Source organism: Chroicocephalus ridibundus, chromosome 6 (assembly GCF_963924245.1).
Source record: "Chroicocephalus ridibundus chromosome 6, bChrRid1.1, whole genome shotgun sequence".
NCBI classification, from domain to species: domain Eukaryota; kingdom Metazoa; phylum Chordata; class Aves; order Charadriiformes; family Laridae; genus Chroicocephalus; species Chroicocephalus ridibundus.
This window is the reverse complement of record NC_086289.1, coordinates 4492827-4614722: the sequence shown is the minus strand read 5'-3', so window position 1 is coordinate 4614722 and position 121896 is coordinate 4492827. Positions and strand designations below refer to the sequence as shown.

The following is a 121896-nucleotide window of genomic DNA, read 5'->3' as shown; positions in this document are numbered from 1 at the left end:
ATATCATTAGATCATGGTGGTGGCTGACAAGTAAATGGAAATATTTGACCATGGCAGATCAGATCAGCAAACATTCTGCATCCAGTCATTGTAACCACAGAGTGTTGACTCTAATTCAGAGCACAGCTGGCAGAAATCCTTATTGTAAATAAAATGTTGATTGAAAATTTTACGTTTGCAAGCAGTGGTGAATTCATTCTGATTTTCTGATTCATGCTGCCACGGCACTTTATTTGTCCTGGTAAAATAGTCCATTCTCAGTTCTCTGACTATTTTTGGTCTGTAAGCATTTCTGAACTAGAACTAATCTGTTCTGGATGTCTAGAACTGCTTCCCTAAATTACGTGCTTTAAGCTTTCCAAACACCAGACTGAATCCTTTTTAAACAGCGCATTACTAGTTGGCAACGGACTCAGAAGTGGACTTCTGTTACAGAAAATCTCACGTTAGCAATCATTTTCATGTGTGAAAGGTTCAGGATTCATGAAGTTTTCGGCATTAGTTCTCAATTTAGAAACACGGGAGGTGAGTAACATGTCCCCATGGAGGAGGACGGTGAATAGTCACCCTTAGTATTTGTAAACGTTACTGTGAATCCGTCAGGCAGCTGTATTGTGGGGTCCAACACAAAAGTCATAAGGGCACATGAAGCCACCTAGAGACGATTCTTTGGGCTTTTGATACCTGCTATCTGAGCTTCGTTTGACCCACTCAACATGCGTTCAGGGAAGAAATGGTCAGTTTAGCCCGTGAAAGGAAATTATCAACAGGAAGCATTTTCATTTGTCTCTTAAACAAGTCCCTACCTTAGGTGGACTACGCTGGCCAGTCCCACCTGCAGGAAGACTGCAGACTGTAGCTGACAGTGACCCTAACCAGGTGGTTTTGAAAGCAAATATTGAATTACTGCACATTTATATAAAAATTTATCCATTTTAGTCAAAGAAAAGCTTTCAGACAGTCCAAAGTTTCTCCATAGTTTCCCAAATGTTGTTGTTTTTTTCTCAAGTCTATATCTCAACTTTTTAAACTAGATGTAGACATCTTTCCTGAAGAGGGAAACACATAATGTGCAACTGATTCATTAATTAACATATCCTTTCTGGGAGGATGCCAGCTACTGTGCATCCTGTCCATTTACGTATTTAATAACAACATTTCCTAATGATTCTAAAATGCATATTTCTTTGCAATGGAGAAGAGTAATTGTGTAGGACCTAAGAGAAAACTCCATAAAAGCTCTCCGTGGCCAGCAATGGACTTTACATCAAGCCCATTAGTTATTTTCTTCAAAAATGTGTGAGTGATATGAATAAGATGATGCGTATTTGTATTTTCATGAACAAAATATGGAAGACAATGGATTTGTTACGCTAAACACTGAATGTGGCCTGTTGTTTAGATTTCAGTTATCCGCTCTTACCTGGAATATAAAATTTTCTTTTACAAGAACTGTGGCTAGCAAAGTCCATTTATCTTGAAGATATAAATTAGACTTGGAAATTTATGTAAATGCAATTATCCTTTATCTTTGTTTCAGAATTAAGGAAACATAAAAACCTTAGTGCGAGAGAAGACCGTTTGTGAATATGCTGACAAAAAGAAACGAAATATTAGGTTGAATTCAATTAAAAATTTTAATGACTAAATGACATTGATTGATAGTTTGAAAAAATGAATGAGTAACATATACTGAAAATGAGATTATATGTGTAATTGTAGGAAACTGATGCTAATTCGGTGTTGCAGCCTCTGAGAGAAGGTTAAACTTCAACATCCCCGTGGAGAGTGTAAGACATCATCTTTGTACGAATGCCTTTCCACTCTACACTTTTGCCGGGGTAAAAGAAGTTGCAATAAACTGATAAAGAAGATGCTTTACATTCTCACAAGGAAAATGTGGTATAACTGTCGTGAAGCGTGCTGACTGAAGGTGAGAGTCTCAGCTCATCAATCGGCTTCTCTTTGGAATGGGAGAAATGTAAATATCCACGCACAAAAATAGAATTTAAAAAAATAAAAACTCCTTTAAGCACTGTATTTGTGGCACTAAATTTACATATTATGTCCTCTTCCATAAAAAAGCATCATCAAAAAGAACTTGTGCCAGTTTTGTATTAAAAGGCCTATAGAAATCTCTTAAAATTGCCTTCGTTGTTGGTAGCATAGGTCCCAGGCTTCTGTCTTCAGGTCGTCTAGTGTTTGATGCAGGACTCTTTGTAATCAGAGCTTCTTGTTTCTCACTTAGAGGCCCTGTGGAAAAACAGAATGTTATCTTAAAATACTTCACCAAAAGCCCGTGCTAAAGAAGACAAATGACTAAATCAGAAGGTTTGCCAAGGGAAAACAAATGGAATTTGTGTTAGCAGTGATGATGTTTCAGAATATTGAATGCAGGCTCAGATTAGCAAAATAAATAAATCACTGTTAGTAAATATGGAAATAATATGTTTTCCTTTCACATTAATTAATCATCCCTACAACAAGCAGCATAAATTATTTCTGGAGGAAAAAAAATTGTTTTCAGAAAACAACTATGCCATCGAATACAATTTGCTGTCCATTTTGGAGCTGCAATTATTTTATACTGTTATTTCATTTTATGACGTGACTTTAATACCTGGTAGAAACTCTACAAGCTTCGCTCGTGTAAGCTTGTTTTTTGGTTTGTTTTGGAGGCTGCCAGTGGATCAAAGTGGTACACAGGTATAGCAATGCCCCTCTTCCAGGAACAAATGTAAACCCTTGACGATGTACTTCAGCAAGATAAAAACCCACAGACTTTTCCAGCGTAAACCATATTCAGGAAGAAGATGCCAAGCTCTTCATCTGTTCAATCTGCTACACTCAAACTTTCTCATCATCTAGACCAGTGTTTGGACCAGCCAGACTATTTTGCAGCCACATTTTCATCCTCTTGCTACTGTCAAATCAACATTGGGCAACATTTTGTCTGCCAGCTTTTCTCCGAGGATTAGCAACAGATGTCTCAATCAACGCAGCAAAAACACAATTTCCCCCTTCTCCCTGGCTAGAAACGCAACCTTTCATCGTGCTCACATTTAGATTCTAGATTGGTGCACGCTGGCAAGAGCATCCACACCATGGTAGTACTTCAAGTTGTTTAAATTGCATGGGATAGCTCTTGCACCTATGTAAGCCCATGACAAACAAGCCCTAACTGCCTTCAGAAGCAGGGCTGGCTTCCGTATGGTAAGATATATCCCTACATTCCAAATGGTTTTGATTTTTTTTTTTCCTTAATATAGTCTTACTAAGATCTTCTAACGCCAGCCTTTCTATGGGAATTTGGGAATTTTAATTTTGCTTGACTCCAGGCAACAAGATCAATGAATCCTTCCAGGCAGATTCCCCTGCTTCTTTTTTGTCTCTTAATAAAGGAAAAATGACACAGAAGAAAGATAATAATGATTTTTGGCACTTATCTCAAACCAGCCAGCAGACACCTACCCAGATCCAGAAACTGGAACACCATGTGCATGGTGTATTTCACATTTGATGCGTGGTCCTCCAAGCGAAGAACGAGTATCTGATCTTTGTCAAAAACTGTCAGCCAGTCCAAAAGATACACCACATAGAGCCCAACCTGCAACCTTACCTGTAAGCACAAAAAACCCAAAACAAATAAAAATTAATTCATCTTACAACCTTTGTCTTTTCAGCAGAAGTCCCTAATACGCACCTTTGTTTTCAGTACAGCTTTAAGGAAATCTTTGCAAATGGCCTTTCTGCTGATAAGAGTTGTCATTTTATTAAGGGCTCGGCTGTGCACTTGCTGCATCAGCCACAGGTCTGTGTAAAACCACTGCACAGAGACAACCATACGCAGAAGGATGCTCGGCCACCTCACGTCCACGCTCCTCCATGCTTGAGATCACAGATCACACAGAATCACAGAATGACAGGGGTTGGAAGGGCCCTCTGGAGATCATCTAGTCCAACCCCCTGCCAGAGGAGGGTCACCCAGAGCAGGTGGCACAGGAACGCGTCCAGGCGGGTTTGGAATGTCTCCAGAGACGGAGACTCCACCACCTCTCTGGGCAGCCTGTGCCAGGGCTCTGCCACCCTCACAGGAAAGAAGTTCCTCCTCATGTTGAGATGGAACTTCCTATGCTCAAGTTTGTGTCCGTTACCTCTTGTCCTGTCGCTGGGCACCACTGAAAAGAGCCTGGCCCCATCCTCCTGACACCCACCCTTTCAGTATTTATGTGTTGGTAAGATCCCCCCTCAGCCGTCTTTTTTCCAGACTGAAGAGACCCAAGTCCCTCAGCCTTTCTTCATCAGAGAGGTGTTCCAGTCCCCTCATCATCTTGGTAGCCCTTTGGTGTCCCCTCTCCAGCAGTTCCCTGTCCTCCTTGAACCGGGGAGCCCAGAACTGGACACAGTACTCCAGGTGCGGCCTCACCAGGGCAGAGTGGAGGGGGAGGATGACCTCCCTCCACCTGCTGGCCACACTCCTCTTGATGCACCCTGGGATGCCACTGGCCTTTTTGGCCACAAGGGCAGAAACCTGAGATGACCCAACCTTCATGGAGACACTGAGGGCTTTCAACCCCTGGATGAAGAGCAGTGGAAGGGAAGATTCTAAGCCCTGCTGCCTTCTCCAGCCCCTAAAGCTGCTTGTTTCACCTGGAGTATCAGCTGCACCAGGTCACGCTGCCATGAGTAGTACAAATATTCTGATGCGGTGTCAGGAATTAGATTTGGCTGTTTTTGCTTGTATCCTCTGATTGCAGTAATTAGATTTAGATCTAAGCTGTGGTAACGGTGGCTGCTAGACAGTGTTAATGGTGCATTGTCTGAGTACGCAAGGAGAGCGCCAGGCTATGTTGGACCAGAGATGTGAAAAGGCAGTTTTTTCAGCCTGTCCTGACCTAATCTCTGTTTTTCTTCCCTCCTCAATTTTACATAACAAGCTGAAACATAAAAAGGGTAGTCTGGTGTTCTTAAAAGTCCAACCTCCAACTGTGCTTATAAATATTTTTCTAAATCCCTTCAGGCTCAGAAGAGAGAAACATGAATCCCAAGTCATACGCATCTTTCATAAAGGAGACTTAACTTCTTCAAGTCGCATTACCGCAGAACCAAAGAAGGCAGATAACAATAGTCTCTTTTGCTTCTTACACTGACTCGTGTGACCCACATTAATACTTAAACTACAGTAAAATAAGGCCATATTTTGAATTATTGCTATGTCATTATTATCATAATGTATGATTCTGATGTGTGTCTTTGGCTGCTTATAGCAATAAGCCTCCATATTTAGCAGGCTTCTTATATATGTGCTACACAAGAATTTGAAACATCTTTCTTGATTAAAACATCAGCCTAACACGTAACTGGCAGGGCAGCACTCCAGCCCTCAGTTCATACCCCATTTTACTGAACACTGGGGCAAACGTGTGGCCCAGAGATGGGGTTTGCTTTTCTTTCTCTTGGGAGATGGAGGTGAGGGAAAGGCAAGCGTGGGCTGCATGGTATACTATGGGACCGCAGAGCTTTCCCACTTGGGCTTAGAATCTTTTTTAAAGCTTTCCACCAGAAAGAGGAATTTCAACAAATATGCCCCCGTAATTTTCAGTTTTCTTGGGATCAGCATGAACCTTGATTTTCTTCCTTATACAGTGTGTTGTACGGGCTTCTTTTTCATCGCTGTTCTTCTGAACCACATCGTCTCCTTCCATAAAGCTCCAGTGCTTACCCTTATACATCAAAGGCATCAGGAGGGTTTCCCAAGCCATTCCCCCCTCCATAATATCCATTTCTGCACTTTCGGTTTGATAACCCTGGCTCAGCGTGTCTTTCTCTGGATAATACCCTTTCCACCAACTCTAAGCAAGGATAAACTGACAAACATCCCTGTCTCTACAGGTCAGCATCTATCGGCAGCGACAATGTCTATGGCATCTCTCTTGTTTCAGGAATATATTAACAAATAGGAAAACAAAATTCTTCCAGCGTAGTTGCACAATTAGCAACATAATAAGCTCACCAGGGAAAATAATCCCTACTTTTTCAATATATAAGCAAATCAGGCACATAACGGACTTAATCGACTTGGCTGAAGAAGGAGCTAAAAAGACCCATTGAGGAGCACAGCCAGTATTCGTGTTTTATTACAAACACCTGCTTGTGGCTCTCTGGAAAGACGCATCCTCTGCTCATTTCCAAAAGTCTCTTCTTCAGAAGGCTGCCTAAGACAACAAATGAAGATTCGTTCTGCACCCTGAGGATGAAGGTAAGAGGAAAATCTTTCCTTTGCATTCTCTCTCTGCCTTTTTCTCCCCACACTGGAAGAAATCTTGGGCGAGACCTTATCCCTCTCTACGACTACCTGAAAGAAAGTTGTAGCAAGGTGGGGTCGGTCTCTTCTCCCAAGGAACAGGTGATAGGACAAGAGGAAACGGCCTCAAGTTGCGCCAGGGGAGGTTTAGGATGGATACTGGGAAAAACTTTTACACTGACAGGGTTATCAAGCATTGGAACAGGCTGCCCAGGGAAGTGGTGGAGGCACCATCCCTGGAGGTATTTAAAAGACGGGTAGACGGTGCTTAGAGATGCGGTTTAGTGATGGTTTTTATCAGGGTTAGGTTGATGGTTGGACTCGATGATCTGAAAGGTCCCTTCCAACCTGAGAGATTCTATGATTCTGTGAAATGCATTTTTGCAAGCCGATGGCTGGAAGGTGCTGTGATACCACCCAGCAGCCACTTGTGTCTGTGGAGGTCCTGGAGGCTATCAACAAGGACCAGCAGCTCCAGCCTACCTGCCTAGGTAAGTAAGAGGAACATCCTGCTTGCCCTACTGCTGCGGGGCTCAGGTCTGTGCAATACACTCTTTTATGGTTATTTTATTGAGTGGAAGAGGCAATAACTTCGCCTTGGAGACAAAGGAGGGAAGTGTTCCCTCTGAGTCCTTTACAGCCGGAGCAAATAAAATAGGACTGAATGGCAAACTGGCCAAACATGATACTTCAAGTCAATCTCTTCCATATTATTCTCCCCCTTCAGGCAGTTCTATGCTACAAATGTGAATTTTGGAATACTGAGCCTGTAATACTTATCGATTCCCTTGCCAGCAGTTTCAGTATTTCCTTTTATCATTTTCTGATGTGCACCATTGGGGGAAAAAAAAAAAAAAAGAAAGAGAGAGAGAAAGATTTTATCTAGTTATTGGTAGCCTCTTCTTGAGAAAGAATGCGTTATTTATTCTGATTTTGAGGCAATTTTGTACCACAAAGATCCTTGCCAGAGCTACTTTTTGGAGAGGTCTGCAAAAAGCTTACACGTTAAACTAATCTTCACTAAACGCGCTCTCCATGCGCTTGCACAATAGAAAGACTGTATTATTATGGTTGGCATTCATCAAGGAAGAGACTGAGGAGACAGCTGAGCCACTACGTCAGCTTTTACATGCTTACATATATATTTATGTCATCCGCTCGACAAATGAAAAGGGAGAAAGTTTTATTTCTTGATGCTCATTTGCGCAGTATTTCGGTGTTTTAATAACCTCGACCCAACATACCATTAAACAAGCAAGGAATGAAAGGTTCCTGGGAATACGTACGGGCATGGCATTGTTCAGGGTGTTGTTGTAGACACAGGCTCTCAGTGAGTAATCCAGCATGCAGTTTTCAAACAGCTGCAGCGATTCTGCCACTTTCTCGTGAAAATCTTCCGCAGATTTATTAGCGCTTGCAAAGTACAGGTAATCGGAGTACAATCTGCAGATGAGATATGCGTAAGTAAATGGCAGGGGGAATGAAAGAAGATTTATTTAGATGACAGTGGCAAACAATTACATGAATTGAGGGAAAGGGTACGTGTGCGTAACATTGCCCCACCGACAGCCCGTTCAGCCAGCCACACATTTTCTGTTCATTTTCACAGAATCATCGAATCATAGAAGGTTGGAAGGGACCTTTACAGGCCATCTAGTCCAACCCCCCTGCGGTCAGCAGGGACATCTTCAACTAGATCAGGTTGCTCAGGGCCTCATCCAGCCTGGCCTTGAATGTCTCCAGGGATGGGGCCTCCACCCCCTCTCTGGGCAACCTGGGCCAGTGTCTCACCACCCTCGGTGTAAAGAACTTCTTCCTAATGCCTAATCTAAACCTGCCCTGCTCTAGTTTAAACCATTGCCCCTCGTCCTGTCGCTACATGCCCTTGCAAACAGCCCCTCCCCAGCTTTCTTGTAGGCCCCCTTCAGGTACTGGAAGGGGCTGGAAGGTCTCCCCGGAGCCTTCTCTTCTCCAGGCTGAACCCCCCCAGCTCTCTCAGCCTGTCCTCACAGCAGAGGGGCTCCAGCCCTTTGATCATCTTCATGGCCTCCTCTGGACCCGCTCCAACAGGTCCGTGTCGTTCTTGTGTTGAGGGCTCCAGAGCTGGACACAGTGCTCCAGGTGGGGTTTTAATTTTAAGGCTTTTTGACTCCAAGTAGCATCCACTCCAGGGAGATCCATGCTTTCAAGGTCAGCATCCCTCGAGAACCTGTCTCTAGAAATTGCACAAGCCAATATTTCCTCCTGAAGCCAAATCTTTCAAATGTATATATTTTAAATTTGTGTTACTATGAACAGGAGAACTGGTCTCGGCTGACACTGGTACCTCTCTATATTCGATGCTCCGCGCTGCCATGGATAGAAACTTATCTCAGAAGTTTAAGTTGAAATCAAAACCAACAGAGGAATGGGATGGGTTAGAAAGAGTGATTTTTATGTGATTATCGACCTGGCCATCTTCAAAAATAACAAAAAGCCCAGATTTCCTAGTTTTCGTGGAAAGCTCCATCTCCAATCCCATGTGATTTCTGTGTTGACTTTCCATCAAAACTGTCCGATTTACAGCATTCCACCTCTTGGGGTTTTTTTTTTCAGCTGAAATACAACAGCCAGGTGAGTGGTTCACATTTGTGCTACAGTGTGTAGAGCTGCATCCCCCAAGCAGCCCCACCTCTGCTCCGAGGACAGCAGGAGGTGGCCCCATGTGCGTTGGCAGCTTGCAGGAAAGCAGAGCCCCTGCCTCAAATTGATTAATACCACTTAAAAAAAATATTATCTACGTTCAAGTGCCTTTGGGTGGTGGGGAAACAACCCAAAACCAACAGGCAACACAGTATCTACTGTAGTGTTAATCCCTGAAACCTTGATTAAACTCTTCCAAGATAAACATGGTTCAAAGAGACAAAGGAAATGCTCTGAGATGCCATAAATATTACATTGTGAATCATCTGCTGAACATGATATTTTAATTTTCTTTCCTATCTAGGCTTAGAAACTATGACCAGAACACCCCAAAACATACTGCAGGATTTTGAAAACAGCTTTGTAACACTTGACGAATCACTTCCCAGAGCGTGTTTGCAGCACAAATATTATGCCTCCGTAGCACCCACCTCTTGACACAATTCCAGAAATCCTAGATAACTTTTAACCTCTTTCAAAAAGCACAAGTTTCTAAGAAACTACCTAAAAAGATCAATTTATTTAGGTCTCATTTTATTGCTGCAGTAACTTTTTGTATTGCACTTTATTTATTTTTTAACTTCTTTAGATTTCCACAGGTACTTAAAAATTCATCATTTAATTTAGAAAGTTTAGGACCTAATCCAGCAAAGCACTTAAGCACAGGAATAGCGCCTCTGCACTCATTATTTATGTTAGCGTTTTGCAAAAACAGGATTTTAATTCCCATATGAAGCAAATGAAGACTCTCCGTTCGTTTGAAAAGGAAGAAAAGAGATGCATTTGTTGCAGGATGCTTGTAATTCAATTTTTTACACGCCTTTTAGAAGAAAAATCACAGCAAACTACAGAAGATGAGGCAGAGGCACCCAGTATCATCTGTAGGAGTCACCAACTACGAAAAACAAAGACTCTGATTTTTGTCCAGTTCTTCGCAGTCTGGTAAATGCAGTTGAGACAGTTTTCTTTAAACAAATAAACTCCATCTCTGAGCAGAGGGAGGGTACCGGGCTTGGACCAGACTGATCAGGCAGCCTGTTTCAAAGTGATGCCCATCACTGCTTGAGGATCACAGCCATGGCAACACGTGTGTCCTCTCCCTCAGTGATGATAGACGTTGGATCCCTCATGACGCACCCACCGAAGAGCCACCCCACCAGCTCAGGGTACGAGGACAAGCTGGGGAGAAGCTAAGGGACAAAACCAGCCGACTTCAACTAAATTAGGCAGACAGCGGTAGCTCCTGCTCGCAGAAAAGCACATACATCAACAAGACTCGGGCTTGCCCGCCTTGTCCCAGGGAAGGCAGGACGGACCGCTCCCGGCAGAGGAGGTAAAAAGCTTCGTGCTGGGGGAAATCAGCCAGCAGGCATCACATACAGCATAGGCCTGGCTGTAATTTTACTTAAAAAGGTTTAATATGAGTGCTTAGTATTTCTAATCATCCATTAAAATAAATGCATAATTTTTAGGACTTGCTGACATCTTATGGAAAACTATGTTCTTGAAAACAAGCTCTCTCTCCACAGGGCAGCTGAGATTTTTCTATATTTCTTTCCATCTGTTTTTAATTCTGGAAATAAAACCTTTGCTGATTAGGATTTCAGCTGTTCCGGCTACTTGGAATCACCCTCAGTCACCATCCATTACAATGAAATAATGACGCCAGTGACACCCACCACCACAAACCTTGCTGCCCTCCAAATTTCCTCTGTCAGGGGACAGACCAGACCTTGTGTTAGACCAGACCCTGTCCCAGACCCTGTGCAGCACCCAGGTCCTCCTGGCTACTGCAAGGCAACTGCCCGGTTGCCCTGCATCGCCGATGGAGCTGCCCGGGTCTCCCCTTCTGCCATGGCTGCTTTTGCTCCTGCAGTTGAGATGGGCCACCAGCCACAAGGGCACAGGTTATCGTAAACAAAAAGAAACCAATTTATCATAAATACAGCAAGGAGGATGAAGCTGACTTATAATCTCACCCTTATTAAAGCTGGCAAAGAGCTACACCCCCATTACAGAGGGTGGTTAAAGCAATCAGGGAATTTGTCGGTAATTTCCATGAGGAAGCCACTTCAGCCAGCTCTCTCGCATAAAATTACCATCTGTTAAGTCCTGAGGTCAGGAGATATCATTCAAAGTTGAGAACTGTATATCTTGACATGGGAGATGGGAAGCACTCGCACAGCTCTGCCTCTCACCGGTAGCCGTGCCCTGCCAAGCCCTACCATCGGGGAAGCTCGTCGAGGAGCACCCATCCCTTCCCGTGGACAAGTCGCTTTGGGCAGCTGCACCCTGTGTCTGCCCTTCTCCTGGTGCCTGAGCCCTTGCCTGGTCCCCATCATCATCCACATCCCCCTCTCCTCTTTCCTGGGTGTTTCTTGCCTTTGCCCTTGTGTACTGACCTAGCTTAAAGTATCCTGAGTATCGCTAGAGAGCTACAGAGAGAAGGAATTCACACCCCCTTGGTCTGGTCCTTTTGGACTCTGCCTCCATCCCTCCACCCTCCCCATTACCCTCATCATTATCGTCCTCCTTCAGAGGACACAGAGGAAAGAAACGTCCTAGAGATCTGGAGGAAGGTTGGAGATAAACAGTGAAATGCCAGCGGAAGGAAGGACATTCGTGGCTAACACAACGGAGAACCACTCAAGGACAGCCCACACCTCTGCAAAAGTAGAGCCCTTCCACTGCAGACAAAGTCAGGAAGACCAAGGATGAACTCCTAAGCAGCTGTTAGCTGTGCAAGCTAAGATTGCCTAGGGAAGCTTTACGTGAGTGCTTTTAAGATTAAAAAAAGTTTGTATCATTTGCTGACTCTGGAGCTGTTTGCAATCTTTTCATTATTTTGAACAGTATGCCCCTTGAAGACAGAAACCTTATTATTTAACATGAATTGAAGCATTGCACAGGACCACTTGTGTCGAGACATGTCAATGTAGTGCCACGCTCAGTCTAGTGGTCCCTGCTGAGAACCAGGGCATATTAGCTCGGGTAATGGAGTTATATTGAATCGGGCAATGTATAAATTGTTTTTTTCAGAGTAGCTCAGCTGTCCATGCACGGCACTCACTGTGGCATTCACACTCACGCGCCCCTCTTCTTTAAAACCCTACCACAATTCCATCTGCCAAAATACACAGCACAAAACCCCCTTGGCAGCTCTCATCCTAAACAAAGTAACTCTGTCAAACACAACGTGAACATTTATTTGCATCCAAGAGAGCAAGAGTGAATAAAACTATTATAGTGAGAAATTTATTCTTGCGTATTTTAGCAATGTGATCCTTGCTCACCTTTCAACCGGGTCTCTCAGCATGATGATAAGTTTGGCATTGGGTTGGAAGGCATGGATGAAGTCCTGGATTAAGACGGGAGGTTCTCCTTCAGTACTGTTGTCGTAAAAGAAAATCCAAGCGTTGTTGTCCCACATCGTCGAGGCACTGGCCTCCCCTGGAAATTAAAGAGCATCTCTGCTAGTAGCCCATTTCATTCTTTGTATCAGAGGAGAAACTGGCTGAATTTTGAACTGGCGTAGACTGCTTAAAATTCACATTACTAATTTCAACATACCTTGCTGGTCCCTTGCAAGTTGGTCTGGCCAACGCTCCCCAGAGCCAGAGCAGTCACACCGCCTTGCACCTTTGTGAACATACTGATATAGGCAGGTTTTATGTAATTCCACCTGAAATATCACTTTCCACTAACCCCACTGCTTCCTGTTAGTGGTTAACACACGTAAATATATTTGATCCGGGTTTTGGTCCGCCCTGCAGCGAGGAGGCAGGAGCTCGGGGCTGCCGAAGACGCGCCGTGCTCTCTGTAGCACCCCAAGGGTTGGGTTTAATGCTCCTGATCTCAGAGAAGTAGACTGCTAACAAATTATACGATTTGACAACACAAACTAAAGGGAGTAAAAAGCAGAAACCACCACTCCAGCCGATCAATAGTGTTCAGAAAGTAAACAGGAGTCAGTGAGCACATGGGAAATATTGGGGGGAAAAAAATGCACTAAGCAGCTGAACTGTGTCAATGCAGTTTGAAATATCCCTTTTTGAGAATTATCCGTTATCAGAGCTTTTTTTTTTACAGAACTACAATTATTAATGGGGATTAAGTCACATATAACTATTTACTAACGATCAGACAAAAGGTCTATAGAATAAATAATGCTTTTAATTAAACGCCAGATTCTGCTCTCCTTAGTTTCTGAAGAAGCTTACTCTGAAAGTAATGCTACAGGGAGAAACACAGTCAGTAATGTCTCCGCCAGAACAAGGCACACGATGCTTCAGCTGCTAAATAAATGATCTGATACGATGTTTTGAATTGCGTGATCTTCCCTGTCTTTTTAAGTCATACGGGCATTTATCTGTCACGCTACTGTTTAATAAAACATATACAGGAGCTTTTTTGGAAACTTCCACTTCCACTCTTTGACAGCCTAATGAGAGCGAATTCTTGGTAATGAGGTTTTTTGAATCAAAAGGAATGAGATGACAAAATAATAATGTTGTAGGCTTATAGACTTGCACGTGATTTCCCTTTTTTTTTTTTTTTCCCCTCTCTCTGTCCTGGGAAAGTCCAATAAAGATTTTAAAAGATGGCCAGAACACAACACGAAAAAGGTACCGGCTCCAAACTTCAGCTGAACACAATGATGTGATTCATCAATAAAGTCTGGGAGCTGTTAGAAAACACGTTAATCTTCTGCCATGTTCATTTTGCCTCTTTTCAAAAGGAGGAGATCAGGTCCATTGGCTAAAGCCGGGTGTCCACAACAACCCTGCTTTTCCATTCTAAATTAATTATCCAAAGCACTGCCTAATCATCGGCGGGCTTTGGCTTGTCAATTAAAACTCAAGTAGCCCAGCTCCCACGCTGAGTGTAGCAGAAGCACAAAAGACTAAATACAGGCCGAGAGCTAAGATAGCCGTACCACGAAACCATCATGCAGCTATTTCAGAAGACAGTATAATGCAAACGGGTCCGAGCGCTCGCAGACACGGATTTACAGACTAGCGGGACGAGAGCGACCTTGGAAAGTCACTGCTGCGTCTCCGTGACGGGAATGGCTAAACTCAAACCGCTCCCTCAAAAATGTTTGCCTAAATCATGCCAAAGAGTGAAGCCCATGACCTCATCCAGCCATCTATTCCTCTCTAGAACAGCTTTTCTGATCTTCCTTCGTACTTCCTTCGTAGACCTCTCATCATGTTTGACACTCTACTGGATTTATTCCAATGAGCTCATATAGAGCGACCAAACCTGAGCATAAGAACATCTGCTGACACGTGTGCTATCTGACCTAAATAAAATCAATGCGTTTACACGCAAATGGGCAGATTCGCTTCACACCAGAGACCAGACCTCTCCACAGACATTGCGTCGGCTGGATCAACTGCCACCACCAAAAATCTGCAGGCAGCGCATGAGCAAGGGAAGATCACAGGCACACAACCGAACCGTGCTAAAGCGTCAACAGGGACCCAAGGTGATGCTCTAATGCCGTCAGCCCAGGGGAGCCTGGGGTCAAGAAGGAAAAATCTTCCCAAAATAAGATGCCTATCAAGAATGAAGGGGGAGGGGATATTAAAAAAAAAGATAATAGATCATTCTGGTCTCTGCTTATAGTTTTAATTTCCTGAAGGAGCCAAAAATGCTCTTGACAATTTGACAGGGTTCCTTTCTGGTTTATAATGCAGATTTTAATATCTGCAAAGAGAATGATCTACACTAAACATGAGATAAAGTAATCACTGCTATAGTAATTATGTCAAATTACTGCAGTGCAACCAAAAACATATTAATTTTCTTATGAAAGTATGGATTACTAAATTGCCTAAAGAATAGATGTATAACCTCTTTATTCAGTCATTAATGGGTTAAACTCTTACTGTGTTTTCACAAGACATTCCTCTGAATTTATCCTATTAATGATCACAAATAAAAAAAGTCCCACTCAGAGTGCCTCAGGCTAGATCAGTGTTGTCCTCTTCGGTTCATCTCGAAGCAGATGTTGGAATTTTTTTGGGGGAAAATGCAATTATTACCCACGAAGTATAATGTCCAGAGAAGCTTAACTTTTCAAAATAACGTAACATGATGAACTATTGAAATGTTTATGGTTTTAACTCGGTTTTTCTTTCTAGTCAACTGAAAAAAAGAAAATGGAGGATTCCAAGCAAACCTGATATTCGCACAGATTCATTTTAGACTAGCTAGCTTTGTTTTGTTTTTTCACCAAGGTCATAAAAGACTGACTCAATGAGTATAATAATTCAGGACTTTTCCTGTAAATTTAATAAGAAAAGCGAACAGAATCTTAATGAAACAAGAAATGAGACTGCAGGAAAAAGAAACACAAAGTGAACTCTAGAAAAAGCTGCAACAGGAGGTAAGTAATCAAAGATGTACGTTGCCAATTAGATTAGTGAATTTAATTAGTATAAGCACTTCACCCATGAAAGGACAGGAGATATTATTGTAAGTAGGAGGAAAATCTGCAGATGTCCTTGATGGCAACATTTCTTGAGACCCCATCTTGCAAATTTTACTCAATGTTGAATATTTAATAAAGGGAATGGTAGACCTAAATAGAGGCCGAGGAAGTATCGACCAAATGTGACTACAGCCAAGTCTCTGGTTTAAACAAGGTAAGACGTCGTCACCATTTCCTCCAGTGAACAATAGTTTGAACTTTTTTGGTTAGAATGAGACCCAAAAAAATTCTTCTGAGGGTATTCCCTCTGAGGGCAGGCAGCAAAAATCTTGTCTCTATTTTCTGTAGAATAAAATCTTCAGGCCTACTTGAAAAGTCTCTTTCCAACAGGGGGCTGTCTCTTGCACAACTAGTATTTTCATGGAATGTGTCTGGTTTCCCAGGGAAATTTTGAGGTGACGGAGTAAGCCTAGTAAAACTCTCTTCCCCTCAGTTTTGTGGTTTTAGCAGACAGAAAGAGCAGAATTTAGAGATTTCTGATGATGTTCCTTAGGGGCACTGTAAACCGATGGCACCATGGATCCCAGCGGGTGGGCACGGTGTTATTGACCACTGTGTGTCCTGGAAAGCAATCCAGGGATCCCTCCCCTACAGCCCAGTCCTAACCACAGACTTCCATAAGGTACAATACAACAGCATTTCTAAACCATTTCGAATGCTAATCAGGTAATTTAATATCAACTGAAACTGTAGGGCTGTCTTCCAATAGTATCCTGTACTGTGCCTCTAGGGCCCATGCCTGGAAAAAAATACCATGCAAGATTGCTTCAGCTTCACTCTGTGTATTCCTGCTCTTGAAGCTTGCATTATCTTTGCTGTTAATGAACCAGCTCAGGAGTTTAATCATATTTATTTCAGTCCACCGTAGGCTACCTAGGGATGACGACACAAAAAACGGTGGGCCTTCTTCCTACGTATATCTTACATTGGCGCTTGAGAAGAGGCGCTTGGAGCTGGTTGGTATCATGGAAACTGTCTCCAGTCAGCTACAGGATTTCTACAGCACCCACTGAGGGTTGCGATACCACAATCAGTGTGTTACCCCAGACACATCGCTACAGCAGTTGAACCTGAAGCTACGATCCCCTGGCGACTGGCAAACCCCTTGTAATGACAACAAAATGAGAATAATGTTTGGAGCAGTCACCAAGATCATTCTCCCTCTTTTTTTTTTTTTTTTTTAAGAGGATGTAATTAAATGCTGATGTTCATCAGACATTTCTTGCTTGCTCAGGCATTTTCTAAAGGTAATCACAGCTTTTTAACAAAGCAAGTAACCACCCTCCCGGAAAAGGCAAGAACTTCTGCACTGCCCACGCAGAGCGGAGAAAACCGACATCAGGGGCCCTGTGTTGTGGACCACCCACACCTGGGAAAACACCCCTCTCGTGCCTCAGCTACAAGCCCAACCTGGAGCTCCAGAGACATATTCCAGAGGCTGTATTTGCCCTACCAATTATGATGCTGTTCATCTTGCCGCGCTCTTTTGCCGCTTCGCTCTGCAGCACACCCTGGATCTGATGTGCTGCTAAGTCAAACAAATCGAGGTAATCTTCCACCGGGTAGCGATCATGAAATCCATCCCTCAGACGAATGATTCCTAAAAACAGTGAAAAGAGTTTTTTTTTATTAAAAAAAAAAAAAAAAAAAGAAATAGAATACAGGGCAAGATCAACCACTGGTGTAAATAAAGATGGCTTCACTGACATCGCTGGCACTGAACCACCTAACGTCAGCACAAAATTAGACCGATGAAGCGTAACACTCAGATAAAAGTGCCAATAATGAAGTAGCTGAGATTCGAGATACTGTAGGATTAAGCCATAAATTCCCAGTGATAGGGAATATCTAAAGCGTTCTGGTTTACAGTTCCTGCATGAATAGCTTGCATTTATTTCCTTCCAAATTTAGCTTTTGGAATGAATGTAAAAGACCAGATTCTGCTTTCATTGCACCAGTATAAACTGAAGTAATATTGGACTCCCACTAGATTTACTGTATGGAGATTGAGAACAGGCTTTGATGCCAAATATGCAAATCAACACGCACTTATCAAAATCAGAAAACTGGGAAACCATTCATATTTTTGTCATTCACAAGTATGAAAACAAAGCTCTCCGACGGCGTCTTATTTTTCTCTTCTCTTTCCCTCCACCCCAGGGTGTGTTCAGTACAACCTTCTCCCTGCATTTCTCAGCATCTTGAGGCACACCTGTGATTTTTATACTCCTTTTCCCACTCTTCTTTCCAACTCTAGGCTCACTTCTCCACTTTCTGTACATGTTTCCCAAGCCTGCCTTTGCATCCTTGCTTCTTACTGCACCACACGAGAGTTTCTCAAGCAAGCAGAGGTCAAGGACAGTAATGGAAAGTCAACGGAGTAGGAGCAAAGCTAAGAGTATAGAGCAGGACTTCTCAACTCTCCCTTTTCTGTTCTCACAAGGCCAACAATTACCAATTATGTGAGAGGAAAGCTCAGCAAGGGAGTTCTTTTGTCCATTCCCTCTGATTTTCCCCTTTAGGAAAGTGGGATTTAATGAGGGTAGAAGAAAGCTCAGCAGTGTATTTTGACTTGTTTTGAGGGGGGAAAAAAAAAGGTAGATGCATGGTGCTACAGACTGCCTTGGTTTGTTGCCACCCCGCTCATGGGAACAGAAATTGGGGCTAAGAGTCAGGAAAGAGAGACAGTCAAGCTGGGACAAAGTCCTGTAGCGCATCAACCATCCCAGCAGAACAGGAAAGTGGTGATTTGTGAAATGGGGCTTCCCCAGGAGGGCTGTTTAGCTTCAGCTGAAATTAGTCAGTCTCATAAAAATCCACTGAATCAGAGAATGCCATAGAACAAAGAGACTTTCTTCTCCAGATGAATGTTACAAGCTAAACCAAGTCCATAGCCAGGAGCATCGGAGTCATACCCACTAGTTGGCTTATAAAGGGGGCTGTCTCATTTTCACTTGTCATATTCTCTTTTTTCCCCTATGTTTTAAATACTAACCATTAGCTAATATACTGTTTGGGCAGAGAGAAAGGACTGAGCCACCAGGAGCAAAACTTAACCTTCCATTCTCAATGACAGACAGCCCGAGACGAGGACGGGAAAGTCACCTCAACAGATCTCCCTCCCATGACATCCCAGGCTCTGCAATCTTTCCTCATTCTTCAGCTTTACAAAATAACTTCAAAAAAATTGAATTATGCAAAGAAAGTTCTCTTCAAGGATCTGCACTTGGTCCCCAGTGGCTGACCACAAGATCGTGCAAGTGAAGAGTTTGTGAATGCCAGCACAGAGATAGGAACCCGCCCTTGTTCTCAAATTATACGCACTCCAGCCTGATTTCTTACACTCTTCTGCCTGTTTGGTAGGTCCAGTTCTGAGCTTTAGTTAGTCCAGTCTTGCTTTAGTGGGGTTGGATGCACTACTTCCTCCAACATTAATTCCAAACGTTTACGTTGAGCCTAATGTAGATGTAGAGAACCATTTAGTATAAAGGATTTTAACCTAACCTATCAGATTGGTTTAGTCTTTCCTGCTGGCACTCTTACGGAAGACGTGATTTTCCAGAGATGGTTTGCTGACAGCCCCTGCATCTTCACACCCAGGGACATGCCGCACGGCATTCGCATGGAAGGCATCCAAGTCTAAAATTCCCTTTCTTCACTGATCTGACTGTTCACCTTCGGGTCAGGAGATAATTCCTTATCATTTGCCTTCAGTCAGCCGCTGACTGTGATGAACGAGTGCCTTCTCGTGGGACTTCAGGGGGCACCACGATGCTTCTCTTGTTTGACTTTGTAACTAATTTTGTAACCCTGCTCCTCCACTGACACCAGTTCCTCCGAGGAGCGTCTCCTAAACTGGACCAAATTATCTCAAAAGGAAAACTGTATTTTCATCGTATTGCTTTAACTCTTAGCTTATAACAAACGTTTAGAAAATGTCTAAAAAAGGATTTTATCCACTTTCTCACGGCATTTGCAAAGGAAGAAAATACAAACACTAAGAACATGGCAAAATTATTTCTGTATGAGAAATATGAAATCCCAGCTCTGTGGCTGAGCCCTCCCCAGTGAGAAGTGAGGATCAAAGCCCCCTTCTGCAGGAGCTCAGAGGTTCTTCTGGGCTCCAGGGTACGGGGAAGGGAGATGAAAATGGCAACACCACATGCAGGAGAAATAAAGAATTGAAGGTACGACCCTGAAATAAAGAACAGAAGCAGCACTGCAGGTGTCCCGGTCCCTCAAAAAGTGTCCTCCCTTGCTGTTAGCCATGGCAGTTCATTAGAAGAGACAGCTTCCCATTTCAAGAAGGTTAAAAAAGCACCAAAGGTGAGTAGTGATGCAAAGTCCTCATCAAATGATCTATCCCCACAGTGCTGGGTTTTACCTTGTTCCAAAGGCAGTGTCTGCAGTAAAGCAACAGCAAATTGGAAACAGAAGTGAAGATAATGTCACCGTAAAATAACCAGTATCTTCCTCTTGGAAATAGTAATATCACTGAAAAGCCTGTGATCTTTGCTACCAAAGTCATACCAAGTGCGGGCATACAGGCACTTAACAGCTAGATCCAAGAGTGGGAAAATCCAGAGCCTGGGTGGAATACGGCACGCATTATACGCATCAGCATTCAGAGGAAAGCACTAAGCACACAGCAGAGTCAGGAACTGAAACTGGGTTTTCTGCATCTCTTCCAGACTCTAACCACAAGATTGACCTTCCTTGGCACGCAGGGAAGAGAGAAGCAGGAGGACAAAAACACTTCAGATAGATAAAACGATGCGCTCAGTCCCAGCGCCCTCAGACACCCTTTGAAGGTGCAATCACGAGGGATGGATGCGTCTTGCTCCAGCAGGCCATAACCTCAGCTATTCAAGTCTGCCTTCAGCCACAAAGGGTCACTTCATGAAATATTGATGTCACCCAGGAAAAGAGCATCAAAAATATGTGCAGGTTCCTCGGTGCGAGAGAGCTTTCTCATGCAGAGCATCTCTACTGCGCATCTCTACTGCTTGACCAGAGCTGCAACACTAACGAAGCTTCTACCACAAAGCACAGTTGTATTTATCCAATCATAAGGACTGAAGCCACCTACATTTCAAATACTGACCCATCATTTATTCATGTAAGAAAGGCTTTACAGAATTTTGCAGCACAAAACCATCACTGCTATTCTTTGAATCTCCCATCACCTCCTAACGGTTTCTCCTCCTGCTTTTACAAATTCACAAGGTTGGTTTTACCTGGTGTTTTTATTTTTTTCCTAGATTTTCCAAACCATTGCAAATAAACCAAATGAAATATGCGTCATCTCGAAAAGTTTAGCCCAAACCACCATTAAACAAAAGCAGGCCAGAACCTATTGGGCATCCACCATCGGATTTTTAAAAATTATTAGGTAAGCCAATATGGAGCAAATCCATAAATATCAACCCAAATACATATAAAAGAAATGTCAGAGTTTAATAGAGACAAGTCGCCTGAATACCAGAGGACGTGTTTACTCACCAAACCGTTTTCTTGTCCACCAATGTGGCTCTTTGATTGCTGAGAACCGAACGTCGGGGTGCAGCCTGAGCCGGTCATACAGGTCCGTCGTCCCACACTTGGGCTGGCCAATGATGTAGAAATGGGGGAGACAGCGCAGGCGGTAGTGTTTGTCCTTATAATGGTATAAGTGGTTCCAAAATACCTTCCTGAGGTAATCAAATATGGTTCGAAAGCGCTTTGAATACAGTGCATAGGAGTTTGTTGCATAAGGATCTGTGGTTGTGTTTCCTCTGTACTCTTCATACCAACAAGGATTCTTGCTATTTGGAAGGAATTTATTAGGAATTACTGAAAACATCTGCAACATAAAGAACAACAATTTCAGTCAAGGCAGCAAAAAGTGACAGTTATAATTTTCTAACTTCACACATTAAGAGAACACAACAGAAACACTATGTGGACACTTTTAATCCTTGTCTTTTTAACTAAAAAGTTGACCTTATTTCTTCTGATGGACACTGGAACCAAATCCTGTACAGAGTCGGACTGGGAGAGGAGTACATTTGGAAATCCTTTGATTTTAAGGCCAGAAAGGACTTCAATAATCTCCCAACTCCCCTGCAACCCCAAGAATTAATTTTTAAAGCCAAACACGTAATACTCGAATCAAATCACCTTCCAGTTTTGAACTCTGAAATACAAGGTTTGAAATGACTGGATTTTCAGGAAGGCACACTGGCAATCCATTATTAGAAAGCCTCCTTTCTTATTCATCATTTAAGGTGACTGGCAATTCTAAGTCAGAACAATTTTGCATGAGATAAGATAAAAATTCAATGAGATCATACAGCTATCAGAAGACTGCCTGATTTTTTGCTTCAGGTGTCAAGACCATTTTATAACTCATCCCTTTTGCCCATGACTCAGAAGGATGTGATCTATAATATCAGCTTTTCGGCTGGGGTAAATCAGGAGACTCTAGATGGTGTAAATTACTGTATGAACATCTGAGCACATCAGTTGCACTTTTTTTTTTAATCTCTGTAAAAGATTGACCCAAAAGTCTTGAAACAAGCAAGTATACAGCAGTTTCAGACACACTTTAATTCATACTTACATGTGGCTCTTGTTTCCTCAGCTCTTCTAAACCAGGGCGCTGTCTTGTTACAAACTCTATCTTTGAAGTAATAGTGTCAATAATTAATTTAATGCTTGGATAATCCTTTACGTATGAAATATTCATTTTAGAAGGCTGGTAATGGTCTTTCATGTCACTAAGGCTTTCATTGTCCATTAAGCTTGGATTGCTAGTAAAAGCTCCGTAATGGAAGGGAGACGGTATTAACAACAGGCCATGCTTGGCTCCAGTCAGTATGTAGGATGCCATCACTAGAGTCATTATAAGCAACCCAAATATCAAGCTGCATAGCTTCCCCTTCCTCAAGCAGAAAAATCCGTTCCAGCTTTCACTGGGATCAGTCCTTACTTCCAGAACTGCCAGCAACTTCATCTGCTTGCTATCGGCGCACAAAGGGATCTTATTTTCTCCTTTGCAAACAGGACACTTCTGGTTATTATGATTAGGTCCGCGGCATCTGAAACACTGTCTGTGCAAGTCATTTGGTAATAAATGTATGCAACAATTAATACAATACCTCATATTACTACTGTTAAACTCCTGTATTAATGAGCCGAGCACAGCCATAAAAATGTTGCTGAAGCATATGAGTCATCTTCTGTAAGTCTGAAAATGTTTAATTCCTTGAGTGATTCTACGACTACTCAGCAATGCAAAAGGACAGGTTTAAACCAGAATAGTTAAAAGCACTCAAAAAGTGACATATGTCATATAAAGGAAAAAAATAAGACAACCACCAACACACAAAAATAGATGTACTGTGGACGCGGTTTCCAAGAATTTGGCTCAGTAAGAGGAATGTGGGGAAGTAAGAATCAGCTAGACAGCTGGCTCAAGTTTTTCCCATTGAACAAAATGAGAAGGAATAAAAATCGTTACGTAGCGTGAGAATATGCAAAAAATAAAGACAACTCATTGTCCACTGATTTACGCTGGAAAGGCAAATATGGGTAGAAATTCCCAGGTATGCTTAACACAAGTGGGTTCCAAACCAGACTGCTGCTACTGGAAGCTTCATCTTCCCAGGGGTGGTTTCATAGACTTGCATTGCACAACCTAAAGAAACAAAGACATATATATAGATACACACAGAACAGCAGACGTGAAATCCACATTCACCTTCATTCCAAAGCCATAGCCAAGTACAACCTGCCACAAGTAATTTTGCAGCTCTGTTTGAAAGATGTCTTCCGTTTGCCCTCTGTATTAATTACAGCACTCACGATATTAAACCCAGGAAACGTTTGGCTTCAAGTTCACAGCGAGCTGCCCTTTCCTTTCAATCACCCGTCCCCTCACATCGACGAAGAGTTGCTACCACAGCTAACGCCACACAACTTCCCTCAGCTGCTTGCTAACCCGTCTAACAGATCTTAATCTGCTCTTTAAACATGGAAGAATTTTTGGACAGTGTTCAGTAACACAGGTTTAAATATTCTCCCTCTACCTGCGCATGGGGACCTTAAATTAACTGTCCTGAAATGGGGTAGGACCAGGACAAGGCAGGGATAAGATAGTAAGTCTCCTTTCAAGCATATGACATAAAAAGCCAAACAAAAATCCCAAAAGCCACAAGTAAAACATTCAGCAAATGACGGGATTAAATAATAGACATTAGCAAAGGCTCCTGGCAGGATCTCCGGTTTCTGGACCAGCCACCTGCGATGCAACGCAATGCCACCAAGGTACTTCCAGCACTTCTAGTCAGACACGTTTTGAAAACATAGCACTCACTGAAAAAGGCAAGACGTGTTACTTAAATGAAACATACAACCAGTACTGCGACTTCAAGGTAAGATCCTCAATCCAGCAAATCCTCTTAACGGTGTGCACTCTGGTATGGGAGAGGCCGTGCAGAAACCGGAGGAGCAGATGCCCCCTTGCTACAGGGCAGCCACCACAGGTAGGGACTTGAGCGCTCATGTGTCCCATGAAGGTCTCCGCGTCCCCACAGACCAGGAGCTGAAGCACCCTGCTGCACTGGGTATGTGCCGTCATCCTTTAAACACATCAACACCACGGCTGCTTACAGCCAAAGAGCCACCAGAGCTGTTTAGAGTATTTATGTCAAGCTTTGGTCTTGGTTTGAGCGTGTCCATGCTTGGCTTTCCAGGCAGCATCCCGAACACAAGTCACAAACAAGTCATCAGCTTAAGGATGGTCTTAATTAAAGCATATTTATGCATAGTTCCTCTAGAATTTCTGTTTTCATGGCTTATTAAATACCTTACCGGAATCACCCACATTTTAAGTTCAAAATCAACTCTCTATTTTGAGAAGCCAGATTATCAAATACAAAAGTTCTCAGAAAACATACCTTCTTCTATATACTAGAAGATCTTTTTATTTTCCAGAATTACTTTTATGGGGGAACCGAAGGCAGAAAATATTTTAAACCAATCTTGAAAAGTCAGAAGCAAAAAAAATAAACTGGCATAGGATGAAAAGGAAAAGAAAGAGATGGGGAAAACCTAAGGGGCAGTAGCAACGTATGGTTCTGACTGGCAACTTCTATTTTGGCTTTTGGCACTTGATAAAGACTGAAGTTCCCTTTGGTCCCTGGGAATGAAGATACCTTAAGGCTCCAGTGCTGTGACGCTCTTTATCTATCCCAGTGTGGGTACCCACGAAAGCAGCAGCCCAGTTCCCCCCCAACACCTCCCCTTCTCAGCATCCCCCAGGACCTGGTCTGCCACAGCCCACTTTTCAGCCCTTCTGTAGACAACCCACCCCAGTATTAACCTGAGGAATTACCCTGAAGGTTCAACACAAAGAGTTTTAACCCTATTGTGACTAAGAGACTCAATATTGTCTCTGAAGAACAGAAGAAGCACCTGCCCTTCTGCGCGAGGCCAAGGAAGGGTCCACGGACTCCACACATAAAATACAGCACTTTATTGCGGATAAAAGCAGCGGCTGAAGGAGCTGGAAGAATTCAGGAGCACGACAGCTTTACCTGAACAGAACGACATCTTTTGCCCAGAAGACGATGATGAAATGCTAATTAATTAAAATTATTTTTCAGATTCAGTTAATCTGTGTTATAATTAACTTCACTAGACCAGAGAACCAGCTCATTGCTTCATGAGGTATCTAAAGGTCCAACATTCACTTTTACTACTTAAATGAAAATACATTTTCTAAGTCACCTTAATCAAAATATGAAATAGAAGAGATGTTTGACAATTCACACTTAAGAAAAATTAGTGTACTATCAGAGTAACATTAAAAAAAAAATCAGCACCATTATAACTCTCATATAGTTTAAATACACCTCAGTAACCATGTACAAATTTTTTTTCTCATTATTTTTTGCCACTGGCTCCCTCCTCTGGACCCACAGTTGTTGCTCCTTCTCTACAAAAATCCATCTTTCTTTTTAAGGCTCAGAAATGCTTTTTCTCTTCATTGCTTCCAAACATCTTTCTTTCTTCCCTATCCTACAGCGCTCTCCGTTCCACCCAAAAACATTGAACGTAACTCATCCTTTTGCACTTTGCTGCCTTCAGCAGAAGTTTTCGTGTCTGACTTTGTCCCTTAGTTCCTGAGAAATAACACAAGACTTACACACCTCTGAAGCGCCCCTTTGGGTATCGTCCAAGACACCAATATATTTTCTCATGATGCTACAGTGGATACACAAAGGGTCCTCTGATTACTCCTACGAATCATAGAAATACAATCGTTACTGAGTCCCAGAATTTGGCTATTTCGCCTCTAGCTTTTTCAACACCAATTTTTAATTCTTAAGAAACATTGCTATAATTCTAGATAATAACTCCTGGTTCATTCCTACAAAAGTGACCAGATCAAATGGGTCAGATCCTGCATTAATCATCATTCTCCTAGCTGCATTTTTGTATGAGGAAAAAGTGCTTTTGTAGAACTATTTCTACTCTTGATGTTTCTGCCACCGAACTCTGTCACTTATTGGAGGATTTCTGCCATCAGGGCAAGCAGACTGCATCTCAAGGACTCGAGAATAATTATTTAGATAAATACTGAACAACAGTAGCTGCAAAATACCTTCCTACAAAGAAAAGTTCATTTCCTGAATGAGTTTATTCAGTAAATCAGATGAGGCAGACAGAAATTGCAGCATAATCATTACCAACTATATTTCAATCAAAGGGAAAGAAACCAGTGTAAGACTCCTCAAAGAAACTGGTCTTAAAAACTTCGCTAAAGAAATGGAGCTGTGATGATTTTGACAGAAGTTTGAATGACTAAATCAGATTCTTATGTGTAATATTAAACCCAGAAAGTTTATGCTTCTTGTACATAAAATATCCACACACACCCCAAATGAACGTCCAAAAGAGAAAGAGAAGCTATGGACAGGATCCCAGACTTAAAGCAGGGAAGAGCTCAATGGTTGCCCACACACCACCAATGGTCCCAATGGCTGGAGAGAAGGAGGAAGGAGGTCCTGACACGAAGTGAAAAGTTTCCACTTTGCTAATAAACATTTCAGGCAGCAATAAGACACCTGAGCAAAGATTTTCAAAGAGGAAGCAAAGGAGGAGGAGACAGGAGTACTGTCAGGAGAGATTCGGACATCATCCACAGAGGTAACAGGGGAAACCATGAAAACAGAGACAGTTCAAAAAAAAAAAAAAAAAAAAAAAAAAAAAGGACTAGAAAACGACAGGATCGAGATGAGGGCCCTCACAGCAAAAGATTAGAAAAGGGAGGTGAAAAAAACACCTCTAAAAAAAGATGCACAAGGAAAAGACTACAAGTTACAGTGGTAGCTATAAAAGGATCTGGTAACCAGAAGGTAGCCTACAGCATCGCTTCAATTAAATTCATCATGTGCTACACATTTGTTTTCCTGTAATCCTTCCACCCTGAACTCCTCCACTTTGACACCCAGCGAGTATCTCAATATTCTGCCGGACCCTGCTCTCCGCCTCCTTGCTGGTTATTTTCGGAGGGACTAGTAACTACGCAATGTTTATTTAGAGGGAAAAAAAAAAAAACCAACCTAATGTATTTTCCAGTTCTCTTCTAAAAGGGATCTGAAACTTGCCCAGTGATACTGATTGAACAGATTTATCTGAGGTAGTTTTACAGAATCAGTTCAAGGCTTGTGTATTTGACATTAATTCTCAAATTTTTAAGAAGAGCCATCAGAGATACATCACGAATACAGAGCGCAGGATCTTAGAAAAACCACATAAGCTTCTCTGTCCCATCTTAGGTCCATTTGTACGTTAATAAAATGGCCTGGAATTTATTGAACCCTTCCCAGGTGCAGACACTTCTCATGAAACTCCGTTACAAATATTATAAACTCAAGGAAAAACCATGTTAACTACACCTTTGGCAGCTGAGGAAAATGTTGTATCAGGAAGCTCATACAAGTGGGGAAAAAAAAAAAAGAAAAGAAAAGAAAAGAAATATGCTTAGGCTACAGTAAAACTGAGATCTTAATCACACCAGTCATGAGGGAAAATTTAGAGTTCCACCAGCAACCATAACTCTGCCAACTTATGCATACGCACTATAACAGGCTGCTTCATTAGATGATCAGTTTGATGACCTACCACAGGGCAATATGACATATTGCTCAGCTAATAGAATAGAGACTTTGATTTTCTTTTTTTTTTTTTTTAAATAACCGCTAGTTGTGGACATACTGTTTTACATGATTTTCCACTGTCATGTTCATGTAACAAAAAGAACGCAACTGCAGTAAACACATAAAAATCAGGATATAATTCTCTGCTGCCTCTCCCTTCTTTTTACCAAGAAGTTTTTAATAAAAGTTCATTCCCCAGCCTTTTACCAATGCAATGAGGGATGCTCACCAGAAGGCCAGGATCCTTCCCCAGCATAAGCAGCCCTTGTTTTCCTCATTCACCCCACGAAATCAAGACATCTGCACCATCTTTGTTTGTCGTTGTTGCTTCTTCCATTCAAGATTTCCAGTAGTCATAACCACAGATATACTTCACTTTTTTTTTTTTTTTTTATTTCAATATAGGAAGCAGAAGGATGTGAATTGCAGGCAGAATAAAGGCGATGAGATTTGAGTTGGTAATAAACCATTTATGTCTTTTTTATATTTTAGTTGCAAAACTGCTGTCGGTTCACTGGCAGAATATTACTCTCTTTACACAACAAGCCATGTCTTTGTATATTGTTGAATAATGTAGCATGTAATTTCCTCTTGTTGAAAAGAACGGTGAATTATTTATGATCACGTCTATACGGTATTTGTCTGTTGTTCATAAATGTGTGTCAGCTCTAACCACAAAGCAGAAATCAACATAAACCTTTTCAAGCTCCTGGGCCAAAAGCAATCCTCCTCGTAAAAATGAGGATCTTTGGGAATCTCCTCAGTAGGAAACACAGATATAAGAGATGACGCACAGTGGAATGGAGGCGGGGGGGGGAATGCATAGCTATCTTAGATTTCAATATACTCCCACTGAAGCCAAGGGGGCTCGAACCACTGTTTCAAACCGAAGCAGACTCAAGCTAACAAATGTATTTATATGCAACAGAAAAAATTGAAGGGAGACCTTTTCCTTGCTTGTTTTCCTGTGGAATTCCTTCTGTATATAAAAGGAGGAGCCGTTGGATGCCCGGGCTGTGGGACGCGGGAGAGGACAGGTAACACTGGCGGGTACCACAAAAGCGAAGAGCAGTAGGCAGAGCTGCCTGCTACAGCCTTACAATAAACGGGGTAAAAAGATAAATCCCACCAAAATTAAAACAGGCAAGATTTTTCCTCATCCGCTTTTTTTTTTTTCCCCCCACGATGTAGGAAATATCTGAAATTCTGTTTTATTTCTTTTAAATAAACATTTCATAAAATCCCTCCCCTTTCTCTTAAAGGATTGTAAGGGAAGACGGTAATCAAAACGGCTATAAAATTAAATTGCTTTCATATGCTCAGTCATATAACTAAGATTTTCCTCCCCTATGAATAAGATAAAACAGATGGAATAGATTTTACACGCGCACACACATCGTCTGGACATCTAAGTTTACGACTTATTTTTTCAGGTCAGAAGCCTTAATATTTAATGTGCTTTCCCTTTTTTTTTTTTTTTTTCTTCTCATAATTCTTTAAAATAAAGATAAAACGAACTTTTGCCAGTACTCTTCAGGCTAAATTTTATACCAGCCTTGTTACTTTTAATCATATTCAGGTCTTCCCACTCCCACATGAAAGAGCGGCATGCTGTTAACCTATTGCAGACACGCTGCAAGTACACCGGTAACACATTTCCCAGCTTGACGGGTTACGGTTTGCCCTGTTTGATGTCAATGGAGCTACAGCGCTTTGTTTCCTCTCTTCACGCAATGTAATTAAAACGTGCAACTCACTGAGGCCAAAAGTATGAACGCATTTGAAAGACATTAGACAATTAACGGACAATAAATCTATCAATGGTTGCTATCCTCAATTCCCAGAGGCTAGAAAGGGATGGGGAGGGGAAAAAGGGATTAATACCTGTTCTTACACGCTTTCACTGAGCATTTAACACTGGCCACGGCCAGAGGCAAGAGAGAGAGAGACAGAAGTATCTGCGCCGGTTGAAGATTTGAGCTAAGATTGTCCTGTTGGGCAGGTCACAGCCTGAAACGCGGATGTCTCAGACGAGTTAGAAAACAATCCACCTACTCTCAGGTTAGATGGGACGAAGCCCAGCCAAAGCGCGCCCCTCAGCTACAGCTCCCACGGACAGGCTCTGCACTCTCATAAAACGCATCATCTTTTGTCTTTCTGTCCATTTTCCTATTGCCGCTCAGGTCAGGCATCACATCAAAGATTTGTATGCTGATGTGCTTGTTAGAGCACAGAAAAATGGGCTCTTTTTCCCAAGGAATCTTATTGCTTCTCAGCAAAAGTAAAAAAAAAAACAAAAAAACCCACAACTATAAACATGTGGAAACACAACAGCACTCCATGTTCTTGCTCCGTTGCTTCCTTGTTATGGGAAGACCTTCAGCTGCTGCGGTGTCTGTAATTTCTCCGCGTGATGAGAAGCAGTTGCACCACGAGAAGATGCTTCAGCTGAAGCGACACCCAAGGCAGACACGTGGAACACATCCTCTGCAGCAGGTACCTCTTGCCCCCTTCTTCTTGTTTAAATAAAAGCTGCAGATGCTATAAAATTAAGCATAAGCACCCTTAGCAAAAATAAAATAATAATAAAAAAAAAGATTAGGCAAAAGATAGTACTGCTTGATCTCATCTGAAGATCAAATTCTGAAGGAGCACATGGCTCCTGATTTAATAATATCTAATGCCATTCTTTGAGGAACCGCTATGTTGTGTTTATCCACAGTCTCCTAATTGTTTTCACTAATCTGGATAAATATTCTTACTGCCTAAGTGCCTTTCCTGTCAAATCAGGGACGATTGGTTTAGTTCAGGTTCACAGTTTGCGCTGGTAACGCTTTTTGAAATCTCAGAGCAAAGCTGGTCCCACAGCCTCCAGCAACACTCCAGAAATGAACTTCCCTTTGGTAATATTTCACTCCTGAGAGCTCCGGTGAAGACAGGGCTGTCATCAGTCACCAAAAGATGCGGGTCTCTCAGTGAAACGCTGCCCACAGCCGTGCCACGATAAACTTCCCATGACTCACACGAAGAGGAATGGAAACATGAAAGGGTAGAGTGAGGCCGGTAGAGTAAAACCTTCATAAAATTTTCATATGAAAAAAAAAGGAAAAAAAAAGCAGCAATGTTTAGTAGCAGTGCAGCACAACCACGTAATTCCTCTTCCGTGCCTCCGTCACCCATTGCAACGCGGCCCACCGTAGCGGGGACCGGCTTTCTCCCTGGCCAACATTAATCCTTCAGCCTTTGCACGATCTGTTTATCTCCAGGCACATAAAAAACCTGCCAAACTTGACCATTATGGGTATTTTTTTTAAGCTGTCGAGCTTACTGGAAGAGTCAAGGATTGAACCTCGCACAAGGATTTTGCTCTCTGACATGGTCTCTTCAGAACAAGCCAAAATGTTTGTACGAGTGTAGTGAAGGACTCGTACAGCGCGAGGAAGTTCATCCGGTTAGTGGGCAGGTTGTACCGTTTTAATAGATAAACAGTACAAGTACTAAAAACCTGACCTCAAAGAGAAAAAGAAAACGAGCTCAGGAAAGGAGAGGAATCATCGTGGGTTTTCTCTGTCCTGCGTTTTTGTACACATTTGGCTCCTCAAGTTAACATTTTTGGAAATAAACTTTGCCTGAACTCACGTCTATTTACCTCAGAGAAATCAACAAGCTGCCAGAAAGAAGATAGGTCAATAAAACGAGAATCATGAAGCACTGACCTTTGCAACCTTCTCGCAAAAAAAAAAAAAAAAAAAAAAGAAGAGAGAAAAAAAAAGAAAAATAGCCCTATTGCAGTGGTTTAGAAAAGCAGCAGGACTCACTACAAAGCTCAGCAACCTCCTGCAGACTGAGGTTATGTAAAACTCCGCTATTTGCTTGAAAAACCTAATTAAAAAAGAAAAACAAAATAAATCAATAAATGCAACTCCCAAGAAATTATATTAACCCCCTACAAACATTTTTAAGGCAGCCACTTGAAAAAACAGACACATTTTAAAAGCTAGAATATCTGGTCATAACCCATGGTTATACATCGAACCTGCTGCACAACTGCTGAACGCTTGTTTAAGTGTAAAATATTCTTTAAAGGACCCAGATCTGAAGCCTTTTAAAGCCAAAGAAAACCTCCTGAATCACCACTGAATCGGCAATCTCGCCTAAATAACAACTGTGGCTTATTCCATAACCCAGCTGGTTTCCCTCTCGAGATCTAATCCAAACACGCTCCGCTCCTTCCTCATCAATACACTTCCAAAGAAAACGTGAGAATGGAACAAATGACACCCTCCATTTGAAGAAAAAAAATAAAAAAATAAAAAAACCAGCAAACTCCCCTAAAATCAGCGCCACGGAACGGCAGTCGTTTCAATCAAATAAGGACCCACTCCTATTATTTGTGCTGCAATGCTCAGGAAATAATTACTGCGCTTGAATCACCACTCAATTAGGGCACAAACACTGCCAAATTAACAGATTATTGGAAGCCAGGAAAAAAGCCGGGGGGGGGGGAGGGAATCGGGAAGGGGAGCAGGATACTGTCCCGGATCAGCTACAGCATAGCCATGACTTCCCCCAGAAACCTCTTATTCCATCTGAAGTCTCATGCAAATTCCTAAAAATTACCAAAGTCCAGCATCTCGCACTCCTAACAGCCACAGCTGCCTGTTCTGGTGCGTTCTTGTTTGATTTGCCTTGAAAACGTGAAAATAATAATTAAGCTTGGTATCGCCCATTTTTAATTGAAACCACTTTTCCGCAGGGAAAAAAAACATCACTAAATAATTTAATGACTTCTGCGTTGTTTTTCCTTTCTATTTCACCTGGTTTAAATCACTCTAGAATCAGACCCGTCATTTCTTTTTGAGCTTCTTGCAGAATAAAAAGTCCAGACCGGAAAATAAAACAGAACCCCAGGCAGCCAACCTTTGGCTAGTGATAAACTCCAAACTGGACTATGGCCTCCCAATTAGATCTAAACGAGCATTCAGGTTTAGAAGATAACGGGCTGATTCCTCCACATTTAAGGCAGGGATGAGGTCTCGCCGACAATTCCTCGGCAGTAACATCTGCCTCAGATCCACACAAGGTCATTTCCCAAAAGCTATTCCCATGCAGGATTTATACGGAAGGTTTTATGAGAGCTGAAGAGAAGCGTAGGGATTTGGGGCATCAGCGCCGTGAGAACTTCACCAGAAATGCAGGTCCAAAAGCCCAAGAAGAAAAAAAAGCATCCCTGCCAGCCGCCCGACCTGTAGGACCACGTGTCCCCAGCACCACGAATCCATCACCCTGAGTATTTAAGTCCTTCATCTCGTACAAATATGGGACAAAATTCTGTTCTCATGTATTTATAAGGATGCTCAGAGTAGAATTTTGCCTACGGTACACGCTGGCTTCTCAACTCTTGATCAAAACTTGCTGCCTATGATATGCGGCATCTCCAGCAATTCATCTTTTCACTTCATTTCTATTCATCTCACATAGTGTCTTGCTACAGAAACACTGGCAGATTTATATTTAATATGAAAAAGTTGCACACTGTAGAAGAACTTTGTCTTTACACAAATTACTCCAGTGCACGTCTTCTCACAGAAAAGCCATTTTAAGCCAGTTTCAGAAATCGCTATGTATGGTCGAAGTTTAGCATCTTTTCCATTTTTATTTTTTTTATTTTTAATTCTCATAGCAACTGCGAGCAACCTCCCAATATATCCTACACAGTCCTTCAGGTCACGCCATGAAGAGAGAGATAAACCAACGCATCCATCCTGTGGGGCTCATAGATTCCTCTCCCAAAAATCTGGACCCAGATTAAAAAGTTCTGCTGTTCAGAATACAATCAGAATTCACCTCTAGTTAACAAAAAAAAAAAACAAAAACAAAAACAAAACAAAAAACCAAACCCAAAACAGTCAGTCAGCCCCTCATTAAATTGATTGAATCACTGAGAGCCAGAATAGATATAAAATACTGATGCTAATGGGAGTTAACTTTTACACCTTGCTAAGAAAAAGTGTATTTTCTTCAATCTCCAGAAAGATACCCAATGTCAAAACTAAGAGGAAGACAGATATAGAAGGTAAAATCACTTATTCAGTGATTTAATATCAGCGAGAGATCTTCAGGCTGAATTTGCTGTATTTATGTCCTTTTGTTATGCTGAAAAAGGCAAATAACCCAAGAGCTCACAGGAAAGGTAAAGGGATCGCCTGAAATACAACTCCAGGTGCAGAGGGTGGGCGTGATAAGGCTGGTCTTGCCACCAATGCTTTTATTACATTTTTCATAAGATCAAACAGCCGCTGAAGTTCCGTTCCCAACACAGGGTATCACATTACTTTACAATAACAGAAATTCTTACCTACGCGCTCTTTCGAGGAATAAATCACACTATCATCCCACAAATCAGCCAAATTCCTCTTATAAATACTAACAGAGAAACACGAAGCGTGAAGGCTGAGTCTGTTATGAAGCTCTTCCACTCCAGGTATTTTTAACAAATAAATCCAGGGGGTTTGGGGGCCGGCAGGTGGGAAAAAATATCATATCTAAATACGGCGCCCGCACGCCCTGCAGTCAGGCTGTAATCAAAAATAAATAAGTACTTACTTCCAGAAAACTCCAGAGGCAAAGAATCAGTCTAGTATTGACAGAGTTCACTTATCAAATGCAGGCTATTTTTGTGTTATGCATCTCGTCCTGGCAGCTGCCCGTCCTGCTTCACTTTCAGGCTTCCAAGTCTGCTTCATCGTTCGAGTCTCTGGACAGATATCGCTGTACTGTACTCAAACAGCTCTTCTGGAGCGACTTGCTCAATAGAGATACCGGGTTTTCCCTTCATGCAAAGCTTGGTTTGATGAGGACAGCACGCTCGTTTTCATCACCGTGTCTGAACGTGGGGAAACTGCTCTGGACAGCCAATTTCTCCGTGTCAGCTACAACGTGAGGTTCGAGTGATTGCCTCGGATTTAGGCATAGAATCATAGAATGGTTCAGGTTGGAAGGGACCTTAAAGATCATCTCGTTCCACCCCCCTGCCCTGGGCAGGGACACCTCCCACCAGCCCAGGTTGCTCCAAGCCCCGTCCAACCTGGCCTTGAACCCCTCCAGGGATGGGGCAGCCACAGCTGCTCTGGGCAACCTGGGCCAGGGGCTCACCGCCCTCACAGGAAAGGATTCCTTCCTCAGATCTCATCTCAATCTCCCCTCTTTCAGTTCAAAACTGTTACCCCTCATCCTATCATTCCACTCCCTGCTCCAGAGTCCCTCCCCAGCTTTCCTGGAGCCCCTTTAGGGACTGGAAGGGGCTCTAAGGTCTCCCCGGAGCCTTCTCTTCTCCAGGCTGAACCCCCCCAGCTCTCTCAGCCTGTCCTCACAGCAGAGGGGCTCCAGCCATCCACGCCTTTAAGGCTAGGTGAGATGAACACCAAAGCCTCCTTGTGCTAAAGAAAAACAAATTTTCACATTCGGCGTGCCAGCTGACGCTCATTTGAGGCAGAGATGGAGAGCTGGTGTAGCAGAGTTGAGTTTGCAGGAAGCGATCTTTCAGTGCTGAAGATTTATTTTAAGCCCGGGTCTTTGTCTCTTGCATCGATTACTGGTCGAGAACCAGCACGTGGGAGAAAAATGTTCTGAGAATATTTCCAACGGTCCTGCCAAGCATTTTCAGCCTCGGCAGGCTGCAAAACAGTGGGCATTCACAGTTATGTTACTCTGATTACCATCTTGTCCTTTTTACACATTTGATTTTACTTGATTTTAGCAGCTGCTACCTCAAGTTGATTTAAAGTGAGAAACATATTCTTTCTACCGTCTGAAATCTAATACTCACTGCCGCTTTGCAAGTGGCATACAGTACGGATTGCTAAATCTTGTGGGTTGTGAGAGATCAGCTGCTAATTTAAGGCTGGTTTTGAGGGATGCATAACATTCTATGGAATAAATAGAACGTGCATAACGTAATGCCTTCAGTGCCTGCCTATCTCATGGTGTGGTAAAATGTTTTTGCATGCAATAACGCAACCAAACGGTATCTACTAGAATTCAGTTGATATACCTTCACGCTTCATAAATAAGCCGTCTTTCTGAAGGGAATCAATCTACGTGATACTTAACGTTGCTTTAAAGACAATGTTGTTGTGACAGTTCTAGAGCAACGTATATGCTAACAGCTGCTCGTTTGATTTTTAGTGACCGAGAAGGGATTTTGCTCCACCTCCAAAGTGCGTTTTCTCCGTAAACTTTACTATCTTAGCACAGTCATCTGCAGGTTTTTTTGTTGTGACTCATATACGGTACCTTCTCCATGAGACATACATTAAAATGGATGGAAAAACATTTCTCATCTGTACATAAGTGTTGTGTAAGTACTTTTTCATGAATAGGGCATTTCATCTTTCATCGAGTGCTGAGTGGGTGAAAGGAAACATACACAGCTGCATCCTGAAAAGACAAACTCAGTATTAGAGTCTGTCATTAAAGTTTCTTGCAAATTCAAACAAAAAATTAGTCAACAAAAACTATTCATTGAGGCCAAATCACAACTGTGGCTTTGTTGCAATACTTAAAAAAAAACAAAAAAACAAAAAAACAAAAAAACCCAAACCTGTGTTCCAAGCTTAGCAGCAACTTTTCTAAATGTTCAACAACTTTCATTCTTTAAGCAGCAACACAGCAGATAAATCTCAGCCCATTAAAGCACCAAGAAACTACGCACTTGTTCCGAAGTAAAGTAGATTCAAAGCCCAAGTGGAGATACCCAAAAAGGTCTAAGTATTCTCAAGAAATTGCTAATTAGTTACCTCTGTAAGAGTAACACAGTATCACTGGACAAGATTCCTGCCGGTGACTTCTGACTACAGCTCATTACGCAAAAACCCTTCTGTTATAATATATTATATTGCTTTCAGCGTCATAGAAAAGTGTTGATTCTGCATAAGTCAAGCAACATTTACTTCCAAAGCCTCCTACTGACACTCAGAGCGTTTCATCGAAGGGTTAGACTCCATCACTCATCCGTATCACGTGCTCTTTAACTACATAGAACTGCAACAAATTCTTATGAACCAGCTTAGAAGACACCATCATTCTGAAGAGGTTTCTGCATGACTATACCCTGTTTTCTGTTGCTACTGACATATATCTTTAGAGGCAGAGCACATACTTGATGTGGAACCTAAAGGATTAAACGCTCAATATCGTCCTCTCTTCTGTCTTTAGATCATCACAGCTAAAGAACACCACTTCTACCACGCACTTCAAAGGAATTCAACTACCTTCATTTACTGATTTCCGCTATTACAAGAAAGAGAAGGTGTTTCCTTCTTTCACCAGCCTCTCAAAAATAATCACAGCTCTCGATACAATTTTCGTAACGTGGTAAACTCTATCCCAGTCATCTTGCGGCTGCATGAAGACCCCCGTTTACAACACTAATATCAAAAAGGAAGAAAGCCACACTATGTATGGGAGCCAGTAAGTAAATAGTGTAAAATCCATAATAATAAGATAAATCTGTTCCTCAGCCACTGGACTCGCTGACTCCCTTGACTTTGACTGTGTGTTCCTGCAGGTTTCTCCCGTGTTTGGCTTCAGTATATTTGTTTTCCACTTGGAAAGAACACAACCACAAATACCTTTTCATGCTTCACGTTGCACTTTGCTGGACTGCAGATTGTAAACAAACAAGATAAAAATCTCAGAACTTTCTTTACTGAAATTCCATGGAAAGAACAACCACCAAAAAAAAAAAAAACAAAACCAAAACCACACCAACCCCAAACCAACCAACTCGGCGTACTGATGAACGCACCAAGAATTTGGCACGCACTCCCTCACACGCTGCCCCTTCTGCAACATTTTCTGCAAGATAAAGGCAACATTTAGTCTAGCAAACTAGACGGTCTTTATTTGCGGTGCAGAGGCAACCCGAGGCAAGCTCTCTAAAAGACTTTTTTTTTTTCCCCCCACGATGGAGATGTTAATTATTTAATTTCTGTTGTAGGGAGACTGCGTCAAACTAACCTTCCACTATCTCTCTGCTTAAACTGTAAGAGAAGGTCAAAATTCACTTTATAAGGCCTTGCATTGAGAAATTAAAAAAAAAAAAAAAAAAAGAAAAGAAAATCCCACCTACTGTTAGAGCTTCCAGACGGCACAAGTACCTAATTCATATGGTGGTCCTTACTGATCCCTACCTGAACACCTCTTGGGTGCTAACGCAGGGATGCCTGGATGCTCCTCTCACTTGCTTTCTGGGACAGACCATCTCCTGGCCGAGGACGCAGCTTTAAGGAGAAAGGGAGAACAATTGCTCTTAAATGCTCTGCTCCAGCCAGAAAGCTCTCACTCCCAATGAAAAATCCCCGTGTCCCTGAGGGTTCCAGGGCAGAAAAGCTCAAAAGCGGACAGACGGAGGTAAAATGAGGTTTTATTTTTAAACAGCACTGCGTGTTGATCTATTTGGTTCTAGACAAATAGAAGAGGATGCACAGTCGCTATAGGACGTCCAGCTGAAATCAGATCAACAGTAGTTCTGGAGCTCAGGTTCCACTTCTTGAAATAAACCATTTACTGAAGCAATTCGCAGAAGGAATCCGAAGTGACGCAAAGTCCATCAACTGCAGCTGGCAGCCAACTTTTCAAGAACGGATGCATGACTGCTGATGATAACGCAAAAAGCTTAGATTCTAATGCAGAAAAACATTATAGAACTCTGCAGGGAAGTAGAAACATCTCCAAAATATACCCCATAACATACTTTGCAAGGACCTATAAACTCTGACTTCATCAGAATTAACATATCCAACCAAAAACCATCTCCAGCAAAAATACCTCCCAAGTTTTGAAATGCATTTCTATCTGTTAAATTTCTCTGTTGCCAATAGTGTTTACTCTACCTTGAGTCAAAGACATGAATCTTTGATTTCCTGAGATTAATGCAGTAACTTGGTTTAGGCTGTTAATGCATTCAAAGCTTTCAGACACGCAGGAGACTAAGATGGCATCAAGAGCATACAGATGCATTTGGAGGGGATATTTTTTATGGGAAATAAACTAGAAATTCCTTAATATATGTCTGCAGCAGGGACTACACGGAAATAAAAGCTTACTAGGGTGCCTCAGGGCTGGAAGAGATGGCTTCCAAGCCCGTTTATGGTTTCTAAGCACTACTATATGATATAAATAATAACACCAAGGTAAACCCCAAAAACCCTATCAAATAAGTGATGACACAAGTGCTCCAGGAAAGCGGTGTTCATTTCTCAAAAGTGAGACCCGGCCACTACAAAGCAATGATCAATAAAAATACATACATTATATGCAGGTAACGGTGTAGAAACACACTGTATTTGTCAGCAGAAGAGCTCAGTCCAACTGATGCATCAAAGTGCAGCTCCAGAGACAATGGTTCTTTTAGTGCCTTGAATCCAGAGAAACATGAAAAACGGGTCTATATTGACCTGCTCTATCAATAAGGCTATTGAGTTACACCTGTTTTTTTAGTGGTCACCAAAAGGAGCTGTACGGTTTCAGAAATAAGGCACTGTACAAGTTGGCTCATGCTCAGTTTCCTTTAACATTTTCCACCCTCAAGAATGCTGTCAACAAAACACAGCAGTTGCCACAAAAAGCCGTATCGGTCATTGTCTTCTACAAAAATCACTCCACGCCCACATCTAAGGAGAGCAACATGCAATAGAAATGCCACATCTTCCATCAAAGCTTCAGGAATGTGACTCAGCAGCCGGCAGGAGCAGTTTTGGACACTGCGATCCCTCCACCCTACGTTATGTCCTACGCAGAGGAGGTCCCAGAAGAGCAAAGCTGCCCTCCTCCCACCAGTTCTGGCTTGCCCTGGCTTCAACAGAAACAGTTCCAACACCAATTCAGCAGCCTTGTCACCCTGATGTGAGAGCCTCCATGAGTCTGGGCAATCATAGAATCATACAATGGTATAGGTTGGAAGGGACCTTAAAGATCAACTAGTTCCAATGCCCTGCAATGGGGAGGGACACCTCCCACTAGACCAGGTTGCTCATTGCAATGAGGTTGTCAGCCAAATTGGTTGTTTCGGTTGGGTTTTTTAACCATGGGTGTTCTCCCCATGACAACCCTCCACCCTTTGTCAACATAATTGTTCTACAAGTCCATCTCTTTGTTTATGCTTTCAGGGGTTGGCATCTCGACTATGACAATCCCCTTCTGCATCTCCAACGTGCTTCAGTAGAGCAGGTCCCGCTTTCCACAGCTGGAGTAGAACTTCTAACCAGGGAAGGTGGCCAGGGATCGGCTCTTTGGCCCCAACGGATAAACTCTTTCTAGTGGACAAAAACGAAACCTACCATGTGAATAACTGAGTCAGTCCCACTGCTTTTATAGCAGTTACTTCACCACTATGTGGAGAAATTAAAGTAGAAAACCATTCATCCTCGGTGTGTAAAATTATAGTCTCACCACTGATCATTTCCTTTAATTTACAACTTTCCTCCATGTTTAAATCCTCAAAAATGTCTTCAGTATCCAAAACATTTATAATCAAAGCAAATGACTTCAGAAGTTCAGAATAATCTATAAACTTAGAAAATTTCAGTTGTTCTCATTAAGCGAAAAAATAAATTCTATGCTGATAATATACGCCCGTTTCTTTATTGCACGGCCCAGTGTTATAAATTAGACTTTGATAATAAAAGCAAAACCTTACATTTATATGCTTTTTTCTTCCTTTACACGCGAAAACTTGGCTTTGAAGTTATTCTAACTCTTCCTCCTAAAGGTTACTCGTACAGGGCTACGCTACGCCAGCAAAACTGATCTGGAACAGACAAAATGTATTCTGCAAATATGAACATTTAAATGCAACATATATATTACTTCATTAATCTTTTCATATAGAAGCTTGTGTCCAGTCTGAAAAACTAATTAAATGGGTAAAGGCAGCAGTTTCCTTGCAAACATTCATGCCATACGCAGCAGATTCGGGGGGGTGGTAGAGTCCACTCAAACGTATCTCAGAGTTTGCTTAACGCGAATGTCTACCAGACCCCTGGGGCACGGACAGTACTCACTTTCTTGGAGTAACTCCCAGTGGCAGATGTCAGAGTGCTTTTCAGTTTGTGGATGACAAAATGACAGGGTACTGACGTGCGTTGCCTACCACACCGACTATGCCATACCTGACCTACTGGCACGTGACATAAAAAGGCAGAAGTCCAAGAAAAACCTACATCTCCCAACTCACCACCCAGAATCCCATCACATGGGGACTTTGAACAAAATTCAGATAACTATTGTACAAAATAGAAAGTCACTGGCAACCCAGTTCGAAATAAACCATCTAAGGCCGACGGCATTGAATCTGAATTTCCCTCAGTAACCACATTAAATGGAGGGAATTTCAGTCTTTCCATCAGTTCAAAAGACAGGGAAAGTAATTTTTCCAACATTCCCAAGCTGCCATCGCACTCCCCATCCTAGAGCCGCGCCAGGACCCCGTCGCACGACAGTGGCAGGGTGGACTATGTGGGTCCAATGCTGGCAGGTGGCATTTTCGGGAGCAATGGTGCAAGACGGGCAGCTAGGAAGTGAAACCCTCCGTCTCATAGACAACTCTCAGTAAAGAACACTGGAGCCCCCATTAATATAATTGGTTTCATACTAGCTGCTAAAACACTAATTCACTCCATTTCTATTAGTTAAGGAGTGCTTTGCTCGCCTCTATTTTTGCTCAAGCATAGAAGAAAAGGGGGAAAAAAATGCCTGTGTCATATACTCTGCCTGCAGTTAGTGAATGCCACACCAGAGCACATTTGTCACCACGGATGAAAAATGACGGTAGGTAGCCTTTCACGCAAGCTGCTCCTGAGGACCTAAAGGGAAAAGAATTTCGAGAGCAACTCCCACATCATTCACTCAGAGCGATGGATTTACGTCCTCCACCCTGCATGAGATCCACAGAGCGACTACGACTCCATCACAAACTGAAATTCAAGGTAGAAGACACATTTAAAACATAAAAACATACTACAGTACTACCACCGGGAAAAAAAAAACCCAAACCAAAAAACCCCCCCAAAACCCTACCACTAATCATCACCCCTCAGGAAACCACTCAGTGTTCAGTCTTTCTGCTTCAAGTCCAGAAAATTAAATTTCCCCTTTCTAACAGTGCTGCCTTTGGGTACGGACCGAAGAATAAATGAGCACAAGGCTTACGCCACGATGCAGCAGGAAGAGGGTCTGCGCCTATCAGTGGAGCATCTCTGGTCACAGGAGGAAAAAAACACACCATTGAATGCCACGACCCACATCACAAGCCTTTTGCCCGCTCTCGCTGATGAGCAATTAGTCGTCTCATCCTGCTCACTGATACTCTTCATCTTCATTGGGGTCGGGAAAAAGAGCTTTGCGTTGGGTACCAAGTGCTCCTTTTCCACTTTAAAGACATATCCCTCTCTCTCTCTCTCTCTCTCTATTTACACTTTTCTTTGAAGCCTTAAAGACCTGAGGACGAATTGCATCATTCTAGACGTGGATGCTATTTTCTAATTTTAGAAGTGATCCTTCCCCTCTCTACGTGTACTTCCGTCTCGCTCTCAGGCCTGCATGACTTCAAGACCCATCTCACTGCTTTTAACTTGGCTGAAGACGAACGTACATTTAAGCCGCGGGTTAAAGTGTCTCTAATGATAGTGCAGTTCATAATAATAAAACTGTCCTTCCCCTAAAACGTGCTTTCATCCTGTTGAAAACTTAGTAAGCCTATTAATTATTTTCTTAAAGTCTGAATTTCAAAACGTCACTGCTGACATTTAAGGCTCATAAAAAATGCGACTCTATCTTATCTGCGAGAAACAAGTCCATACAATCTATTTTAGGATGAAAATATTTATCAAGGGAGATGGTTGCCAATTATGAACGCAAACAGAAACAAAGCCACTCACAGCAAGTTGCTATTTCTTTTACATCTCAAGGGTGTATTTCTCCCCGGCAGCAGAGTGGTGCACAAAATAAGTGACATCTGGTGGCTATATGCTGTAATATAATAAGGTAACTCATATCAATGCCGCTAACCAGTTCGATTTTTAAGTTTGCTGCTTCTTAGCGCAGCTTCTTAGATGTTTTATTTATTTATTTTGACACAGATACTTGTGAGACTCCTTGGCATCCCGGTCCCCACGCATGGTGACAACTGCTGTTGCCTAATTGAAGTGGGATTGCCATAGTCACATCAGGAAAACCATGACTCCAAAAAAGGAATTAACTAGCAAGGCATAGCAAAACGGCGCTAAGATTTAGCTGGGCAACACCAGTGAGAATCGTACAGAGCCAGGCTGTCAAAACAAAAAAAAAAAAAAAAAAAAGCTGCACAGAATTTTGCAAAGGAAATAAGGAAATCCGCCGTCACATGCCCAAAGCAATTAATATCAACTCCGCCTTCTCTGAACTGTTTGTCATTAGACTTTACCTAAACGAAAAAGAAATAGCTGTGATTCCCATTCTGAGCTTAGCAGCAGCCTTCTCCAAACGTGAAACGGCCTTTCCGCTCTTCGTACCTTATTGATCCGCAGCGACGGTCACGTGTAACCCATCCAAGCCCTTCCGCACCTAAACCTGCATAAACCCAGGCATAAAGCAATTACAGCTCCCCTTCCCACTCCCACAGCCCAGAAATCAAGGTCTCTCCTAGAAAGCTATAAGTCTCCCTGGGATAATTAATAAATATACTGTCAGTCAGCTACAGTTGAAATTACAAAATTGCTAAGCGCTGCAATTTCAAGGCTTGTAACGCCAATTTCTTCAGTAATAAGTATTTATGGAAGAAAAATCTCTAAGCACTGTCTAACAGAAATCAGATGAAATATAAACAGAGTCTAAATATTTATCAGCAGAGGAAGTTCAAAAATATCCCTGCAAAACTAAAGCGGATGGCAGGCTAAATCCAGAGCCATTGAGCGTTCTTCGAAGGGTGTGCTCGGAGGAACTTCATCTTCAGTTTGACATTGCTAAATCAAATTAATTCCTTCCTCCTATTCAATGGCTACGTAAAAAATCCTTGATGTCAAAAGGACAAAGCTAAAAATGTCCCGAAAACCAGGCCTGAACGCTGCACTTGGCGCAAAAGACGGCCCAAACTCCTACCCACACAACGCAGTCATGCAATACTTTAAATGAGGGTGTGAGATTTTGGGGCTTGCCATCACTTTTAAGGCCTAAACATCCTTAGCGGGGTCAGCTTCCCTTAGCACTGAAACGGGCGCACACACCTGCGGCGTCCCAATAAAAGGGGACCTCTGGGATGACACAATTACTGCTATACTATTTCAAAAAGAGATATTATTTCCTTTTCACGCACCCTCATCCCCACCAGGCGTTACCTTCGCCTTAACGCTTCTGGCTGAAGTAAAGAACAGACGCATAGAAAAGTACAGCTGAACGGCTTTGGCTCCAGTCACTCATCAAGAAGAAAACTTTTTAAGATCCCATTTCAATTTCGTTTTGTTTTATTTTTTAAATCCTGGCATGCTGAAGTCAGCAGGAAGGCGTTTCATTGACTTTAATGAAGCCCGAGGTTCATCCCAAGAATTGCTGTTTGGAATGAGCACAGCATTTATATTACCTCATTTGAAACCCTCAGGTTTTTTGTTAAATGCAACTTAACGATATTGGCTCTTCCAGAATTATTTGTTATCTTTAAAAATACACAAAAAGGTTATTAAAATACTGCAGTGTAAAATTTTTAGGGATTGTGGCTGGGATATTCTTGTTTCAGTAAGAGGCAAGTATTTATGATGCAGAAATATACCGTGTCATAAAGTTTCAGTTCATTTTCTAATATTGAAAATCTAGGAATTGTTAAAGTCCAACAAAAATCACTGATGATATTTACACGCTTACCTGTATTTTCGCAGTACATTTTTAATGGGTTTGGGTTGTTGGGGTTTTTTTTGGTTGTTTTTTTTTTTTTCATTTATTACCCAACGTACTAGAATAGCAAGATAAAAAAAAAAACTGGAAAACGGAATAGATTGCTACACTATGCCCACTTAATGGGTACCATTAACAGACAAAAAGCCATCAAAACTCAGCAGAAGCTTTTCATGCATTCCCTTGTATTGCACCAAAATGAGTTATTGCAACTCTGGTATCACACTAAGAAGAACACTCAGTTTTTAAGGCTGTAATGCAGAAATAAGCAGCAGGTGATTTGAAGCCATCTAAGAAGGATATTTTACCCAAAGAGTTACTGAAATCTAATTTATTAAAAAAAAAAATAAAGTAGTGGGGGGCTCAGCTAAAAGCTACTCACCGTGGAGCGCAGCAGACCGCTGCTCAGGTGTACCGGCCCCACCACCGCAGCCGCACACGCCGCCGAGCAGAGGGCTCCGAACTTCTCCAAAACAACTGGGAAATATTTCCAGTGCCCACAATTCGGAGGAGCCAGATTCTGGTCCCCCCTTACACCAGTGAGAACCAAGAGCCGAGTTACTCTTGATCTACCCTAATGCAAGAGAAATCCACATGGGATTTCCATGGATACCAATATATAATCTATTTTACTATGCCGTGTATTTTTAATTTTGCTGATCTCCTTAGCGATATTCAAAAATCTTCTCTGAAGAGTTAAACACTTCAGTACTTAAAATAGCCTGATGTTAGACAAATGAATCTTTGCTCTTTCCTACAACGAGAGGAATGAGCTTAGGTTCTCCCGTTCCCTTCTGTTCACCTCTCACATCTCATTTCTTGTTGAAACTGTTTTAAAGCTGGTATAAATAGCTTTGCAAAGTAATTCTAATACTAAATGTCAAGAGCGATAGTGGTTTCATTCTGATTTATCCTTGTCTGTTCCTCAGGCAAGTTAATCCTCAACCTGAGATACTGTTTTCATAGCTCTATAATTTATGAAATTTTTCATCTAAATTATTTACCTTATGAATGGCTCCGATGAGTTCCTCAGGGCGTAAAGCTGTAATACTCGACGCTGAAGTGCTCAAGAACGCGTTTTTGTCTTTTTTAAAATGAAGAGACCACCACTGTATCTCGTCTTGTAATTTCTAGGGGTAGCCTTTAACGCACAGCAGTGTTTCTACCCAGGCTTTTTATCTGACCTCTGCACTTGCAATAGATGCAGTTACAGCCCAGATATCACGGGGTTATCCCAGGCTAGAGCTCCAGGGAGCCACAAAACAAGCGAAGAGTCCCTGATCCTGAAGCACAACCTCACAGCATGAACCCATCTTCCTTCGGGGACCCGAACTGGCATCAGCTGGGACATGGGCTCGACACCCGATGTCCACGTGCAACCTGCTCCTCTTCCACGCCAACAAGGCGGCATCCAAGAGCCCTCCCAGAAACGGCCCCAGGAAATTTCCTCCGGCTTCAGCAACCAAACCAGAAGGATGAGCTGTAGAGCAGCCGCTCTACAAACGCACTAACCGGCGACTGGAGACAGAAGAGGACCACGACCGCTGGCCTAACATGGTGAAATAGATCTATGAAAAGCTGAGCTTTCAGAGCATTCCTTGAGGAGCCTAGAAATTTCACATTCATTATCCATTTCACTTATTCAACATTAACAATATCTATTTAACATTATCTATTTCATATCTACATAGCTCGGTCGGAAGATAAATTTCTCAACTAACAAGTAGCCAAAATCAAAGAGGCTGGGGAGGAATATTAGATAAGGCGTTTGATGGACTTGCAAAAAAAGTGTTTTTAAGACCTGGTAAAGGGTTTTTCAGGAGATGAAGCTCCCCTGTGAAGAGCTGGCCCTGCAGGCAAGCCCGTCTCATTAGGTGATACACACTCCTAATAATCTATTAAACTACCCTTCTCCATTTCCTCCCATTTCTAGCTTTACACAGTCAAACCTCCTGGCTGCACCAGTCAGAGTCCTTCTCCTGCTTCGGATTAATACATTCTGGCACTCACAGGCCATTCTCTCCTAGCTTAGGCACAGCAAGTTTAGCACGGGGCTCTTATATTTTCTTCAAATCACATGCAAAACCTTCACGAATCCTGATTTCTGTTACCAACAAATAGGAGAGATCTCAGGAAAAAAAAGTATCTCACTACTAACTTGGTGCCAGATCTAAAGCACTTTCATTAAGTGCTTTTTTTCCCCCCATCCTGCTCCAAGACCTGAACTTTAACTGGGCACGTGGAGCACATAAGGACATTTTCATCTTCAATCACCTGAAACCATCCGATACTGCAAGCTCACGTCTAACGTGCTGCCCGCTTTCACGGCACTCTCTCATCACTACCATCTACCGGGCTTCTTCCATCCCCTAAGTACACGTTGCAGATAAATCTTCATTATTTTTCCTATGTATCTTACAGAAGTTTGCATTTTTTCAAAGGAGTCTTGTCTTCTTTTCTCCCTACCTCCTTGAACTTCACATTTTCTCTCCACTCTTTTTGTTTCATCTCCCAGTTCTTCCCAGTTAAAACTCCCCTGTAACACAATCACTGCTGGTATTTGAGAGAAATGTCCTTCCCTATATTCCACGCAATCCTGAGAAGTCACCAGGTCTAACTTAAACTTGGCAGATTTAAGCCACGCACCAATATATGCAAAAAAAAAAAAAAAAAATAATACAAAAGTCTTTTTCAATCTCATCAGTTTTTCTAATTTTATGGTAAGATAGCAGGGTACATTCACCCACACTGAACATCAAGTTTTTTTTACAGGAAAAATATCTCCTTGTGAAACATATTTTTCCCTACTGGAAGGCGTGAAGCAAATGAAAAATGTCAGTTTTAGTATTTTGCTATTTAGGTACAGATCTGCACCTTGTACAGTGAGGAACGACCTACCTTAGATACAGAGCTGGCATTAAAAAAACGCGGCTATTTATAAAGCGGTGGGCATATTTGATGAGTCCAAATGACGGCCCATTAGGTTTTAGAATAAAAAGTGTGTATTTAGTAGTGCTTGGTATATAAAAGAATAAAGGCCTGTGTCGCCTCCCTATCTCTCCATCACCACGTTTCTTCACACGACTGCGTTCATTTCAAAGGAAGCCCATCGCGCAGAAGGCAGCACCTTGGCAGCCAAGTGGCTTCCGCCATCCTTGGTGCTGCAGGGGCTTTCGCTGCTCTCTGCAAACCAAGGGAGGAAGGTTTCCTGCACCACGAGCTCCACAAATGTTTCTGGACCTGGGTTAGCTTACGCGTACTACCTCATTTCTGGCAAGTTCATAGGGAAAGCAGCAGGCTTGCTACTGTAGAGGTTTGGAAAACACGCGTTTCAGCCTGGAGAAGACTGAGAGGGGATCTCATCAATGCTCATCAATATCTACAGGGCAGGTGTCAAGAGGATGAGCCCAGACTCTTCTCACTGGTGCCTGGTGACAGGAAAAGGGGCAACAGGCGCAAACTGGAACACAGGAAATTCCAACTCAACATGAGGAGGAACTTCTTGACTTTGAGGGTGGCAGAGCCCTGGCACAGGCTGCCCAGAGAGGTGGTGGAGTCTCCGTCTCTGGAGACATTCCAAACCCACCTGGACGCGTTCCTGTGCCACCTGCTCTGGGTGACCCTGCTCTGGCAGGGAGTTGGACTAGATGATCTCCAGAGGTCTCTTCCAACCCTGGCCATTCTGTGATTCTGTGAAACTATTGCGGGAATTTTAAGAAGCTGGATCTGGGAATGGGAAGAGGCAGGGCAATGGGTTGGGGTTGGTGAGTCCATGACCTCTGGTGTGCTACCAGAGGGGGACAGAAGTAGAGCATTAGGACAGAGCCTGCCATGGACCACTCAGTCCTACTCACACTCATCATGACATCTGGTCTCTCACCACCACCGCTGCCTTGCCATTGCCATCAGCCTCTGGCACGCAAGTGGACATCGTTTTCCTTTGTTCCTTCTCACTAGGTATCAGGCACATCACCTGGCTATCTCCTCCTTCTACAGGATGCCACGCTCCTTAAAACTAGTGCTTACCGGCCATGTTCAACAGCTGCTGGAAACCAGGTGTAACATAAATTAATAAATATTCCATGGCAAAGCTACATTAACTGCTTGCCCCTAAAGTGCTGTTTAGTGGCATGTCAGGCACAGCTGTGTAATCAAAGGATTACAGAGCTCCCATTGCAAGGCGCCTGCCGCACTCCAGCTCCGCGGTAGCTTTCCCGTCTCCCTCGCATGTAAAAACCAAAGCAATTAACCGGGACGGAATTGTAATCATGTCTTTCAGCCCAGGAAACACAAATGAGAAGGTCGTAGGGACAGACAGTGTGACTGTACGACACGCTTTCTGTTAGATACATGGACAGCCCTACGTATTTTTAAGGGAATGGGTCAACAGTGCTATACATAATTAGCTAATTTTAGTGGAATTGCAGTGTAAGTGGGGAGATCGGTGTAATTCAGGCTACTTTGAGATAAGAACTTGTAGAAGCTTACAGATCCCTTCCCCTCGCGTGAATAGCTGTATTTAGACTCCAAATCTGGCACCGCACTTCGTCAGTAAGGAAAACAGTGCACTTCACTAAAACACATAAATAAATAAAAAAACACTAATTTGTGGGGGAGAGCAGTGAAAAAAAGCTCTCTTACTGGAAATCTACCTTCTTTTTCCAACAGCACTTTGGATTCTTCCAGCTGAGCAACACAACTCCAGCCAAGCAGTAGGGTGGGAATTCAGAGTTACCCCTCGTTGTGCGAGGCAGGGAGGAAAACATGTGGGTTTAGGGAGGAAAATGGGTGGGTTAAGGGAGGAATTGAAGCCTGAAGACAGCAATTAAGGAGCCCGGCTCAAACCGGGGCACAGCTCCTGCAAACTCTATAGGATGTTGGAAACTGGGTGATGCGCGTCACCGGGGTACCCAGAGTAGCACTGAATGATTTAATAGCACATTTCCACAGAGTTTCTCATTGAGGGATATACAGCCTTTAAGGATACAGTAACTGTCAGGGTAATTAAGGCTTGGGAGGGGGAGGGAGTATATCAGCAAAGATTTAAGTAAGTCATGTCTCTCCTCACCTGCGTGATGTATCTGTACCGAAAGAGAAACACAGTTGGATGCTCTCACTTCCTAAATCAATATGTCATTTAGGCAAGATCAGGCCACTGCTGCTGGCTTATCTCTACAGAAGGTATGTTGAACAACGTTCAAAACATGGAACGTAATGGTAACACAACGCTGAGTCACAACTCCTTAAAATTTTGCTCCCATGAACACAGGAGGAAGCGCTCAGCATAGGAAAATCGGCAGAGGAATTTGATAAATCCTTACTGTAGTATCACGGCTAGCAATACCTCATGGACTTTGGATGAGTTTGCTGTCATCCACCTAACAAATTGACCTGAAATATAAACAAGTACTTTGAGAGATACTTTAGTATTGGGGCACAGCCCGCCTTTAAAAACACGCGCGGTAACACTGAAATGACCTGGGCTACAAACATAATCTTTGCCCACTGAAAGTCCTGGTTCTCATAGAGCTCCAGCCGCAGGTTGCTTACGAAAACGTTAAAATACAAGCGGTATCTTATTGGCACCTCTATGATTATGGGTACCTAATCCCATCCTCGCTAATGCTGCCAGTGGATTACGTAACTTCAACGTGAAATAATCCGAATACGAGAGTCTGCTTCAACCTTCTCATTTATACAGTTTCCAGATATCTACTTTTAGTTTAGCAGTAAGATAAAATCCATTACTGTCTTCCATTGCATTAGCGGAATTGTGTTTTGTCACGTAAATCTCCACTGTTTCATCATGCTCCCGTGACAAACCACCAAATAAAACACTCTGAATTTGAGATTAGTCCTCCTATTACAAAATCCAAACCATAAAAACTATTTTGTTATTGATTTCTGAACGGCACCGTGACTACACTTACGTGGGATCTAAGTGCCATTTAAAAAAAAAAAAAAAAAAAAAAAAGGTAGTTTCACTACTAAATCTTCATGCAAGTGGTTTCCTCTTTTCTGCATTCAGATTGATTTTCTTTTTTTTGGCGTGTGAAGAGCCAGATGAATCCTTTGACTCAATGCCCAAGAGTGAAATGGCACCAGCAGCAGCAGAGAAGCTCTCAGGGCAAGAGATGTGTGACAACATTTGAATCACAGACAAAAAAAAGCTTCAAGACAACATTATTCCATCAGTATTTACTGTTTATAAGTGAGTGTATATGTATATGTGTGACTGTACATATATCAATGTATATAAATAGCATAGATATAAATACGTATGTACAGCTCATGTATATGTTGTGACCACTTATTGATGGAAATTTCCCTTTTTGCCAGAGATCAAGTAGTCCCCACTTAGCATCAAGCCCAGTGCTGTTCAATTAGGCGTTTGCTTACACAAACGAGCGCTTATGATTTTCAGGCAAACCTGAAAAATATTTACTCTTCACGAACAGGTCCAGCAAGCTTTGAGTTTTAATCTGTAATCTGCTCAGTTGACTGCTTGTCCTTTTTTAGGCACAAAATACAAAAGGCACGTGTTTGTTCGACGGGAGTCGATAGTGATTTTTTTTGTCTGGCTAACAATCCAAGAAGTGAAACCATTCTAATGTCATATGCAAGCACATGAAGAGAACTTTAGGCCATAGAACCACAGAATAAAAAAAAATTAAATATAAACACATTTCCATATCTGAAAGTTCAGTAGATGTTTAGATGCACCATCCTAGAAATACTATCATCCATCCTATTAACCTACAAACGTAGCAGCGTCTGAGAAAGTCAATTCACTGCAGAGCACGGCTGTAGTATTACAATGAAGCAGCACAAGAAAAAAAAAAAACACATCAAAACCAAACATATATGACACCACCAAAGTTCAGCTGGTGAATTGTTGCTTAACAGACGCTAACCATAATAACCCGTCACTGAACCTTGACTGCATTCTCAGCAAAAGCATGCCATGAAGCTATTTTTAACAGCCAACAGCTTGCCTTTAAGAAATACCCCTCTTCACCTAAAAATATGCATCAGTGAATGGCAACATCCACATCCACGGCTCCATCCTAGGTAGGATGCGCTGCCGGAATGAAATGAATCTTTGGGAGAAAGCCCTTTTCCAAGTGCCTTCTCTCCCAAACCCCCGTGAAAGCAGCCCCTGCGCGGCTCCCCGGCTGGCGGCAGGACCTGCCCAGCGCAGATGACAGCAAATGGCATTATCTTTGTCATCTTTGTCATCATTCCCTCCTCCCCGCAGCTACTAACCTGTTCAGGGGCACGTTCCAAAGCCCTGTGTCCCCCCCACCCCTCTCCGCTCACCCCGCTGCCGAGCACCGGGGGATGCTCCCCCCGGGGACGCCCCGAGGACCCACCCGCCGAGCCGGGGGGGGGACACACTCCCGTCCCCGCCGCGCTTTGCCGGGGAGGCACGGCCAGGCTTTACGCCTGGAGTACGGCGGATGGAGGAGGCGGGGGTGGCAGCCGCAGGGGGTTTCCGCACCTCCGGAGCCCGGCGGGAGCACGGCGTTCCCGGGGCCGACCCCCCCCCCCCCCCCCGCGCCGCCCCGGGGCTCCGCTCCGCCGTACCGGGAGCCCAGCCGCGCCGAGCCGGTCGCCCAACTTCCCGCAAAGTCCCGCCGCCTCCAAACTTGGGGTGCCGCGGCCCGGGGAGCCCCCAACCCCATCCTCATCATCATCACCCCCCCCACACACACCCCCCCCCCAGCGCACCTACCTCCGCCGGCTCCGTCCCGCTCCGCGCCCGCTCGTCCTCCCATCCGCCGCCTCCGCCGGCTCTGCCCTGCGGGGGGGAGGAGGAGGAGGAGGAGGAGGAGGAGGAGGAGGAGGAAGAAGAGGGAGGGAGCAGCCCCGGCCGCGCTGCGCAGCCCGGGAGGCGGCGTGCTGCCGCTCGGCTCGGCCCCGCCGGCTCGGCGGGGGCGGGGGGGTCCCCAGCGGTCCGTCCCCCCCTCGTCCCCCCCGCTTCATCCCCGGGGGGGGAGGGTCCCGGCGGGCATCGCCCCCGCGGCTCGCCGGTCCCGGCAGCACCAGCTGGTTGGGAAGCTTTTGGGATAGAGATGGGCCTCTCCTGGGCGATCCTATGGGAAATACGAGCCGTCCCAAGGAACCAGCATCCCAAATCGTGGGGGGAGCCGGGGAGACACGTTTGCTCATCGGCTGCCGGGTCTCCCTGGCTTGAGCAAGTCAGACTTTCACGCCGGGCGCCTGGCAGAGCACATGCAGCACCTACTGCCGTGGTCCGGTTTTGAAATTGGCACGAACACAGGCTGAGATGCCAAAACCCTCAACTCAATAAATGCAAGGTTCACTCAGCCAAGAGGATCCTACCATGCATACATAAATATATAGACATGTAAATGTATAGTCTGCTTATTAAGTCGTCCGTGTGATGTACACACATGCCTTCTGCGATGCAGCACACGCCGTTTCACACGGAGGTTTGATGCAACCCTCGCAAAGCTGGTGGTATCGGAAGTTGTTGCGCAGCTGTGAGTGTCTGCGGCTGGCCGAGGCTTGTGTGAGCACACTGGAGGAGGAAAGATCTTCATATTTCCCTCCTAACGCAAAGTGAACCCGCTGTCAGGCTTAAACCCGCATGTTTAATATTCAGCAATGTTATTTCTAAGAAGTTGAGGCTAAGAAGCATGAGCTAAATGTGAAAGAGCAGTGAATGCTGTATTTTAGTATTTCCTTTCATTATCAAGTCCATCGTTGGTTATAACTTTCAGAAGCATCTGAAACTTACACAAGTCTGTGGGAATCTGTTTTGAAGTGAAACCATATGTAACTTAATAGTAAAATGCAAACCAGAAGCTTCCAAATTACACAGCTGTGATTGGGAGCCAAACAGTTCAGGAATTTCAAAGGGGTGATTATACACCTGCAAGACCGTATATAAATAACTAAGAGATTGACTTAAAAAACCCCAAGTTTCCTACAGCACACCGTATGTATCTCTGTTCAGGTCACATCTGATTCTCACCTAGTTCTTCGCTAAAAAAATCTCACAGAATAAAACACCTGACTAAATCACTAGGTGAAACCTGTGATTTATAGAATATTCACCCATATTCGGTGTTTCTGGTCTGGGTTAAATATGCTGCCCTCCAAGGCATTTTTGGGCCTCCTGGGATGCTCTGAATAGCAGTTATGCTTAGCCAGATTTCTGCATAATTATACTCCCTTCCTTTTTGTGTGTTTTAAAAAAAAAAAAAAAAAATCAAAGAAGTTGTCATGAAAACAAGATCTTTGTTCCCTGGGGAAGTCTCTGTTCACGCTATTCCTCACCAACCGTCAGCTGGAGTAAATACCTTGATGGCCGTATCCACACTCAACCTTCCAGGGTTGTGTCTGCCCATCTCATGGACATTTACAAACTATCTTCAACATTACCTGGTGAGACGGGGAGGGAAAATACAAAATTTTATGGCATAATAAATCACTGTCCAGGAATTAATTGTGTTACCGTGAGCAATGATAGTCAGAAAAAGAACAGTCATAATGAATAGCCTAAAAAAATCTGAAAACCAAGACTGGACTTTAATTCTCGTTATTCAAGACGTTGAAAGAGGGAAGAAATGAAGAGATTTCAATACAGAAATTATAGTAAAACCTTCTCTGACTGGATTGGTTTTCATAAAACGAAAGCTCCCGACCTCCACCTCTGTAAATATGATTTCTGCTGGTTGCCGCACTTACTCTGCAACATATAAAGGATCATCTCACTTTTAAAACAAGTTTGTACATAATTCTTAGCTCTAAGCGGGTTTATCTAATACAAAAGAGGGGAAAGCCCTTTAGTAGTGTTGAAAAGCAGGCCCACGACTAGGAGGGCAAGTGTGTGAATTTTAAAGATGATTTTTTTTTTTATGCAGGGGAGTCTTATTGCTGCTGACCGCGGTTGGGGGCAGAAATCTGGGGAAGAGGGCCGGCGGCTGGGTTTGACAGCGGCAGAACTGTGCGTTTATCGCCAGATTTCACCCTGGGATAAACAGATCGGATCGCGTCCTCAGAGCACCGCTGTAATGGGATGCTAATCCGGGGAAATGGGCTGCTCTTCCTCCGCCTGCCTGTTAACAGCATCAGCATCTTTAGGTTGTTCTCACAAAGAGGGGTTACACAGGCAGATGCTTCTGCTTTGGGTTTCTTCCCTCCCAACCCTAAAAACCGGAGGGAGAAGTTCATCACCCGCAAGCACCCGGGAGACTCTTTCTTCCCGCTCCTGCTGCTTTTGGGGAGCCCTTTTCCCATGACCTCCCGTCACCAGGCGCTGCTTTCCAAAGCTTTTCTCGAGGGACGTTGCTGCAGGGTGCCAGCGTAAACCGATACCCTTACGTCAAATTGTAATCTCACCAGAAACGGATGTGGGCTGGGGCAGGAAAAGACGAAAACTTCCCCAAAGCATCTCTGTCCCCCTTCTGCAAGGAGAATACAGACCTGCCGAGTTCCCCAAGAGAGCCGCCTGAGCGAGCAGGTTCAGGATTCCCTCTTTGCCCAGGAAAGCAAAGAGGGAGCTGGAGCTGGAAGCAAATAATTTGCTGGGTGGGGAGCTCTCAATTCAGCCGGGGAGTTTCCATGCAGTAAGTCTGAAAAACCACAAGGTGATATATATGTTGTACTTAACAGTTTTAGGGCTTACAGCGCCATGCCGCTGAGCCGCTCCGCTGAGCAGAGGCACAGCAAAGTCCGAATTTCACGCAGGCGTTCCGTCCTGTTGAATGCACGGTGGCTTTCTAACACGGGCTGGGGTTGGGATGTGCATCTCCCGGCCCCCGTGGAAACTATTTTGTCTCTTCTTCCAATGCTGGGCTCTGAGCTGTGAGTTGGTCCTCCGAGAAAATTGCAGGAAGATTTATTCTTCTTCGTGGTCTGTCCTCCCATTAAAACATTGGTATAACTCTCACTGGAATTAATGGAATGTGTATGTTTAAAAGAAATGCATTATTACTTTTATTTTCCCCACGGTATCCTGGCAACAGACACGTCCCTAAAATACAGATCGCTAATTTCATATCTTATACATCCTTCAGATCTCAGTAAAGGTATATCGACCTTCAAATACTCGGAATGCTTTTTTGCTGTTTTCCCAGCTTGGATTGGGAATTATTCTGCTTGGCACGCACATCCCTTGAGTGCATCTGGGAGTTCATGCTCAGTCTTTAATTGAAGACAATGCCTTTTTTTTTCCCAGAATAGGCAAAAATTAACACTGAAACATGACTAGATAAACGTGTCAGAATTTGGTTTCCCACAAAAGGTCTGTTCGATTTTAATGATGTGCGTCGAGAGCCAGTTTCCTTTTGCCTAACGCCATCCTTTTATCCCGCGTTGTATGTCCTTCAGCACCTTAAAGACTTCCTTTTTATTTGTGATATTTATGCCCTCCAAGTACTTGTTGAAGGGTATCGTTTCCCTCTTAGTCATCATTTAGCCAAGCGCTACATACTAAGTTCCTTTAATCTTCACTCATAATTCAGTCTCTGCAGACCCTTAATCATTTTTATTGCTCTTCTATGAATGTCTTCCAATTTGCGTGCATCTCTCCGGCAATGAGGTACCCAGAATTTAATGCCTTATTTCAGGTGTGATCTCCCTGCAGCAATACAAAAGATGTTACCTCCCGCTACTTTTATTTACCGCTGATTTAACAATATTCTGGAATCATGAAGTAGCCGGGAATCAATTAAAATAGAATTTAAATGGTTCAGCGCTCGGAATTACCATAATGCTTTTGTGGCACCACACGCAACGAGAAGGCTTGAAGCCCGCTGCTTTTGGAAATACATGTGTGGAGCTCCTAGGGCAGGCAAAGCTTTTAAACCTGCCGCACGCACAGCTCCGTGATTCTCTAAAGGAATGTGGAGGAGGAGTTACGATTTAGAGGACAAATGGAGATGGGTTCGAATTGGCACCCAAAACAGCCCGCGGGTGCTGAGGGCCCGAGGGCTTCACACCGCTCCTCCTGTAACTCTTCCATATGTGACACCAACCAAGGGCTCACCACAGCAACAGGAAAACTACATGAGCCAGCAGCCAAGGAGCTTGACGTTCAGTTGGTTCAGGCTCTTATTTAAATTGTTGGCTTTAATAAAAAGAAGTCGTTAGAAATCCATAACACTTCATGAGCTTTGGCTAAAGAAGAGCTTGAGAGAGCTAAGAAGGAGAATAAATGGGGAAAGATGTGCTAAGAGCTCTCAGCTGAAATGATCAGGTAATGGGGAAAAATGCTCTAAGGCTTCTCAGATCTCTGCTACAATGATCAGGCGGCTTCTCTGTCGCTGTTGCGTGTGGTTCCTGATTAAAGGCCCACAGCGCTGCCACTGAAGCCAACGGGAGCTCTGCTCCTGGCTTCTCCTTTCCCGGATGAACAACCCTCTTGTTGCCTGTTGCTCTTGTGAATAAGGAGGGAAGAGTGTCACTCTTGGAATCATTTAGTTTCTCTTACAGAATAATCTTTTCCCCTCTGTGGCATATATTTGAACTGTCACTCTCCAGATCTATTACGTATGTTAATATATTTCCTCTCTGAGCCACTGGTAGGGAATTGTAGGTCACTGGGCCATTTCGTGTGCTCTCCAATGCTCGGAGTTTTTACTTTCATGTCATTTATTACTCCTCCTCCAGCTCCTGAATTCAAAATGAAGCATTTAAAATTTGATCAGGGATGTGTTCTAATGAGTGCTTGGTTTATATGTGTAAATATTTCCTTAACTAATTTTTACCATTCTATCTACCTCAAGAAAAATCAGATTAACTGTATTTTATAAGCTCTTCTCCCCGCATACTCTAGTCTCTCCTCTTTCCCATCTGTTTCTCCTCATTCATGCCCTAACATGAAGTTCCTTGCAAATCCCAGCCTTCAGCAGGGGCTTCACAGTTGAAAAAAACAGGTTGTGGCATGAAACAAATACACATACGATACGTGTGCACGGATGTGCATGCACATGTGAATCTTTCCTTAAGAATTATTTACGCTCTGGATAAACACCTCACATTGCTGGACATAAAATTGACTTTTTAGCCGTAATGTATCAATATTTCAAGTACCAAGGCTGATTTGTTAATGTTGAGTTTGTGGGATGAGTGCCTGCCATAAGGACTTGCCATTTGTTGCGATAGAAATTCATGTATGAAGAGCAAACCCTTTACCTGCGTGAGAAGGGATCAGAAGGGGACTTGGGCGTCCCTCACGCCTGATGAGAAGCTGCTGCCTGGCCAGTATTAGGGCAGGGAGGGACAAACTCCGGAGCCCAGCGATGAGGTCCCACTCTGCCATGCTTTTGCACGCTCCGTTTTAGCCCGGACGGTACTTGGTTCAGGGAACGGCATGGTCAGCAACTCTTCCCGTAGGTATGAAGTCACCGATGAGGTCAACACATGAGGTCAGCCTGCTTTTAAAAGAAGAGGGTTGACTTGTGCCGAGATGGCCCCCGCCATGCTGCGTTCCCTCGGGACCAGAGGATGGGCCCTGAGTAGATACAGCAAACTACCGAGCCTCAAGACCTTTGGGTTTCAGCCGCAGGACTGCAACTGTGCGATATCGAGCAAGTCCCTTGGCTTCTCTTGTTCTCATTTTTCCTGTCATTGGGATATCTGCCTCGTTCTTAGGTGTACAGCTACAGAGAGATGAATTTCCAAGCATGCTCGTGCTGGATTAGCCTTCCTTTTAGATACACAAATAAAGTCATTTAACTCGCTAGGTGTTACATGAAAAAAAATCACGATAGATCAACTCTCTTTACCTTCAAAGTTATGAACACCATTATTACAAAGATAAATGACATACCTCCTCGCTGACATAATGATAGATGTTTTCTCCAAGTGTTATTCTTTCTGCTAATTTCAGAAAAAATGAATATTCCTTTCTTCTGCCCTTTTTTTTTTTTTTTTGCGAGCTCAGACTTCGTTACAAAGTCATTTCAATTTGCAATCATTCTTCCAGTCCACCTGCAATGACAGAACTGATAAACACTTTCTTATATTATAATTTTCAATGAAAACCGTAGTTGGAACAGAATTTTGGCTTTAGGAAAAATACCAGAGATGGCAGAAAAGAGAGATAAAATCCAGTTCCCATCATATCAGCTGAAGAAATAGCATGGGAGGGATGAATTTCATACATATATTATCTATTCTTAACGCCTTTTTTTTTTTTTTTTTTCTGATAATTTTCTACTCACTCAGTTGAAACACTGCCATACTTGAATCTGGAAAGTTTCTCCTTGTGCTGGCTACTTTCTCTCTCCCGGTGCCTAAAAGCTGAAACATAAGAGCCGCGCTTCTGCACACTGCTAATATCTTGCTGAATCAGGCAGTTTGGTACAACGCCAATTCCTGTGACTCCTGTGGTCTCGCATGAGAAATTACTTCTCTTGAATAAGCGTTGACCATTTAATATACGGCGCTCGTGACTCACCATATATTCCGACAACACTTTGAGATATTTCGATACTGTCTCTGTATTTTTACAACCTAAACATATTCCCTGGAGATTTATGCCGCTCTGCATTCTTCTTCTCGTACACGTTTCCAGGGGGTTTATGGGGAAGCAAAGCGGGAGCCTAACCGTTGCAGGCAGCTCACTTAATTTAGCGCGGCCCTGTCCTTTCCAGTTCACCCACCTGCAAAATGGGAATAATAATAAGCACTTAGGGGAGAGGATTCGCACGTCTAGCTTGAGACCTCTAATGTTAGGCTCTCTGCTCTCAGCAGAGAGAAATAGCTTCTAATTCAGATGCTTTGAATGGGCTTCTAATGGAGCCTGCTTCTCGCTGCTGGCAGTAAAGGGAGACCACGTCCTCAGCTCAAGCACCCCTACATCAGGCACTGCAGTGACATGCCGAAAGCCAGACACCATGAGCATCTTCTTTCGTACCTCATCCTGCCACCGTTTCCACGCTCAGCTTTCCACTGTGGAGCAAAGTCTGGTCAATCGCTGGTTCTCCCCATGTGCAAAGCGGAGCGGGTGGCACGAGGAAGACCACGCATACCCACAGTGATCAGCGAGGGCGAATGAATTAGTATTCCAACAGCACTTTACATGCGTTAAGCTCAGTGAAAGTGCTATTAATTATCAATATGGTCAGTCATTATTATTCATTAGTGGTTACAGCAAACTACTGAGCCTCAAGATCTTTGTGCTTCAGTCTCAGGACTGCAACTGTGTGATATCGAGCAAGTCCCTTGGCTTCTCTTGTTCTCATTTTTCCTGTCGTTAGGATATCTGCCTCATTCTTAAGTGTGATTTGAACCTTAATTAGGCTTGAAAAGAGCTTTGAGAACTTCTGGTGTAAAGTGAAATATGAACGTCCAGCTTTACTGTACAGCCGATGAGACAGAGCGATAGTCTCATCCCCATTCAAAGAGCTCGGAGCGGTGCCATGGAGCACTTCAATGGCTTGTGAATTCTACCCAGAAATATCAAGGACAGGGAAGCACACCGAGCCAGTTCTCCTCAAAATGAGAGCCAAGAAGCACCACCGGGGAGTTCAGATTTGGAAAAAGCAACCTCTCTCCTGCTTTTCTTCTAGTTGCGCAGGCAAACTGCCCATTGGTACACAGAAATGGATATTTAGGCATCTAAATACCCGCTCCTGGACACAAAAATACAATTTGTGTGTTTCACGTGGAAGAACTGGCACAGAAATCAATCTTTATTTCAGAAAAATCTTGTCTTTGGTGTTTAGTCTTTGTGTTGATTATATGAATTAGTTCCCTATTACAAATGAGCCGCATGTCCCAGAAACTAATGTGTTTTGCTCAAGAACCAAGACTTTCTGCATTTCATCATCATTCTGTTCGTTAATGATTCGGCTTTCCTGGCACTGATGAGAAATGTTTATTTCCCTGGAGTATTTCTGGATGGTAAAATTATCGTGTTAGTTGTGGGCAATTGATGCTGTATTAACTCGCCAAGGTTATATTGCCGTATTTAATCACGCTGTTTGGAAATGTGGCCACCTTTCTTCACACCTCCGGTTGCCACGATCCCCTTTGGCCATTATTAATTCATTCCATTCACTTTTATGCTTAAGACAGCGGCTGCCAGCTTCTGGCTGCTTGAAATCGCAATAACAAGACAAAATGAAAACATGACAGTGACATAAACGCTACCCAGAGGTCTTAGTCTGCATTTTAAGGACTGTTGTAAATCAGCGCGGTGGAGAAAGGCAGATTTGCAATGCCAATGTAGAGAGGTGGATGTGCCTGCTGGAATTTGCATATTCCTGCAAAAAGCATCCACATTTCCTTTATACCCCATGCTAGTAACACCGTCAGAGTGGTGCGGAATAAAGGGCTATGCTGCTAGCGAGGTCAAGCTCTTGCACAGTTCCTTAAGCTCTCCAGGGGTCACTGGCTGAGTTAATGCAGGTTCTCACAGTGATAAAGCCACGTTTTCTTATTTACATCTACCACCCTCTTTACATCTCCCAGTTAGAAACAGAGCACTGCGTTATTCTGGGCTGTCGTGTACAATAAACTCTTCATCACAAATGTCTCGTTAACTCCTGTCTCCAGGCGCTTGCTGATACTCCCCCTCCCGCTTTAAAAACCAGCTCCCTTCCCCGAACTGGAAAGCCAAACCCAAATATCCAAGATGAGGTGAGTTACGTATCCGCACATATATACTTTTGGTCCGGATGTTATTATCGGTGAATTTTTGGGATAACGTAGCAGCAGCATCTAATGCAGATTCTCTGCGAATTTGACGCTTCCCTCCACCAAAAGGCTGCACTCAAGAAAATTACATTAATGCAATGTCAGGCTTGAGATCTGCCATCTGCTAAAGCCGGAAACCTTAAAGTTAAATTCAGTCTCGGAACCAATGCTTGGCTGCTCTGCAGTTGCCATCTGTAGTTTTTTACATTGCTGTTTATTCTGTTAGATTTATGCCTCCGTGTGTAAAAATGTCCACAAACTATAAAAGCAAATGAACAATGTGACAGGTTCAGTGCAGTAAAGACAATAACTTTACAATTATCAGATTTTGTAAACTTAAAAATCTCAAGGCCTAACCTTACGTAAAGCTGTGGGTTTTAAATTTAAAATCTCTATGCTTAGTATTCAAAAGTCTTGCAATATCCTTATTCCCTGTGCCTGCGCTTTCGGCAAACTGGCATACCTCTCATGGTAGACTAACAAAATACCATATGTTTGAGAGCTCTTTGTTCAGAATAGATTATTCTCTCGCTTGCAGAACATACTACTACTGGTATCGATTGCTCCTATAGGAGTTTTTAGGTCAGCACAGCGTATGGTGTAGTAAAATCATGCAAAAAGCTTTACTGCTCAGTTTCATGTGCTCCCGATCTCAAATTCAGCCTACATAAGAACAAAGAAAAAAATGCTTGCGAAATATACAGGGATAGAAAGTGCCCCCTATCTGATGGTGGACTTGCAGGTTACTCTTTTTTTAAAAAAGCAAAGTGATGCAATAAAAGAGGGAGCAAACATCTGTGTGATTGACTCATTTATCAAATGAGTTCTCCAATGTGTTTTTCCCACGCACAAATCCAGGCTGGGCAGAGAATGGATGGAGAGCAGCCCTGAGGAGAAGGAGCTGGGGGTGTTGGTGGATGAGAAGCTCAACACCAGCCGGCAATGTGCGCTGGCAGCCCAGAACCCCCCGCAGCCCGGGCTCATCCCCAGCAGCATGGGCAGCAGGGCCAGGGGGGGATCCTGCCCCTCTGCTCCGCTCGGGGGAGACCCCCCTGCAGCGCTGCCTCCAGCGCTGGGGCACCAACAGCAGAAGGACACGGAGCTGTTGGAGCGGGGCCAGAGGAGGCCCCGGAGATGCTGGGAGGGCTGGAGCCCCTCTGCTGTGAGGACAGGCTGAGAGAGCTGGGGGGGTTCAGCCTGGAGAAGAGAAGGCTCCGGGGAGACCTTCCAGCCCCTTCCAGTCCCTAAAGGGGCTCCAGGAAAGCTGGGGAGGGACTCTGGAGCAGGGAGGGGAGCCATAGGATGAGGGGGAATGGCTTCAAACTGAAAGAGGGGAGATTGAGATGAGATCTGAGGCAGAAATTCTTTGCTGCGAGGGTGGTGAGCCCCTGGCCCAGGTTGCCCAGAGAAGCTGTGGCTGCCCCATCCCTGGAGGGGTTCAAGGCCAGGTTGGACGGGGCTTTGAGCAGCCTGGGCTGGTGGGAGGTGTCCCTGCCCAGGGCAGGGGGTTGGAACGAGATGATCTTTAAGGTCCCTTCCAACCCAAACCATTCTATGATTCTGTGATTTGCTTCCACAAACTTTTCTTCTCTGGTGGATTTTTCAGGGTTTTCCCCACTTGTCCAGGATTTCCAGTGGTTCATACCAAGCAGCGAGACCACTGGAAATGTTGGATGTGTGTCCCACAGTAACACAGATCAAACGTACAGATCGTTCATGGCCAGTCCAGTGTTCCTGGGCCGTCCCAGGCCAACTGCTCTCGCCTCGCACAGATGGGCTGGAGGCGTGCGGGAGGTCTGACGTGCCTTGAGCTGCCTCAACAGACCGTGCACTTGCAGATCCCCCGCGGACAGGACGTCTGCGCCTTCCTGGAAGCTCTCGGCTCCCTGGGCATGGGACTGTCCTGGGACATGACCTCTGGCTTTGCTTCATTTGACGGTGCAGGAACAAAATCATGTGCTAGCACGGTCAGCCCTGCCAAATCAGCGGTGAAGCTGGTCTGGCATGTCCTGGCTGTAACTGCGGGTGCTACAAGCTCAGCCGGTGTACAAACCATAGGGAAAAACGACGGAAAAGGAAAGCTGAGAAAATACAGAATCGCCTAGAAAGGCTGCTATAGCACTGCTGCTTTTTTTTTCTTTTACTTCTGGATCAAAAAAGAAATGTCAGCCTGACCCATATGCTGGGATCATGCAGAACCCCAAAAGACCGATAGACGCACTGGAAGACAAGTGCCCATATGGTGTCTTCATTCATTCAGTGCAGTGCCGGTAGGCAGGAGAAATACCTCAGGGAAGAATGGAGGCTGAGAGGATATTTTTAATAAAACAGACTGCAGTGATCTATAATAGGAAATAATCATTGAGCCTTTTTCGCAGATATCTAAATTTCTGTCTCATATACTTTCCCTTCCAATGCTGGCAGAGAAAAAACACGAAAGAAAGCTTTCTTGTACTACAACACGCTGAGAGAATTTTCTGCTTACCGGTGTGCTACTGTATCAAGGTTACTGTTAACTTTATTAATATTCATTTTCATTTACACCACTGCAAAGTCATTAATGTGATAAGAGTGTTATTCTCGTTATAACAATAAGTATTTATTAAAAGCATGTACAGTGAAAATTGGTAATATGATGAAGCATTGCAAAATAGAATGCAATGAATCCCTTAGGAAGAATAATAAAGATTTCTGGCTCTTTTTATTCCTCCCAACAACTTCACACTATAAAAAAAAAAGCAAAATAACAATGCGGGCTTGAAGTCACTTATCAGAATGCGCGAGTGCTCTGTTTATCCTCGCTGAGAGCTGGAGGGATCCATTTCTAGAAAATGATTATTGTCTGCCCTTTTAGCAAGAAACTGTCTTGCTGTTTCTGTTTAATTAAACTGCTGCTGTCAATTACTATCTGCAAATAACATAAAAGTATTGAATGGTGAACTTCGGAAGGCACTCGGGAGTCTCCGGGGCGTTGTGAACTCCCTTTGCACTCCCTGTACATTTATGGAAGGCGGGAGGCCTGTTGTGGGATAAAATTCCCCATTTCTGTCCGTTTCCCACTTCCTTCAAGGAAGTAAAAATGATCCCCAGTTGATGTGGCACCGTTGATTAAAACATAGAATCACGGAATGGTTCGGGTTGGAAGGGACCTTAAAGACCATCCGGTTCCAACCCCCTGCCCTGGGCAGGGACACCTCCCACTAGACATCAGCGTTTCCATCCCAAGTTGCAATATTTGCTTTAGTCCCAAGCGCTCTGTGTCCGTGGAGCCTTTCCTGTTGTCCCGGCGAGGGTTTCCTCCCAGGGGGGCTGTTCAGGATGCTGCCCTCTCCGCTCCCCTCCGCTCCTCTGACTCCCACCCAGCCCCGGCAGCACTGCCCTGGCCAAAGCCCATGCTCCTCTTCCTCTCCCTACTGGCACCTCCTTCTACTTCCAATTCTGAAATCAAGTTTTTATTCCTGCCTTTTCTTTTCCCGCCCCCCCCAGGAGAAAAAGTGTTAAGCTTTACACTCCGCTATTTACCCAGGCTCTCGGGCCGGCAGCTACACGAAGGTAGAGCGGTCCCAAAGCAAAGGAAAACAAAGAGCCGTCCCTTCCGCCCGTACGCTCTGTTCCCTGTGGCTCGGCTGGAGACTTCCTTAGGCAACAAGAAGTCCCACCGCCGGGCTGCAGCTGAGTCTGGCAAGTGTCGCTGCATGAAGAAGGACAATCTATTTCTTCTTTTAAACCGGTCACCAGCTGAGCAGCGGCTCCTGGTGCTTTCTGCTGCTGGCGAGAAGAAAAGGTGACCTCTGATAAACTTTCTGGGCCAGCACCCTCTTACACTCACTGCAAGTGTGCAGGGGGGCTGAGGACTGCAGCTTGGTTATTAGCTGCTCCAAAAGTCCTTCCCTTTATTCCAAATCTCCCCTTTTTTGGCCCAATCCTAACAAAAAAATAAAAATAAAAAAAAAAGCGTGAGGACAAGTGTTAGTGACCTTTATGGTCTTCATTGAATTGGATGCCATCTCTGACCAACGTAACTGAATTCTCAGGACAATACAACCAGCGAAGCTCCGCGGCCAAGTTCTTTTCCTTTTTGGAGTGTAATTTTTCTGTAGGGAATTCTTCGTGGTAGAGTTGAAGGATTTGTACTCTTTCTGATGGCCATCCATAAAAAGATTGTTCATCATCAGCTTTGAATGTTGAGGATAATAAACTCTGGGGTAAGATTTTTCCATGAAGTATGTGGGCTGTACCAGTCAGGATAATGTGTACCTGGACTTTGGGCTCTATTTTCAAGGGGTAAAGAGACATGAAATATCATTACAGTAAAGTGTAATGTTTTTTAGGGTCAGTTTTTGTCCTGTGTGGTTGGCCCGGAAGAGTTCACTGATTTTATTTATGGATTGATTGTACCAATGTTCAAGAAATACTTGAACATTGAATACCCGCTCTTCCCACGTACTCATAAATCTTTATTTTCAGTAATTTTTGTAATGTACTCATCATGGGAGGAAATCTAAAGTCCCAACCTGCTCTGTTCTAGAGGTGTGTTACTGCCCAGTCATTCCCATGCTCTCTCAGGGTTTGCTGTGCCCCCCACCTGGAATCATAGAATCACAGAATGGTTTGGGTTGGAAGGGACCTTAAAGATCATCTCATTCCAACCTCTGTTTGCCTGGCCTGAGACACCCCCTGCGCAGCTGCTGAAATGGCACTTTATCCTTTTTAGAGAGCCTCCCTGCCAGCGCTTGCAGATCACAAAGGCCATTTTGGTGTCTGGGCTTGCAAAAACATATAAATAAATCATGGGCTCCTGTGAGCTTCTGTGCTTGGAGAGCTGACGGTCCCCACCAGAGATGGGCATCAGGTGCAGCATTTCATAGAGTCATAGAATCATGGAATCACAGAATCACAGAATGGTTTGGGTTGGAAGGGACCTTAAAAAAAATCCAGTCCAACCCCCCTGCCCTGGGCAGGGACACCTCCCACCAGCCCAGGTTGCTCCGAGCCCCGTCCAGCCTGGCCTTGAACCCCTCCAGGGATGGGGCAGCCACAGCTTCTCTGGGCAATCTGGGCCAGGGGCTCACCACCCCCACAGCAAAGAATTTTGTCCTAATATCTAATCTAAATCTCCCCTCTTCCAGTTTGAAGCCGTTACCGCTCATCCTGTCACTCCATGCTTAGTTTATATTGGAGATGTTACTTCCAATAATAAGAACGTGAACGTGATATAATGTAGAGGTGAAAGAACCACAGCTAAAGCGACACATTTATTTTATGTCCCAGATGCCTTCGCTTTTTCCTTACTATTTGAATTCTCTCTTCTCTCCATATTACAGATTTAACTTTGATCCATCCTGGCAGAATCAACAAGCTTTTGTAAAAGTTCTTTTCAGTATGAGCCCTTTTTGTGATAACAACTAAAACAGTACTGAAAGAAGATTTGGATTATATTTGTGTGTGACTAGACTGTAGATATCACAGCCCGGGAAATGAAAAATAAGGTGAAATGCATGTGATTTTTAAATTTGACCAGGAGGAGGGTGTCAGTATGAAACCAAGCACAGGTCAGTGCGGAGTGTGATTCTGCAGGGACTCCAACCACCTCAGAAAATCAAGTTGCAGCGTTTGCATGACATAAATTCAGCTTCTCGCACTTACTGGGGACCTGGTTTTCCCCAGGGAGAACATTCACAGCCTTTTTAATTTACCTGACTCTTGTTACCTACCCGCTGTGGAGAAACGGCAGTGCATTCTGGCTTACAAGGGATGATTCCTGTCTTGAACTCCTCCGTTCCTACCCCTCATTCCCCAAAACCCAGCTTTCATCCCACTTGTTTGACCGCGGGCTTTCCCCCGGGGAGGGTGGAGAAGGACTCGCAGCAGGTTCCTCTCCGAACTTCAGCTCTTCTGCGGTGAAGAAAATGTGTGCCTGTTTCTGGCAGAAGGTCCCGGCGTCTCACCGCCAGCTGCTCCGACCTCTTCTCATCCCAACGAGCACTTGGCTCGTCGTAGCAATCATGAGGCAGATTGGTCTGAAGGGAAATGCTGATGCCTCTCTGACAGCGTGCTGGGAATTTTTTCTTCCTTTTTCTACCGTAAAGCATCCTTCCTTCCCTGGACTGCCCTTAAGAATCTAATTAGGGGCTTAATTACGCCCAAGCTGACCTGTGCTGGCTCTCAGTCCGCCTTCCCTTGTCAATATAATTTTATGTCGTATGTCAGCAAGGTCAGTGCTGCTTCCTCCACCCATCCCCACGTCACCGCGCTCTGCTCAATGCTTATATTTTTATGCCGTACCCAGAGAAAATTGAACTGTGAAAGGACTGTAAATTTTCAACCTCGAGAGGCTCTTCATTAAGCAGCAAATAACTCTCTGCACCTCCTTGATATTATCCTCCCGTTAGCTGTTCGTCACGCGACGTGCCTTCCCCCCCACTCAGCCTGCGGTCTCAGAGCCGCCGCTTGAAAATAACTGCGCGTTATATTACGTTTTCTGATCCTCTGACTTTAATAAAAAAGCAACAGCGCCGGTTTTATCCTGGTCGAACCCAGTCCAAAGGCTCGCGCTATCTCACCGTCGCTATCAGATGTCAGCAAGCAGTATTTCACAGGAGCAGATCCCGGTGCTGTCCTACAGGAATAGCTTTTCATGGCTTCAACCCCACTGCCGTTGCTAATGGCATTTCCACACAAAGAGGTGCTGTCCCAAATAATGAGCTGCATTTCATGCGTGGACGCTCTGTTCCCGACGCCGTCCCACCAGGATGCCTGGGCTGGCTCTACGGCCCAGCTGCCCCACGTCTTGGGAACGCTTTGAGCTCCAGCTCCTTTGCGAATCCTACCTGCCCTCGGGGCAAGCGATACCACAGCTCTCTGATCGGTGCGTTATTAATTTTCAAGACACAGTGCGTCTAAAAGCCAACCGCCACCCTGGGAAGTATATCATAAACAAATATTCCTTTCCTGCTGAAATGCATTATTAAAGCCTCCACCCCATAAATCCCAAGTAGATAATGCTCTCCATGGCACCTTGTAAAATAAGCAATTCTCTGCTACCAAGGAAACAAATTCTTTTTCTCAATCCTATCTAAACTCCACCAACATGGTGACAGACACAACATTGCATCTGAGTTTGGTTTTGACAGCCTCATACATTTCAAACTCTGTCAGCAAGAATAAATGTATGAAGCTTTTCACTTTAAAGAGCTTTGGAGCAAAATGGACTTTCTGGGAGCTGCTTCACCCTTGTCTATACCAGACTTTATGCCCTAAAGTTTCCCACCATTTCTACCACTGCTTCATTGCAAGGGTGAGAGGTAAAATTTAAGTGCCAAGATCAAATCCCAGACTAAGTTGCCTTTTGAACTGAGGGAATGAGGCTGGGATTAGAAAGGCAGGCGTCGTAGATTCCCAAAAAATGCTTTTTCACCCCCAGAACATGTCAGGACACAGCTCACTGTGTATCACAACCCCTCAAATGTTGCTGGGGCAGGAACAAGGAAGATCTGCTTGGTGTATGAAACAGTTTGCTCTGGCATGGGGTATCATAGAATCATAGAGTTGCCCAGGTTGGAAGGGACCTTTCAGATCATCTAGTCCAACCATCAACCTAACCCTGACAAAAACCATCACTAAACCATACCTCTAAGCACTGTGTCTACCCGTCTTTTCAATGCCTCCAGGGATGGTGCCTCAACCACTTCCCTGGGCAGCCTGTTCCAGTGCTTGATAACCCTTTCAGTGTAAAAATTTTCCCTAATATCCCTCCCAAACCTCCCCTGGTGCAACTCGAGGCCGTTTCCTCTTGTCCTGTTGCCTGTTCCTTGGGAGAAGGGTCCGACAGTCACAACCGTGCATAGCGTGGCCGTCACAGCCCTTGCTAAGACAGATGTGGAGCAGAGCCTGGAGAACTGCAGTTCTGCAGCAGCAGAATGTTTGAGGTCACATATCAATTTTGACAACATTTTCTTGTTTCCTAATGAAACTGCCAAGATTTTGTTTCAATAAGATGTTAGCTTCGTTGTTTTGTTGGTTTGGGGTTTTGTTTTTTTTACTATAGCACTACAGTACTGTTTCTTCCTGATTATTGTATCAGCAAATGTTAACATTTTATTCCAGTTTGAAATGAGAAGAAACGAAGAAATTCCAGCATTTGCCTATAAAATGAAACTGCTATTTTCTAAAATGCTCTAATCAGCTACCAAGAAATCTGAAAATAATGTCCTCTTTTCATCCATTATGAGCCTATGTGGGTGTACAAATGTATTTCTCAAGAGTGAGGCGTCTGCGGGACCATTCATTTCGGAAAGCTATGTAATGTCTCTCTCCTGTGTTCATTTCTAGAGCAATCGGGAGAGTTAACTTAGCAGTTCATTGCTATTTTTCTGTTCTTTGGTGCACAGAGTGTATCTCCCGCGTACTGAGCAGCTGCCAGCGAAGTGTTCAACATCAACAGACCGTACCACGGTCCGTGTGTGACCACAGATTTTAAACACAGACATTTCCTTTTTCTTTTCAAGCTGAAGTTCAGCTCAAGAAATCTTTACCTACGTTATCATGCGTTCAAGGAGAGGCCTGGAGTCAAAATAAATTTGTTTCATATTATGGGTGAAAAAATGGCTTGTTCTCCAGTTCAGGAAAGACGGATCCCTCAGCGTAAATCCCTCGTGTTAAAGCCCCTGCTTCTCGCTACCAATACAGAATTTCCAATAAGAAGAAAACGTACTTTCCTTTTCCTCCTCATTCTCACAGTTCGCACGAGGTGTAGCCTATGCATTTAAAATCATTTCTATTTCAATATTCAAAAAGCAAAGCTTAAGTGGATATCTACTGCAGCAGGCTCCTGTAGCGGTGAAAGGGCTGGACTGGAACCACTCTATGTAATTATACTGGGATATTGGGGCAAATTCACAGTCACCTCCAAGTCCGTCCTGCCCACGAGAGACCTGCATAAATATTTGAGTGAGATCTTCAGGGAACTGATCTACCCATTGAGAAGGGTGACAGCAAAGAGCTTATCATATATCTACCAAAGGAGTATCTTCGGTCATGGGTCTGAAAAAATGTATGAGGGACCACACTAACCTGGAGGTGGCACGGAGAGCGTTCAACTAGGTAGAGGAAGACAGTAAAGTATGCCAAGTCTCAGAATTGACCACTCTTTAGTGTTGTTTTTCCTCTGAAAAAACTTCTAACAAGCTACTTTTTGCGTGTGTCTGAGGAAGAAACGCAGCGCCCGTGTCCGTGAGAAAGGACCCACAGTGTCTCTCAGTCCTGCCGTGAAAACCAACGAAAATTCCTTCATAGGGAAACCAACTTTGGGTTGGTTTTTGTTTTGGGTTTTTTTGTTTTGTTGGTTTTTTTTTTTCTTTCAGACTGCTGTTATAAATAATAGCGAGGAAAAACAAAGTTTTTAATTTGTGCAAATGCTTTGACAAAGTTGTGCTTCATCCTTGTGTAAATATTGCTCCTGTAACACTGCCAAGGAAGGGCCTTGAGCGCCTGCAGCCAAAAAACCCAGACCTGCTCCTATCTGAGTCCACATATAATTCCTGTTTGTGGCTGGTATTCCAGCTCTTCAAAAATTGTCTATGAGCCCCCCCCAACCCCGCCGACTGGGAATCCAGGCTGCCGTTCCCTGACTTCTGTGTAGCATTTCAGGGGTGGCCGTGGCAAGTTTTGCAAGGGAAATATTTTTATTAGACAAACTGACAAGGCTGGAGAGAAAGGGCAAGCTTTCAAACATTTGGACTTGCGTGCCTGGGTGCTTATCTGTTCTTTTACAGTAATCCAATAAAAGATAAACTCTCTCCCCCTAAAAGCCATTACCCCGCTTAAACCCCAGCCCATCATGGCTAAAATACCATGGATAACTACAGAGATGATGATGGAGAAAAGAAGAAGGGAATCTGTTTAACTAAAGAGGGATAACTTTATACAGAATGAACAGAAATGTGATGGCTCTGTTGCATAATCTGGCTGTATTCCCCATTTCGGCTTCTCCGCTTTTTGCAGCCCGCATTCGAGTGGGGAAGGGAGAGGAGCTCCAGGCAAAATCCAGTCGGAGGTGGTATCTGTAGGATGTGTCTCAGCTCTGAAGTTTCCATTGAAGCTCTAGCTCCTGTATCTCCTTTGACAGCAAACCCTAGTGGTTAGGCACAAGGCTATTCCCAGTGCCTCTGGAAACCAGAGGGTTCAATTAACTTGCATGAAAAGTGAAGTGAGAATAAACAGAAATTACGTGGTTTTGAAAAACACAGGCTGAAGCTTGAAAACCTGCAGGCACTTTATGATTCTGCCGTTTCATAACCCGTGAGCTTGCAGATTTTGGAGATAAAAATTACAGATGGAGCTGCATTTGAAAATCCCATAGGATGAGCTCCTTGCTTTTGATGAGGTGTCCAGACTAGACTTTTCATTCCAAGAGAGCGCTTGCTTACATTCCAATCTAAAACTCATCTTTCTAAAGCACCCTCCTCCAGCTCATCGCTGCTTTAAAAAAGATGGGTTTGTACAGCAGATACATGCGAGTTGCTCATTACCCTTACAGATATCTGCAGATGATTTTGTGATCATAAAATCTTGAACACAGAACGTTTCTGAACATGCCTTCTGGTGCCAAGAAAGGTAAATGCTGGGGAGCAGTGTCTGCCAAGGAATTTTTAGTTGCTCCGTTATAGCCAACGCTTTTAGTACATCTGTTAAATAAGTCAATAGACATTGTAATGAGCAGAGCTGGCATAACAGCATCTTCCTGCATAGAAAAGTTTGTGGGCACATAGCGATGTGGGGTTCTTTTTCCAAATCTCTGTTGCTATCCAGGTACAGGAAAACATCTAGTTATGGTTCATTAACGCTAGATGTAAAACTCCTGAGTTATTTACAAATTTGGGTAGTCAGAACTACAACAGGCAGAGAAAGAGAGAGAAAAGGAGAGGGAGATCTATTTATAATGGAAATCCACAGGAAATCTGAACTTAAAAGACAAAATCTTATTTTAAAACACAAGGTATGGTAGTTAAAATGCCCAATTATTTCTTTGTTTTCATATGCAACCCAGTCTCACTCATGAATGCTGTAATATCCCAAAGAATAACTTCCCAAATGCCAAGAAGACAGAAGATTTCATCGCTATGGTCCCTTAACTGGTTTTCCATAGTAGTTGTCATTTTCTGCAGAAGCAGGAGAGCAAACACAGGTCTCCACCCCACAATCACTTCCATGATTCACGTGGATAATTTTCTCATGCCAACTGTAGTCCAGGGAAATGCGAGAACTAAAATTGTCAGGTTAAATATCTTAACTTTTCTCCAGTTAAAGCAAGGTGTAAGGAATGTCTTCCTGTGAGTTAGAAAGCTCATATCCATGTACAATAGTCAAGGACAAGTACCGTATATACAAATATAGAAAAAACAGTGTGAGATCTGATTTGTCTTTCTAATCTAAACATTTCCATGGACAACCAACAGCTTCGTTATTTAGACTTGCTCCTCACCATCTGTGAACACCTCCTCCATCACTGACCAGTAAAGATTAACACTCATTGTGGACTGAGGTGACCCAAAAGAAGGAAGTTTCACAGTGAGAAGTGTATTCTGGCACAGGAGACACCCCGGTCTGGTAAAAAAAACGTGGCTCCTCTGATTATGTATCACTTTTAGGGTCCTTTTCAAAACTTCATTTGGGTTGCAAATGGTTTGGATTTTGCTCTTCCAAGATTTAGCCGTGCTAGCAGTAGCAAGTTCTTTCTCTCAGGTCTTTGCTGCTGGCTACACAATACAAAACAGCAAAATATTTAAAAAGAAAAAAGGATTGAAACTCTTGGCAACATGAACCAAAACAAAATAATAAAGGAAAAACAGCCTGAACCACAGGTGCTTAGACACTGATTTTTTATTTCTTGAGTGTACGAGGAAGAAAGACATAGACCATGCTTAAACAGTTACTGCTAGAGACGGGTATGTGCTTTTTCCCTGTCCTTTATGAGTGTACTTCCCTCTGCACAACCCCAAATGCTGAGATAGTACTTCTGTTCACCCAAATGGTTCAATATACTGGTTTATGTTCTACATATCTCTTCGCCATTTAAAGCATCTGGTAGGAAAACCTAGTGTAATTCTAGTGAGAAAGCTATGCTGACAAGCTTAAAGCGTGGGCAAGGCCTCAGCTCCGAGTTATCAGCAGACATCACTATGGCCAACCAATTGAAATAGTTAAATTATTCTGATTTTTAAGGTCAGGAAACGGTGAAACAGTGAAACTGTTGCAGGAAAGCATATTTTACATAATGCTTCTCTCAACCCTCAACCAAAAACTCTGAGAATAGCCCGGAGGAGATCATCGCCTTTCATCCAGTTCCAACAGAGTCTGGAAACACTCACATTTAAATTTGTTAACCATCCTTTAACCTTTTCTCCCGTTTTCTTTCCATCTACTGTGGTCTCTCCACATGCGCCTCCTTCCTGTTTATTAGTTTACTTTCTTTTAATAAAAGACGGGGAGAGCGCTGTGGTATCTTGGCCCAGCCTCAGTCGCTCCGTGATGAGTTTGCTGCAGGCAGGAGCCCCTCGCTGGGAGCTGCCGCTGTGACTCCTCTTGTTGACATGGTGACCTGCTAGATGGTTTCTCAATAGGTATGAAGTCCTCTCATGTCACCCTTATTGCTTATACCCGCTGCCCCATGAGCAGGATCCTGATTTTGCCTCCTCTTCCCTAGTGCAGCCTGGCTAAGCCGTCCTTGGGCAGGGATTTTATTGCCTTCGGAAAAAAATAAAAACACAAAACCCACAAAACCATGGCTCCCGTGCTGTCACTTCAGCTGCACATCTCTGTCCATCCAGCCGTCCCGCCAACACCCATCTCAACATGAGGAGGAACTTCTTTCCTGTGAGGGTGGCAGAGCCCTGGCCCAGGCTGCCCAGAGAAGTGGTGGAGTCTCCGTCTCTGGAGACATTCCAAACCCGCCTGGACACGTTCCTGTGCCACCTGCTCTGGGTGACCCTGCTCTGGCAGGGGTTGGACTGGATCATCTCCAGAGGTCCCTTCCAACCCCTGCCAGTCTGCGATTCTGTGATTCTTTAACCTGTCCGCTTCAGTTTGCCCGTCTCTTTGAAATCCACTGAAATGTTTTTCCTCTCTCTTGACAACGGGGATTTGTACAATTTTACAGCCTAAAAGACTGTCTCCCTGCAGGGCTGCTCAGTTAATAAGGAAATCAATAAGGTACGGTCAAAAACAGTACCCAGGTGTGGGACTCTCTCTCCAAAATACAGGAGTATCTGCCTCATCTGTGGGTCACAGGGCTAACCCAGGAGAGGGGAAAGTTATCATTTCAGAGCGCTTTCCAAGTGAAAAAAAAGTATTTTAATATGAGCAATACGTTCTTGACACTTCTATGGTGTTTGCTGTCTCCAAATATTTAATTTTAATAAAAAAAATGCTTAATCCTCTTAATAAACTCATTACGTGCTGAGTCCCATGGTTTACAATTGGAAAACTGGAAGAAAATGAAGAGCAAAATTTGGTCTTGTCCTTTCTTGAGCTCCTGGTGCATGAGGAGGGTACAGCAGCCCCGGAGAAATGGCCGGGCTGGTCCAGCGGCTCTGTCCCATCTCCATCCCTTGACACCACCTGGGTCTGTAACTGGTCTGAGCACAGGAAACAAGCTGCCAAACAATAGAGAAAATGGAATAAACTTTGATTTTCTTTATCATGTAAGTGTGCTTTGCTAGGCTGACAGGAGTAAAAATGCATTAAAAAGTGGCGCAATGTTTGAGTGCGGAGTTGTAACTGGGTGTACAAGAGGCACAACACTTTTGAGAAAGAGATGCCACCTCTTGCATAGCTCCAGCACTTTAGCTAACCAGCTTATTACGCATGCTGATGTTGTTGCCCTTGTTAATGCATTTTAATTCCACTCTTAATGTTTTTGCACGCTCATGCATAGCCAGGGACATTGCCCTGAAGAACTCTTCATGGGGAAAGGGTGCAAGAAGCCAAGCCGACGACAGGAGGGGGAGCACGAGTTTCCTTGTAGAATCAAGTAAACAGCAATAATGCCACAGAGTGTGTAATTACCCCTGCTCCCTCTTTGCACTCGTTGTCTCTGCGGGCTGGATTCGTTCTACAGGTGGAAAAGAGAGGGAAAGGAAGGGAAGGGAAGGGAAGGGAAAGGAAGGGAAGGGAAGGGAAGGGAAGGGAAGGGAAGGGAAGGGAAGGGAAGGGAAGGGAAGGGAAGGGAAGGGAAGGGAAGGGAAGGGAAGGGAAGGGAAGGGAAGGGAAGGGAAGGGAAGGGAAGGGAAGGGAAGGGAAGGGAAGGGAAGGGAAGGGAAGGGAAGGGAAGGGAAGGGAAGGGAAGGGAAGGGAAGGGAAGGGAAGGGAAGGGAAGGGAAGGGAAGGGAAGGGAAGGGCAATACCTGCTCTGCCGACTGCCCATCATCCCAGCCACCCAACCTAACTACGTCCAACATGATGGCAAAAATAAGGGGGCAGCAGGTTCACAGAGCTGTGGGGACAGAGTTGGAGTGAGATGGGGAAATTCGGTCATATTTTTGACCTCTCCCAGTGGGACCAGTCCAGGGTGAGCGGCTGTCGGGCCCCCGGGGTGGGTGCTCAGCCGTGTAGCACAAAGCACCGAGAGCCAACCGTGCCTCCATCCTGACGGGGTGACATTCCCGGCGGGACATCGTCTCTTGTGCCGAAAGCTGGAGGTTTACTCTTGTGCTGGAGCAAGGAAGTGCGCTTAAAGAGGGTCATTGCCATTGCGACTGATTTCAGTTCGGGGAGGGGAAGCAGCTTGTGTCTTCCCCAAATTGACTTTGGAAGGTCGCTGCCGGGTCAGCACAGGCTCCTTTGCACTGGGGCAAAGTGCACCGCGGGCAGGCCTACCTATAATTAAAGACCTGCAGTTTCCTACACATGTATTCTTAAAACATCTGTAAGCATAATTACAGTACACCACTTAAACGGCCTCAATACGAGGCAGGCGTTCTTTTTCACCGGGAGATTGCTTTTAACGACGCCGTGTACGGTAGAGTTTGCAGATAAGGCCAGAAGTGCACCTAATTATCTCTCTGCTGGCAGCAACTCTACTTAAACTTACATTTTCATAGCGGTACACCAGGCTTTCTGTTTTGCTTCATGATGACTCCCATTCCACTTAATGCCTAATTCTCCGTGCACCGCTTTAAAAATTAAGGCTACACCCCCAAGCCTGGGCTCCGTCTATCCAATTAACGGCGAAGAATGCTATAGAGCTCAGTGCCATTTCCTCATGTCTTCCCTCTTCATGGCTTTGACGCGTGCTGATAGCACTCTTTTGTTAGCTGAGGAGTATATTTAGTATCTCTTTTGCAGGACTTAGTCTATTTTTGCCAAAACGCGCACTGTTTGCACGGGCAGCGGTGTCTGTAGTGTGGCAAAGGGTATTCAGGGGGAGACTGAATGTAATTCCTGGCCGCGTGACAGCTCCCGTTTCCGCAGCGTTCGGCTTTCCCCAAGACTTTCAGTAAGGCACACTTGTGGGGAACTGTTTGATGTCTGAGACACGGCTCTCACTCGGGGGATTTTTTCAGCCTGGAAAAAGAGATTAAAGAAACAAATTAAGGATGTCTAAAAATCTGAGCTGTTTTTCAGGGACTTTCTGTTTTTGACTGGTTTTCGTTTCTCTTTCCTGCTTGCCTGAAGCGTCACTCCATCTCAGTTGGGTGTTTGCAACCTTGTGAGGAAGCTGTAGGTTCATAGCACTGATCTGAGGTGCCTTTACAATGTAGGACCCAAAGCTGAGGACCCACCTGGGGTTCTTTTTTTTGGAGGGGAAGGAATCGAAGTTTTTCAAGACAGGAGTCTAGTTTTCACCCCAAATAAAAAGACTGGAAAGATCTATTGGATGAACCAGGCAATCCCATGGGGGTGGGAGGCTCTGGAGTCTCTCCCTTTGCTGGAGAAGGCGCTGCTAGGCTTGACAGTGAAAAGCAGGACTGTGAAGTTTTCTGCCGTCATGCAAAGTCTGAAATTTTTTTTTTTTTTTTTTAGCATAGTAAGCGGACAGAAAGAGAAAAGCAGCTGCCTAAATAAGGAACTGGCTTAGGAAGGAAATGATTTATGAACAAACTGTTGTCTTGCAGGAAGAGGTCAAATCTGGGTTGGGGAAGAAGATACAGAGAGAGTGAAAAGTCAGAGAGGCTAGATGTTAATACGATTGAGAGTGGAGAATGAGAAATCAAGAAATCCATGCTTGCAAAAAGCCAAATGGAAATGCCCGGAGAGGTTAGAAGGAGAGGACACACATGGGCAGAGGAGCAAGGCTGCTCATATTTTGTGAGGCTCCTTCTCTCCTGTTTGCCTGCTGGTTGGTGAGTGCTAGAGGAGTAAAACATTGATATTGCTGCTTTCCGAAGAGAGGAGCCCATCACAGTCCCCAGCAGCTCCCTCCGCCTCGGCAGCGCAGGAGCTTGGGTTTAGATTTGCAGGTTTTTTTGTCTCTCGTGATAACAGCACTCCGTCTCAGATGATCCCCTGCGTGGCTGCGTGAGCTTCCTGGGATGAGTCCTCTCTTGCGTGTGCCTTCCTGTGTCACGGCCGAACTCATCATCACGGACACCAATTGCACAATCCAGCCCCTATTTTCCAGCCCACAGAAAAGCAGTCCGTGTCCAGCTGGCTTACTAGTCACAAATGTGACCTGTGGGAACTCACAGATCACGCAACTTCCACTGCCCCACTGACTCATGGACCTCCTCCCCCGTCTCCCATGAGCAAACCAAGCCACCGGCTATGATTGCAGCAAGGGTTGTGCTAGCAGCTTCTCCATCCAGTGAAGACATGCTTGAGATGGGACACGGGAAACCTCCTGAAGACCTCCCTGCAGCTCTCTAACTGCCCATGGAGGAAGGCACAAGGGACCACGAGGCTGTCAGCACTGCTGCTCTTCTGGTTTGCGATACACACAATGCCCCAGCGGACTAGATTTTGTCCTTAGTGAATCCTCATGGTCACGTCCAGGCAACCTGCTGCAGCATGGTGACTCTCCCATGGCATCGAAGGTTGGGAGAGTGACAAACGGGCCGGATGGTCGTGGTGCCAGCTGTCCGACCTCTCTTGATGCTCAGCAGAGAGGAACTGCCACCGCGCATACACCTCTGTGTGTGATCTTCCCTGTGTCAGGTGATGAGCGTTCACCCAAGGCTTTGGGCTTAGGCTTCTTTTAGAGACAATGGGGAGAAAAGGATGGCAGAAACTCCCCCAGGGAAGTTTCTCTCTATGGACTTTACAGAGAGCTTAGACAGTCAGCTTAAATGCAGATCAATAGATTTAAGGTGCTTGAAGCCAAATAATACATGTGTCTCTCTCAGAGGATGTGCTTTGAGTGTTTACCTTGTCCCCACCCACCAAAGCCTGAGAATGTATGTGAAGGGTTAATATCTCCCCTGGGCTTTTGAACGTCAGAATTGCATCCTAGTAGTCCTACTGGTAATATTTCTACACAGCCTTACAAAAAGTAAATAAAAACGTATTCTGTTTCACTGAAAGATTTGGACTCTCAGAAACGACACTCATCTGCGTCTGATGGTGAGCCATATTTCAGTGTGGTCTTCTGAGTAGCAGAATATAAATAGACTGTATTTTTGTACTAATCAAATTGGGGGGCCTCTTCATCCAATTATTTTTTGCCTGTAAGACCAGTGAGAGCTGGAAAGCGCGTACATTTGTCTAAATAACTGTAGCTGCACTTCGTGTGGATTCTGTTTGGAAGCAGATGGTTATGAAGACAAGTCTCAGCAAGTATTTTAAAATAATATAATAAATACTGTATAAATAAGACATACCTAATATCTTGCTGTATTCCTGCAGGATCTGGATTCTGTTGTGGTTCGAACTAAAGGCAAACAGAATTTCGCCGAAGAAGCTAATGTATCTTCTTCCTCTCCTACTATAACTGGAGGCAGAAACTCTTTTAAAAGCCACTTTTCTTTTTACTAATTCATTAAACATGAGTTTTCTCTGCAAGTATTTCTCTGTGTCAATTGGCCCATAATAAAATATGACATTCTACAGCTATGAGTCCAGTTCCTGCTCCCAGGAAAGAAGTTTATCAGTTTCAACACAGGTCTGGCCTTCAAGTGGTTTGGATCTGCTTCTGTACCTGCCTCTGTCATACTGTGTGACCTTAGATAAGTCAGTCTCCAAAACTCAGGTATCCTCCTTGAAAAATGAAGATAATTCCCTCCTGCCTCCCAGGGAAGTTATGAGCTTTAACCAAGCAGGGTGAGTAGATATCAGTTTGAAGAACAGCGAAGAAATACCAATAAAAGAACAAGTTCCATTCTTCATACTCTGGAAAAATACAGTATTTGCCTCAATATCTAAGAAACGCAGAAGGGAAACTCCTGTTTGCTAAAGCAGATCAATGCATACGCATCAGTAGACAATGCCGTTTCAGCGTTATAAAATGCTGAGTATTTTTCAAGGACGTCTTTTGTTTTCTGTCCCATGAAACATATTTTTAAAGGCTTGTTCACTACTATGGAAAAGTAACCTGGTTCTACTTGCGTGGTTTCGTTCAGCTGTATATGAAGAAAGAATTAGCATCCATCGATCTTTCTCAGCTCTCTTTGATCTGCGAGCTGCAGCGATGCAGAGCGTGTGCCACCGACATTCTGCTACAGAAGGAACAACGCTCAGTTTTGCTAGGGATCTGGGGTTTTCATCATTAGACAAGATAATATTAGCAAATTACTTTCAAGATATTTAAGGCTGTTGCCCTTTTGCTGATCCTCATTGGTGTCACCTAATAAAACACTGACCTTTAGGGCTGAGTGATGTGATGGCTGCCCAGCGTCCAGCCAAATTACGGCAGCACCAGGACACTGGCACAAGGCTTAAAAGAAGAAATTTTTGTCACTCGCTAAGCAGAAGAAACTGGCGGGCGTTAGAGCAAAGGGGGGGCCTCAGTGAAGGCATGGTGGGGATGGCATGGTGGGGATGGCACGGTGGGGAAGGCAAAGGGAGCAAGGAGATGGTGTAGACTCTTCGCTAATGAAGAGCCTCTGGGACAAAGGTAAGACACTTGTGTCTGATGGATCGCTCCGGAGAAGAGTCATCGGCTGTGATGAGATTGAGCAGCACACTGAAAAGAAGACGCTGGGTGCAGCGAACAGTCATGAGAGTGACTGCTGTGGTGGGCAGGAAGCCACGAGCAAAGGACGAGGAGGGCGAGAGGAAGAGGGACTCGGCGTTGCAAACACATGGAAAAAGTCAGACAGCACTATGGCATACCAGGAGTAGCTAAATTTAGATTCGGGTCAGTCTTGCTTTGGGAATGAGTTGACCCTCAGATGGACTTTGTGAGCATGTTACTAGAAGTCTAGTTATGCGTGTCTTACGAAAGGGAAGCTGGAGAGCAAGAACAATTTGGTACAATTGCTTGAGCACTCTGACCTATCCAGGGTAATTGTAGCTGCGAGAGATTTTTATGTTACTGTGCAACAGTTTATTACACAAATCCTTCTAGGTAACTTCGAACATATGTGGAAACTGCTCAGTAGGATATTTTATTGGGGGAAAAAAAAAATCGGTATGAATTGTGTCTGAATTACGAATGTTATTAGAAAGCAAATCATATCACTGTACGTGGTATTGCAATGAACCATTGGATTACGTTACCCCAGTCAATGATTCCAGCTGGGAAGTGATTAATACAGCTCACGGACATGGAGATGAGCTACATCGGTGCTTGGCTGGCCAGAGGGTGAGCTCTGATACCAGCTGCCATGGGGTAGGGCACAACTGGCTCTCCCAGTAGTCGGTTAGGTAAGATAATAAAGATTTCTGAACCTCTTTCCTTTTGTCAGAGTCGCAGTCATTCCTCATCCTGACCCATCCAGAGAGATTTTATTTGTGACCACACGTTTCACATTAAATATTGGAAGTTATTGCATTACAGCACCGCAGTATGAAAGGTCAGCCACAGAGTGGGCAGCTCTGGTTTTCTTGTACGTCCACACGAGGATGGATAATCAGATAATTGCTGTGTGTGATGGTTTTCTACTGATTTCTACTCTAGCAGTACAAAAATATCTGTGCAGTTTAGAGCAATATTCTAGTGCTGTTGAGAAAGCACTTAAATAAGCCCTTGCTCTAAAGAGCACCTAATATTTCCATGCAATTTTCCTTTGGGTCTGGAATGTTCTGTGGCTGTGGAGGTTTTCTTGGAAAGCTGAAGGGGAAAGCAAATTTAATTTGACTGTTTCTTGGTTACCTGACCTTTCATACTCTGCAGCATTGGGACTTCCCAAGAGTCTAGGATCTTAATTAGCTGCTTCTCTCATAATTACCATTTTTCTTTTTCGATCCACCTGCAATCTCTTTGGTTGCTTCCTGAGAACTGGAGATGAGATCCACAAAAAAAACCCAAGCCAAAAACAAGTGGGATAATCTCGTCAGCTGGGGTAACTTGTGGTGTCACTGCTGACTTCGTTCTAGTCTAGTATTGAAAGAAAATGAAAAATTCTGAAAATCCAGCTGAAAACCTGCAAGTTATCACGATTTTTACATGTATTTTTCTTTCAAATTCATTGATGGGCAAGGATGGTCTGTACACTTCTTTTGTTTCCCAAAATTATTTTTGTTATAGAAACAGATCTAAAGGACAGGGGGTTTTTTTATTGTTATCTTTGTGTGCAGTAATAGTTTATCATATACTCCAATGGCCGTTCTGTTGGAGACAGGACTTAAACTCTACAGAGGGTAAAAATCATTAATTTTTGACTTAACTCTGCCTTTTATCTTGCTGGATTTTGCAAGCTTTTGTTCCTTTCTGAGATGGTTTCCTCCTATGAAGCAGATTTTTTTTATTTTTTTTTACCTCAGAAATTAAGCTCCCATTCCAACTGCAGACAGTTTTATTTCATATGCTAAATTGTCACAATCAAAGGCAGAATCTCTGCTGAACAGGTTTGGAAACATCTGGCTCTTTTCTTTCGACTTTTGAGTCTAATTATCTCAGTGCAGATTGTGATTGCTAAGTACGAAATTAAGCTGCCCAGGCTCAGCAGTCTTGGAGAGTTTGGGGCTTGGGTGGGTTTTTTTCCTCCCCCTCTGTAACTATTTTCCCCACAGCCTTAAATCATGCTGAAATAGAAACAGTAAAAATATGTACCCAGAGAGCAGTCCACATGTGCTGGCACTTTGAAACACCACCACAGGAATTTCTTGCTGTGTGTTACAAGAACCGGCCGCTTTGTGCGGAGAGCGGGGACCGTGGAGGGCTGGGGTATTGCGAACAGCGAGGGAGAAGCTGCGCTCATGGGGAGACCCTGGCGTCAAAGCCGTCCCCATGGGCAAGGGATGGAGATCAACCCAGGGAGGTGGACCTCCTGGTGCTGCAGAAAACAGCGGCTGTGAAGGTCTGCCCTGTGCTGGATGGAGTATTTCTGATCTGCTGCATCCATGGTGGTCGTGGGGGGCACTTGGAAAGCCCAGGTCCAATTCCCTGCTCGCTGTCCTTGAGCGTGTCACCCAAGTCCAGATCTGTAAAGCGGTGGGCACAGATCTCATGGGAGAGAATCTCTGTGATTTACTCCCTGTTCTTAAAATGAAGGCGAGGAGCTATGTGGCAAGAAGAACATTAAAAGCCTGTGACACTGAAGTTAGAAAGTGAAGTACAAAAGGAGATGGGACCGAGTTTCTTTATTAAACCCGGGGGTAGGAAAACATGGTCTCCAGTTTCATCAGCTGCTGAAACCATTGCTCCTGTCATGTTCGTTATGGGAGCGTTGCTTCACTTTGGCTGTCTGTTTTGAGGGCAGATGCTCTGCTTGGCAGCACTGCCCTGAGAAAATTCAAGGAGAATGGATTGAAAATGTGTCAGCTTCAGAGAGACCAGGTTTTGGGTTTTGTTTTTCTTTCTTTCTCCCCTTTTCCCCAAAAGGAGCAGAGGTGCCGAAGGGTGAGCCCCAGGAACAGAGACTGTTCCTTTACCATGCACAGAGGGTCTCACCCTGCTCCAGCTTCAGACCCACAACCCAGCCTCTCCTCCTTCCCTCTGCCAGGTAGTGTCTAACACATACGCCCACGCTGAGGAAGGGAAAAAGGAAAACAACAACAATGGATCACGGTGAACCAACCAATCTTTCCACACAGCTTGGAAAAGTCCGGGGTGAGACTGCTGTTACTTGTGTTTTCTCTGAGTTTTCTTGAGGAGTGCAGGGGTGAAGGCGAGGACCAGGTGAGAGCGAAGGTCCAGAGAAGATGGGAGGGAAATCCCGAAGGAGGAAAGGATCTGCTCCCTGTGGACAATCCAAATAATGTGGTGGATGCAGGGTCAGTCAGGGCAGGGTTTTCCCAACTTCAGCAAGATAAGTGCATTCAGCTTCCAGGGATAAGTGCATTTCTCGGGCAGAGGCACGTGCCAGCGACGCTCATTATTCTTGTCAACAGACAGCTGACGTTTTTCTGCACTACTTGATTTATATATCCCAAATTGTATCCTGGGAACCAGGAAAGGCTTTCTGCCGTGGAAATAAAAAATAATAAATTCTAATAAAGGATGAAGTTAGTCGAAAAGCCAGCTTTCTTTGTAAATGACAGATGGTGCTTGGCTGTAAAGGGCAAGGGGAGTCATCCATTAGCACTACTTCTTATGCTGCGTTCTTTGTTTTAATTATGTAAATGCAGTCAGACACCACGGCATAGATGCAGGCTTACGGGAGAAACTATTATGTCTTCACTATTTTACTAACGTTCACCATCACTCTTTAAGATATTAAAAAGCCTGAGTTGGAAGCAGTTTATGGGAATGCAGACATAAGCATAAGGAAGGGACCCGGCCCTGGTGGGACCGCGCGTATCGAGGCATCGTGCTGCCTTCAGTCTGCCCGTGGAATTTGCATATGTGCTCTACTGTTGATAGATGACACCGGAGCACATACGCATAAACTTTGTTTAATCCCACGTGCAGTTTAAGGAAGTCGCTAGCAGCATTATGTGACGTCACCCGTACCTTCTGAGTAACTCTGGAGGGACTTCAGTGTTTTTACTAATCTCAGAGTATTTCTGAGGCCCCTCTGGAGCCACTAAGGCAAGGTCAGATTACTTCGCCACGGATCCACACATGGAGATTTGCGGTTCCCAGGTGCTGTGCACGCAACCTTCGGGAGGGAGTCAAAGCTCCTTTATCCCTTCCTCCTCCCAACACACTCCCGCAGTCTCCACACGCATCCCCTTGTTTGTACAGCACGTCATTTCAGGCTCAAATATGCTTCTCTTGGGCTGACATCAAGGTCTTAGAATCAGACATTCAACATTCATGGCTCTCCTGCTAGCCCTGCCTGCAAGCAACTGCCTGGAGAGCTAACCACAGCTCTGGTTGTGATTTTGGGAGGAGGAGATCCCGTCTTCTATGTGGCTTAACGTTACTATGTTTGGCATTTTTCATTTAAGCTGTGCAATTACAGGAGGCCCCGTGGTACTTTGGGCGAGAGGTTTGGGATTTTCCTTTCAGTGAACTTTTGGGTCATCTTTAAAGACAAGTTAATTAATCACATTTTAAATCAGAGACTGTCTTCATCAGGCCTCAAGTACAAAATGACTGTGTCCACATGTCATTATGTGACTCTTTGCAGATCAGATTCTGCTTTTTCCGCTGTAGGTGTCTATGTCTTGACTGGCAGGTGCTTCCTGCTGCAAGTGGAAGTCAGCTCGGAGGTCTGCTGGTAAGAGATAACGGAGAAGGCTTTAGCTGAAGACTGTTAACTGCTTTTTCTTAATCTTTGAACACTCTCCATCCTGTCAGCACGTAGAGGAATTGCACACTTTGGTTGTGATTGTACCTGCCCAACCATGCGTTACTATCCATTTGTAGACACCTGCATTCCCTGGTTGGAAGCACACCCAACAGACCCCAGCTCAGTAACTTGCTCAAGTTTGTTGACCTTCTGGAGAGGCTGAGTCCTGCGACGCCGGTTCCCAGGAGCTGAAGTTGTGCACCAGGGAGAAGCAAGCAGGAGATGAAGGGGAACCACAGTGGTGATAATGAGAGAGCAAACCCCAACGCAAATGCCCTCCTCAGGTCATCTCTGTGGAAATTAACTTATTGCGTATTTCCTTAATGAAAAATTCCTCCGTTATTTTTCCTCTTGAAGGACAAGTGGTGAATTGTGAAATGGTCGTGCAGAGGGATTAATACTAAAAAGTGTTAAAGTGACATATGCTCAATACAGGGGAAGCCACGTTTGGTTGCTGGTGGGCTACAGGGATTTTGCAGTGCAGAATCCCTCAAAGGCCCATGCATTGTCGAGGATCATTCCTTGGTACAAGGCACAGCAAACAATATGGTTTTCAGGTCATTAGTCAGTGGTGACTTGTGCAACAGACCATCCTTCCATCATGTTCTGACTTTCTGCACTGCTCCACATTGACAGTGTTGTCTCCATCCACACACCTTTGAGGTTCAGATCCACCTCTCCCTTCTCAAAATTCAGTTACAGCGTGACTGAGTGGAGGTGAGCAAACCACATCTGCAGAGGATAAGGACAAGAATGAGGATGAGGATGAGGGGAACTCATCCCCCAGCTGCAGGGATGCACGAACCCCAGTGCTCCAAACCCAACGTGCTCCAAGCAGAGGTGGGAAGAGCAGAGATGTAACAAGTGGCCCATCTCTGGCCAAGTCTCATCTCTCCCCCAACAGCTGCTGTTTCACAGGCAAGAGGGAAGCATCCAGGGGAGTTTAGCCACCAGGAATCTGTGCTGGCTCCACATTTATTTGCCCATGGTACCTTCTTCTTGCCAAGTACCACAGCCATTGGCGCTCTGCTGTGCATGTTTATACAGCCAAGCTGAGAGGAGGCTTAAGAATAACGCACAGGAGACCTATGGTGTTTCAAAACCTTTCAATGTCAATCCCAAATGATGTTTAATGAGGTTTCTGCTGTGAAACAATTTCCAAAGACAGGTGTCCTAAGTTACAGGACACTCAGTATTTGGGTATAGGCTTCTAATAGAAGGCCCCGAGTCAATAACAGAAACCACCTCACTACCCACCATTTAAAAACACAAATACCCATTTAGCCCATGAGCAAGCCCTTAAAATCCTATGTGAATTAATTTTTTAAGATCCTTTTATTGCCTGCTTCGTTCATAATTTCAGCCACTTACAACACTAATTTCATAAAGTCATCATCGTTATTGTCACAGGGTTTCTGCTTAGCAAATAGAGCAACGCCCTCTCACTGGTTGTCCCTTATCACTGCCCTTGATTTTCCACAAAAAGCATGACGCCAGCTAGTCGAGGAGGGTAGTGTAAGCGGGCACTGGTCTATCAGAATGGCAGGAAGGGCCTAAAGTAAAATCAGCAGAGAGTTTCAAGTCTTGCAGTCAAAGCCAGCGGCTTAACCAACTCAGCTGCTTAAGTATCACAGAGAAAGCCGGGAGATTAAAGACCAAGAAGGATATGATAATTTTCTGTAAAAATAATCTAGGGATAACCAGAATAATTACCTGAGTGGTGGGTTAGTACAAGATCAAATGGATATATATACACACGTCTCTGTGTGTGTGTGTATATATATACACACACACACATATATATATATAGGCCTTGAATACATTTAAGTGTGGAATTAGAAGGTCTCTAATCACCACGCTGAATTTTAGAAACCCTCCATCAAACACAGTGGTGAAAGAAAGATCCTATACTGTTTTAAGATGGATCTTGGCAGCTTTCTGGGTGGGATTTGGTAACAGAAGAGAAGGAACCCTCAAGTTAGAAATTAAAGGCTTTGAAAGATGGTTTTCCCCACAGGGAGGCGAAAGGAGATTTCTTGAGTAGTTGTTGATGAACTTTGATCGAACCAGAGTTATGCTATTAATTAATTCTGTCCTTCTTATCACTGGTCACTTGAAAGACCACAAAGGACTTTTTGACTTTGAGGGGTTTTGCTTGCCTTCTTCCAGATCAGATGGTCAAAGCTACCCAGCCATCAGATCCCAGCTCAGGAAGGAGCATCTCTTCGGCTCCGCCTGGCAGGGGCTGCCTGGGAGGGAGGGAGGTCCATGCTTAATATCAAAAGGGCATCTCACACCCCAACTTCTCAGCTATTGCGGGCATCCTGGGACACTGCTATTGGCTTTGTCCTCTTCCTTTGGTATGTTGGCATTTTAGTGACTTCAAGGTTTTTTGTTCTGATCATAATGGGTTTTTTTCATAGGGCCTTTAAAAAGTTCATAGAAAGTGTAATTTCCAGCTCCTCTCCATTCCCCTGTAGGTGAAATTGCTTGCAGCAGACAAGACACTGAAAGACAAATGTTTTAATTAGATCCATTTTATGTTGCATTTTATTTAAAAGAGTCTTTCATTTTCATTTGGCATTCACGATTTTTACTATTACATTGATTTTGCAAGAAATAAGTAGCGTTTGCAGGACCTCAGAATTTTAATTATCTGTTGCTCTATAGTCAAGACTATCCCAAGACAGAACAAATCCGGGGGGGAAAGATACAAAGAAAGAAGAAGAAACATTACATTATCAAAATAAAATAAAAAAAAGCTAATTTAGACATTATTTGCTCTTCTTCCTTTGGAGTTATTTATCTCTGCAGGGTTGTACCACTGTGCTAATAAGTTTCTGGGAGAGGACTTGGCAAATCTAAAATGAATTCCAGGCCTCAGATAATGAAAAAGGCTGCGGAATCATTTGCTTACAAAAAAAAAAACCAAAAAACCCAAACTTTTAAAAAAATCTCCTTAGAATAATTTGTTTTTTTAAAAAGCCACGGAGAAGTCAGACCTGCCCTCAATGAGGTTAGACTGAAGACTATTTATAGAATTTCCATAAGACTTTGTACGGGTTGCTAAAAGTTCGTTGCAGGGAGTAACTGCTCCTTTCAGCTTCCAGCCTTCTTAACAATCTCAAGTTATTAAACTTCAGGAAAGAACAGCCTTTCACTTATTTTTACAGTTTGCCCTCCTCGAGCTTGACAAAGATGAAATCATAATGTGAATTACAAACTGCATGTATAAAGCTCGCGGCTCACTGACATCACTAAACCAGTATATTTTTATAAGATGAATTATAGTTAGAACGTTTATTATTTTCTAGGATTTTAAAGTTGCCTACAGCTTGTTTGTTTAACATATAACCAAATTAAATTGCACCTTGCTGCGAGCAAAACAGTATAAGCATTTGAATGTGGGACAGAAGAGGGTCAATGTTGGAAGGTCAACAGTTAAGAGTAGAAGCGTGGTATTATGTACCCTGCCCTTGAAAATCTGCTGAAAGTCTGTTTTCAAAACTCGGCATGGAAAGAATTGACCTTGAGATGCACCAAAGGAATAAGGAAAATATGAAAAATTGATAAAAGTTTGTCTCTCATCTTTGATGCGCATAATTGGTAATTTTACATTCTCCTTCTCTAATCCGTATTTACTCCATTTACATTCAAGGGCTCCTTTGTGTACTCTTACTGCCAATTTCAATCTGGTAATGCAATCCATGCAACTAGTTTATTGCTGTTATTTTGGGGCCATATGAAGGCCCATGATTTCAGCCCTTTAGGAGTTACATGTGTCTTCCTGGAAGACTTCAGAGATGCACGACGTTTGATAAAAGATAGATTAGTTGTCATTTTCACTTCTAATAAAACGATTTGTGCTTTCAAAGTACATCTAAATTTTCACAACAGAGGCTTATTTTGGCTCTTGAGTTTTGAATACAACATGCCAGAAACCCTGTGTTTTCATAATACCGGTTAAAAAAAGCATACATTTTAAACATTTTTCAGCAACCAAGTGTGAAAAGTTGAAGGAATCTGTTAACATATTGATTGCTTTCAGCACTGCTTTAAATTAGCTTTCTGTTCCTCTCCATATGGTTTTCCATTAAATTTAAATAAATTAAAGTTCAATTATCTGGAAGAGAGGTACAGAGCCCTCCTCAAGCTGCGGGATGAATTACCACCCAACCTTCTCTGTCAGGAATTCATCAGGACGCCTGCCTTTGGGTATTGTGGAACTACTGCTTTCTCTTTTAGACAAGTTTCCAAGGCAGGTGCCGAGCACGCGTTCAGAAATAGCCCTGCGATTGGAAGTGACTTTCTCTCCGCACTATTATGTGAGTCATGCCTGTAAAAGAAAAAAAATAAAAAAATAAAAAAAAAAGTAGTTCATCAACTGGAGAGGCTCCGCGTTGACACACACAACAGTTTTCAGTCTGCAGAGATGCAGCAGACATAAACAGGAGGATGTGCCACAGATGGCGTCTTTCATTCTGAAAAAAAAGAAAAAATAGTAAGAATTTAGCTTGTATCTGCCCATTGGATGCTCAGCATGCAGAGGAGGGGGAAGGAGAAGGGCGAACAGCACCCTCACTATTCACAGAATTGGGGTAAAACCAACCCGTTCCCAGCCAGTGTAGGTTTGGGGTACATGCACACATGTTTTGCAAGAGCTTTGGAAGATCATCTGGAGGATACAGAGTGAGCCTGGGATGTCCTGTTTCGTAACACTCTGCCCTGGTGAGGCCACATCTGGAGTACTGTGTCCAGTCCTGGGCTCCCCAGTCCAAAAAGGACAGGGAACTGCTGGAGAGGGGACACCAAAGGGCTACCAAGATGATGAGGGGACTGGAACACCTCTCTGATGAAGAAAGGCTGAGGGATTTGGGTCTCTTCAGTCTGGAAAAAAGAAGACTGAGGGGGGATCTTATCAATGCTTATAAATACTGAAAGGGTGGGTGTCAGGAGGATGGGGCCAGGCTCTTTTCAGTGGTGCCCAGCGACAGGACAAGAGGTAACGGGCACAAACTTGAGCATAGGAAGTTCCACCTAAACATGAGGAGGAACTTCTTGACTTTGAGGGTGGCAGAGCCCTGGCACAAGCTGCCCAGAGAGGTGGTGGAGTCTCCGTCTCTGGAGACATTCCAAACCCGCCTGGACGCGTTCCTGTGCCACCTGCTCTGGGTGACCCTGCTCTGGCAGGGGGTTGGACTAGATGATCTCCAGAGGTCCCTTCCAACCCCTACCGTTCTATGATTCTGTGATTCTCTGTGAACACAGTTTGTCACCTCTTTGCCCCACATCCTTGCACGTCCTTCCAGCCCCAGCCCCTGGCACTGCAGCCCTGGCACCAGCCAGCTCGTGGGGAGCATGAGGAGGTGTTTGGTCTCGTGAAGAAAGATGGAAGCTTCATTTGAGATCTGTTGCTCTCGTTCTCTTTTTCTCTCTTCCTTCTGCAGGAAAGCATAGAACATATCCGTCTCACAACTTCTGTCAGTAGTAGAGATGATCCCTGAAGGCAAAACCTCCTCATTATAGTCACTGCCTCAAAAGTTTCATTTGCCTCGGAAAAAAAAATATGCAGCTGTGAAAAGCATTATCAGAAGCGAGAATAACTTAATGGGAGCGTGACGTAGGAGAAAAACACTGCCTGGAGGAGCTGTGAAGCAAGCCCCATTTGCAGGAGGTTGGGCACCCGTGGTGGCAGCAAGCCCCGAGGCCAGGGTGACGGGCTGGTGGGGCAAGCTGGGCAGGTGGGCTCCACGCTGGGACGAAGCTGGGCTGTGCTGCCTGCTGTGAGCAATGGGAAGGTGCAAGCTAGAAGGGCTTGGCTGTCGTTTGAAACCATCAGAGTGCCGTAAAAATAGCAGTGCAACAAAACGGGGCCGGCAGGAATTTTCACACAGTGGTCGTCTCTATAGTATAGCTCTGTGGCCGTATAAAAAAAGGAGAAAACTAAATTATGGAACACGCACTGTGAGTGTGCTATGTTGGAAATGAGGCACGCTCTCCTTATATAGAGATATTGTAGATAGAGATATATCTATATTGTGCCCATCTGACATATTACTTGATTTTTTTACAAATCGCCGTGTATTTGTATGAACACGCAGTGAAATTTTTCAGGATGCAGAGGAGCAGACTGCTCAGCCCCGCAGTGCTGTGAACTATCCATTTTCCTCTTCCCTTTGCCTAAAATGGGATTCTTGGCTTTAAAACTCTGCGCCCTACTATAAAACCTACCGTACCTCCACCTCCTTGAGACTGGCCTCCAGTGGCCCCAGAGTGGTTGCGCCTTTCCCTGAACGTGCCATTCATCCCTACCAGCGGCTAAACAGTTTTACTATGTGAAAATACATTAAATGACTGAATTATTTGTTTTCAAACAACTGGCCGTGCAATCGCTCTTTTGACAAGAACCCTCGGTGCCTTGCAATTTGCTCGGCACACGTGGCAGCTTCGAAGGAGCCCTTCGCAGACGGGGGTCAATGAACAAAACCCCCCTTTTAGTCAGCCTTGGCATATTCACCCCCGAAGAAACCACAGAAGCTATTGTCGATTGTGTCGGGACTCTATATTTGTGTAAGAGGGAAATTATTCATAGTAATGGGTCTATCCAGTTGATGGCCTCCATTTTTAGAATTCCCAGAGTATGCGTTTATTTGAAGAGATAAGACAATTAGAGGGGTTTTAAACTGGCTTTTATAGGACTATTAAATTTCCCAGTAGCACTGTAAAAATTAATAAAAATCAACTGCTGCTGTTGTACAAAGAAATAAACAGACCTAGCATTAAGGGCTGGGGATTTTTTTTTCAAGGTTTTGTTGCTGCTGCTGTTTCTGCACCGATAGGTACAAACGGGTTTTGTCCCCTGGGATGGGTCTCACTGGCGGGAACGGGGCTGAAGCCCAGATGCTCTCGGCTCCCTCCAAAGCCCAGCAGCGAGGATGGCCATGGGGCGTGGGGCAGGAGGAGACCCAAAGCCATGAGAACAACCAGAACCTCAGCGCTGCAGTAGGCGTACATTGATCGTTCGGCCCGTAACTCAAGATAAATGACGCTCAGCTTGGCTGATGTACAGCATTGCCACTTCTGCCCATCGCAGCTACACGGATTTATGTTGTGAAGGTGATTTGTCCAGCTGGGATCCGTGAGGTCTTCATGTCGAAGAATCTCTCTTCGGCTGGCTTCACTGCCGTTCCCAAATATCTGTATCCACTGCTTCTCCCGCCCCACGTAGCTTTATTTAAATCGGGTGGATGGCTGTGCGGAGATGGACGCTGGTCTTCTTGTGTACTCCTGAAAATGAAATTTTCCATTCCTGTAATATAGTGCTAAAATTCTAACTCGGTTGTAGGAAAGCAGCCCGGAGGTAAAAGCTGTCTAAATCGTGCATCGCAAATTCTCCCTTACATTAGTGGGGGAAAAAAATCCTTTCACGTTACCTCAGTCAAGCTGCTTTAATCAATAGTTATCAGTCATTTCATTTCCCTTGATAAGTGCTTCTTCCCCTGCAACCTTACTGCTTGCTACTACTGAGACGTTTTCAAGCTGTACTAGGAACAGAACCTATTCCCTCCAGTGTAATTTTCATTTTAACCTTTCCTCAATGGCTCAGAAATAATAGGTTGCTGAAGGTACTTTAATAGATTGGAAATTTAAACCTTGTAGAGATAACCACCTAGACGAAGTTACAACTCAGTGATAAGACGAAGAATAACAAATCTTAAAGGTTACTGAACTAAGACTTACGTTTTAAGGCTGCAGAAATACCGGGTGTTGTTACATCTCGGCAATTAAATAACGTCACTCAGTGTTACGGTTCCACATGCTACTCAGAACCCTCCTGTCTGAAATTGCTTTCTTTAATGGTAACTCTGAGGGCAGTAATTACAGATGGAGGAAAACAAATATTTTCAATATTCCCCCGTGGCCTTCTCAATGCTTACAGCACTCTAGTGCTCTCTCCATAACCTGCTGGGCGCTGGAGGAATCAGGGCTTTCAGTCAAAATCTTCAGGCTAATTACGTCTTCATCACTGGGAGTTGCGAATGTACGCCATGGCAACCTGTTTAAAAATTCCTCCAGCTTTGGTAACAACCAGAAAAATCTCTGTGAAATGCGGGAAATTATGGGGTTTTCCTTGCCTCTGTAGTACCCAAAGGACTGTTTCTTATCGAATATTTCCTAGAGAATTGCTGATTTTAATCCCTAACACCTCATGTGATCAGGTCCCCACCCCTGCTGTCTACGGTAGGATCCTAGCAAGCTGATAGATTTTGTCAAATTGCGTTGAAATTTTAAAATTATTAACCCGCAGTCCTATTTTACAGTGGTCTGTGCATAACTGCGTGCATAATTTGTTACAGAAAGGTGGTGAATTTGGGCATTAGCTTTTAAATGACCAGCAAGGCTGGGAATGTGGAGGGCCCAAAGGCAGAAAAGTGGTGGGCGGCGGGGGACCAGCGATGGCCGTGCTGAGGAAGGCTCTTCAGTCTCTAGCCCATTCACAGCTCCATCTTCACCCAGGACTGAACCAGAACAGCCTCCCGCTCTAAGTATGAAAATTGGGAATAGACGTCCAGAGAGGCACTCCGGGGAGCAATTCCAACCACTTTTAAATGGAGGTTTCACACAGATTTATGGACACACATGCCTCACATACAACTGGCCCAAACTTAACCACAGTAGTAGTGTCATAGAATCATAGAATGTGTAGGGTTGGAAGGGACCTCTAAAGGCCATCTAGTCCAGCCCCCCTGCAGTGAGCAGGGACATCTTCAACTCGATCAGGTTGCTCGGAGCCTCATCCAGCCTGGCCTTGAATGTCTCCAGGGATGGGGCCTCCACCACCTCTCTGGGCAACCTGGGCCCGTGTCTCACCACCTTCATTGTAAAGAACCGCTCCAAAAACCAAGGTGGACCTTCGGGTCCAAACCTGATAACTTGCCCCTCTAAGAATAGGCTCAGGTCTGGTTCCTTTAGCATCCATTCCTGGAGTATTGCAAAAGCCTGACTTCTAATGGGCTACTTGTGGTGCAAAAAACCTTCTAAAAATACTTGGTAATTTCAGTATTCAGGCTGAAACTGCATGGTGCTAAAACATTCCCTCTGCGTTGTGTTTTTCACTGTTGCAACCAACAGCTACAAAGGCCCAGTAACAGCCTCCTGTACTCAGCATCTCTGTATTTATCTGCATACCATTTATTTTTAGCCATCTTTTCTCAGATGCCAGCGGGGAGATACTGCATTGTGCTGCACTGTGCTTTCCTTATTTATCAGTCCTGGAATCGTGGAAAATATCATTTCATTCAGTCTATGTACTCCTCCCATGTAAATGCTTTAGCTTAGATATCTGAAAGTGATTTTTTTTTTTTTTCGGTTTCCATGTGGTATTTATGACAAACCATTTCCAAGATTTCTCGTCTCCATCAGCAGTTTTCAAATGTTACTTTCCAACTCGGGGAAACAGCGTTGCTCTGAAGAGAGTGGAAAAAGAACCACGCTTTGTTTTAAATCTATTTACTTTGAGTTTTTTAAGAATCTATGGTATTTGAGGTCATTAGTGACTATTTCTTCCAAACTTCCTCCCTGACACAAGATTAACAAAAAATACCGCACCAATTAACCTCATGGGAATTAACTGCGAAGGAAAGACTAATTGTGCACAGCTTTTAAAGCGATCACTTACCGCCCTGCCAGAGGGTTGTTTATCGGGGCAGGTTCCCACCTTCCCATCGCTCTTCTCCACACGTGTCCAGCGCAGAAAAGGCGCTCGGTGCAATAGCTGTCTTGCACCCAAAACCAAAGACATGTGAGGTTTTTTCCTGACCCTACAAGAGAGGGAAAGCACCGTAGACGACTGAGAGCTGGGGCTTCCCAATCCCAGTAGTGTGTCCGTGCCATAGGTGCGGCCCCTGCCTTGTGCAGCTGCAGAGCTCACCCACGTAGGGTGGGTTACGGCAGCTCCTCAGCAAATGTTTGAGACAATTCAAATATAGCGTTCCTCATAGCAGCCTTCCAGTACCTAAAGGGGGGCTACAGGAAGGATGGGGAGGGACTCTTGATCAGGGAGTGTTATGATAGGACACGGGGTAACGGCCTTGAACTGAAGGAGGGGAGATTTAGGTTGGATATCAGGAAGAAATTCTTTGCTCTGAGGGTGGTGAGACACTGGCCCAGGTTGCCCAGAGCAGCTGTGGCTGCCCCATCCCTGGAGGGGTTCAAGGCCAGGTTGGACGGGGCTTGGAGCAACCTGGGCTGGTGGGAGGTGTCCCTGCCCAGGGGAGGGGAGTGGAACTAGATGATCTTTAAGGTCCCTTCCAACCTAAACCATTCTATGATTCTGTGATTCTGTGAAATATGCTTCAAAACCAAGCTGCTGTCCTGTGGGGTTGGCCTCTGTAGAAATCAACCGTGACTGAATGTCTTATGCAGACACCACATGGCATTAACTCACCACAGATGTGACAGGAGGATGAGAATTTTGCAGTGTGTTTTCTGCTCTCTGGACATCTTCAAGTTAATTAAACTGTCACTGGGACATGCATAGCGTGAATCACATTTTTAAAGTGAGTTTCAATTCGGTGGGCCCAGATCCTTTCCAGGAGAAAGCTTAGCTGTTACCTGTGCTACTCCATCCTCCATCTGCTGACCGGAGCTCACCAAACCCCCCGGTGGCTGTGGGGCATCCAGGCGTGGAGCCATCAACCACTCTTTGTGCCAGCTCATCTTCCAGGCTGCGGAAGAGCTGCCAATGTTTCTGCACAGTGAAAATCCTCCCCAGCTGTAAATCACACAGCCCCAGCTATCTGAACAGACACCTGTGGTATCTGATGACGTCTGCTTGACAAATCCAACATGCTGGGTATCTCATGCTCAACAACTTTACAAATGCTTTCGCAGCTTTGCGATAATGGAAGGCTGTCAGTCATAACTCCCCTACGTCTTTCACTCACATCAAATTCTTGACTTTATCACAAATAACAGGGAGTTAATTACTGCTCTGATGTGATCTACTCCAAAGTTGCCCCAGAAATGTCACTGTTGCTAAACTGATGGCCCGGGCATGCTTCTAGTCCTCATAACTTTTATTTTAACCTTGTCCTTAGCGCACAAAATTTACAAGCAGTGCAAGTAGACTCTCCAGTAAGTAAATTCTAGTTCAAGTAAGAAAAAAATACGTCTTGGGGCAGGATCCACCCACACTCTGAGTTGATCTTGAAACATCATTCTCATCAAGTTTTGGCACACAATGCAAATCCCTGTACGATAGTTGCAGGATATCAGTCAGTGAGGCTAAACAAACATTGGCAAAATTTCTCTTTTTCCTTCCACTATGTTTACCTCAGACATAAAAATAAATGCCTCTTAGCCTGCAGTGGAATACTGGAAACATGTAAAAGGTAACAGAGCTTCCCATTGCACTGTTCAGCCAAAGAAGGATAAAGATGGAAGAGTTTCATCACCGCTCTCCTGTTCCTTCCTCAGCTCCAGGGACCATTAACCCACTGTGAAGGCTGAGTTTTAAGGAGTCACGCGTGTCCAACCGCAGATGAACGTGTATCATCTAACAAGTCCAACAGCAGATGAACGTGCATCATCCAGTGACACCACGTCAACCCCGCTGGGGATAAACTGTGTTTCCCCTAAACGCGGCATGCACCCAGACAGTGGAGGTGGAGATCATAAGGTCAAAATTCAGGCTGTGGTTGGAGGGGTGAACTTGCGGAGTCACTGGGAAACCTGGCATTAATTTCCACCTTGGATCTGCTGGCCCCTTTTGAAAAGCAATGCTTTCTTGGCACACGGACGCACAGAGGAATACGGCAATGCCGTGGGTGATCGCTACGCAACTTTCAATGGCGGTGCTGTCATTACTCCAGAAGCGAGCTTTTCTCGTTGAGAAAAGAGCCGTAGCCGCCCGGTGTGCACTGGAGAGGGCTGGCAGCAATGGAGCTACTGACCTTGCCTCCCTAAATATGTTGTTCTTGTGAGTTAAATGAAATATGTGAACTGCATTTGAACTATTCCTCTACTCCTCCTGCAGCGTGTAAACCTTGCCCTCATACATCAGTGAATATTAAATCACCATATTCTCATTTATATGTACACTCCAAGATGCTGATGGAGTCAAGTACTGTTATGTGTATGTATATCAGGATCTAATTTTACTCTGTGTATTATTTTATAGTTACCAGGCTAGATTCTGTTGACTTGATTTTACCGCTATTAAAAGAGACGGGTGGAAGAGTAGTGCATTTTGCAGTTGTTTGATGGGTGGAAGGAAAACGTTCTGTCCAAACCAAAACTGCATACGGAATTCAACTATTTGTAAACATTTGTCTTGTTTACTTCCAATAACAATAATCCTTTTAAAAAAAAGGGAATTCTTCCAGAACGAAACCCAACAAGCATTTTTGCTAAAATGTTACCACATTTTCGTTGGTTTGGAAATCAGCAGCGCTTTGTTTCCAAACAAGCAAATTTGTAGGTAATTTCGCTTAAAATTAGCAAGCCAGGAACCTGCCTTTTTGATCAGAAAGATTTTGGCGTGGGCGAGCAAAGCCGTACAGACAGGCGGTGAATCTGTCCTCAAGTCTGCTCTTGTACCGGCAATAAACACCCAACCGACTCACAGGGGTGCGCCAAATCAGCTGCTGCCTTGTGTAGACCGGTACTTAAACCAACATTTTTCTCACCTTTTGGTGGTTCAAGACAGCCCGGGAAGTTTTATTGCCGCTGAGGGCAGCGAGCTCTATCCGGGGGCACAAAGCAGAGGACGGTGGGCTCTCGCGCAGGGTATTGCCTGGGGGGAACCTACACAGCTCGATTTGCTTGTGGGTATGCGCTAAATATTAGGCATATTCCTGACCAGGATGCTTTGTACCCACAAGAAGCAGCATAAAAAGGATGAAAGCCTTTGGCTGAGGTCTGGAGTTTCGCTGCAATTCAGACAGATTCCTCTCTTTTCCCCACTCTATCAGATGCATTGATTTTTTTCCAAGTTTTATATTGCAGAGCTACAGATTTTCTGCTGACAGTTATTTCTGTCAGTGTCTTTTTTGCTGGAATTAGTGCCTGATGCGCAGGGTGGGGAACCGATACTCGGAGATGAAAGCTGCCGGCTATCTTTGCTGACCAAATCCCAAAGCTTTTGATATTTTTGGCTTAAGGTGCTCCAAACCTGTCTGTGGGTTGTTATTGTTTGGGGAAGACTGTGGGATTGCAGAATTAACAACTCTTGTGACTCATTTGTGAAAGGGGCAGAGCCCCCACTGCTGAAGCAGCTTCGCCATCGGTACTTCAGGGCTTGATATCATAACTTCAAGGCCCAGGCTAAGCGCTGCCGGTGATTTATGTCGCTGGGACTGCCTTAAGCAACAAGATTTGGATGGCTCCCAGCACCTGCGTGGGTGAGGAGTCGGTGATTGCGGAGCTTCTTCCTCTGCCTAAAAGGCGACCTACGTTGATTTAAAGACGGAAGGCTAATTTTGTGATACCTTTCACATTCCAGTGGTGGATTTTTATATAATCTTACTTTTCGGCTAAGGTGGAAAGCCTTCCTCTTCAGACAAATCCACTTCAGTTAAGTAAAGCTGGAAGCCTTTCTATTCTGCCTGATTTTAATACCTCTAATTTATCAGTTGGGGACTTAGATATAAGTCGCGCTGTAGCTTCCCTGTGGTCTAGACAAAATTTAAATGTTGAAAAGTTGCTGCATGCTGCCTTTAAAAAGAACAGATTTTAGGTCCTGCTTAGAATATTTCTTTTTTAGATATATATATAAAAAAAAATGACATAAATTATGATTCTTTGTTATTTTGCAAGACAACATGCCCTTGGCTCGTCTGGCTTGCAGAGACTCCCCCTTCTTTCTGTGTTGCTTGCTTTGGGGCAGCCGGAGGATGTGAGCAATGCAAAGTGAGTGTGAAAACCACGCACAATCCTTTTGTCTTCTTTGTGAGTCATTCCAGCCTTTTTGCTTTTCCCTTCCTGCATCCCAGAAGAGTGGGGGAAGGCTGGCTACAAACCACACCGGCTCCAGCCGGTGCTGCTGGCTGCAGGAGCAGGTAGCCAAGCCCAGCACGCCCATGGGCACACGTGTGGCAGGTTAGGGGATGGGACCTGCTGAAAGGGGCCATGGGAAGAGGGAAAAGATCCAGAGAGCTCAGAGCAAGGGCTGGGATTCCCCGTCCAGAAGTGGTTAGCAAAAAAAAAACAACTGCAATTGCAAGCTGAAACCCTCTTTTTGGTTACGCTGCCATTTATAGCAGCCTTAGTTATGGATGTTTGTTTTAAGATGCCGTCCCTTTGGCAGAGGAGGATTAATCCATTCCATTTGCTGTGGAAGGGGAGCCGCTTTCAAAGCCAGCGACGATGTGCAATCACCGCTGGCTCTCTGGGGTTGCTGGAGAAGCACCCCCAGCGCCAGCCCGGCGAGTTATCTTATCATGGAGTATCTAGCTGCCCCTCCTCGCAGATGGCTGGCCTCGAACACTGCAACGCATCTTCATATGGTGTAACGGATGGAGAAAATTGCTTTTGATGTTCTTGTTCTGGTGGACGAAACATTGCACCACTCGTGTTTGTCTTTTTTCCTTGATGGGTTCTCGGGATCGCCAGGTGCATAAATGTTATATCTCACGATCCACAGCCTTGCAGGAACCTTCCACTCTACCCTCCATGGCCGGATGCAGTTTCCCTCCAGCCAGAACATCAGTGGAAGCCCTGGGTGATGCTGGGAAGGTTTGTGCTCTCTGCTATTCTTGCAAATTTGGAGCATGCAACCCTAAAACTCTCTGTAAAACTTTCATTACAGAAAAAATGATGTCCCTTAAATAAAGACTGTCCCAGGAGACAACAGAGCTGACAAGTTATTTTGCTTGTCTAGTGGTCTAGAACTGTTTGTCATAAACAGATGTGTACAGTGTGTACAGCAGACACTACATCAACACTTGGAGATTAACTTGCGTTAGGACGTCAGGCTTTAACTTGTGCCCTGTTGCACAGGAAACGCGAGCCCGGGCTGACTTTTTGAGCCGGTTGTTGCTGCAATTGTTCCTCATCTTGAGCTCAGCCATGCCAATGCCTTTGGTTGGCTTTGCGGTGGTGCAGGTGGCTCCCGGTGGTGCCGCAGGGTCCCGCTGGTGCTGGGACTGGCACAGGGAGGGCTGGGAGCACCCAGCCAGGGCAGCCCCTCGTCCGTGGGTCCAGCCTTCCAGCTGCAGTTTCTCAGGCAGCCCTACCTGACCTGAGAAAGGGAAGTGTCTATGTTTTCTCAGCCTCTAGAAAGCTTGCAGACAAATCCAGCATGGCACAATGGTGCTCTTGCACAGCACTGGGTGGTCACACTGTGACAGTGTGCTCCCCATCCCCCCCCAGGCACCAACCTGACCTTTATCTCCGGAAACCCTGCCCAAGCCATATCCAGCCATGGTGGTCATCACGGGTGCATCTAGTTGTGATGGCTCCATCTGGCTCAACGTGGTTTCCGGGAGATGGATAACACAATAGCCAAGGGCTAACTTGAGCAATGCCGGTACTGTGGTCGATATGCAAATATGACTGTAAGTCAATCGTCTCACCCCCATAAACAGCGAACAGCCCAAGAGCCCTTGGAGCTCTCCTGCACGGCAGCAGGCCGCATGCCAGGATCTCCCCTTGGGTAGGGATGGCTCTCAAGGTTACTTCTCGAGATTCAAAGATTCTCTGCCACAACAGATTCTCAGTAAGTCACTAATAGCATGCTAAACTTTGAAATCTTAGCTAAGTGATATAAAGGATTGATTGCACATACATAATCCTTTAGACATAAACGATTGACCAAGTCTGGGACCAGGATTGGATCCGGCCGCACCCAGACTCCTCTCTGAGGAGGAGCTTAGAAAGCCAGGGCGCCCTTTCTGAACCTCGACTCAACGGGAGGGTCTCCCTGACAGCTCTGTCTGACCCTGCCCTCCCTGCGGCAAATAACCCAGTGTGCCTTGCCATCAAGCCTTGTTAAGTCACTGTCGCATTTCCTATCAAACTTTGTTAAATCCCTGTTTGATATCAATAAACACAGCACTGCTTCTCTCTACAAGTGAAGCGCATCACTCCATCTGTGACACTCACGCTTGCCGGCAAGGAGACATTTCCAGTCTCCCCCATAACACAGTCTATGGAAGGCCATCACAAGCACACGCAATAAAGCATCTCCCTTCTCATTTAGCAGCTTGTCCATTCCTTTCCACTTTTGCAGCCAGAAGGAAAATGACCCTTGCCTTAGTGATTGATGGCCCAAGTAAAGTGGTTTTGTGGTGCCTGCCCTTTCCTAGCAGATAAATGTCTCTGCAGCAAAGGCCACCCCCCCATCTTTAACACTTGCAATGGAAACCACCAAGAAGAGACAGATCAGGATCAGGACTTTTCCTGGGGTTTTTGCAGGGAGCCTGACGTGGCTCAGGCTCATGTCGCATGTGCTGGTGTGATAAAGAGGACCTGGACCAACACAGCTGACAAACCCATCTCCTTGTGCAGCTGCTAAATTGAAAGCTAAATGTAAGAGGGAACAAAAGAAGTGACACTACTTCTGCATCTGTGCACACTACTCAGTACAGTGATTATAATTATGCCCAGAAAAGCAATTAGAAAAAGAGATTATATGTTTTTATACTCAGCCCATCTTATTCCTGCGTGTGCTAGAGCAAAATCTGTCTGCTGTAGCACCTTGCAGACCAGCTTTGCAGAGTATAATTCCCCGTCAGAGAAGTCTGAGGTGTTGAAGAGAGCCAGGTGCTTGTTGTCTCTCGCTGGGCATGTTACGGAAGTGTTTTATCTGAAATTAAAAAACAAAACAAACCAAAACGATTCTTCATATTTTCAGAGCAGCAATAAGAAAGCTTAAAAAGGGTAAGTGCCTTTGGAACCGGAGCGTGAACCTCAGCCCAGCAACAGCTTGCATCTGCAAGGCTGAGCCAGAAGCTCAGGAGGACACTTTTTGGGGGTTTTAACGCCATCAGCTTCCAAACGCACCCAAAAGCAGCTGGGCCTTTCCCCGCTGGTCCTGCAGGTGCCTTTCCATTCTTTGGAAAATTGCTGGATTCAAACAGAAGAATTGTCAGTTGAAGAATCCTTACTGGCCTCTTCACTGGGGAGAGGCTGAGATTGACAACTTTCTGCTGCACCGCACAAGAGGAGCCTGGGTACAGGCGATAATCTTGGAAATTACACCAGCTTCACGGGCCAGAGGCTGCTCCGCAGCTTGACTGAGCCAGGCAGGAACCCATACAATCCCTGTGGTTTTCATCCTTTCAGCTACAAAACAAGGTTTTCTCTTCCATAGCGGTAGCATTTCTTCTATTCATCCACTTTTCTCACCTTTCCGTGTGTTCCACCTTCCTCGTGTGAGTTCACCCTACTACATGGCTGTGCCGTTATGTATAGAAAGAGGCTGAGAACAGTTTACAGGGGTTTAAGCATGCTCTCTTGCTATGTTTGTATCAGATTCAATTATTTTCTCCTTCTGTTGTCCTTACAGCCCGACTTTTCACCACTTGCTCACCACACTGAATGATGTTCTGAATCTCTCTGGAAAGCAGCTCTTGCTATTGCTCTCTTTAGTGGTTTTGGGGCTAAACAGTCCTTTCTGCCACTCCTCAACGATTCTTTGCGCAGCACGTCGTGTCTAGCCGTAGCCTATCTCGGGCAATCTCCGCTCACGCTATCCCTCACCTTAATTCTTTCCACTCATCACAACACCCAGGTGTTGGACTGAACCCAAGTTTTGCTAAGTCTCTCTCTTTAGTCTATCTGAATCCCCCAGCTTGTTCAGCAGGCATTATTTTTAGGTATTGCCATTATGCACTTGTACATGCTCTTAAAAGAAACATTACTTTCTTTTATTTAGTATTATGATTTCAAATTTGCCTCCCAAGACCAGATTCTCCCAGCTGTCTTCTACAGGGTGACTCCGCAGGCTGAAGCTCTCTTCTAAAGGCTGATTATTTTTCTGTTTTATTTTGTTGACATCTAATAGAATTTCATCCCTTGAAAATGAGATCATTTGTCTCAGTCTACTTGGGATACAGTAATCCTGGGAAAAAAAAAAAAAAAAAAAAAAAAGAAAATAAAAAATGCAAACAAACAAAAAGAATTAAACACTTTGTGAAGCCTGTGTGTGAATAACGTAATTCTGAAGCAAATCCACCTCCTCGTCCCTCCCCACTGGCTTCGGTATAGCTTTGTATGCATATGGATGACTTAACACAGGAGGTACATCTCTTTCCTGATGTGCATGACTGCTTCTCCGTGCAGCTTCAAACAGAAATCACACTTTTCCCTCATATAATTCAAAGCGCCCTGCAAAGGAGCAGACCCGTACCTTACAAGTCAAGAAAATGAGATGCTGAGAGCTTGCTGGGAGATGGAACGAACGGCAGAAGTGGAAATAAAACATTGCTCTCCCGTTCCTAGTTTCCTATCCCAGTCGTATTGACCATACTCCCAGTGACCCTACCAAAAAGCTACCTGTTTCTGTACTTAAAAACCCTCCAACTAACTGTTGTTAGCAAAGGCTACCTGAACTGGGAGGCAGGAAATCTCGTTTGTGTCCAAAATGAATGATTTCCAAGTCGATAACGATAAGGAAGGGCACATCTCTTGTTAGGTACATGGGGGTGGCCTCACCCCCAGCTAAACTGATGCTGCAAAGAGCTGAGTTTTTGTATCTGGGTTCAGGCACTGGAGGAGGCCGTGGGATTCTGTGCCTCTAGTCCCATGTAGATCCGGTGAATCAAAAGTCCCCCATTTTAACATGCCTTATGAATTCCTTTCTTAGTTCCCTCTACAGACAAGCCAAGGTCTACTTCTGTGTCCAAATTTTGAGGCTCATCATGCAGGGTTAGATCAGGAGCACCATGAAAATTCGTGGAAGTAATGCTGATTCACACCTGATACAGACCTACAGTTTTACATGGGAAAAGCCCTCTTCGTGTTTCTGAGGAAAGAAGTCCTTGACACACAGGATGGGGCTTGGTCAACAGTTCTCCAGAGCCCAGGACCTTGAAGCTAACACAAAACCACACCACGGCTGATGCTGCTTTTCCATGCTCCTACCCCTTAAGCTTAACCCTCCAGACAGGGTATGGGCATCAGCGCGTACCTTACACCATGACACGCTTGCTTAAAGGAGAAGTTCTCCAAAATCTCTTGCCGAGGACCTGTGTGCTCTACATACATGTATGAAGGCTTGGCGCTGATTATAATTTGGTCTCCAAGCTTTCTGGAGGCAGGAGGGCTGGGAGCTGTGCTCCCCCCACCCCAGCTGCAGCACCGAGCAGGGCTCCACACTTCTGAGCTCATCACTAATACTTGAAGTTTCCCACAAGGGACTTCAAAACCTTCCCCTTTCCATTCATTAGCTGTTCTCCCACAGAAGTAATTAGCTGACTACAAATTGAATTTTAAAAAAAAAAAAATTAAGTCGCTTTCAGGTTATTCATAGGGAGAAACAAAACTGAGAAATAGCAAGTTACTTGAGGGAACATGTCAAATACAAAGCATTTTCCCATTTTCTCAGCCCTCTGACATCACTGGGAACCGGGAGCTTGCATCCTTAATTGGCCATAACTTCTTCTTCTTATAGAAAATGGGGGATTTAATGCAATGCTCTTTTTTTTTTTCTGAAAATCTTCTTTGGGATGTAGAAATGAGCGTTAATGTATGCAAGCCCATTACTGAGAATGGTAATGAAGGAGTCGTGGCCAATGGTTAAGCTTAAATTAAGCACGCTTCAGAAAACAAACACAACTCTTCCAGAATTCCTATTCAACTTTTGTAACAGAATAAGAGTCCTAATAAAATGTTTTCCCTGAGAGGCAATAAATTCTGAAAACATGACTGTATTTACTTAGACCTTTTGTAATGAAAAACTTTTTCTCAGGCGGGAAAACTGCTCTTTACAAGAAAACCCAACAAATACAATTATGCAACTGTTTTCTCGAGGCTTGCGCAAACATGTGCAGTTGCAAACGCTCTGCAGGCCGTGCATTACAGTCCCAGTCCCACACATACCTGTGTGTTCATCTGTGAGAAAATATCGCTCAAGCACCAAAAACATGTACGTAGGTTTCTCTTTCCGTACCGCATTTATATAATTAAAACCCCTTTCAAGCCCACAGCAGAGACCTGAAAAGAATTGATTTGTTTTTCACTGGAAGCGAGTCTGTTCGTGCCGTAAATCTTCTGAAACGAAATGTAACAAATTTCCGCTTGCAACTTTTTGAGAAATGCTACATGCGTTTTATTATTCCATTTATTTATTTGGCGGAAGGAAATAAATGGATTCAAATTTATGATTTAATCTGGAAAAAAGGCATCAAGTATCATTACGATTGATTTTTTTTTTAAGTGGATGCCGACCACCTAAATGCTCTTATTGCCTCCAGAATTAATATCCAATACGCAATTCACGTGCACCCCTGAGCCAATGATGTGAGGCGTTTTGGCGTTGGATGCTGGAGTCACGCTTCGAGCGCGGTGCTTGTGACTACATTTAAGTGAGGTGTCACTGCTTGCCTCCTACCACAGGAGCTTCCACCTCCTCAGACCGCTGCCTCGTATCCTGTGCGGTGTTTCAGAAAGCTCAGAAGGTACAAAATCATCCTGACGGTTCTTTCCTTCACTTTTTGGAGGTCGATGACCACGGCCTTTGCAAGGATGCTCGGGCACCTTTGCCGAGTCTTGAAGCAGGCTCCCTGAACAGCACTGAATTTTGCTCAGGGTAATGCAAACCTATATCTGAAAACAAAAAGGCAGCGATAACGAGACATCTCCCAGCGCTCCACAGCACTGGATTCATTGGTATGCTCTGGCCGGTCATGCAAAGCAGCGCACAAACCTCACGTCTCTGCGTTAAGCCAAGTTTACGGCTGCTTCACGTTGCCAGCGCAGCGCAAAGCAGCTGGAGAGCAGCAGTGACTTTGATCCCAAACTATAGAAGAAATCCTGATCACCGAGCCGATGTGATCCCGGACAATCAGATGTTGCTTTAAACACAGAAGCAAGCACCTCGCAAGGAGTCTTTGCCCTGCCTCCTCCAACACAGACTGCGTTTCAGAGGAATCAAAGCTCAGCAGTTGCATTTAGGCGGAAAATAAAGCTAGCGGCCCCCGTGGTGCACCACTGCCCCCTCAGCTCCAAAGGCTTTGAAGGATTTCTCACTACATGGCTGAGCTCCGTACCACAACAAGCATGAGATCAAAGCACAGGCAATACGGGAAGGCATCACGTCAGCCCAGAGATGCTCCATCTAGCAGGAGTCATGGGAGGGTGGGTGGTGGATCTTGGAGGACCTCTGAGACTGTGACGGTCAAGGTGTGATGCTGGAACCCCCCCTACAGCCAGCACTAGGATGGAAAGAAAAGTCACCCATCCCTCTGGGGCTCTCCAGGTACAGGTGATGACCCGATGCATGGTTTCAATCAATTCAGTCTCCAAAGCCCATTTTAGAGGAGGATAAATAATGTAGCAAAGATGTTATTTGACATCTCTGTAGGGAATGCCATTTCTGTTTCTTCTGGTAATTTCTTACTTCACCATTATAAAAATGAGGCGAAAGAATTATTTGGCGTTTGTGGCATTTAGATAGGTAAGTTCTAAAATATTACCCAAACATGAAATCATTTTGTTTGGGTTTTCTAGTTCAAAACTGAAGCCAAATGAAGATAAAACAAGAGAAAATGAGCTCTGGGACAATGATGGACTGGAACGGTGATACACTCTGCAACTCCTGTTAAAACTTTGGCTCGCAATATGATTTTCATGTATATTTTATACCTCTACTTGCGTCTTTGAGATTTAATTAGTTTCCTAACAATATTCAAAGAGGGCGTTTCAGCTCCTGAGGCAATTTGGAACAAGTTTGGCCAAAAGTATCTGCATTACTTAGGGATGATGTTTTTACCCTGAAACTAAAACACCTTTATTTCTCTCCCAAACACCTAGCTATCCAGGTAATCAGAGTGCCAGTCTAAATATAAATGCTGGAAAATCCATCAGTTAAAGCAATGTAATGGATATTTTTTATAAAGTATACTCTAGATCATGTGCATTCGCAAAGGCAAGAGACTCATTCCCGTTTCTCCTAACTCTGTAATTTCTCACGTTTCATTAAGCTTTAATCAGAAGACTTAAGTCTTAATCTATCCCAAATTAGCTTTAAGAGGAATATAAAGCACAAGTACTGATAATTTGTAATAGCTTATATACCCTTAGATCTGCTGAAGAATGAACTGAAGGAATTATTGTATTGCCTTCTCGCCTAGTCCAACAAGAGCAAAGGCCAAAACTCAAAATTTACAAAGTGTACTCAGCCATAAATATATTTAACATCTACCTAGGTCCTCTAAAAGCTATAATGCTACTGCAGGACTTTGAAATTTATGTCAAGTGTAGTGTAACTTATAACAAACGCAAGCTGCAAACTCCAAATTAGCTGGTTTTTCCCACCTCAACCTTCCGACAGAAGGTGATACGATTTGTAAGCTTTTGTTTCAAAAAGTCCTTAAAAGATATAAAGCTTAGAGGGAAGGAAAACCAGCTCCTTACTTCATGTTGTGAGCAGGGTCGTTGCTGAATTTACTTCCCTTTTTCCTCTCCTAGAAATAAAAAGACCGACTTTCAAATAGCAACACGGCCAGAATATTAACAGCCAGCGTGCAGGCGCACACACGGATTGAAAGCCCCATAACCAGCACCCACCGGGGAGGCTATATCTGCTTTATTATTTGTCTGCAGCTGATGGTGTGGACACAGTGCATTTTGTTTAAGAACCTGTGGCTGGCAGCAAGAAGGGAACCGACACCAGTTTCTCCAGCTGCTGCCCTGGAGGGAAGGGGAGATGGCAGCAGATGAGACTCTTGGCCAGGAGAAATGGGGCCAAGGGGGTGGAGAAGGAGGAGGAGCGGGGCAGGCTGGCAGGGTCCAAGCACCAAACACCCACCCAAGCCACAGGGGCATCAGAAAATCCGATTTCTCCTAGGAGTCAAGAGGTGACTGCGTGGGGCTGGCGTAAACCAGGAACCATGAAAAACAGATGGACTGAGAACAAGATTGGAGGGGAAAAGCATGGCCGACCAAGTAGGGGGGAGATTTCTTTGCAGATGACCTTATTTCAGTCTATCCCATGGAGGAGATCTGGGACGTTCTGATTTTGTGCCCTACCAAAACGCAGCTTAAGAGCTCGAAAGCCCGCATGGCAATCTTCTGCTCCCTTTGAGGACTAGCCCTACCACAAACTGAGCCCTACACAAAACATAACAAGTCTCTCCCTGCAGCCCATAAAGGGCTATTTTCATTTTTTAAGCTTACAGATGACCCCAAGACAGACAGTTCCCATAAGGCACGTCCACGAGCACACCTTTGATGGATCATCATCACCTTGTTTGTACCAGCTCATTATAACATCCTCCCCAGACGCAGCGGAGCCCTATTGCCTTCCCAGCTGCAAAACCGATATTACCATAATTTCTTCATCGTGCTGATGAACAACGGGCTTTGGAACTCTTGGCAGACGAAATCTGCAGATGCTCCTGCAGGATTGCTCCCAGCAGCATGTAGCATAATGGGTCCTTATGCTGCTTCCATGCTGGTCCTGGGGCAAAGCAGAAGCTGGAGCCTCCACCTCCCGATACAGAGACCTCTCACACGTGAGATAACATCAACGGCTGTAAGCCCCTAATTTTTCCTGAGGGCCCGAGCTGCTGACGTGTTTGCTGGCAGGGCCTGGGAAGGAGCACAGCCATAAACGAGGCACTTCAGCAAGGGAAAATCTTCAGAAACCATTTAGATCCATTTAAACAAGAGAAATGTTCTTTTCCTGGACTGTGACACGCTTTCTTTGTCTCTCTGGCATCGAGTTTAGTAATTCCTCCAAGGAATATGTTATAGAGGAGTTCTGCCATGAAAACAGACTCGCTTGGGCTTCTCCCATGTTTATTGTACCGCAGTGATTTGCACATCATGGTGCTCCAGTTATTTCACCCGGATCTGCACATAAAATTGTTTTATTTTCTCAGCATAACCAGATCCTAGAAACCAGGCGAGAGGAGTCCATCACGATGACCTCCATGTCACCTCATTGTATCTGAGCTGTTTTCGTTGGTGGAAACTTGCTGAAGGTTTGAACAACACATAAAACAAGCAGGAACCTGATCACAGCCTGGGCTGGGCCGTCTCCAGAGAGCTAAAAGACAGGAGAAACCTCCTTGACATCCCACCAAACTGGGGGATGAACACTCACCGCTTGCAAATGGGATTGGGCCCTACCCATACTGGTCTTTTCCACAGCAGACCCTCAGGCTGGGATCGCCTGAGTATAAAGCAGACAAGGCAACTTTCAGCATCAAACTGCAGATTTGTTCTTTCTCTAAAATGTGATTATGCAGATAATCACAAAAACCTTCACTGATTTTGTGAGATTATCATAAATCATATTTTAAATTTTAATATTTTTAATGAACACTCTCAGGAAGGGAGGGAATTTAATGGGCGTTCTATCAGCACAAGGGAGAAAACCTGCATACGGCTGAAATCTGAAATTTAAGAACCAGTGAAGCAGGAAAACAATAAAAAATTGTCCCAGATGAGAAGAAATGAAGGAGGGAAAGATCTGTCTCCATCAGCCGTGCCAAGGCTGTTAGGAGACCCATAGGGAAAGACGTGTTAGCTCTGCAAGAGAGAGACGAAGGGAATCAGAGAAGCCATGTCTCAGTTTTGTCCCATCTCCTACAGTGGTTCCTACCGGCAGTTCAGGTTGAGTTAAATCTGCCTGTAGGAGGAACAGTGCAGGACTGCTGGGCCACCACAGTCCGACGTTAGGAGACAAAGGGGGGAGGCAGCGCCAAGACGGAGGACATTCAAGTACAGTGGAGATGCCGTACTCCCCGTGCTACACTGCTGCTCACACCAGCTGCACCAGGACGTTGCCTACTGGCGAGACTGGAGGAACTTCATGATGCGCTTTAAAACTAGTATTCGAACCTCGAATTTGCCAAGGAGAAACTAAAGATGTTGTGGATAGAGGTTCACGGAGTCCCCCTTTGAATCTAGGGAAGTCTGTGGACACGATCACTTATCTCTGGGGTGAAGCTCACAGAGCAGCAGCACGGGGAGCGATTGCTGTCATCATCTCTTCTTGCTGCATCCAGACAACATGACCTCCGCTGGCCATTTCCGCAGCTGGGTGACGCACCCAACTTCAGACTGGTTTGTGGTGGCCTCCAGCATCACTCCCTCAAATTCCCTGGGTGCCGCAAAGCTGGAAATCAGGGTCAGGCCACAGCTTGGCCAGGAGGGGAACGTAACTTCAGCAGAAGAGAGAAGCAACACTTCAGGTTCAAAATCTGCACTTGAATCGGTTTATTAATCCCACGGTGCAAATCAGGAGAAGAGAGGGGAGGAGGGGAAGACATGAGGAATTCAGAGAGTCCAGGACAAAAATAGCACTATTAAACACTTCATTTCTTTTTTGGACATTTTCCCAATGACTTTTAAATCTCCCTAGATTTATAGAGAATAAAAAAAAAAAAGAAAAGAAGTTTATATCCTTTACCACTCCTTTATGTACGGTCTTTTGGAAGACAACCTTGTGTCGTGCTGCTGCAGCTCTCCCACCCATCCTCAGGTCTGGGACCTCAGCCCCCGCCAGCGCATCCCATCTTCATCCCCCAAAAACAGGAGCATGAGTGAGGCTCCAGGGCTCCAGTTAGTCCTGCAAAATAAAGGAAGGGAGAAATCCCACTCAGAAATAATCCTGACGGGAGTAGGTGGGGTGGGGATTATGGTAGCTTCAAAAAAAAGTCAAAACAAAACGAAAGAGTACGCAGTCCTTTGTTCATCACAGGGGAAAACGCTTATACAGCACTTTTTCCCAAACTTTGACAGCTCTAGCAGGTATGTGGTGTATATGAGAAATACATGCAATTTTTCTGCCATTAAACAAACCTCTGCCATTAAACGTTCATTACCTGACAACCTAAAATTCACTACCTGGTTTTCATAGCCCCCCTCTTTATCTCTGTGCTTGCCAAGTGTAAATTAACTTCTATTTGTCTCTTTTACTGAAATACAGCTCGAACCGCGCGTTCTTGTGTTATAAAATATAGTGATTCCTTCGCATACAGAAGCAGATGCTGTTTTCAGTGTTGAAAAACATACATAAAACAGAGCAGGAAAGGAATAAAGTGACTGGGATGTATGTTGATAGCTGGGTGAAGTGAAAGCCCAACTTCTGCAAAAGAAGCTCTGCTGGAAAGATTAATTATTATTGCGCATCAGGTTTCAGATTGAGATGGCTAATAGCTTCAGCAAGATGGGTTTTCTTGGATGTCCTGGCAAAGCCCCTTTTGTTTGGTTTCCATAACCTGAAAGAGATCGCTCGGGTGGCTGAAATACGATCGGATGATAACAGGAATGGGAGCCAGCACCCAAATCGGATTTGTGCATCATCATCCCGGGCGACTGAAGCCTGTGAAAGCTTTTAAAGGCTCACATGATCCTAAATGGTTGACATGAAAGTGTAAGTGTATATATCCATAAAATGTAGAGTTTATTTAAATAGCTACCTCGTAAATACAGTTAGGCTGGCAGGCTTGGATTGCAGACGACTGGTAATGGACTGGAGGGTCTTTTATTTATAGAGCTGCTCCAGTTCAAATCCAGTTCAAGCCATCAGTAGCTATAAGCTGGGTTTTTTTCCCTGTGGCCTGCATGAACTCGATCCAAGGCTGCCAAGCCGTGAGCGGGCAGGAATTCCTGGCCCAGAAAGCATCACCATGGATGGGATTTGCAGGGATGGAGCGTGGAATTTTGCAGGTTTAAAGCCTGGAAGAGGCAAACCCAGCCGGTGGGATGGGGGCAGTGGCACAACCTCCCCCAGAGATCCCATGGCTGGCAGAGGGGATGGTTTTTAACCCCGACCATCCTCCCTGCGATGCCTTCGAGGGTGCCCAGACCCAGCCCCTGCAGGCAGCGCGAAATACTGAGCGTACCTAACATCTTCGAGGTTTTAGCTTAAGGTGCTGTTTGCACAGTTCACATAAATACAGCCCCGAGGATGTGGTTTCACACAGGAGCGGGGCAGCGGTAGCTCCGTCCTCTGGCCCGTCTGGCGTTGCCGCTGCCTGGTGTGCAAAGCCTCCACGCCGCCCAGCCACGGCACCACAAAGACCACAACCCTCCGGAGGTCAGGGCTCTTCAAAATCACTGTTTCAGCAAGCTGCAAGCAAAGACAAAAGAGCAAGCTAAATCTGTCCTTGGCAAAAAAAAAGAGGGAAAAAAAAAGGAAAAAAAAAAAAGAAGGAAGGAAGGGAAAGAAAGAAAGAAAGAAAGAAAGAAAGAAAGAAAGAAAGAAAGAAAGAAAGAAAGAAAGAAAGAAAGAAAGAAAGAAAGAAAGAAAGAAAGAGAGAAAGAGAGAAAGAGAGAAAGAGAGAAAGAGAGAAAGAAAGAAAGAAAGAAAGAAAGAAAGAAAGAAAGAAAGAAAGAAAGAAAGAAAGAAAGAAAGAAAGAAAGAAAGAAAGAATTTAGCTCTTGATAACCAAGAGCCAAATAACCTCATGACTAAGCTATAATCTCAAGGCTAAGCAATGCAGAAAGACACAGGCAAATGCCACTGTATGGAGGGGGGGGCATATTAAGCATTACATGGGGCCTGCGTTGGTGGGAGTACACTACAACTTACCTTGAAAATACCCAGGAGCAGGGACAGAAGAATTGGGATCTAAGGCCGGACCTCTTAGCTAGAGGAGGTGAGTAGAGGGGACACAGGAGGGATACACCAGCTCTGGGGGCTGGAGCAACAAGAGGCAATTTAACCCATCCAGGACAAGTCCAGGACAGAAAAGGAGGACTGTACCACCTATTTGGCCAGCAAAAATTTCACGGGGTGAGGAGGACTCAGGTTCAGAGTGGAGAAACACGAAAAAGCTGGAGGTCTGTGTTGGTGGTGAGGGCAAAGGAAGACGCAGGATTGGTTCTTCTACAACCCCCTACAGACCCAGGGCAGCCACCCAGCCGTGCTGATATCCCACCATCTGGAGATACCCCTGCAGCTAACGGCAGCATTTCTGCTAGACTGAGGAAGGTTACAGTAAAAATACTCTGCAGTTTTGCAAAGTGAGTAAATCGTCTTCCCTTCCACCCCCGGACTCAGCTCTCACGTACTTTGGAGGCCCCAGGTCACCCCTGACCTTGGGGAAGGATGAGAAAGGCGGCTGGGGTGCAGGAAGGAGGCAGGGAAGGGACACGGCAGGGGCAGAGAGAGGTGACCAGACACCCAGACAGCTACGGTTTCCAGTATCCCTGGTTTGAATAGAGCTGACCAGACTGTCTGGTCACTGTATATATAGGATGGAGCAGAAGCTTGCAATTACATTCCCTTTATGCGGTTTACATATAGCTGGGCTTTATAAGCTAGCACACATCAAGGCTGAGCATTTCAGCGGGCTTTTTCCAGGGAGTGGGGTTCTTATCTCCTCTTAGGAAATGAAAACATGGGCAAATTTGCTTTTCCAGGTTGAAGAAACCACAGAAATGTGAAAGACATTTGTATAAATAACATCATGCACCGAATTCCACCATTCCTTTTTTCACTTTTACTTACGGTTCCAGCTGCATGAAGTGAAGTGTTTCTTATTGGAACAAATGTGTCTTTATTTTTTTTTTTTTATTTTTTTTTTAAAAAGCCCTGAAGCAGATTTACAGCAATTCTTCCTATCAATAAACAAACTAGTCGGAGCTCCTGATTCACGGCTTTGTCGCAACCAGGCACGATGGCCATCTCGTTTGTGGCCAGATGGTTTGAATTAGGGCTGATCTGTTAGAGGAGCTGAGCTTGAGCTCCCACCTCAGCCTACACGTGGGACTGACCGATGTCCATGAGCGCTGCCTCCTGCTCCTGCTCCTGCTCCTGCTCCTGCTCCTGCTCCGAGGGCATGAAGGTTACAGCAGGAAAACCAGAATGGTGCATTAATAAAGGCTTTCTCAGTCCATGCCAACTGTAACTCGAATGTTCCTATTTTCAAAGGGTACAAGACGTTTCCTAGCAAGGCTGGAAAACCAAACTAATAGTAATCCTTCGAAGTGGAAAAGACTTGCAGTTTGAGTCAACAAAGAAGGCGAGAATATTGCCTTCTCTCCAGTAACGTCACCAATTCCAGTTGCATCCATCTCCCGGTGGAAGAATGTAGCTTTCATATAATAAATAGGAAAAAATACAAATTACAAACAGGAGCAACAAGTGAATATAAGCCTTTCAGTACTAAACACATCGCACGCTGGCATCGCAAGACCCAGCTACATAACGCACCATTAATTATTTGCATGGCTTTAAGTACTGATTTTTCAAACCAAGCACATGAAATCTGCCGTGTGCTACAGAGCGTGAGCTTCTGCAACCCGGCAGCTTTTCCATGAAAACAGTTCAATTAATTTCAGCAGGGGAATGGACGGTAACTTCCAGCTGACTCTAAAGAGAAAATCTGGCGCGAAAAGTGCTGTTTCTTAAATGAAATGTACAGAGAACTGTCTTTGTAGGATGTGAAATGAAGTACAAATTAAAACACAGAAAACTGGTTACAAGACCCGGCCACTCGAGAAGGTAACAGATTAGGTCTTGCGATGCGCCAAGGCAGCTTGGCCTGACTTTTCAATTGCCACGAGCAGCAATTTAAGCAGAAAGCTTTGACTGGCTGGTTTGAGACCCAGCAGGACGTGTGAGTTTAGGCTGTTTGAACGCAACAGGCTAATCCTAAACCAGCATTTGTCAGCCTATTGACAGTTTATTGGCCCTGACAGTTTATTGTTGTCTCTCTTAAGATGTAGTGCCATTTCCTCGCCCAGGAAGAGACCACGACGGCAGAATTCAGCCAGACCCAACCAAATCCCGTAGGAAACGGCTTTTAATTCACCTTAGAGGCTACAAGGAGTAGGATTTATCCTGCTAGTCTTAAAAACCAGAGTCATCGTTGAGCAACCGGCTGGCTGAGGTTACGGTGCTTTGAATAGAATGTTGTAGATGGAATAAAATTCCCCAGCACCCAAAAGCTGTGCTTAGATGTCATTTATGCTCTTCTGGAGATGCAAGAAACCCGGAAAGCCAAGAAGTGAGCAAGTTGTTCATTTTTCCAGGCGCAAACCCTTACTATTAAACACTTCAAACAGTTACAAGTGGGGGGTTTCCCATTCTGCGGTTCCTTCGCGCTCCTCTGTGCTTTCGATGTGTGACGGATGCTTGGTGCTAAGGGTAAGGTTGCTTAACATGGGGGCACCTTCCCTCCCCTCTCACTGGAGGCTGAACAGCAAACATTTACTTCTCATTCCAGAGGCTTCATGATGGTCTATTTTGAAGTCATTTAGGCAAAAGCTGAAACAAGCATCTCTCAGTGCACGCGGTGGTAGGAGCAGGTTAAATCACAGAATCATAAATAGAATCATGGAATGGTTTAGGTTGGAAGGGACCTTAAAGCTCATCCAGTTCCACCCCCCTGCCCTGGGCAGGGACACCTCCCACCAGACCAGGTTGCTCCAAGCCCCGTCCAGCCTGGCCTTGAACCCCTCCAGGGATGGGGCAGCCACAGCTGCTCTGGGCAACCTGGGCCAGGGGCTCACCGCCCTCACAGCAAAGAATTTCTTCTTAATTTCGAATCTAAATCTACCCCCTTCCAGTTTGAAACTCTTACCCCTTGTCCTATCATTACCCTCCCCAGTGTAATGTAATCAGACCAATGTAGGCACTTGGGCTGAGTCCGGTTGCTGGAGCTTTGATAATGGAAACATCAACTTGCAGAGGAGTCGGTGCTAATCCCAGTGCAGTATCTGAAATCAATCCAGGCAGGAAAGAAAGCTGGGAACCAACATGGCAACATAAATTAAAAAGTCAAGACAAGTTCCACAGAGATTGCTGCCAGTGACAGAGGATAAAAAGTGCACCATTTTTCCAAGTATTTGCAGCCAAATTAGCAGAAGTGAAAAAAAAATGCCCCCAAAGGCAACACAAAATGATAGGGAAGGGAATTGCACACTGCGAGCGTGTCCACAAATGCTGATAGAGAGGAACGAACTCTTTCATTAGAGATCAACGCAACTCGGGTGTGCCATAAACTGTGGGCTGCTGCTCAGGCAGGCGTCATACCAGAAAGCGTTGTTAAAAATTGACTGGGAAAGAAAGGCCAGTAAAGCGGAAATATTATATTGGGAAACAATGCTACCAAAGGGTTCTGTAGTCTTAGACTTTAAGTTAAAGCTAAAATTGCACCTGTGAAGTTTGTAAGGTTTTGGAAAAAAAGGAGGTAGCGGTGGGTTTAAAAATACGGTAAGTTCTCAAGATCTATGTGACTGTGGCGCAGGAATAGAAAAGCATAAATGAAGCACCCGGGTACACTGTACTCATCATCGGATGAATGTGGAAATAGAAAATAACTGGTGAAACGCATGAAGTTTGCCAAAGGATTCAGGCTAGGAAAGATCCACATTGATGGATCCAGACACACTCAAGCTGCAGTGCAGATGCCTCCACTCTCCAGGCAAAACCTCCATTTTAATACTTCCTTAATAATGATGCTCCCTGCAATTGTACTTTTTTGACAGTCCCACCTCGAAACAGGCCAAGCACGGTCTGCTTCTCCCAGACACAAGAGCCTGGAAACAGCTCCGACCACCGCTGGTCATCGCTTCTCCAGACGGGACCTCGGGTATTTCAGATTTCAGCACAAAAGGCCGACAGCAGATATTCCCATCCAAATCGTCTGGGAGAAAATGGATCTGACTTTTCAAACAACACCTAATAATAGGCTTCATCTTAGCCTCTTCAGGGAAGCTTTTCAAAGCATGAAGTGTCATCGACTTAAATTTTGTATAACAAAAAAGCTGAGAACTAAGCTTCCTAATTCAGGCAGAATTCTATCACCGGGTAGAAAAGCCCTGATTTTACACGAAACACCCGGAAAGATGCACCAGAGTCATATTATAACAGGTGCACAGGAGTTTTCAGGCTGCTGGCAGGAGGAGATGCATTTTGCGTACGTGAGAGCCGTGGGGAGCTGAAGGCGGCAGCGACTGGAGAAATTGTGGCTCAGCCTTTTGAGAGGCAGCCTCTCAGAAGAAACTGGAGCAATTACAGCTCATCCCTTCTGGAAGGGGAGCCAGCGGGTGCAACCTGCAGCGATAGCGCCTGAAAATAAATTGGAAGGAGCCTGCCAGGAGCAGCCACGGGGACGGAGATGAGGTGCCTTGTCGGAGAGCTACAAGAATATGCACAGCTCCTGGGAGGGAGCAGAAGACATGCTACGGATCGGCCCGTGCTGCTGGGAGACGTTGTGCACAGCAAAGACACCCCAGGGCTGTGAGAAGCGTGACTGGGTTCAGCAACACCCACCCTCCCGCCTCAGCAGCCCGAAGCCCAGACTTTCAGGCAGGTTCTGAACCCCATCCCCAAAATCCACCTCCTAATCCTCCCCCAGCCGGCTCCGTCCCTCAGGGTGAAGTTGGCACGGTGCTCCTATCTTTGCAGTGAACCACGGCAAAGCCTCATGCTTCGGCACTCCCAGGCTAGGGAATCATAAAATATAGATCTGAATGTCTCCGTATGGACCTTAAAACTCTAGGTCATTGTGAAGCAACGGTGGACTTTTTGGACATAAGCCTGATGTAAAAGGCTGTTTCAAAAGGCCTATTTGGCGAGGAGAGAAATGGTAACCAAATGATAACCCTGAGCAACCTGACCGCTGGGGAAAGAAGGGTTTTGGGCAGACGCGGCACTGGATATCCAGCGAGGCCGGGGAGGGATGAGGAAGGAAAAGTGAGAACAAGCGTATGAGTGATCCAGAGAGAAAGTGGAGGTGTGTGGGTTACCAAAGTGACCGGGAAGAGTGAGGGGACCGCAATGTGCCAAAGACCCCACAAATAGCAGCTGGGGACATGAAAGCACGAGGAGGAGCAGGACTGGGCTTGCTGCTCTTGCAGGGAGATGCTTTCCTGCCCAAACACATCAAAAGGGCCACGGATGAGGTGAGGGGAGGGAAAGATAACACACGCGTTGCTTCTGGCCAGATGGGGAGCTCCACTACCCAAAATCTGAAGTCCAAAAAGGAGAAAAATCTGCGAAGGCTGTGCCCAACAAGCCTCAAATGAACTAGCAGCAGCAACGCCACAGCCTCCTCAGCTGTCACCCCATCAGGGTCAGGGCTGCCTCTGTCCCCAAGGGCACCAGGTCCAGGGGTAGCCTCTGGATGAGGTCCGATGCCCAGCATCCCTTGGCAAGCGCCAGCACAAGCGTCACAGGCTCAGTATCCCAAAACCGAAGTCTTACAGCTGGGGGTTTACTTCACCTCTAGATCTGCAACGATTTGCGATAAATCACTTCTCCTGACAGCGCTGGTTCTGCTCTCAGGCCACTTTAATATCGCGGAGCTACTCCTAGGTTTGTGCCAGAGTACGGGGAGATTTCAGCATGTAAAAATTCGTGATGATTTTTCATCAGAATTACCCCGAGCTGCCAGCAAACAGAAACACCGCCTAAGAGAGATTAGTTGTGAGAATCGTTTTAACACAACGTTGGGTGTTTTGTATGTGGTGCCAACTCTTTTCGCAATAAATCAGAGTTCCCCAGCATGCGCCTCTGGGGAGGTATAAAATCACCTGAGAAAAAAATGTTCTGGCCATCCGCCTACGCTATGATTCTTTCCAAGACTACATCACCACCCATGTGTAAGATATGTGGGATGAGACGCTGCTCCCCATCAGCTGCTGGCTTGGCCAACGCTGACCCCGGAGAGGGGCCTCTGCAGAAATGGATAACAACAACTTTCATAGCGCTCATAAATGGGATGAGCTAAACCTCTTAAACAGCATGGAAAGACTCCCAGTGATTTTAAATGGGTTTCACGCTAGGCCGCTGGATGTGTTTTGTACCTAGAATGCCCGCTTCATTCCTGGAAGAGGAGTTGTCTGTCCTATAGCAGCGCACTGGGAAAATGCAGAAGGAGAAGACAAGGGAAAGTAAACTTAATTAACCATTTAATTTTAGTATTTACACAGTTCATTGATTATCTGGCTGCACAGACGCCTTTAACTACTTAAAAGTATAAAATGACCCCAATCCGAGATGTTCTTTGCCAAGACCAACCCTACGACAGCTGTATTGCTGGAACGAAGTGGGCGAGACCACCACGTCACAGTTCATAGGATCAAAAGGTGGACAGGGGAGGGCCCAATGCTGAATACCATTCTCACTCTTGCAATTCATGCTTTTTTAATCGTTCACCAGGGGTATTCACATGAAAAGTTACTCACAGGGATAATAAAACCATACCAGCTCCCTTCCTTTACCCAGCTCCCTCATCTTTATCTTCTGACCATATCGTTTGCAAGGTCAGCTCTTGCAAAATGCTGCTCACCTGAATGATGTTATCTTTTACGGCCAGACAAGTGATTTAAAACTGAAAGAGCTGTGATTTAGCAAGCTCTGGCCTTTGGTTTTTGGGGGAACATGTCGTCTTGAGTGATAAATCTCCTTTTGTTGAAGAGAAAAACTATCTTCAGAACTGTGCGTTCTTAAAACCAGATCCAGTGTCATATTAGCTTATGTCATCTGAAAGTCTGGTATCAGCAGCGTGGTTCATACAGCAGTCAGAATACCCTGTTCTGAAACTACAGTTTCTAAGAATTTGTTTTTCCTTCCCAGTGCTTTTCTGCTGGCTAAGAAGCATCTCTCAAGTCCCAGCCTATTTAGCCCTCCAGAATTATAAATGTCATTGCAAAATTTTTTACAATTGATTGTTTCCTCACTTCCCTTATGAATTTCGTGGATAAATATCATAAATTAGTTAAGAAGAGAATGTAATTCTTTCTTTGAACGCCATCCTTTGCAACTGAAAAAACTAAAATAATACCCGAAGATTCCTTTCCACCTATGACCATACCAAGGAGAAGTGTAAAAATTTAATTAGGGGGGAAAAAACAACGCTCCATTAGAAAGACTTCATTGAGACTAAAAATCAACCTCCAGTGTGTACAGTAAAAAGGCAGAAATTGTTTGTTGGTGGGGTTTTTTGAATACTGTGCCCCCCAGCACTCACAGGACACCTCAGGGAACTTGCCATACCTTTAACTACTCCGTCTCATGATTTTCCCCTCTGCAGCAGCACTGAACACATACAGGACGTACCCAGCACAGCTGAAAATGCGCTAGAGGTGCATGCCAAGTCATTTCCGCACACCTGAACGCCCAGCTGAGCAGCCTTTGTAGTGCACCGCGGCATGAAATGGCCAATTTGTCCTCCTTGCCTACGTTGCAGCAAGGTGTGAAATCCTAAAGAGGAAAGGCAGCATTCTCATTTGCCTTTGGGAGCTGGTGGCGAGCCAGAAGAGCAGCAGAGAGCTGTAAAATCTTTCTTTGGAAAGCCCGAGATGAAGGAAGGTGCAAGTCAGGAAAAACGATGACGATCAACCATGAAGCCCAGCGTGATCCACGCAAGGAACAGCAGTGCCTCTGCTTCATGAGCTGCACAAAGATCTTCTCCCAGACCCAGAAAACTGACACTGATCCTGTCACCCACGGATTTCTTCCTTCCATCTAAGCTGATTTTCTTAGCCTTCTCTGTGGGAAGACATCACAGCCCATAAAGGGAATTTTTTTGTGGATTTGTGGAAGATAAGGACTTGCAAAGAGTGGTCAAACACCACATTGTTGTGGTGGGGAATCCCGGGGAATTGGGAAGAGTAGGAGAGCAGCACGGAGAAGCGGGCTTTCCTTTTTCACTCTCATGTTGGTCTCTGAAAGGCTTTGCTCCCTTCCCTCACATTAGCACACAGAAAAAAATATGGCATGATTTTCAGGGCAAACATGCATATGGGAGATTCGTGCTCTAGCCATGAATCAAACTCCAGGCACTAGAGCAAATGGAAGTGGCATTCTGTAAGATTTAAGGCTCTAATTCAGAAGGGGGTATGAATCTTATTGTGAGTGTTTCAAGGGGTGTTTGCAGAAATTGTTATGGGAAAAACTTGCATGTGGTTGGAATTACCCAGGGAATGGATTTGTACTTAAAAACTAAAATCAATCATGGGTGTGGTGGAAAAAAAAACCCTTTGTTGCAATAACCATGACCAAGATTCAGAATTTGCTGCCCTTCCACAACTGCAGCTGCATGAAATTGCCTCAAAATTATTCTTCTTTTATATGGGCAAAGAGCAAGACTGACCTTTCACAGCAGCTTCCGTGGAAGGTGGCACAAGGGAGGGTTACAGAGAGTTTATTCTTCGATTACAGTGGCTTTGTGCCGCAATAGCGCGTGTTTCGGTGGAGTTATTCAGAGCTACGCTTTCTACGCAATCACACCCATTTTGAGGGGATAAATGCACACTTTGAAGTTATTTTCGGTAACAAGAAATGGGCTGGACTGCCACAGATTACTCCTTGCCTGTAATTATGAGCTAAGAGTTTGCTGCATGCAATGTAAAGAAAACGTCCTGATGACAGGAATGGAGGACGTGCCTTTGGCTGAGGCGGAGATGCTCATACGTGTCTTTGAGCACGCTCCTGCGCAGGCACAACCCTCGCATGCCATGTATGCATTCGCATTGCCGCTTGAGCCCAGGATAATGTCCTTTTCTGATGGGATGTGAAGATTGAATCCGTTATACATTCCCAGCCAGACTGCCAGATTGCGAGGGAAGCCTGATCACAGGATGTCTTGGCTCACGTGCCACGAAAGCTGAAGCAGAGGGACGATGTTGGCAAATGGAAGATGCCAAGTAAGAGCAGTCCGGGCTCTGCCTGACCCAGCGTGGCTCTGCAGCGCATCCCCA

General features: G+C 44.5%; 1 protein-coding gene and 1 long non-coding RNA gene across 5 annotated transcripts; both read right to left on the bottom strand.

Moving 5' to 3' along the window:
• Window positions 1–1618: 1618 nt before the first annotated feature.
• On the bottom strand, window positions 1619–52503 carry CHST15 (carbohydrate sulfotransferase 15). Of its 4 annotated transcripts, none has more exons than XM_063338381.1 (8): window positions 52350–52503; window positions 22087–23163; window positions 20988–21327; window positions 16939–17085; window positions 12280–12436; window positions 7591–7747; window positions 3472–3619; window positions 1619–2253 (listed from the first exon to the last, which is right to left on the bottom strand). In XM_063338381.1, exons 2-8 carry the CDS (start codon window positions 22672–22674, stop codon window positions 2063–2065), a joined length of 1728 nt encoding a protein of 575 aa, XP_063194451.1. In that variant the 5' UTR covers window positions 22675–23163; window positions 52350–52503; the 3' UTR covers window positions 1619–2062. The 4 variants fall into 4 exon arrangements, with proteins under 4 accessions (XP_063194451.1, XP_063194452.1, XP_063194454.1 ...); XM_063338382.1 differs by having other exon boundaries at window positions 52346–52501; XM_063338384.1 differs by lacking the exon at window positions 52350–52503 and adding an exon at window positions 45619–45763.
• A 5296-nt stretch (window positions 52504–57799) lies between these two features.
• LOC134517113 (uncharacterized) lies at window positions 57800–58931 on the bottom strand. The gene is made up of 3 exons (XR_010071560.1): window positions 58813–58931; window positions 58419–58579; window positions 57800–58020 (listed from the first exon to the last, which is right to left on the bottom strand). It is a non-coding gene; the product is annotated as an uncharacterized LOC134517113 (long non-coding RNA).
• Window positions 58932–121896: the final 62965 nt, after the last annotated feature.

Bases quoted from the DNA above. Each gene is read 5' to 3' on its own strand.
- CHST15 (XM_063338381.1), bottom strand. From the start codon at position 22,674: ATGGCTGTGCTCGGCTCATTAATACAGGAGTTTAACAGTAGTAATATG. The intron at 17,086-20,987 runs GTGAGTAAACAC...CACTGTTTTTAG, and splicing joins GTGGACAAGAAAACGGTTTG to GAATCATTCGTCTGAGGGAT. The intron at 12,437-16,938 runs GTAGGGCAAATA...TTTAATTTCCAG, and splicing joins GATGAACAGCATCATAATTG to GGGAGGCCAGTGCCTCGACG.